The sequence below is a fragment of the Myotis myotis genome, unplaced genomic scaffold (assembly GCF_014108235.1).
Source record: "Myotis myotis isolate mMyoMyo1 unplaced genomic scaffold, mMyoMyo1.p scaffold_m19_p_1, whole genome shotgun sequence".
NCBI classification, from domain to species: Eukaryota; Metazoa; Chordata; class Mammalia; order Chiroptera; family Vespertilionidae; genus Myotis; species Myotis myotis.
Window position 1 is genome coordinate 84,375,251 of NW_023416313.1, and position 134,703 is coordinate 84,509,953.

The window sequence follows — 134,703 nt, forward strand, 5'->3', positions numbered from 1 at the left end:
ACTATAGATGTGGTAATCTTGGGCTTAGTTCCAGTGCAACCTCATGATTGAAAGGCACTTTTTCCACATGGCGGGGCCAATCGAACCCAGAGAATTACATCATGTTTTTATGAGTCTTAGTCCTGGGATAGAAGACAGGGTTATTATCAGAGATGGTATCAAAAAGTATTGAGAACTGGAGGCAGAGGTCTGGTAGTCTCAGTAGCAATAGTTGAGAGAGGCAGACTGAGAAAAAGAAAAGGAAAGCAGCAGTTCTCTTCTCTCCCCCATCCCACTTGCAGCCAGGGAAATATCTACAGAGCATCAACTTGCCCCACTCCCACCCCACTCCATTCCATCTCACAGACCATGGAATCAGATGTCCCTAAGAACTCATGAGTCTCCTCCAGGTTCCCACGGCTGCTACACAATAAACTGGCTGGCATCATTTCTCTCCCTGATCTGTTGGGGGACTTCCGGAACCTGGCCCTGCCCGTATCCCCATGTATCTATACAAACTGCCTACAGAAGTTTCAGAGGAGAAAGACATTTACATAAGCACAATAAAGTCCCTCTAACTCAAGGAAGTTGTCTTGCAAAAGTGTGCCCTTGATTATATAAAATATATTCATCAGGACTCTCACAAATGACAGAAACCAAATTTAAACTGCCTTAGGCAAAAAAAAAAAAAAAAAAAAAAGGGTATTGTGTTAGTCCACTACTACTGGGAAGGTCAGATCAATACAGCTGGAGCCAATTGCTCTAATGATGTCAATAATCTCTCTATCTCTCCCTCTTTCCCTCCTCCCTGCCTCCCTCCCTCCCTCCCTACTTCCCTCCCCTTCTTGCTCACCCCCTCCAGTTCTCCTCATCCCTCCTCTCTCTCCTCCCCCCCCCCCTCACTCTCACTCTCCCTCTCCCTCTCAGTATTTAGTTCTGCATTTCTTTCTGTGGGATTCAGTCTCAAGCAGGCTCCCCAGGGAGTGGCAAATGACTCCCAGCAGCACCATTATTATGTCTTATCACTTTACCAACTCTGACAGAGAAAGGGAGTTACTCTTTTGCAATAGCACTAGCAGAAATCTCATAAAGGACTATTATTATTCTGATTGCGATCAAGTGTACGTACATCTCTGGACCAATTAATGCAAATCCAGGGATGAGACATGCACATTGGCCAGGCCTGAGTCACATGGCCAAGAATGGGGTCAGCCTCACCCACACTGAGAATTGGGAATGCCTGTTGCCCCAAGGAAGAGCAAGAGCAGGTTGCTGTACCAGAGAAGAGAAACCGAGTGCCAGGCTGACAACCAGATCTGCCATCCCAGGAGGCACAGGTCCTTCTGCGCTGCTGGTATTTATCCCTCTGCCACATCCCTCAGGTGAGCATGGTGGCCCATGGAGTCTTTCCCTCAATGGGCCAGCTGGCTCTCCTACAATAACAATGGTAGCTCACCCCTTCTGTGGTCCTCACTACGTGCTCGTCACATGTTTGTGCTCGCATGTTCCTCACACCTGCATATGAAGTTGTTCATATCACGATCCACATTTTATAGATGAGAAAACTGACGCACAGGCTCACACAGCTAACAAGTGGTGGAACTGGGGAGTTGGGGGCCAGACCCAGCAGGCTGGCTCTCCTGGGCACTAACATCCGTCTTGCTATTTTGCCTTTGTGATATAGTCTTCTTTTGTTTCTGTTGGATATAATTAGACTGTTGAAAGCATGGTCTCAGAAGTGTCGATAGCCATAACCGGTTTGGCTCAGTGGATAGAGCATCGGCCTGTAGACTGAAGGGTCCCGGGTTCGATTCCGGTCAAGGGCATGTACCTGGGTTGCGGGCACATCCCCAGTAGGAGATGTGCAGGAGGCAGCTGATCGATATTTCTCTCTCATCGATGTTTCTAACTCTATCTCTCTCCTTCCTCTCTGTAAAAAATCAATAAAATATATTAAAAAAAAGAAAAAAGAAGTGTCGATGAAGGAATGTCCAGCCTAAGAAAAAGTCTTAAAAGGGTTTATTTCAGCCCAACTGACAGTTGCTGAGAAGCAGATCTCTATGGACTGAGAAGACACTCTGGAGAATGGCAGTTCTGCAGCTTATTTTATACTTTAGGACCAAAGGAGGGGGTGTAAGGGGGGGCGGGGGTTACATGAAATCCATTGGTGGTAGAATAGGGAGGCGGGAAAAGCAAAGCAAGGAAATCTCTGAGATTAGATGAAAAGTAAAATGGAGAGACACATCTTTTACAGTGGTGGGCATGGGATAGTTAATAATTAACATTTCCAGCACACAGATGGCATGCTGGACAACAAGATAGCAATGGGGGAGAGCAAGAAAACAATGAGGGGTTCTGTAGTCCTGAGCTCTGGTGGGAGATTGTACCCAGAGGGATCTGGAGAGAGGGGATTACTCTGACAGTCCAAAGGTATGTCATCCTAGTGTAGATGCAAAAATAGGCTCAGTTAAGGTAGTGACTGACCTTTGTCAAGGAAGATACTGGCCTAGGACATGACTACCCCCCAGGACCCACTTTCAGTTGGGAAGTTTTAATTTCAGACCATCCTATGTGGCTACTTTTGGTCTCTGAGTGTGTCAGGCCCACCGTGCAGGCCTCCCCTGAGCTTGTCAGGTTTAGTATGTGGCCCCTTTTTCATTCATGAAAGCAGGGTTGATGCCTGAAATTTTTTTCACCCCAGGCTCAGGGAGAATTCTAATCCCAGAGCTCAGTGATTATAGTGGAAAATGGTAATTGGAATTTCATGAAGATTTTTATGTGTTGATTTTTTTGACCTGATTTTAAAAAGTCATGGAAATAGAGAAAGTGTGAAAAATGACCTACTCTATAACAATTTTTCTCAAACTTAACTTGTTCACAAACCCCTTCAAAAAAAAAACACAAAAACACCTGGAAGATCAAATTAAAATTACAATAAAATACCACTCATATTGCCAGAAAGGCAATATTAAAAAGGCTGATTCTATATCAACCAAATCACTCATGTACTATTGGTGAGAATAAGAATAGTACAACCATGCTAGATAAAATTCTCTAAGTTTCTTATAAAACTGAAAAAAAAAACAACTGTCTTATGATGCAACAATCCTACCCAAAAAGAATGAAAATATCTTTATACAAAATGATTTGTGTAAGAATGTTCATAGCAGCTTTATTCATAATGACCAAAAACTGGAAACAGACAAGAGGATGGATAAACTACAATATCCTGTATAATAAAAGCCTAATATGCTAAGTGTCTGACCATTCGTTCGACCATTTGACCAGTCACTCTGATGCACACTGACCACCAGGAGGTAGACACTCAGACCAGTAGCTTAGCTTGCTGCTGATGTCAGGCCGATTGGGACTGGGCAAGACAGGGCAGACACACCCTGGAGCCCACCCATGGTCCCTCCCCAGCCCTGATCGAACACCAGTGGGGTGCCTCAGCCTGGCCTGCAGAGATCAGGCTGAAACCGGCTCTCCAACATCCCCCAAGGGGTCCTGGATTGCAAGAGGGTGCAGGCCAGGCTGAGGGACCCCACTGGTGCACCAGGCCTCTAGTATTCACATAATAGAATATATTCAGTAATATAAAGGAATGAACTATTAATGTGTAGGACAAAAGAGATGAAGAAAATATAGGCTGAGTAAAAGAAGACTTACACAAAAGAGTATATACTATATAATTCCGTTTATTTGAGGTTCTAGAATAGGGAAACATATATGGTAAAAAAAAATCAGGACAATTGTTGTCTGGGGTTAGGGGGTAAGGACAGAGATTTAAAAGGAATAGGCAGCCAGGCTGGTGTGGTTAGTTGTTGAGCATCGACCTGTGAACAGGGAGGTCATGGTTCGAGTCCTGGTCAGGAGCTCCTTGGAGAGCGCGCAGGAGGCAGCAGATCATTGGTTCTCTCTCATCATTGATGTTTCTATCTCTCCCTCCCTCTCCCTTCCTCTCTGAAATCAATAAAAATATATATAAAGGCAGTGACCGTGACAACCGAAACAACCTGTTGACCGAACAGCAAGCTGGATGGGGCGACCAGGCCAGCAGGGGGGGCAGTGAGGGGTGACCAAATGATTGAACAGCAGGCTTCATGGGGCAACTGGGCCAGCGGGAGGGACAATTAGGGGTGACCAGCCTTGTAGGGGGGCAGTTGGGGGTGATCAGGCTGTTGGGGGGGGGCAGTTGGGGGCGACCAGGCCCGGCAGGGGAGCCAGTTAGGGCAGTTAGGGGCAATCAAGCTGGCAGAGGGGGCAGTGAGGGGCAACCAGCCCAGCAGAGGGGGGCTGTTGGGGGTGACCGGGCCAGCAGGGGTGGCAGTAAGGGGCAACCAGGCCAGCGGGGGGGCAGTTAGGGGCAACCAGGCTGGCAGGGGACAGTGAGGGGAGACCGGGCCAGCAGAGGTGGGCTGTTGGGGGTTACCAGGCCAGCAGGGGGGGCAGTAAGAGGCGACCATGCTGGCAGGGGGGAGCAGTTAGGGGTAACCAGGCTGGCAGGCAGAGATGGTTAGGGGCAACCAGGCCAGCAGGGGGGCAGTTAGGGGCAATCAGGCTGGCAGGCAGAGGCACTTAGGGGTGATCAGGCTGGCATGGGGGGCAGTTAGGGGCGATCAGGCAGGTAGGCAGGTGAGTGGTTAGGAGTCAGTGGTCCAGGATTGTGAGAGAGATGTCCTGGATTGGAGAGGGTGCAGGCTGGGCTGAGGGGACCCCCTCCCCCCATACACAAATTTCGTGCACTGGGCCTCTAGTATTTTTTATAAAAAGGAATAGGCAAGAGAGAGCTTTCTGGAATGGTAGTAATGTTTTCTATTTTTCTAGGAGTCTGGATTACACAGGTGTATGTAAGCATTTTGTCAAACTCAGTAAATTTTATTCATTCAGAATAAAAACAATAAACAAATAGTGAACTCTCATTAGTGACCTGCATACTGAAGAGTTTCAGAAGAAAAGTACTTATCTATGTTATAAAAGGCCAGTGGCCCTAACACCGTAATGACCAGTTACCAGGAGGTGCATGGAGCATCTCTCGGACCCTTCCCCCTCCCCCCCCCCCCCCCCCCGCTGGGGGTGCTGGCAGCATCAGCGGAGCATCATGGAGCGCCAGTGTCCCCGGAGCATCACAGGGCATCTGCAGCATCCACCGAGTGTCGCGGGGTGTTGCGAGGTAGCGGACGTGGCCCTGATGGCAAGCTAGGCCTAGGGACCCTACACGTGTAATATGCTAATTAGACCAGATAGCTGAACAACCTTCCAGGTGTCATTCCGGACGTCCTTCCGGACAAAGCCGTGGCGGTGGGGGCCAAGGCAGAGTTGGTTAGGGCCGATCAGGCAAGCAGGCAGGCAAGTAGTTAGGGGTGATCAGGCAGCAGGCAGAGTGGGTAGAGTTGATTAGGGGTGATCAGGCAAGCAAATGAGTGGTTAGGGGCGATCAGGCAGGCAGGTAGAGTGGTTAGGGATGATCAGGCGGGCAGGCAGGCAAGCTGTTAGGGGCAATCAGGCAGGCAGGCAAGTGGTTGGGGTGATCAGGCAGGCAGGCCAGCGGTTAGAAGCCAGCAGTCCTGGATTGCAAGAAGGTGCAGACTGGGATGAGGGATCCCCCCATGCACAAATTTCATGCACTGGGCCTCTAGTTTAAAAATAAAATGCATGAAAGCATTAAAAATAAATGGCCTTGGCCATTTTGGCTCAGTGCATAAAGCATCAGCCTGTAGACTGAAAAGTCCCGGGTTTGAGTCTGCTTAATTCTGGTCAAGGGCACATACCTCAGTTGCAGGCTTGATCCCTGGCCCCAGTTGGGACTCATGCAGGGGGCAGCCAATTGATGTCTCTCTCATATTGATGTTTCACTCTTTGTGTCTCTCCTCCTCCCTTCCATTCTCTCTACAAATCAATAGAAAAAATATTCTTGGGTGAGGATTAAACAAAAAACAAAAACAAATAAATGAATTGATGCTTGGATCAAGGGATGGATAAGTTAGATAAGCGACAAAGCAAATAAGTAAAATGTTAATGGGAGAACCTAAGTGGTAGGTTTATGGGTGTTGGGTGTAGAATTCTTTCCACTTGACTGTATTTTGAAATTTTCCATGGTAAAATGTTGGATGAAAAGTAAACACCTAACCGTTAAAATAAACTGTTGACATAGGTACCACTTGAAAGCACTTCACCGCTCTCCACTCGTGCAGGTTCACAGCCTGCACACAACGCTGTAGCAGAAACTTGCTTTGCTTGCCGTCTCGAGTTGCAAAAGAACATTGTTCATTATTCCAGCTCTGTTTATGCCTATATTTAAAGCTGAGTGAAAAATTTATGGTTTAGGTTCATATCTATCTTTCCACATTGCATGTCAAAAATCACACATTTCCTCCAATTTGTCTCAGTTCCAAACTTTTCTGAAACAAAGGAACAACGGACTAACACTTGTAAAATGAGCCCTATCCTCCTTCAGGAAAGTCATTCTTTAGGAAAAGAGGGGATTGGACTTCAGAAAGTCTTGGTCACTGCACAAATATGTCTCTAATTTAAGGGCATGATGGCAAGAAATTAAATCTGACAATCCTGGAGCTTGGTAAGTTTCCTAAGTGCCACCACGAACTCCGTTGCCTGAGGCACTGCCCAAGTTCAGCAGGAGAGGATCAGATGTACACAGTTATCCAATGTTTGGATCCATGACAACCCACATCAATAGTGATTTGGACTAAAAAATTTTTTCTGACAAATTAATGACAATCATTCGCAAGGCTTAAACAATAGTCCTTAATCAGGAGAAATTGGGAATGCTAGAACAGCAGAGCAAGCAATATAAAACAAATTAGTACAAGAGGTTTGGAGCATAGTCGGAATAAACAAAATGAATTATTTTAGCTATGGCAATTATGATCTTGATCAAGGGGAAAATTTCTAAAGACAAACATTCAGCTGCCTGAAAGAGTTTCAATAGCTATTCGCATGGATTGAGTCCATAGAAGAAAAGAAAAAATGGCACATGGACTTTCTACTTGCTATGGTATCCAAAAATGAAATGCCAATAAAACGCAAAAATCATTCTAATTAGGCAAGCATAATGAATCAGTTTGTTGGAATTGTAATTCAAATTGCAATCATTCATCTTATATACTCTAGCAATAAAATGAATAAATTAATTTGCTGTTAGGGAAAGCACCCACAATGCTGTTTGCTTTTTTTTTTTTTTTTTATTGATTTCAGAGAAGAAGGTAGAGGGAGAGAGAGATAGAAGCATCAATGATGAGAGAGAATCATTGATCGGCTGCCTTCTTCACACCCCACACTGGGGATCGAGCCCGCAACCTGGGCATGTGCCCCGACCGGAATCCAGCCAGGCTGTTGTTTGCTTTATATCTGTGTATATGTGTGTAAGGACACGAATCAAATCTATGCTTTTTTTCTTATATCTACATGAAAGCCAGATTTATTAAGTACATAGATGAGGTCTATTTTTAGAAAGACTACTGATAATAAGTTTATTTAAATTTTAAAAATGATAGTGATGCAGAAAGAAGAATTATGGAGCTAATATGAAGACTAGGAAAATGTCTGTAGACCTTCAAACTGCCCCCTAAGGGAAGAGGCCAAACCTCCGTGGCTATACCAAACGTACACCAAACATAAATTACAGATAGCCAAAAAAAAAAAAAAAAAAAAAGACAAGAGAGGCCCTGCCAAGAAAACCAGAGTGAGGAGACAATGGATTTGGGTAGCATCTGCCATTTGGTGAAAATGGAGCACTTTTGTTGAGACAGTATGGTGAACAGACACACCGTGAACATGGCCAGGATCATGCATAATGCAGTGGTACAGGTGCTAACCAGACTCACACAGGCTACTCCCATTTACTTTTCACGGGGTTTTGAAAATTGATCTCTAAAGTGATCCCAGGTGAATGTCTCCTTGGCCCAACAAATCTCTGAGAGTACTTTGATTTTCTTTGCATCCAAAATGAACCTATCCATTGTGGCTGTGCCTCTTAATTGACAAAATGAAGGAATGGAAAATAAGGGAAGCTTCTGATTAAATTAGTGTGCCAGTTCTCTGAATTATGGAAGACCTCTTGCAAACCCCAAATGGACAATATGATTTCTCTAGGACTCGTTTTTAAAAAGTGAATGAACAGTTGGACCAACTCTGATGATTCAGGGCAGAAATGAATTGCTATGGGATTCCTTCTTAAGCTCCCCATGCTAGAATAATTTCTTTACCCTTCCCAGTACCAAGTCAGAGGACTTTTTCTTCACCTTGTCTCATCCATTCCTGTCATCCTCTCTCCACTGCACACCCCTTCAAATACTTCAATCTCTAGAAATTACCTACAATCTTACAGCTAAAAAAGCACGGGGCCAATTGGAATGGGAAAGCACCATATTATCACTACCAAGGAGTACGCATCTAGATTAAGGAGAAAAAGTAAAATGCTGACCTCACTCCCAGGATCCTTATTTGTACAGTAGTCCCCCTTATCCACAGGGGATACGTTTCAAGGCCCCCAGTGGATGCCTGAAACCTCATATAGAACTGAACCATATATATACTGTATATATACTGTTTTTTTCTATACATACACATCTATAATGAATTTTAGTTAATAAATTAGGTTTAGTGATAGATTAACAGTGATAACTACTAATAAAATTTAAAAAACTATAATAATACCCTATATAATAAAACCCTAATATGCTAACCAACCAAATGGTGGAACAACCGGTCACTAGATGCGCACTGACCGCCAGGGGGCAGATGCTCAACACAGGAACTGTCCTCTGGTGGTCAGTGTGCTCCCACAGTGGAAGCGCCACTCATCCAGAAGCTGGGCTCATGGCTTGCAAGCACAGCAACAGTGACAGGAGCCTCTCCCGCTTCCACAGTAGGACAAAGGATGTCCAACTGATGTCTTAGGCCTAAGCCTCAGTGGGCCTAAGCCGTCAGTCAAACATCCCCTGAGGGCTCCTGGACTGCAAGAGGCACAAGCTGGGCTGAGGGACCCCTCAAGTGCATGAGTTTCATGCACCGGGCCTCTAGTACTGTAATAAAATTATGTGATATGGTCTCTCACTCTCTCTCTCTCAATATATATAATTGTATTGTACTCACCCTTTCACTTAAAGGAAGCACTTTATAGCTTCTCTTTGGCATATCCAAATTGCCAGCATCACTACTCTTGCGCTTTGGGGCCATTATAAGTAAAACAAGGGTTACTTGAACACAAGCCCTGTGATACCAGGTCAGTCAATCTGATAACTGAGATTGCTACTGACTACAGCCTGGAGTGGGGAGAGTCTACAGCCTGGAGGTGCTGGAAAAGGGGTTGATTCATGTCCCACGTGGGACAGAGAGAGACAGTAAAAGGTTTCATTATGCTATTCAGAATGGTGTGTAATTAAAAACCTACAAATTGTTTATTTTTGGAATTTACCATTTAATATTTTCAGGCCATGGTTGACAGTGGGTAACCAAAATCAAGGAAAGGAAATTGTGGATAAGAGGGGCACTACTGTAGAGGGAATTCAGCATCCTGCATGATGGGTGGAGGGTAGGGTGTAGATTTTAGTTCTGAGCTACAATGTTTCCCTCTAGCTTGGGAATCACAGTCACAGACCCCTGGAAGAGCCACATAGGCCCACCTGAAGAAGCTATTGACAAGGGACATTTGAGGACTTTAATTGCAAATTCACACGGAGTGCAGGCCTGGCACAAAGATAAAGGATGCAACATAAGGGCTCCTTCTTTAGGATGGCTGACTGGAAGCAAGTGTTTCCTTTCTTCCAAAATCTCACCGGTACGACAGAAGAATAGAATTTTAAATATGAAAACCTATTTTCAGAGGATAATTCACATTTTTTTCTTTTCTGGAATATTTTAATTTGACAGACATAAGCCTCAGATAAACATCAGAAACAAATTTAACTTAACTGTGTGGATAGGATTTCAAGGAAATGAGAATCATGCCAATTAGGTTGAAAAATGACTGTCTTTCCCATCAGAAAAACTGCACACATGCAAGATACGCAAAACTTGCTTTAGTGAGCCATTCATATAAAAATGATCTGAGGGTTTAGTGGACTCTTGCTGTAGATGTCTTGTAGGGTTTTGAACTAACCAGTCTACCCATGGGTCCTACGGAGAGAGCCAACCAAGGTGGCCACATTCGTATTGCGTCCATCCTTCTCCTGCCAATGGCTAATTGGAGCAGTGTGACCCAGGGTGAGCAAATCAACAAACTGGACCAAGAAAATCAGATTCCTTCTCCTAGGAATTTGGAAACTGGATCCTGATTCATTTGCTACTCAAAGTATGATCTGTGGACCAGCAGCATCCAGGTCAGCTAGGAACTTATTAAAAATGTACACCCTGCACCCTGGGCCTGAACCATTATTTGCATTTTGACAAGGTCTCTTGGTGATTTTGTGGGCATTAAACTTTGTGAGACACTGAGCTAGATGATGGGAAGGGGAGCACTCGAAAGGAAAAGTTGTGTAAAAGTTGGGCTGGGTGGGTTTCGCATCCTTCTGGAGGGCAGGCAAGACAATTGCAAGGACACACAAAGGCTTGACAAGGCCACGTTGTCCGGAACAGAGGGAGAGCCTAGCAGACTTCCAGACAGAGCAAAGACAAGAGCCCGGGGCCAGGAACCGGGGGAGGGATCCCAACTCCTTATGCTCCTACCCAACCCTGGCACCCAGAGAGGCTTCGCTACCTGGGATGGTGCTCCCTGACCTGTGGCAACATTGGCTTGACCGCTTCTTTAGGGCAGGCAGCTCCAGGGGGAGTCTGCTACTGACCCCTGATGGTTTTCATATGAGCTTCCTGGGTGATGCAGTCTCTTTCAAATCTAACACAATTTGGGACGTTTCCTGTAAAAGCTGTCTTGTGAATTTCCAAGCTCCCTGTGACTACAAGTGTGAGGTCCAAAGTGGAAGGCAAAGGACCCTCTTCTGAGACTTGGAAGAGGAAATTCTACCTGGGCATGGAAGTCGATGACCTTTGGGACATGTGTGTCTCTAAGAGCATCCAGTGTAGGGCGTGGATCCCAAAGGCTCTTTCCTCTTCTTTTCTTTTCTTTTTTTAATGTTTTATTTTAATTTAATTAATTAATTTATTTATTGTCTAAAGTTTTACATATGTCTTCTTTTTCCCCAATTGATCCCTCCTCCGCACGCTCCCCCCGCCCCCCCCCCCGCTCCCCCCCGCCCAAGCCATTCCCACCCCTTTCCTCTCTTCTGATCATGAGCACATGGAGTGACTGCTGTGGGGATCTGAGTGGTCACTGAAGTCCAGTTTTTCCATTTGTTATTCTCTGAGAACTCTGCTGAGCTTTAGGACAGCTTAGAATAAGAGGATGGGAACAGTTGTGATGGAACAGTTGTTTGGAGTTTGAGACAAAGTTGAAAGAAGCTATGAATTTAGAGTGAGGAAGGAACAAAGCTGTTCCAAGAGTTCTCACATGGCAGAGAATTAAAACACTGTTAGAGGCAGAGCACCTTGTAGCTTCTGCTTTCTTTCATTTGTGATCTTGATTTCCTCTCTATTGTAATTGCTTAAAACGTTATCCCCATCCATTAGCTCATGATTACAGAAAGAACATACAGTCCCGCTATAATTTCCACTCAGGACAAACAGGCGGCGAGGTATGATCTACCGAATAAATTCCCAAACACAGAAGGTTGCACGAGGAGCTGAACAGAAGCATTAAAATTATTTAGGTTCAGGGGGAAACCTAAACAAGGGGTTGCTAAACGTCAGATTTGTTCATAGAAGAGAAGATTGAAGCAAATCCAGGCCCCGGAATTAGAGTGCCCCTTCTCACCATAATAATGAACATCATTTCTTACCGTCCCCAAACCAAATCATTTCTTATGCGATTCCAAAGGCCAATTTTAAATTTTTCTATATATATTGCCTCCTAGGTCTTGCACAGCCTCTTTTCTTATAACCTTACTTATCTCATCCCTCTTTTTGTCAAAAACACTCAAAGTGTGTAGTAAACAGCATTTTCTGCCTGTCTCCAGACTCTTCCAACTGTGGAGGAAAATTCCCAGCTCAGAAACATGCTAATCCAGCATGCATGCTCTATGACTTCAGGGATCCAGAGTTCAGCAAACCCAGCCCCAGTCAATGCAAGGAATGTAAAAAATTCTGCTTGGGAATCCATGAAGTGCTCAGTAGAATTTGGAAATAATTTCTATTGTGCTCTTTTGGATTTTTTTAAACCATAAAATATACTTTAAAAAAAACTTTTCTGTATGACATGCGCGCAGATCACAGAGAAATAATAATGATAATACCTATGTGTCCACCGCGGATTTAAAGATAGAACATTACCAGGATCTCAGAAGTGCTGGGTAACAATCACCTGAGACAGCCTCTCTCCTACTGTCAAAGACAACTGCCATCCACAACTTTTGTCAACAATTTCCTTTATACTTTTATCACTTAAGTCTGCATCTACAAAGAACATATTGCTCAGTTTTACCTGCTTAAAAACTTTATGTAATGAAGTCATTAGTATGTAAAATTTTCCTTCTTTTCTGTTTTACAGATTAAACCATATTTAACAGTTTTTCAGGTTAATCCTCTCCAGGATTTTAACCCTTCAAATTCTTATTCCCCTGGTAGCAGTTTGATGCCTTTAACTGGATTGTTGTTTTTATTTTATTGTTTTCTAATTAAATTTTAGACTTAGCTTGTCAAGTTGTTTTTTTAATTAAAAAATTAGAATTTTATTGAATCTAAATATATCTTGGAAGAGCTTTGACAACTTTTTAATATTAAGACTTCTTATCCATGAACATGGTGTATCTTCTTTTAGGCCATCTTTCATGTCTTCTAAGTTTTTAACTTTTTCTATAATAGGCCTGGGCCTTGTTAGATTTACTCATGGTTACTTCATATTTATAATACTGTTATAATTGATACATATTTCAACTACATTTTCTAGTTAGTGGTACTGAGATATAATGATTTTGTGTTACTTCTTGTGTAGATTCTTTTGTGTTTTTTATAAACAACTTTATCATCTAGAATAATGAGAGTTTAATTTTCTTGTTTCCAATCTTTACATATTTTTAAAATTTTTATCTTATTGTTTTGGGAGTATTACTGTGCTGTCAGATTACTTTTACAATATCTAGTGCAGTGTTTAATGGAAGTGATGATGGTAGGGTATCCTTGTTTTGATCCTGATCTTAACATTTCACCATTAAATATAATGCTTATTTATAGATTTTTTTGGTAGATTTTCCTTCATCAAGTGAAGGAATTTTCCTTTTCTTCTTATTTTGCTAAGATTCTGTCATGAATAGATGTTGAATTTTATTGAAAACTTTTTCTGCATCTATGGAAATTTTTTTCTCTCTTTCAATTTGTTATTGTGTTGAGTTATAGTTATTGGTTTTAAATACCTTTCCCATCCCCATCTCTGCCCCATGGCTGTAATTAATTAATTTTGCATGTATTATATAATTGCCTCTGATCATCATCTGTTGTTTTTAAAAAATATATTACTGAATTCAATTTGTTCAGACTTTTAGCATAATTGAGTTTGGTCTGTAATCTTTCTTTCTTGCACTATTCTCGTCTACTCTAAAAATAGCAGTTATAATAACCCCATAAAATGAGATAAGAAGTGTTTTCTTAAAAAAAAAAAAAAGACTTCATTTTTAGAGCAATTTTAAATTCACAGCAAAATTGAGAAAAAGGTAGAGAGATTTCTTATATATCTCTTGTCTTCACACATGCATAGCCTCTTTCTTATAGACACTTTTATCCACCAGAGTGCTGTATTTGTTACAATTAGTGAACCTGCATTGACACATCATATTCACCCAAGATCTATAGTTTACCTTAGGATTCACTCTTAGTGTTGCCCGTCTATGAGTTTGACAAATGTATGACACGTACCCATCATTATAGTATCATACAGATTATTTTCAGTCATAAAATTCCTCTGTTCTCCACCTGTTCACTCCTCCACCTTGATCCCTATCAACTACTATTCTTTTTATTGTTTCCATAGTTTTGTCTTTTCTAAAATGTCATATAATTAGAATCATATAGTATGTAGACCTTTCAGATTGGCTCCTTTCACTAGGGAATGTGCGCTTAAGGTTCCTACATGTCTTTTCATGGCTTGATAGTTCATTTCTTTTTAGCTCTAAATAATATTGCATTGTTGATACCACCATTTATTTATTCATTCATCTACTAAAGGACATCTTGTTTGCTTCCAACTGGAAATTATGAATGAAACTTCTATAACTATCTATGTGCCAGTTTTTTTGTGGACATGTTTTCAACTCCTTTGGGTAAATACCAAGGAGTTGATTGCTGGATGATATGATAAAAGTATGTTTAGTCTTGTAAGAAACCACCAAACTCTTCCAAAGTTGTACCATTTTGCATTGCCAACAGCAGTGAATGTGATTTCCTCTTGCTCCACATACTTGCCAGTATTTGGTGTTATCAGTGTTCCAGATTTTGGTCATTTTAATAGGTATGTAGAGATGGGCACCAAGTAAGAGAGAAGAAGAATCTGCAACCTTACAGCAATCACTGTGGGAGAGAGTGAGGGCCTACTGGCACCCGTGCATCTGTGTTTCACTCTATCTAACCACGATGACCAACTGTATCACAAATTCACACAGGGATTAAATTCTGGGGGAAAGTTCCAGTTTACCAAGTTGACACAGCACAAAGCTATCAAACACATCAAGCTTGGTATTTTCCGTGTGGGAAAATTTGTTTAAGTTTTAAATTTTTAAAAATTTCTTTAATGGGTTTAGGACTATTTGAGTTTTTTTTATTTCTTTCTCTGACAGTGTTGGTAAGCTTTTTTTTTTTTTTTTAAGGCAATTGGCCATTATACTTTCAAAAAGTTATTCATACTAATCTCTTATTTTTTTAAATTGCTTTTATATTTATATAAAATAAAGAATTTTTATAATTCTTTATAAAAATAAAGAAATATTTATATAAAATAAAGAATTCTTTAGAGCTAAAAAGAAATATAGTTGTTCATTCTTATTTTCCTAATTAATCTTGTCAAATATTTATTAAACTTTTCAAACAATTAACTTTTGGCTTTTTTAATCTTCATATTTTTTTTCTATTTCATTAATTCTGTTCTTATTTTTATGTTATCTTTGCTTATACTTCCTTTGGTTTCATCTGCTTTTCTTTTTTAACTTCAGTTGAGTGCTTCTTAACTCATTAAGTTTCCATCTTTTTTTCCTTTATAATATAAGGATGTAAAGCTTCAAAATTCCCTTTCAATGCCATTTTAGTTATATGCCATTAGTTGTGACATATAGAATTTTCACAACTGTTCAGTTCTATGTATTTTCTAATTTCTATTAGGACTTCTTCTTTGACCCATTTAGAAGTGTTTTGTAATTTCCAAGAATTCTAATTATTGCTTTATTATTTAACTCTAACTCAATTTCATTATGGTCAGAGAAAATGGCTATTACCACATTAATGTGGTCTTGTGAAGCTTACTGAAGCTACGTGATAGAATAGCACATCAATTTTCATGAATTTCTATGTGTACAATGTATACTTAATTCTAATAATTCCACTTTTAAGTCTTCTATATCCTAATTTTCTGTCTCCTAAGTTTACTAGTTACCAAGAGGAGTATGGTATAATCTCCTGCATTATAGTGTTTTCTTCAATACTTCTTGTAAGTTGTAAATTTTTTGCTTTATCTATTTGGGGCTGGATATTAAGTTTATATAATTTTAGAATTTTAATATATTTCTATCAAAGTGAACATTTTATCATTATGAAGTAATTTTTTATCTCTAGTAATGTATTTTATTATTTATCTTCACTCTCCTTCAGCTTTGGGCATAATCTTTCAGAGTAAGTAAAATGGGAAGAATAGCTACCCCACTCACTTTCATGGTTTGTATGTTAGAATTAATGAGGTCAAATAAGATAACGAATACAAAAATCCTTTATAAACAATAGGGAACAATGCAATGTAAGCTAGCACTCTGGAGAAAAATATTTAAATTCTACAGATACAAAGATTTTTTGAACTCAGTATAAGCTAGCATATATACCCACACCTATAGAACTAAGTAGACTTAAATGAGATTTGGGTATAAAGGTTTAAAAGCTCCAGTGCAGCCCAGTCATTACCATAGTTCTTAGGTGGTTTCCTCACCACTGAGGCAACAGTGGAAATACTATTGAAAGCCGATGATAAAAATTTTGGAAAGCTGCTGTTGACAGAAATCAAGTGGTTCTAGGACTCTAATTATATATTTTCTTACCTATCATTAGAAGCCACTGCCTGTGTCTCTTGTGCTATTGTCTCCAGCTCTAACAAATTAATAAGTATTTAAAATTAATGTCAAAATTCCACAGTGTATCTATTTGGCTTAGCAGCTACCGACAAATGTTATGGAACTATCTCACTAGAATATATAGACAAAGGGGTTATTGTCGTAACTTATGGGATGTTTAATTACTATTTGAATTATGAAAATGAACTGTCATTCTCAGTAGAAGCTTTATAATGGCTTCTCAAGGACCTCTTTGCGTATAATAAGCATCCTGCCTTATTAAAAATAGATAAAAACAAAAAATACTTTTTTTAGTCGCAGGTAGACATGGACAAACTGCACAGTGTTGTGTAATACTAATATAGACATTAATTAATGTTCTCATTAATTTTCATATCCACATGTCCCAAGTAGATGTCTATTATTGTCATTTTAATATAAAAAATCAAATTAAATATTTAATCTTTCTTGATATTTATGCATAGTGTTGTCTTTTAAAATTCTGATCCATGGGTTTGGGGCTCTACTCTTTGCCCATCTTCATGTGCCGCTTGCCTGGATTAGATGCAGTACAAAACACTCATCATAGTGTAAGCGAGCGGTTCTCAACCTGTGGGTCGCAACCCCTTCGGCGCTCAAACGACCCTTTCACAGGGGTCGCCTAAGACCATCCTGCATATCAGATATTTACATTACGATTCATAACAGTAGCAACATGACAGTTATGAAGTAGCAACGAAAAAATTTTATGGTTGGGTCACAACATGAGGAACTGTATTTAAAGGGCCAGAAGATTGAGAACCACTAAGAGCTAATACTAGTAAAACAGTGATCACTAGATGGAGTGAAGTAATAACAATAATACCATTTGATTTTATGAGAAGCATTATGCTAAGTACTCTGTGTGCATCATTTCATTGAAAAATCACAACTATCCTATGACAACATTAGTGTTATTCTACCCATTTTACAGCTGAGGAAACTGACGCTTAGAGAGATTAATTAGTTTGAACAAAGTTACAAAACTAGTAAGTGATGCAATGGGATTCAAATCTAGTTCTGTTGACTTCAAAGACCATCTTCTTATAACCACTACCTTATGCTAGAATCCCTCCAGAATAGAGCTAAGAGCAATGAGGAAAAAATAAAAAATAAAGAGGTTACATGCCAAAAGTTTAAGGCCTAAAACCTATGTAGTTTACTCAGGAAATGTTTTTAAGCTCTCCTTCAATATACATTTACTTTCATTTTACTTACAATGCTAATATGCTTGGTTATCTAAACACTAAGTTTACAAAACAGAAGCAACAAGGAAGGCAAAGACAAACTTCTATGAAAGGTAATTGACAGAGGGATGAGAGCTGACAGTTTGACTGTCCACCAGAAAAGTAATGAAAATAATAGGTTAAAGTGTTCAGATTCAAGGCGTAAGGACTTTTAATATCAACTGAAGGAGTTCTGATCATCACAAAATGATAACATGCTATTATGGTTGATGTGTATTGAAGTTCTTAAGTTATCAAGAAAATATGTAGCCGAAACCGGTTTGGCTCAGTGGATAGAGCGTCGGCCTGCGGACTGAGGGGTCCCAGGTTCTATTCCGGTCAAGGGCATGTACCTGGGTTGCGGGCACATCCCCAGTGGGAGATGTGCAGGAGGCGGCTGATCGATGTTTCTCTCCCATCAATGTTTCTAACTCTCTATTTCTCTCCCTTCCTCTCTGTAAAAAATCAATAAAATATATTTAAAAAAAAAAAAAAAGAAAATATGTAATTACTAGAGGCCTGGTGCACAAAATTCATGCTGGGGGTGGCAGGGGGTGGTCCCTCAGTCTAGCCTGCACCCTCTCCAATCTGAGACCCCTCAGGGGATGTCTGACTGCCTCTTGCAAACCGGGACTGCTGGCTCCTAACCGCTCACCTGCCTGCCTGCCTGCCTGACCACCCCTACCCCCTCTGCCTGCCTGCCTGATCGCCCCTAACCACCTCTTCCTGTCTGGTCATCCCTAACCACCTCTGCCTGCCTGCCTGATCACCCCTAACTGCTCCCCTGCTGGTCTGTTCGCCCCTAACCACCTCTGCCTCGCCCCGCACCCAGGACCTAGGATTCCCTCCCTCTGGCTGGCCACAGGCACCCAGGAACCGGGACAGCTTCACCCGGGCTGGCCACAGCCGCAGGGGACTGTGGGCAGATGGCTTGTCCCTCTGCCAGGCCACAGCCCCAGCCGCTGGCGCCTGAGACCATGGGGAGTGCGGCTTGTCCCTCTCCTGGGTTGCAGGTGCAGGTGCAGCTACTGGCACCCGGGACCGTGGGGCAGGTGGCTTGTCCCTCTCCCAGGCTGCAACCTGGCTGGTCCCCATTCCTCTCTCGCAAGCTCATTTGTGCCTTGCTGGTCCCCACACCTCTCTCCCCAGTGTTGAGTGTCTGAGCCGTTAGGGCATGATGGCGTGAGGTCGTGATTGACCATTTACATATTAGCTTTTTATTATATAGGATGCTCAACATGTTTTATGCAATGGTAGAGAAAGAGGGTGGTCTTAAATTGATAAAATAATATTTGGAATTTAAAGAAGTTGGCCTTGAGTGTCTCATACCTCAGTGGTAGAAATAACACCTTAGTTTTGTATTGGTGCCTGCTTCACACAAAGGATACCTCATTATATATATACTAGAGGCCCTGTGCATGAATTCATGCACCAGTGGGGTTTCTTGGCCTGGCCTGTGGGATCCGGCCGAAATCAGCTCTCCAACATCCCCCGAGGGGTCCTGGATTGTCAGAGGGCTCAGGCCAAGCCAAGGGACCCCACTGGTGCACCATTGGGGCTGGGAGGGACGTGAGAGGTTGGCTAGATGGGAAGGGACTGCAGGAGGACTCCAGGGCATGTCCAGCCCATCTCACTCAGTCCTGATCGGCTGGACCCCATCAGCAAGCTAACCTACCAGTTGGAGAGTCTGACCCCTGATGGTCAGTGCACATCATAGCAAGCAGTTGAGCGGTGTTAGTATATCATTAGCATATTACGCTTTGATTGGCTGAATGGATGACCAGATGACTGGATACTTAGCATATTAGGCTTTTAATATATAAGGTTAATTTTAGAGAGGGAGGAAGAGAAAGAAAAACAGAGAGAGAGAGAGAGAGAGAGAGAGAGAGAGAGAGAGAGAGGCATTGATCAGTTGCCTCCAGTACGTACCCTGACCTAGAATCAAACCACAACCCAGATATGTGCCCTGACCAGGAATCAAACCTGCAAACTTTCTGTGTACAGGGACAATGCTCCAACCAACCAAGCCACAGTGCAACCACTTTAGCTCTGAAATGATGCATCATTTTAGAGCTAAAGAAACCACGATGCAACCACTTGACTCACTGTCCAAAATGATTTCCTAAAGATTTAGAATAATAACAATTTTACTATAGTTCCATTATTTTGGCAGATGAATGATATAAATAAATAAAAAGAATCCAAATAATTTAGGTATTAACCTGGGATTTACAGTTCTTAATTTAGAAAGCTTGCTGAAGGCTTCCTTGTTGAGTGGGACACATCTGAACTTTGCTTCTGGTCTACCAGAGATGAGAATTGGACCACATCAGAAGGGCCAAGTATTTAGTGTGTGTGTGTGGGGGGGGGGGGGGGGGGAGAATGACCACCAACTAGGAAATTTTCCTATTTAGAAATTTCTATGCTTTCTCAAGTCTGTTTCAGACATGTGGTGCATATTCAATCTTATGTTAATCATTATCAGATTTCCCTACTGAGCTGTGTTGTTCCTAGCCTATGACCACTAGCGGCAGAAACCCTTGCCAGCTTCCAAACAGAAAAGTGCTCTGCTTCGTGCGAGCCCGGACCTAAGGAGCACAGGATGAAAACAACGCCAAGAAGCCTTTCTCACCTGAGGATTTCAATAAAGAAGAAAGAAAAAGTAAAACAAAACAAAAATGCAATCTTAACCGTCACACACACTTAAGTTGACCAGATATTTTCCCTTTCTCCCATTTTCTTTGTTTGATTTGGGTTCAGGGTGTTTTTTGAAGAAATTATTTAGTGCTTTTAACATATTTTCAATTATCACACAATAATCCTTTATTCATAGGAAAAGGATATCAGTGGAAATCAAGGCTAATAGGAGGAACTAAAACCATAAGGTATCAACTGAATGAGGTGTACTAAGCCTTCATGAGGTGGTGGAAAGGTGGGCAAAATGCTCATTGTAAGTGTGGTGGGTGACATTTAGTCAAATAGAATCACTATCAGGCATTATGCACCATGAGATTATGAGTGACAGGATCTAAGGCTATTCAGTCTGGAAACAATGCAAATCAAATATCTTAGATGAAAATGTTCTTTCCAAAACTAAATGTTAAAAGGAGGATATTTCTTTAAACACAAGAAGGAAGCTACAATTCCATGGTGATTTGTTGACTAAAGAATAGAAAGCCGTTTGTTTACTCTGATCCGGGATGGAGCTGGGGTTCGAACCTGGTCAAGGATTTGCCAGGATCCCAGTTCATGAAGTATCACATTCATTGAAAAGCTCAAAAGAAACAGGGATTTTCTGGTTCAAATATAACACTATGTTATGAGCGATTGTGGTCATATATCATCTCTTTAGTTATCTTTGAAATCCCAAAAGAATGAGGTGCTAAAATTTTTAAAAAAAGTAATCTAAACCCTTAAAGCTCCAAAAATGCTCATTTTTGAAAGAAAAAATATTCACACTTAGGAATATAATTTTCCCATAACTGGGGAAATTATGACTATTGTTCTTCTGAGGTCAGTTCACTCAGAAATAAGACAGGTTTTCTCATCCAAACTACCAACTAAAGCAAAACTGAATAGAGAAAAATCTAAATTAAGTGGGGAAAGGGTCATACTGAATATGTAGCTAACATAAGTTATCCTCCCACCACCAATCTTTAGCAAAGTTTCTAAGGGCTATCCACTTGAAAAGATGTACATAAATTCATTTTTATGCTGACTTCTTGTACAACCAAAGTCCAAGGAATTGAAGAAAAAAAAAGAAACAAAGAAAGAAACAAAGAAGAACAAAGACTAGTTAATGTAGGAACTAAACAATCCAAAGCCCTGAACAACATCCAGTTCCTGTGTTAGGTTGTGTCAATTGTACTAACGATGCCTGGACTGCAAGAATGGTACTTATTTAGAACACCTTGTGAAAATTTACTTTATAAAGTTAAAGAAATTTTAGTTTTTCTAAAGGAGTAACAATAGCAAGCTTAGCGAATCACTTTGATTCAACTCTAACATGCCCACAGACTGTAACTTATTTAACCAGGTATACAATACAGTGTTTATGTTTTACAGTGATTTTATTTAAATAATTAGAAGAAATCAATTGCTGTTCATAATGAAAATAAATCTGGCAATTTGCTTACAATATCACATTTGAAAATAAGTAAAATTATGTGCAAACACATACAGGGCAAATTTATCATTTTCATTAGAAAAAACTTCTGAGGGGGAGAGGAGAGCAATGCCTAAGAAACACTGAGGTCAGTTGGGTAACATTTTCATTTAAAGATTTTTAGATAGAAAAATAAGTCATCTAATTCTGAGGAAATCAGATTCTAAATGAGTGCATATTTCATTAATTTATCATAATTCGTTCTCAAAATTACCAGCATGGGTAAGTTAAATAGTGATAAATTAAATGCCTGCAATGTATCATAACAGTAATTTTAATATTCTAACCATTTCATGATATTGCGCTAAATGTTCTGTCCAATTACATTATAACTGGCCAAACCTGTGTGATTGCCTGCTTCAACCCCAGATTTCTGCTGGGGCTGCAGGGGAAAAAGAATGTATCTGTATTGATTATTGAAGACCACACAATTTATAAAGCAACACTGTCCCCATTTGGTTTCTAATGAGTTATCTAGTGGTTCTCCCAGTTATTCTGATGTGAAAATCCGGAGCAGGACTACTTGAAGGAAGAAGCAAAAAGACAATTCATATTTGCTTCCAGGATGCAGAGCAGGTGATTAGTTGTAGAGATTGAGGAGTCAGATGTGTATTTTCTTTCCCCCTACTTTTTGAAACAAAGTATTACTGTCCACACATACAGTGTGTTCTTCTTCAACTTCCAGTTTTCACTGAGTCAGCTCCACTTGCTGTGGTGGGTCCGGGGCCCTTTGTTGCCAGGATGGGTTAGCCGACCAGAGAGAATGGGGCTTCTCCACCCCCACAGCCTTGGGCTGTGCCCCAGAGGAGGGGAGAGGAAAGCTACCCTCCATCCTCTGGGGGCCAGAGCCATTATCACTGGGTGGTGGAACGCAGCCGCCGTACCCTGTGCCCACACACATCTGGGGCTCCTTCCTCCACAATATCGGTTGCACTGACCCTATACAATAAAAAAAGAAAGAAATTTTAGAATTCACATCATGCACAATCTCCAGCAAGAGATATCTTAATAGCACTGGCTGGAGAATAGACCTGAAATGTGGCACAAAATGAGCCCATTCCTGAACCATTGAAGACCCAATGCTTTAAAAATGAAAATACTTTTGGTTGGTTGAGATGATTCAAAGGACTATGCTACCCGACATTGCTCTTTCACTTTCCCTGTGTATTTCCTCTCTCCCCGTCTGGACCATAAGTGACTTGAGGCCGGAGCTCAGGCTGTGAATGCACTTGCATTCCTATCCCCTCGCATGGTGCTCTGACCCTCTCGTGGTGCTTCCCGCTGGGCCTGCACCCGCTGATGTTGGCTGAGGTCAATGACTATGGTTCTGTGGGTCCACCACTGGCACAGCCTGTGTTTTTAATAGGTTTTCCAGGAGCAGAGGAGGGATTAGCAAAGACCCAATCTTGATTTATGAGACAGCTGGACATGATATTAGGAGACGGTTGTGTGAGTGGCATGTAGAGAATGACTCAAGCTGTTTGCAATAGAGCAGTGATGTGTGTCAGCATTTTGAAAAACCCTAACTTAACTCTGGTGCCATGTCACATATAGAAATTTTTTGATATTTGCAACCATAGTAAAACAAAGATATATTTTTTTAATTTTAAATTGCTTTTCTTTTTTTTATTGCTTAAAAAAAAGTATTACAAAGGGTAGATTTATATTTTTGATATTTGTTTTATATATTTAAATGCCATTTAACAAAGAAAAATCAACCAAAAAAATGAGTTCGCCTGTCACCTCTGACATGCGTGTCTTAGGTTCGCCATCACTGCAATCGAGTGACCCAAAAGAGAAATATTCTTACCTATTCTTGAGTACTCAGCCGAGTCCTTAGCTCTTTCCTGAATTTAACCATATTATGGTCAAATCGTTGTGCTATTGGTTAACTTATCATAATATATGTGCCTCTAGAGTGGATTACCTTTGTAACAAAGAATTATGTATTTTTAGCTCTTCAAGAAAAAGTAGAATGTAACTCTAAGATATTCCATTACTTTCTAATAATGCTACGAATAACAACAAAATCAAAGCAACTTTTGAAAATGGTGAATGTTTTCATTATCCAGGCAACAACACTGGGAACAGTACATACAGCACGATAATATTTACCATAATTTTAATTGTCAATTCCTAAGTGTACCTTAATATCCAGGGTGTTCCTCTGGATATTATGAAGTAAAGTTCAACTGAATTGGGTTCCATGGCAACATATGTACGAGAGGTAAGTTTAGAGTAAGTTTTAAAAAATAAGAAGCCTATGTTCTCTCTACAAGGAAATCTGAGGAGGAGAGTATGGTAATAAGCATATTTGTGAAGGGCAAATATCAGAAAATGTAAGTGCAGCTGAAACGCTAGCAGAGGAACTGTTTTTGTCGGCTCAAAGTTTCTCTGAACCTTTCTCAAAGCTTATGATACAAAGTATATTCAGCCTTGTTCTCTGAGTTATGAAACAGAACTTTGATATCTGAGACTGAAACCCCAGAAGTTGATCAAAATACAACTCTTGTCAAAGGCATTATGTCAACGCGTATCTAACTCCATTTTTACCTGAAGCGGGTTGAGTTCCAGAGCAGTCTGAGGGCCTGGATTGATTTTGTGGCCCCTCTCCCAGTGGCTTGGATGGACTTCCTAGATGTCCAGGCTTGCAGCTGAAGGCTAGCCCTGATAAGACTTGAATACTCCCCGTTCCCTGGGAGAACCCCGTCATCAACCTAACTGTACAGGAACCTTTCCCACGGAACGCATTTTCTTAGATCCATTGACAATGTCCCTGGAACTATGCCGACAACTACCAATATACACCCAAACCCCAAGAATGACCACAAAACCCAACCTAACTCAAAATGAGTCAACTCATCGTGCGCTCGCCAACGTGACCTAGCAGACTGCTATGTGACCAGGGATTTGAGACCATGTAACCTCACATCTAAGGCAGGAATCCAGTCCAAATATCTTTCTCTGAAGCTCGGGGGCATTCCAATATAGCCAGCGGCTCACATAGCTTATCCAATTTAACTCTTGCTTCTGGGCTTAAATGACACTTTTCACATTCAGAAAAACATTCAGGAGGAAGGTAAAGGTAACCATTCACCAGACTCCAGGGAGGTAAACTGGCCAACATCTGCTGCCTGGCCGTCCTGGGGGGCCACAGGTCGATTCCCATCCCCGAGATTCTGGTGTTCCTTTAGAACCACAAACTGCAGAGAATAAAAGGGAGGGAGAGAGAGAACATCGTTATAATTCATAAATATCTCAGTGTACATGAAATCAGAGGCTACGGCTTCTCATGTTCATACTATGGAAGTTGAAAGCTGAAGGAAAGGTCCTGTCAAATTTATTTCTCTGGCTAATGAATGAGAAGTTTAGTTCAATTTGAAACTTGATGTTACTCTCTATTAAAGCAACCAGGCCCTATCAATATCTTTACTGAACGATCTATCCTAATTCCAGAGTCCCAAGTTTTGGGTCATGCTTTACTTTAATCAACCCAAGAATCCATAAGTGTTCTAAGCATTGCCAATAGGCCAGAAAAAATAATATCTCCTATAAGATGTGCTCCAACTTTTCAAACGTGTGTGTGCATAATAAAATTCATTTAACTATGCTACCAAGTTCTGAGTAATTGGAGTCATGCATGGGTAGTAATAACTAATAGTGCAAATACTATTTGCAGGAATCCACCAAATGCTTTTCCATGGTTGAACAGTGTGGGAACCAGAATTCTAAAAGGCAGGCACAGAGAGTAACATTTCTTTTTGGGCAACAAAATGATTATTTCTGTTATTATTTGTATTATCCACAATTGGTGTGGCACTTGCAATGGGGGCTGATCAGAGATCACTGGCTCACATTCACACCTCAAACATTGAATATTAAAATAGATGAATGATAAAAGGAAAGAAAAGAAATGACTTCAGGCCCCAGAATAAAGGATGCAGTTTGGCAAAGTCCTTCCTTACGGATCAGTGATTCAAAGGAGGGACTGCCCAAGGTTTTGGCTAATCAAGCTCCATTGGTTCAGAAATGAGCCCTACACAAGAAGAAGCCCATAACTCGGAACTACAAGGAGGAAAAGGGAATGGAAAAACCTTGCTCAGGTTTTGAGAAAAGTATAGAAAGGAATGATGAGTGGAGTTGATTCGAGAGAGAAATGTTGATCATGGAAGAGTGTATCCCCTGAACACGTGTTTCTATTCTCTTACTAGAGGCCTGGCTTGCACCCTCTCCAATCTGGGACCCCACTGGGATCAGCCCTAAACCGGCGGTCGGACATCCCTCTCACAATCCAGGACCGCTGGCTCCTAACTGCTCGCCTGCTGGCCTGATCGCCCCCAACTGTCCTCCCCTGCCAGCCTGATCTCGCCCCTAACTTCTTGCTCCCCTGCCAGCCTGATCTCGCCCCTAACTTCTTGCTCCCCTGCCAGCCTGATCTCGCCCCTAACTTCTTGCTCCCCTGCCAGCCTGATCTTGCCCCTAACTTCTTGCTCCCCTGCCAGCCTGATCTCGCCCCTAACTTCTTGCTCCCCTGCCAGCCTGATCTCGCCCCTAACCGCCTCTGCCTCGGCCCCCGCCACCTTGGCTTTTCCGGAAGGAAGTCAGACATCTGGAAGATGTCCGGTCGATCCGGTCTAATAGCATATTACCCTTTTATTAGTATAGATTTCCCACAACACTAATCCCTCTCCTTGTCATGAATGGACTCCCTGAAGCAACATTTTGCAAAATCAATCTGTGACCCATTGTTATGGGGGTATGCCCATTATTTCTAGCTCCAGTCAAAACTCAGCCTTCTGCACTGCAAAATTTCCAACCACATGTCTCTCTGTGAGCAGAACATAGGTCTCTGAATCCTGGGCTGAGACATGGATGGCAGCTGACAGAACCAGATTTGTTTCTGCAGCTGCTCCTCCTCGTTTGTGTGCTCAGCTCTGTCCCGCTCTCACTGACATCTGGTGAGGGCGACTGAGTTTGGGAGCCCCCGTCCCCGACCCCCCACACCCCCGTCCACCAACCAACAAGCTGCTCATGGCAACGGCAAGTGTTTTTGATTTCTTAAAAAGATACACACCGATTGTGTCTCCTTCTCTCCCTGAGTTAAGTCAGGTGAATTAAACTTGCTACTCAACACCTGAACGAAATACCATATAGACTGACAAGCGCAACCTGTGGACTTAGAAGTCACAAGGCCTCGAAGAACTGAGGACATTCTATAGCAAAGTGCACCCAGAATCACACACTTACGGAATTTCTAGAGACAGGAATCTTAGAGCTCATTGAACCCAAACCCCTTGGTGTCTTGAAGAGGAGGCAGGGATATGTGACCTGCTGAAAGTTAGACCTCCATTTGCTGTGAGGGTCAGTCAGGCTAGAACTCACATTTCTAATTGTATTTCTAAACTCCGGTTCAACCACAAAATCAGTATTTTTTATTTGCTAAGCCTGGATGATAGTATAGGCTGGGCAGATGACCACTTAGCGGTGAAAAGCGTAACTGCAGGAAAGCTATCCTCCGGGAATGCACATGAGGTGGAGGCAGGGAAACAGGCAAAGTGATATGGGAAGGGCTCCAAAATGTGCCTTTGCCTCTCATAAGCTCTCCTAATTAACGTTTCCCTGTTTGCCCACAGGTTTCAATCCCCCATGGACCTGCCATATATTCCAGCCTCTTCCACAATCTATCCCACCGATAATACCAACAGCACACAGTGAACCAGTCAAGTCATCTCTGAGGTTTCTGGGAACAAAAATACCAAGTTTCAAACGTTTAGCCTGTCTCAAGGCTGCCCTCTAGTGTTCGAAGATCAATTACTGAAGTGGGTCATCCGGGAAGCATTTTGAACTTGAATCCATAGGGTTCCCAGATAAAAAATAGGACACCTAGTTAAATTTGAATTTAAATTTGAACTTTCAGTATTAGTATGAATGGAACTAGGTGGACCATGTTTTTTATTTGCTAAGCCTGGCAACTATTTTGCTGCTGCAGTTCAGGGTTTTAAAATGTTTGTGAGGAAAGAAATAGGCAGACAATTAGGAGAATACCCTTGGGTTTTTAAGACATCCATCTGAAGAGGATCACCTACAATTGGGGAAGACTTTTCATACACACATCAAAATCCAGGTTATAGGAAAAAACTGCATGATCGAAAGAAAGGTTCCGTAAGTTTCTTGTGCAATTAAAGTATGGCACTACTGTAGCCTGTTGGATTACTTTACTTTAGGGCAGAGTCCCCCCAGCCCAACCAGGACCGCCCCCCCCCCCCCCCCCCCCCCCGCCCAGTTATTGTGGTGTTGGCTATCACATTAACACCCGCTGGAAGCTAGATCAGCTTCCAGTCTCTCTGAACTCAGAAGAATTAGAAAGACTGAGCTGGGATTAGTATAAAGCCAATTTCTTGCTTTATGCACTTTGGTCACGTTACCCAAGGTTGGGGGCCAGAGGACATCCCAGCCTCTCCATCTGCAGGCCTGGCGCTCACATCTCTGTTCGAGTCTTCGTAAGGGTTTTTTGGATTTTTCGATAGCAGCTTCTGAGTCCTGCAATCAAACCAAAATGTGAGACCATCTCAACACAACACAAAATAGTAGCCCACTCAGGGACGGTCAGGGACGACTACGTTTACTACTGCAATTTAGGTACTTAAAATGCATGGGGGAGATGAAACATTAAAAAACTAGAAAGACAACTTGGGGTTTTTAAGCCCTTACTTTCTGCAGAACTTTCCAGATGATGTTTCACTTTTTCCAAGGTGCTGTGAGATGGGGGTGGGGGTGGGGTGTGGGGGGAGGCGTAAAATGGAAATGGGGAGGGAGCCATGAATTTATTGAATACTAAGTACATCCTAGGCACCGTCCTAGGACTGGAGATATAGCAACCCCCCAAAACAACAACAAAACATCTCTACCTTAACGGATCTACACCTTGGTGGGGAGGAGGGCAATCTATGGAAATAGTTTCACAGCAATCGCGTGACACACTATATCAGCTCCATTTCATAAGTGAAGCCAGTGGGGCCGGAAGACAGCGTGACCACCCAAGGCACCCCGCTAACTAGGGCAGCCCAGGGGCTGCTCACAGTCACACGACGACTGGCTCCTTCCACTGGCTCACTGCGGCCTCCTGCTCACAGGCATTACAGGCAAGAACACGGGGAGTGGAGGCCCAAGAGCACATCGTATCATAGTTGCCAAGCCAGGAACTAGACCAGGCCTCCTACCTCCAAATTCAGTTTTATAAATATGTATTTGGCTGAAAAAAATTTAGCGCTGAGTCTATACAGTGCATGGTGTCATGCTCTAGTGCAGTGGTTCTCAACCTTCTGGCCCTTTAAATACAGTTCCTCATGTTGTGACCCAACCATAAAATTGTTTTCGTTGCTACTTCATAACTGTAATGTTGCTGCTGTTATGAATCGTAATGTAAATATCTGATATGCAGGATGGTCTTAGGCGACCCCTGTGAAAGGGTCGTTCGACCGCCAAAGGGGTCACGACCCACAGGTTGAGAACCGCTGCTCTAGGGGGAAAGGGAGTCTGTACAATGCATGGTGTCATGCACTAGGGGGAAAGGAAGTCTCTATAATGCATGGTGCCATGCTCTGGAGGGAGGGGAAGGAAGGGAGATCTAGAACTAAGGTGAGATCCCTGTCCTCAAAGCAGTGCCTCCCAAGGGGGAGAGAGGGGTGTACGATATACGGAGCAGCCATAGAGTGAAGGCGGGGGTGGGGGGTGAGGATGCGGGCGAGGAAATTCAGTGGTGCAGACCACCAGCCAGCCCCGGGAGTCCAAAGCAGCACGCCGTCTTGGGCCTGCCGCAGCCTAATTCCGGGTAGTAGGGCACCCTGTGTCCGATAGGTCTGCCTGGGCGTCTGAGCAAGGGCAGCAGGAAGGTAGGCGCTGCTGTGAAAGCCCCGTCTCAGGAGCTGCGAATTCGCTGTAACCGAGGCTTCCATCCAGGAAAGGGTGTGGGCTTATTATTTTTAATCAAAGGCATTAAGCAAAGGCATGAAGCAAGTGGCTAATGTAATCAATTCCAACGTGACAGAGCTACAGTTTATCACAGAATACTTCCTGTTGTTATAAAGTAATAATCCAATACTTCAGAAATTAGTTAGTTTCACAAACCATCTTTTGAGAGATATACAAGACCAATAGTATCAAACAATCTAGACAAGACAGGCAAGGACTGGTACAAAGTAAGGAATAACTGACTCTTTAAAGAAAGGCACTTAGTGTGTCTATTGTAAAACCTCAAAGTTAGAGCCCTGGCTGGGTAGCTCGGTTGGTTCAGTTAGTTAGAGCATCATCCCAATACACCAAGGTTATGGGTTTGATCCCTGGTCAGGGCACATACAAGAATCAACCGCTGAATGCATAAATAAGTGGAACAACAAATCTCTCTCTCTCTCTCTCTCTCTCTCTCTCTCTCTCTCTCTCAATAAATAAATAAATAACTCAAAGCCAGAGCTGTATTTATTGGCATATTTTAATGACATGGCAATATTTAGACTGGCAGTTCTAATTTGATCTTCTCAGAATCAATACAGCTACTATACAAATGCAGTCAAGAACATAGCTGAAAATTTGTGCTGGGGTAAGCAGTTCCACTGGCCAGAACTGCTCTGTAAGTAACCATATCTTTGTTCAGGAAAAAACTTCACAACTCCGGATGCATTTCAGCAATAAGGAAAGAAAAAAAAAAAGACTTCTGATAAGTTTTCTTTTTGAAGGAGTAGTCCTTATCAGTTTTTTGATTTTAGGTACACAGGGGTCAGAGGCCAAAGACATTCTAAAAGTCTCCAGTCATCTTTCAGCTGAGCTCGTCTTTGAATCCTAAGTAAGAAAAGCCAGCAATCTGCCCCTGGCTTTCAATCCAGAGCTCTGAAGCACATCAGTGGGACATAAAACATATTACTATGCCATAGCGCATAGAATAAGAAAAATTATTTGATAATCACGGCTCACATAACCTTAAGTTTCTTGCTCCCAATTTTGTCTACACTATTATTTGCCAAGCATCTATTTTTCTTCTGGTATTCTGTCCAATGGGACGAAGCACTGCTTATTCAATATTCTTCCCACAGACATCTGGAATCATGTTTGAATACCGGAATACAGTGGTTACTGATGGACCACTGGTTAAAAATTTAAGTCGTGCCTGAGAATCTTGTGTCTTGCAATAGAAAAGGGTTTGGAACATGTGACCCTCTGGGGGAAGATTACAGTTCATGGAAAAATGTAATAATAACAACAGATAGGCCCTAAATGCCAGACCTACACTAAATGCTTTACTTACATTAACTCAATCCCACAGTAACTCTCATGTACTATTCTTGTTCCCATGTATAGCAAAGGAAATTAATGAATATAAAGATTAGATAACATGCCTGGTGTCATGTAAAGATTTTTTGAAATTGATTTTTAGAGAGAGAGTAAAGGAGAGGGAGAGAAAGAGAGACAAACATTGATGTGAGAGTGAAACATCAATTGGCTGCCTCCACAACCCAGGCACATGGCCCAACAAAGAATCGAACTGGCAGCCCTTCGGTGCATGGGACGATGCCCAACCAACGGAGCCACACCGGCTCCCAATGTTAATTAAACATGAACTAGGAATTGAACCCGTGCAGTATGATTCTAGAGCCCATGTCCTTAACCTCTACACTGGGATATAGCAGGATCTCAGACAAGCATCTCTTGAATATGTTGAGTGCTCCATAATACAAGACAGTTGATATCCGAGGGGTTGTAGTACCAGTGAGTGTGGTTGGAGTTTTATTGGCAGATGGTGGTAGGTATTCCATATGTTCCCAGAAACTGGGACCTATTAGTTAAGTGGGTGTTAGGTTTTTGGGCCATAAAATGATGTGATCGAATTCGATGACTCAATAAAGTTCCCTTCAGCCCCAAAGTGTTACAACTCAGTGACCTGGTGCAGCACAAACTATAACAGAACATAAAACGTTTCTCAATGTTGAGGGTCATGGAGGATGACGTCCTACTTTTTAAGAAAATGGAACATCAGCAGTGTGATGCCTACACCTTCATCCCAATGTAGTGTCAATTTTTAAAAATAAAATGTACAAATATTGTTTCACAGTTTTTAACTTGACATGATTGGAAACACAACATCCAAGGACCAACATCTTCCTTCCAACTTGGGGAAGATACTGATTTGCTGGAGCAAAAGTGAGTGCTTTGTAGGACATCAACTTAAGGGAAGACAGGCATGAGAGTACAGCTATGCAGGCGGAGAGGAAAGCAGGTACCAGGGGGAAAAAATAGTGGATACAAAACTGCCTCATTAAACATTAGTAGCAGCCCCATGCACTACCTGGGCGTGTGAACAAGGACTGGAGTGGAGGCAGGAAAAGGGGAACGGCTGCCGTCTCGGAGCTGGGATCCTGCACCCCGTGTCACTGTCCTTCACTGTGACTACCTTTGGAAGTGCAGAGGGGTGCAGACGCCCCTCTCAGGGAGGCAGGTGTTCCCCTGGGAGGGGCTGGGGGGCTGAAAGTGAGGGTGAACAGAAGGCCTCACCTGTAGTAGTGGGCGCCCCACAGCCCCAGCAGCAGCAGCAGGACCAGCACCACCACGCAGACGGCCACCACCGTGATGCTCCGCTGCCGCCCGCGGCCCGCGTGGCGCAGCTCCCACCATTTCAGGTCCCGGTGCTGACAGCGCTCCCCGACGTAGCCCACGACACAGCTGTGACAACACACACACACACACACAGAGCGGTCAGCCGGAGCCCCGGGCAGAAACGCTTCTTCTTCAGGCCCGATATCCAGCTGCCTCTGCATTTCCAGGCTCAGCTTTTCGGACGCACATGGGAAATCCACGGGGGGTCAGCCTCCGCTCCACACGTCCATGCTGCGTGGACTTCCCCTTCGTCCCTTTGCCCTGGGATCGATGGGGGATTTCGCACACGGCCTCTCCCAGGCATCGCAGGGCATTGATTAAAGATCAGTTACTCTTAGGCGGAAATCCTGAGGCGCTGCCTTTAAGACCAACACAAAGCAACTTTGCCCTAAGAGCCAAGCGAGTTTTCGAGCAAATGTTTGGCCAGATCGAAATGCCATCTACATTCGGAGGCGGTGGCATGGGAAAGCAGAGGCCTTCGTTGGAGCCCAGGCCATACAAGAACGTGAGCCAGCAAGCACCGCCCCGTCTGTGGTCTGTGGAGGAAACATTTTCCTTTTCCATCCCCACAGGCCCAGAAGGAGAGCTCTCAGGGGCGTTTGCCTACTGTCTTCAAAGGGGAGAAACTAAATGGAGGGGTTGAATCAAACATTCAACCCTTCCCTGCCAGTTCGCCAGTGAAGCTTACTGGCATTAACCACCGGAGACTGGCTCGCTGAACCTCCGGAGGGAAGTACGTGAAACAATGCTGCCATCTACTGGGATTGAGCTTCCACAAACTGTGCGATCGTGCGAAGAATGGCAGTTCTATTTTTTGTTTTGCTTTGTTTTATTCTTCACGGGGGGCGTAAACTTAAAAAATAAACTTAAAAAATATTTTGTGATGCTCACTTGGTAGGAATGTCCTCCCTTGAGCCTGGGCCCGCTATCTATCTATTCATGCAGCCGCCTTATTCCAAAAGGACTCCACGGAATGAAAACAGAGAGAACTGATACCAGACCCCATGGTAGAAAGGGGCCGCATGGAAGAAACATTAGACAAAGCCCCAGAATATCCTGATGCTGCCCTAGTTCTACCTGGAGTTGGTCACAGGAGCTTTGGTGAGTCACTTTCAGAGATGGGAGGGAAAGGACCTAGCATTTGTTAAGCGCCTTATGTGTTTGACACTGTGCTGGACACTGTTGCTTCTTTTTGATGGCCTGTTCCCATTTTACAGATGAGGAAAGTGAGGCTCAAAATGGGGTTAAGTAATTTGGGCCAGGTCACTCAGCTAGTGAATGGCAGGTTTCATGCAAATGGTGGACTTCAGAGCCTATGTTAATCCTACTATACAAGCCACATGCACCTCTGAAAGCTACTCTAGAACTGGCCAGGCAAGAGACAGCAGGACTATGAAGTGATTCCAGGCTGTCCTGGCATCTGTTTTCGTTCTAGCTATCTTTGGTTATAGACATTAACTATCAAAGCCTAGCACACACTTTTAAACTGTTGGATATTAATGGGCCACACCTCGAGTTCTCTCAGAGATTTTTTAAAAAAATATTTGTATTGATTTTTTACAGAGAGGAAGGGAGAGGGATAGAGAGTTAGAAACATCGATGAGAGAGAGACATCGATCAGCTGCCTCCTGCACACCCCCTACCGGGGATGTGCCCGCAACCAAGGTACATGCCCTTGACCGGAATCGAACCTGGGACCCTTCAGTCCACAGGCCGTCGCTCCATCCACTGAGCCAAACCAGTCAGGGCCTCTCAGAGATTTTAAGGTCTCAAGGAATATACCAAGGATTATACATTTCACCGTATGGAGGCCATGACGGGCTGCAGTATCCGAGCCTCTCTGAGCCTAACAGCACCCAGAGCAGTGAGTCAGAATTTCACAAGTTCACCAGCGTGGGCTGCACATGGCTGGTTCTTTGGGTTATTGAATTCTTCTTTTAAACCAAACAAAAGAGTCCCTGGCCAACTAAGTTTCCATTTCTATGGTCAAATAATTTCAAGAAATTCTAGACTAAGTAAAGGCCAACCAAGCTTTTTCACACGTTGTGTGGGCGGATCTTGGTCTGAAGAAGACCTTCCTGGAAGGGTGTGGGTTGGTTCAAAGCCTAACCAGAATAAGGGAGGACCGTTTCTGAGCTCAGGAAGTTTGGAGTCTTCTGAGGATCTCCAGTCCCGGGATCCTTGGGGGAAGCTCCTGGCATGGAGACTTCAGTCCTCACATCCCTGCACCCTGGGCAGCCAGGGGTCCCTGTCGTCCACGCAAGGAAAGAGCGCCCTTTATAACCCTGCTCGCAGCGTTGGGAGCACTGTGTGGGATGCTGCTCATGAAGTGTATCTAATAAAAGTTGGACTAGAGCCCTAACCGGTTTGGCTCAGTGGATAGAGCATTGGCCTGCGGACTGAGGGTCCCAGGTTCGATTCCGGTCAAGGGCATGTACCTTCGTTGAGAGCACATCCCCGGTAGGGGGTATGCAGGAGGCAGTGCATCGATGTTTCTCTCTCATCGATGTTTCTAACTCTCTATCCCTCTCCCTTCCTCTCTGTAAAAAAAAAAATCAATAAAATATATTTTAAAAAAGTTGGACTAGAGGGCTCCCAAGAGATGTGCTATTATGGAATTTAAAACCTACAAGGTGATGTCACCAGGCAGGAAGAGGGAAGGGTTGAATGTTTGATTAAACCACAGTTTAATTAAATATAGAATTCAAAAACAAAGTTATGATCCAAATTAATGGGAACTCTTGTCATAGTTTCAATATTGATTTTGATGAAAGGCCCTCAAATATGAGTCTGATCTCCAGTTGGTCCTTTTGTAACAGCACATTTTAAAACATTATCATAGGAATGTGATATTTTCATCAAGATTTAATGGTAGGAAGAAAAGCAATGTGTTAGAGTTTATAAGCCATTTAATTAATTGGCACTACCACGTCCAGATGAACATATTAATTGCAATGCCTAACTCTTTCGTACAGTTCGTATTATCATAAAGTCTTTTATAAAAACAAAAAAAAGGACCTAATAAACTAGAACATTTGTTTTCATAATTTCATTATTTGGGATGATAAGAAACCACGAACAAGTAAAACAACTTGATTTTATTGTCAAAATCAAGAATAACTAACACTAGATTTATCTTAGGTTAGAAAATTACAGCATGCAAATATGAATATGTAAACAGATTTTTATTAGAATTGAGTCATTTTTGCTAATATTCATGAGCATTCTTATTATTTTTGTCAGGCTGAAATGACTTATAATGCAAGGCATCCACTTTGTCACAGAATGAATATAACTTAATCCTTCTAATAATTTAGACTATGTTTCTGCTGATTACCACTGATAAATAATAAAAGCCTTGCCTGGCCAGTGTTGCTCAGTGGTTGAGCATTGACCTATGAACCAGGAGGTCATGGTTCAATTCCCAGTCAGGGCACATGCCCGGGGTTTCGGGTTCGATCCCCAGTAGGGGGCGTGCAGGAAGCAGCCTATCAATAATTCTCTCTCATTGATGTTTCTATCTCTCTCTCCCTCTCCCTTCCTCTCTGAAATCAATTAAAAAAATTGTAAATAATAAAAGCCTTTAAACTTATAGCATCTATTCGTGAGAATCAGAATATTTTATCACTCCTTCCTCAGGCACAGAGAAAATTATCAGTGAGTCAAAAGTCTAGCATTAGGAGGCCTACTTATTTTTCAGAATCCATGGATTCCCTCATATTGCCTTCAAAACATGGAAATAACAAAAAGTAAAATTGAGGTGGAACTAGACATTGTGAGTGTCACTTTATGAAAGGCCCCACGGGAAGGTGTTCTGGGTGAGTGGGCAGGAGGGCCGCAGGGTTACAGGGCTGCAGGTGACACTGCCCACTGCGAAACCATCCTGGGGACAGAGAGGCAAGCAGCCATCGTGACTCCATCCAGCAGTTGCCATGAAACAACAGTGCAAACATCAACTATTAGGAAACTAAGTAGAAAAATGCCTATATTTCAGTTTTGAGAATGGAAGGCAAGAAGTCCAGTGTGAATATATACGACACTGTGTAACTTCAAAAACACACCGTGGACGCTCTCCATATATGTGGCCGAAAAGAAATCAACGCTGTAAGCCATTCTCTCACAAACCTAAGCTTTTCAACCAAAACGAGAAGTTTAATTCCCAGACTGTCCCGGTAGTAATATCAAGCTATTTAAGGAAAAGGGACAATCACCCAATTCCTTAAATGTATATTTAGCACAGGCAGCTGTGGGGGTGGACGGGGTGATATGCAGGGAGAATGCAACACACACACACAATGTATAGATGCAGGTTTATGTATGTTTCCCTGAGGAAAACCTAAGTATAGAAAATGCTCCTCACTACAAATGTTGTAAGTCAGCTGGAAGCTATGGGTTGCAGGGGCACCTCTCTGGGCCACCAGAAAGGCGGCTGCACTTACTTGCATGCGTAGCGGTCCACGGCTTCAATGTACATACACATGCCGCCGTGGAGGCAGTACCCGGCGTGGGACGGGGGGCATTCCGAGTAACCATTTCTCACAGAATGGCGCCCATCCTCCTTGAGATGAGAGGGTGGAGTCGAGTCTAGAAGAATCAAAGATTCTACTTTTATTTTCTGAAGCTAGCAGCATCCTTCAGGTACAAGTATCCACTTCCCATTACGAAAGACCTACATCCATCAGTGCCCGCTTTCGCTAACCAACAGAAACCCAAAGAGGATTTTCACTTTGAGGAAGAAAAGACAAAAAGCAAAAATAGCATTCAGTGTTTTGCACGAGCCCTTAGCGAGCCAGAGGCACCCCTGCAGCGAGAGTGGGCACACTCCTTCCCCAGGAACCACACTGAGCACCTCAGCATCAAGCTCCATAGCCTTGAACTGTCTGTGAGCATCAGCGACTCGTCTCCCTTTATTCTGTGCACCTGTTAGCAAGGTGTGTTCTAAGGTATCAGAAAAGCCTACAAGCTCCTGAGGATGTGACTGGATATAATTAAGTGCAGTAGGATGATTTGGTAGGTTGTTGTTGTTACTATTATTTTTTTTTCAAATATATTTTATTGATTTTTTACAGAGAAGAAGGGAGAGGAATAGAGAGTCAGAAACATCGATGAGAGAGAAACATCGATCAGCTGCCTCCTGCACACTCCCCACTGGGGCTGTGCCCGAAACCGAGGTACATGCCCTTGACCAGAATCGAACCTGGGAACCCTCAGTCCGCAGGCCGACGCTCTATCCACTGAATGAAACTGGTTAGGGCTATTATTATTATTATTATTATTATTATTATTATTATTATTGGTCTTGGAATGCTCAAAACGTTTTCTATATAAAATTAATGGTAGCAATTGCTCTTTCACTTTGCTTCACTCTAGCATTTGAATGTCAGGGGAAACCTGGATCAGTGTCAGGAGCTAGTTTCTGTGAACAATTTGTGAAACAGTGCCTTTTAGTGACAGTGGAACTACCAAAGCAACAATAGTTTCACTTTCCTAACAAGACTTTCTGCTGTTCGCCACGAAGAGGCCCATTCTTTCTTTAGGTTCAGTATTTTTTGACATAAAGCATATTGGAGGCAAATAAGAGAATGGTCAATCCTAAGACACCAAATGAATGAAGAGTCACTGATCTCATTATAAAAGCACATCTGTCATCCACAAACACACACATGTGAAATGACGACTAGCTCTAAGAGGGTCTCGCTGAACCACAGTATCTATTTATGGCTTATAAACCACCCACCCATCCATTACCCCTGCTGTCCTGGGAGTCTCAAAAAATTTCTCCCACGCAATGATTTCTTCTAAAAACTATTTCACTTTCGGGGGGAACCTCAGAGACAAGACTAGTCCCGTTGAGAGAAGAGAAATGCTACCACACATAGGAAATGCCAACGTGGTAAAGTCCTTTCCCTGAATGGTTCACTGGTCTTCAAAAGGAAGACATGAGGGTGTGTAGCTGACTCTGTAACTATTAGCAATCTTCCATACCTTTAAGGAGAGCAAACTATTTGAGAAAATAGTTTGTTAGAAAAAACAGACACCCAAGCAAGCCAGGACTTTCCTTTTTAGGATGCATTCTGCTTGCAGCATGGAGCTGGATAAACAGCTGTCGGGGTAACTAGTAAAGGGGACGAGTCTGATCTCGCCTCCCCCCCGACTCCCCCGAGCTCTGAGGCCAGCCCCCTGCTGGCGTGTGATGGTGAGAAGAGGCTGGATTATGGGGAGAGGGTTCAGGAAGCAGGAGTTGACTATTATGAACGTTTTTTTTAAAAAAATGAGAAAAAAGGAGCTGGAATTCTATCAGATCAATAAATACTAACTTTTTAAAGTAAAAATTTAAAATCCTTGAAAGTGACTCAAAATGCGAAAGGTCCAGACATCCTCCACAACCTGCCCAGCCCTGCGGTTCCCCCAGCAGCCCGAGAAACTGACACCACTAACCGGGGCATTCGCTGCAGTTAAAAAGAGCCACCTGTGTTGCCTCCTTCACTGAACTGTGAGTAATGAAGACGGATTTATCCCAGATGCTATCAAAATTAAAAAACAGACCATTGCGCATTCTCAAGCCCAGCGTCAACCTAATCGGGAAAACAAACTGGACAGCCTGGTGGAACCAAATGCTTTCTGGAATCTCAAATGCAAACACACTGGGGTACAGAATTTTCCTAATCGAGCTCCTCCCCTTGGATCTAGATAACCCACCAACCTACCGGGGCAAATCCGCTGGGGTTCAGACAGGCTGCTGGCACACAGGCAGGTGTAGTTTCCCTCTGTGTTTGTACAGGTGGAATTTTCCCCACAGGTGTGCACGCCCAGTTCACACTCGTCAATATCTGCCGGGAAAGGGGGAGTAGGGATAATGGGGTGTGGAGGAGAAAAGCAGGTCAGACAATGAGAAAACCCAACATTCGAGAAAGAGAGTATCTTCGAGTTTGATCGTGCGGCACGATCTCAGAGCTCTGCACGTTGTTAGATCCAAAATATTTCATCATGAACGTTGACGAGAGAGATGAGCAGGGTCGCTGGGCTGCAAGCGGTTCAGGGGAACTTCTACATAAGGCCGGCGTTTTCCTACTGCTTGGAGGGAAAGGGAACTTCCCAACACAGGTAGCTCAGTGGGAAAGCTGCAGATTGGGAAGTGATCCCTAGACAAGCATTTAGAAGGTTAGCTCACACCAAAGAAAACATTGCTGCCTTTTTAACATAAACATAAACTAAATCATCACTTTCTGTGCCAGCTACCCACCTTCTCCTTTCTCGGTTACCACCCTATCACGCAGGTCCCTCCTCTCTATAAGAGCCTGACTACATCCCCTGCATCCTGCCCTCTCTGCTCCACCCCCAAGCACCAGTGCCAGGCTAATCTTCCAGAACCACATCTCCCATCCCTGTACCACGTGATTCCAGTGCTGCCCGTGCCCCTGCTGCCTAGAGCTGCGCTGCCCAATATGGTAGCCATTACTGTAGGGGAGTGCAGGGCACCCGGACCACAGCCAGTCCATGTGCGTGTAAAACACACGCCAGATTCTGAAGATTTAATACCCAAATGAGAAAGAACGTAAAATTACCTTAATAATTTTTGTATTGATTATATATTAAAATGTTAATATAATCGCTTCTCAGCCTTTTGGCTAAGGTCAAGTGTAGTATCTGTTCTTATCAGTTTAAAATGTTAATATTTTGGGTATGTTGGAATAAATAAAATATATTTTAAATTAATCTCACCTGTTTATTTTTACTTTTCCTAATGTGGCTACTAGAAAATTTTAAATTATATATGTGACTGACATTATATTTCTATTGACAGTGCTGGTCTAGAGAAATAAAACCCCAATGACTAACCCTCAGATTCTCATCTTCCACAAATGTAACCCAATGCACCGGTTATCAACTGAATTGTATCCCCCAAAATTCACATATTGAATCCCTAACTCCCATGGTGACTATATTTGGAGAAAGGGCCTAAGGGAAGTAATTAAGGTTAAATGAGGTTGTAAGAATGGGGCCCTGATCCAATAGGATTGGTGTCATTATAAGAGGAAGAGACATCAGCTGTCTCTCTCCCCCCCCCCCTTGCTCCCCCACTCTCTGCATGAGCCACAGAGAAGTGTGTGTGTGTGTGTGTGTGTGTGTGTGTGTGCGCGCGCTGCAAGAAAGCAGCTTCTGTAAGCCAGGGAGAGTCCTCACCAAGAACCGAATGGGCTGGCACCTTGATCTGGGACATCTAGCCTCCAGAACTGTGAGAAAATAAATGTCTTGTTTAGGCCACCCAGTCTGCACAGCAGACAAGGACACTACCTTAACCAGCCTCGATTTCTGCTTTCTTTCACATACAACCTATAGGCAATGCTCAATGAGGCTACTTTCTACCCCTTCACGTTTCTGCCTAGTAAAAATTCATGCCTGAAAAATAATCCTTCCTCTATGAAGTCTTCCCCCAAACCTGCATCAGGTATTTCTCCCAGTTCTGAGCTTCCACTGCAGTTTTCACTTCTCTTATGATGCTTGCCTTTCTTCACCACTCATCACAGCTGTATTTCTCTTAGATCATTCTCCTTGAAAGCAAGGACTGCCTTTATCACCTTGGTATTCCCTCCAGTTCCTAGTGCTGTGCCGCTGTACTAATAGAGGCCCATTAAATATCTGTCCCATAGAATCACGATCCAGAAGGGCTCAAATTGAGCCTTTTTATTTATATATATATATTGTATTGATTTTTTACAGAGAGGAAGGGAGAAGGATAGAGAGTTAAGAAACATCCATGAGAGAGAAACATCAATCAGCTGCCTCCTGCACAGCCTCTACTGGGGATGTGCCCACAACCAAGGTACATGCCCTTGACCAGAACTGAACTTGGGACCCGTCAGTCTGCAGGCCGTTGCTCTATCCACTGAGCCAAACCAGTTAGGGCTCAAATTGAGTCTTTTTAAAAACTGACTTCCTGTTACTATTTCTATGAGTTATCACCCTGAGATTGAAAGAGCTTTTGAAAGAAGCAAAGACAAAGATAGACTTTTGGCCAAGAAGCACAGCTACTCTTTACAATAAGAATAACAACTGTTGAAAAAAACCCAAGATGGTGGCATAGGTAAACATCGGAGTTTGCTGCCTCGAACAACCACTTCAAAAATACAACTAAAAGACAGAACGGACATCATCCAGAACCACACGAAGGCTGGCTGAGTGGAAATTCTACAACTAGAAGGAAAGAGAAAAGCATACCGAGACTCAGAGGAGGCGCAGTGCGGAAGTAAAATACTAAGGTACAGAGGCACACACGGAGCGGACTGGCGGCTGAGGGCGCGGTTGTCGTTTTCAATAGGGAGGGAGTCTCAGGCTCTGAGCTCCAGTTCCGGGTGAGTCTCTGGGGACCCAGACTCATACGGGAGAAGCGGAACTGTCTAGCATCGGTCGGAACTCAAGGGCAGCTTTCTGTCGGAGGGGCTTGCAGCGATTGCAGAGACACTGAGAAGCTGGGCCTCTGAGAGCAGCCATAACTGCTCGCTCCGCCCTGTTTATCCCGTGGGACCTGCCCCGCCCAAGCCCTGCAGGGAGGCTTTTGCTGGATAGCCTAAGGCAGAGGCTAGATTAGCACTTCCCTAGAGATCCAGGAGCCAGTGTACCCAGAGGTCAGAGTGGAACCATCCAGTTTGAAGCTCCATGGAACCATAAAGGACACACTCAGGGGGCAGACTCAGTGAGCACCAAAGCCCCATTGAAGCAAGTCTTGCCCGGGAGGGGTGTCTCCAGCACAAAGTTCTCCCACTGCAGACACAGCTGATTCTCACAGCCAATTGGCCTGGAGGTCAATTCCTCCCAGTGATACCTACAACAATCGAGCCTTAACTACAACAAGACTGTGCACAAAGCCTACAAGGGGGTGCACCAAGAGTATCCTCCTCAGGTAATTGGGGAGGCTGAACCACTGGGCCCTAGAGGACACTTAGCACAGAAAACCACTTTATCAACACAGGGAAGCATAAAAAATGCAGAGACAAAGAAAAAGGACACAAATGACAGAAATGGAGGAAAGCAAACTACTGGATATAGAGTTCAAAACCACACTTTTAGGTTTTTCAAGAATTTTCTAGAAACTGCCGATTAACTTAATGAGACCTACAAGAAATCTAATGAGACCCTCGAGGTTGTGATAAAGGACCAACTAGAAATTAAGCATACACTGACTGAAATAAAGAATATTATAGACTCCCAACAGCAGACCAGAGGATCGCAAGAATAAAGTCAACGATTTGAAATACAGAGAAGCAAAAAACACCCAACCGGAAAAGCAAAATGAAAAAGTAATCTAAAAATACGAAGATAGTGTAAGGAGCCTCTGGGACAGCTTCAAGCATACCAACATCAGAATTATAGGGGTGCCAGAAGAAGAGAGAGAGCAAGATATTGAAAACCTCTTTGAAGAAATAATGACAGAAAACTTCCCCTACCTGGTGAAAGAAATAGACTTACAAGTCCAGGAAGTGCAGAGAACCCCAAACAAAAGGAATCCAAAGGGGACCACACCAAGACACATCATAATTAAAATGCCAAGAGCAGAAGACAAAGAGAGAATCTTAAAAGCAGCAAGAGAAAGAAAGTCAGTTACCTACAAGGGAGTACCCATACACCTGTCAGCTGACTTCTCAACAGAAACTTTGCAGGCCAGAAGGGAGTGGCACGAAATATTCAAAGTGATGAATGCCAAGAACCTACAACCAAGATTACTTTATCCAGCAAAGCTATCATTCAGAATTGAAGGTCAGATAAAGAGCTTCAAGATAAGAAAAAGCTAAAGGAGGTCATCACCACCAAACCAGTATTATATGAAATGCTGAAAGGTATCCTTTAAGAAGAGGAAGAAGAAGAAAAAGGTAAAGATACAAATTATGAACAACAAATACACATCTATCAACAAGTGAATCTGAAAATCAAGTGAATAAATAATCTGATGAACAGAATGAACTGTGATTATAATAGAATCAGGGGCATAGAAAGGGAGTGGACTGACTATTCTTGTGGGGGGGGAAGGGGTGAGGGGGATGCGGGAAGAGACTGGACAAAAATCGTGCACCTATGGATGAGGACAGTGGGTGGGGAGTGAGGGAGGAGGGTGGGGTGGGAACTGGGTGGAGGGGAGTTATGGGGGGAAAAAAGAGGAACAAATGTAATAATCTTAACAATAAAGATTTAATAAAAAAAAGTAACAACTCTTTTATATAGCACTGTATCTCTATCTCTATCTCTATCTCTATCTCTATCTCTATCTCTATCTATATCTATATCTATATCTACATATCTCTATATCTATAGAGGAAGGGAAGGAGGAGATGGAAGATGAGAGGGAGAGGGAAAGGGTAGGAGCCAGCTCACTGCTTCTATGGGGCAGGCTGGGCCCTTCCTTTCTCTTCAAAGTAAATTAAATATACAGCCTGCTTGTCTAAATTATCTATGAGCCAGCTTAATTAGAGCAGTGACATTTTCCTGACTGACAGCCAAATATGTGCTCAAAATAGCACTTACAGATGTCTGTGAACTCCACAAAACTAATCTGCTAAAGGCCTGATTGAAATCAGCCAGATCCTGGAAGCTGAATGATATTTCATCTTTAATCTCAACATATAGGAGAAAGCAGGACTATTTTAGTTTCTTACCAGGGTATCTGCCCCTCGCTGTAAAAAGATTTTTATGTTTTCAGCAGGAAAATAAAACACTCAGAGACATTTTGAAGCCCTATACAACCTTAGACACCCACTTCACTGGGTTCGAGGGCTGCAGGCAGGCCTTCACTTGCACGGTGATGCTTCGCTTCTGACACTTGGCATGGGACAGGGCAGCCACTGTGGAACTCCCCTCCAACAAGCCACACCCAGACGTTGGCAGAGGATGGTGGTTATGAAAGAGGTTTAATCGTTCATTATTTGTGTCTAAATGCCAGTGGCCTGAGTCTTTCATCTATTATCAAGAGCCACCGAAGAGCCCTTTTCACAGAACCACACCTCTTTTCCTACACACACACACACACACACACACACTAAAACCTATATCTGCAGTTCACAGCTGTTCCATTGCCAAATTTGGTGACAAAGAAAATGTTCAATTCCACCCAGGATGGCTCAAGGAATAGAGTATTATTATTTTTTATAATATTTTGATTGCTTTTTTTTTTCTTTAGAGAGAGAGAGGAAGGGAGAGGGAGAGAGAAAGAGAAACATTGATGTGAGAATAGAACATCAATCATCTGCCTCCTGCATGCCCCATACTGAGACTGAACCCACAATGTGAGCACATGCACCCCCTACCAGAATTGAACCAGCAACCCCTCAGGGCACTGGATGACACCGAACCAAGCCACACTGGCCGGGGATCAAGGTATGCAGTATTGAAGAGGCCCTGGCGTCACTCGAAACCAGACAAAAGAACTAGAAAGGCAGAGGGGTGAATGCCTCTGCTGGGTGCTGTCGCTGACTAGTGCAAGAACAGTACACGGGCACAGGCTTGACTATGCACCAAGAACTGAAAGATGTCCGTTTGAACAGGCCACACAACTCCTTTTAGTCTTAACATGTACATCACCCAGTTATATCCTGCCTTTTCTTGGTCCACCACACCCAGAGCATTCCATGATTCTCCAAGCCTGCCTCCGCCCACCCACCTGAGCACACAAACTCTTACCAAGACAGTGAGTCCCATTTCCTCGGTAGCCTTCTGAGCACGTGCAAACATAGCTGCCTTCTGTATTGATGCACTTGGAGGAGGGGTGCGGGCAAACTGTGATACCCATCTCACATTCATCCATATCTGTGGGCAAATGATGAACTAATGAAACAAATAGGCCTTTCTAGGTTAAATGAGGATACGAGGAAAGAATAAGTATAATCTTAAATATGATCATTCAGTTGTTTACAGAGACTGCAAATGCAATGCAAACCCAGAAAGCTCATGTCTCAGTCGATTTTTACAGATCCCTCACATGTCTGATTAGCTACATATGTGTAAGTAAGTCACTTTGTGCCAGAGTTTCAGGCCATAAGGACTGAAACTTTTTACAGTAATCGCTAACTTAATAATTTTGAGGCAATCAATGTAAAATAGAAGCCGATTCATCACAGTCTATTTATTAAATTAAAACATATGACCTAAGCTTTTGGAGGAAAAAAGGCTGTGTTTTTATTGCAATTGTTGGTTTTATAAATTTGACTTGAACTCAAATTCATACTTCTGAACTAATTATAAATTCTTCTCCTTAATGTCAACTCCATATATAATGTAATTTTAACATAAACTCAATGTAATGTAACAACATACTATGTTTCATAATACTATACATGCCACCCATTATCCTTTTTGTTGTTGTTGTTAGCTAAACTATTACATATGTCTCCTCCCCCCCACCACCACCACTCCCACCCCCGAGGGCAAGCCCATTATCTTTTTAGCTAATACCAAATAATTTATTCAATCCTGCTGATTACATAAGTCCTTCAGGAGATTTTTGAACCCATTTGATCTGAAAGAATGTTTCTGGTTCACTATTTTCCGCAGGTACGTACATTGACCTTCACTCTTACCAGAACATACTTTTCCATCTCCAGCAAATCCTCTCAAACACTGGCACGTGGCAACCTCTTCCTCTGAGACGCACCGAGAGTGTGGGCCACATCCCACGGGACTACAGTCATCTTCATCTGAAAAGAGCGAGAATCCCATCAGATTATTTCCATACCTCAGAGGTGACAATGGGCTTTCATGTTCTGGGTTCTACTGAACACTCCAGTGTGCCCTTTTCCAAGTTCTGGAACAGGTTATTCTCCAAATAGAAACACTGCTGACCTGGAAGTTATATCCATCTTAAAGGGCTCACACGCCATATGTTCTCATTTACATGCTCTCAACAAATCTTTAGTCCTAAAGAACTGTTTGGTGTTCAAACAGCCCTGCATGAACTTATTTACAATTTTTAAAAGCATTTAAAATTTGAATTATAACATTTCTAGGAGTAAATGGACTCAAGTTTCAGAAGGTTTATAGCTTATTTGAGAATTCCCAACCATAATGACATACAAAAGAGGTCAATGTGTTCTTATCCCTCAAAGACACACAGTGTAATATATAGCAAGTATCTCTGTGTACTAACATGGCAAAGAGATTCAATCATAAAGATTTAGTGTTGATTTACTAAAATTACATTTCATATATAATAGAATATGTATGTTTATTATCAAGATTTATGCAGAGACTTGCAAACCTCAAGGCACTTTTACAAAGTCATGAACCATATAAACTAAATGCTGTAAATGGATCATTTCATTTCATACTCCATTAAATGCAAATGCCCCAGGGGACAGAGTTGCATGCTGAGCCATAAACATGAGCAAGACTCCCCTACCCCCCTGCCCTTTAACTACTATATAATCACTCTCCAAATGCCTCCTCCCTTTTGGAGTTGGGGGGATCTGACATCCCACAGTAGGATATAAACTGTCATCTGTCTATTCACTAGTAAGTTTGCTCATCTGAATATAGAAGAGGTCAAACGTGCCCATAAATTTAAAGAAAGTTAAATGATCAAAGTAGGATTTGATGCCATGTGAACGCAGACTTGGGTAATTGTGTTTGATTTGCTTAGCTATTTCAGTAAGATTTCTCTTGTGGGAAAACATACCTTTCAGGCTTGCCTGGTAATGTGTCACTTCTGACTCTTAAAGATGGATAACTTCAGACTAAATCAATTACCTATTTGATTCGGCATTTACCTGGAGGACTAGCTTCCAAATCACAAGGCTGTTCAGAGTGTGTGGTGGACAGTATTCAATTACTCAAGACATTTTAAATCACTTGCACAATTATCTTAAATTAGAATCTGATTCAGGATTTATTTCGTAACTTGCAAACCCTACGGTTGCTTTGCACAATAAAAAGCAATGGATGTGCAATTGTGGGAGGGATGGGCTACCGCCAAAGTTCTTTCTACCATAAACTAGATCTGGAAAGAAGGAATGCCTGGGCTTTGCAATCCCCTTCTCTAAAATACAAGTGACAATTTCTGTCCAGTCTACTTTACATGATTGTTGAATGTCCTTGGAGAAAAAGTGATCTTTAAAACTCCTTTGAAAATTATAAAATATTATGCATATCTAAATAAGGATGATAAGGAAGAAGCATGCTGTGACAACCTGAATCACAATTTGCCTTATCACACTAGAGAAGATTCTGGGGCCTGTTGGTAAAATTAATAATTTCATTCAAAAGTACCTAATGCATACCGGATCCTAATGAGAGCCAAAAATACAGTGGTGGGGAATATAGACAAGGACTCTGCTTTCTTATATAATTAACTAGAGGCCCAGTGCACAAAATCGCAATCCAGAACCACTGGCTCCTAACCACGCACCTGCCTGCCTGCCTGAGGCCCCTAACTGCTCCCCTGCCAGCCTGATCCCCCTAACTGCTCTCCCCTCTGGCCTATTCTCCCTAGCTGCCTAACTGCTCTCCCTTGTCAACTTGATTCCCCTAACTGCTCTCCCCTGCTGCCCTGATTACCCTAACTGCCTATCTTCTCTCCTAGCCTGATCCCCCTAACTGCCTATCTGCACTCCCTTCCTCTCCACGCCCTGCGGACCCCAGCGCAGGTGTGCGAAGAGGTCTCCACCGCAGCCCTGCCCCTGCCCTGATTGGTCATTATGTGATGGCATCCCAACCAATTTGCATATTCCTCTATTATTAGTATAGATTATTTAAGTACAGGTATGGTAAGCACTCTTCATAAAATAATCCCTAATTCTAAGAGAACTGAAGTGGCTCACCTGGATCAGGAGACTAGGAAAGACTTTCTGAGCAAGGGCATATAAAGCTGAGGTCTGGCCGGGCCAGCATGACTCAGTGGTTGAGCCAAGAGGTCCCAGTTCAACTCCCAGTTAGGGCACATGCCTGGGTTGCAGGCTTGATTACCAGTGTGGGGCATGCAGGAGGCAGCCAATCAATGATTCTCTCTCATCATTGATGTTTCTATCTCTCTCTCCCTCTCCTTTCCTCTCTGAAAACAATAAAAAAATTAAAAATAAATACATTTTTTTAAAAAGCTGAGGTCTGAAGGATTTGCAGGACTTGGAAGGATTAGAAAGAGCACCGTGGGCCAAGAACACAGCACCTGCATGCTACCAGTAAGACCAGGGTAACTGAAGCAGGTCACAGAAAGCCGAGGACAGAAGGGCACACATCTTGGTTGGTGAAGCATGTAAGGATTAGTTTATCTAAGGGCCCAATAGGCCACATTATGAATTTTAAACTTTATTCATGAACTAGAATCATTCATAATTTTAGTAGATTTGACAATGAAATTTTTATGATTGAGTTTCTTTGTCATATTATACACAGATCAACTGGCTACAAATCAATGCGTGTCTTTGGGGAATAAAAATATATTGACCTAAAATCCAACATAGAGTTTTCAAGCTCTTTTTAGTATAGACACTTTTACAAAATGAAATCTCACTCATAAATAAGACCCCGTAGCCTAACACAGGTAGAACTACAATTTTATAAGCAAAGACAAAATAGAACACAATCCAAGTATGAAAAGATTAGGTCATTTTAACCAAGACAATCAATTCCATCTATTCTACACAAGGCACAGTATGTCTCCAGATGAGAGCCAAACACAGCCTATGATATATACATTCCAAATATTTGGCCATTTCATCACTCTTCCATTTCAACCCATGTGCCTAAATTACTGTCATTTATCTTGATCTTTAAGTCCCCCAATCATTAGTCTTTCAAAATATACTCTATGAACCTCTAGGGATCCCAAGTGACTTTGAAAGTTTCTCTATACTGTTCATATTTATATTGTTTTATTCCATCACATTGTTTGTCTCCACATCAGACCATATCTTGGAGACTGGGGCTATATTTATCTCATCATGGCAACCAGCACTTAGCATGATGTGTGACAAATAAATAGTTATTAAATGAATAATATTCCTAATACGACAATGTTTTCCAGTTCTCACTTTCTTGACATGAATTAATTATTTGGTCATAATTTTTTAAAATCTTTGGTCAAGTCACTAACTTCATATTTCTTAGTCTCAGTTTTTATATCTGTAAGATGATGTGCTGTGGTAAGTATCAAATTGGAGGATAAAGTGCCTGGTAAACTCTAAAGCTCCTTATAAATTATCATTGCTAAAAATATCCGCCTCTTTGTATTCTATTAAAAAATCACACTGATAAGTTCTTATGAGGAGGGATAAGACTTATACATTAACAAATTAGTCTGTAGATCATAAAAGTTGGACGAGCACTTTGTTAAGTGTAATGTCCTACTGTGGAGTTTCCAAACATATTTTAAGTCACAGACACTGTTAAAATCTTACTCAGCTGCACTGATTGAAGGGCAGAGACCTAGACTGAGAAGGTGTGGGGTTTGCAGAAGACCTAGGGCTGAGCTAAATCCAATTTGAAAACCACCGGTCTCATGAATGAATACAGAATATAAAAGAATTATGTTCCCTAAAGTTGTTAAATACTGAACAAATAACTTAGCAATTTGGTGATAAATGTGCCATATAGAAGGAAAATTCTAACAGTTGCTATTTGTGGACTTCCTGGAGCAGCTGAAGCAAATGGCCTATATTTTCTTATCAATTACTATCTACTTTCACACGAATGGAAGTACAGCTAGATAGGCCAAATATCAAAAATACAAGGTGTGGGGGATACACTCAAATCTGTTCTGTCTTATTTTTCACCCTTGTTTCCAAGTTAGATTTCTTCCAAGAAGGTTCAGTGCAGAGTCTCAATGAATAAAGTTCATGTCCAGTCTAATACGGGGCCATCTTCCTCCAGCACATGGTTCAGAAGAGAAGTTCCAAAGTTGGAGTCCAAAGTTGGGCTTCACTAATTTTGTGTAGATGTAGCCAACATTAAGTTAGAGGATAATTCAGAATTTTAATTGGTAGGATGGAAATTGTTGGGACCAAAGCTGTACTGGAGGATTTATTATTCATACCTGACACCATGATTTCAGCCACCAGCATATGCTGAGTTTCTGTATTGTTATCTTCAAATCCTCGACTGCTGGATAAGATGCCTGATGGCATTACTTGATTACTTAGATCTGCGTTGCTACCTATTGAAAGTCAACAGATACAATTAATTTATCTTTTATGATTCAAAAAATGTTGTATTTAATTTATTTTTATGGCTCTTTTTTGGGTGTGAATTCAGATTCATTCTTACAGTAAGAGCATTCAAGGAAACTATCAGGGTCTTGGTGATTTAGAAAACCTCACCTGCTATACCACACCATCCCAGCTTTACTCCATGCAACTGATGGTTGAGGAAAGGGAGGCAGTGGGGGTGAAAGACAGGACATTTTTAGGTATTGGCAAAAAAACAATAAGAGTGAAATACTACAATCCTTATAAATATACTCAGCCCATAATCATAGACTGTCATTACAAGGGAAAATTAGAGGTCTGATCTCCCCAACCTGACTTCCATATGCACTCCTCCTTTAGACTGTTTCAAGACTTATTTTTGCCTGATTTTTTATTTAAAAATGTGGAGGAGCATAAATAAGCCATAATTTAATATAGGCATAGGACCTATACAACCTCTAAGACATGGAAAAATTGGATTCCCTAAAACATCAAATACTCTCTCTAAGTATGGTGCATGGATCCCTGAGGTTCCATTGCATGGAGTCTACAAGGTCAAGCTATTTTTATAAAAGGCAAATAACATTGATGTTTTTTGTCTTTTTTCACTGTATCTACATTGATACTGATGGGCAAAAGTAATGATGGGTGGAATTCAGTGCCTTAGCATGAATCAAGGCCATGGCATCAAACTCTACTAGTGCTCATGTTCTTCACTGCCACATACACTCACACACACACTCACACACACACACACACACACACACACGCATACATTTCACTTTCACTTAAGAAGATCCATGATAAAGAGTAAGAATGATTAATTTTTAAACATCTCGACCATGGAACATTTGGCTCTTTGATATTCTGTATAATAAAATGGAAAGTACACATAAAACACTCTGTTATCTGTGAAAATACTGAATTATGATGGTTGTCTGAAGGAAAATCACTTGTATGTTCTTTGAGTTACAAGTTGAAACTAGCCTCTTTTTTCACTGAGCATAACTTTCACTCAAAAGAATGACTGATAAACTATGTTATTAACACTTAAAGGTTTGGCAAGCGTTTTTTGAGAAATGAGTGAAGTGAGCCTGCCACTTCAAGGGAAACAACTCACAGTACTTGTTGCCAATAATAAAATTTGAGCTTTCAAGTGAAAAGTAGAATTATAGAAAATGTTTTCATCTACCATGAGCTTGACAAAAATCTCGATACTCAAAGACTTTTCTGATGAGTTCGAAGATAATAATAAATTAATGTGATTTCTGTATATTAATGTGACAATTGGAAGACCTGCATAACTCAACCATATTTTCAAATGACCAAAACATGATGCTAATAAACCATGCAAGGTAAAATAGAGCCACTCAAAGCACAAAATAGACCCCTGGATTTTAATGTGTCAGAAGGCAAAAAAGTTCATTGATATGGTTTCAGATTCCACATTGCAACTAAACTCTAAGAAACTACCAACTGTATAGTTCCAACATAGTATCAAATAAAAAATACAAAAAAGGGCATCTGAGAAAGCTAAGTATTCCCCCTTTTCTAACTCTATGTCTCTGTAAGACCAAATTTTCTTCATGTGCTTTAACCAAAACAACACAGTAGCAAATTTAACCTATAAGCAGATATGAGAATCCAGCTGCCCTCCACTAAATCAGATATTAAAGATATAAAGGAAAACCAATGCCATTCTTCTTACTGCATATTTTTGTTTGGAAAAATATAATTATTTCAGCTCAGCTGGTGTGGATCAGTGGTTGAGTGCTGACTTATGAACCAGGAAGTCACAGTTTGATTCCCGATCAGGGCACATGCCTGGATTACAGGCTCAATCTCCAGTTGGGGGCATGCAGGAGGTAGCCAATCAATGATTCTCTCTCATCATTGATATCTCTATCTCTCTCTCCCTCTCCCTTCCTCTATATATTAATTTTATATAATTATAAAAAGTATATAATTATTTCATTTATTTCCTTAAATTATGTTATGTTCATATATAATGGAGTATTAGTATAATTTTAATATAAATATTTTTAGAATATTTTAGTTTTAATTTCTAATATAAATATGGATAGATATAACTTACATAAACAAAAACTCTTTGCAGTTCTCAGTTATTTTTAAGAATGTAAAGGACACTTGAAACTAAAAATATTGAGAACTGTTGTCCTAAGACAACAATGAATAGAAAGTTCTGAAAATCCAAAATATCTAATTCTAGTTCATGGATAGATTGATCCATTTATTTGCTGTCAATCTGTCATCTACCTTACACCATGCCTATTAGATGAATACAAAAATTTTTTAAAAAATATTTTAAATAAAAGGTAAATTCTCTTTGGTACAAAGATATCAAGAGATATATCCAAATATACCAAAATTGCTTAGATGTACAGTCAAGAAAAGGAAGTCAGAACTACTGACACATCACACTGGACCCACTCTTCCTCTTCCTCAAAGTCATAGTTAGTTTTTAAAACTGTGATCACAGCTTTCTCAGGTTGGATTCCTCATACTTGCTTGAGGAAATATTATCCATTAGAAAAGACTTTGACTTCTATCTTAACACCAATCACATGGCAGGGGGGTTGTATATGACCACCTCCAACAGTGAGGCCATAAAACTTCTAAACAAAATATCTCTGAACATTAATTGAGGTGGTAAAATACTGACATTTATTTCTAAACTTGGGCTACTCCACCATAAAGAGGGGGTTGGAGGATTGGGCTTTGAATATTTTCTTTTGTTCACTAAGTTTACAACAAAAGGAGAACAATTCAATTTAGTCTTTAATAAGAAGCCCAGACTCATCAGAGGAAGAAAAACAAAAAACAAAAAAACACTTGGCCTCCCTGAAAGCAGAGGGGCTTTTAATTATACAAAATATTAAAACTCAGCAAAAGCATAGGGTTTTCTTCATGTGCTGTATGAAGAAACTGTATAGAACTGTATCCCTGAGCCAAGGTAGGATGATTTAGCACATAATTTATTACATTACCTGCCGGTATCTGATGAACATTTACAGCCAGACACTTCTTCCCACCTGGGGCTTTCACAAAACCTTCACGACATGAACACCGAGCAATTCCAAACTTCTCTTTGCAAATATGTTCACAGCCTCCATTTTGGAATAAGCAGGGATCCGCTCCTAGCAGGGGAAAGAGCTGCATTCACAGATGGGCTTGGAGATCAAAAGGGCACATTGATACAAATCACAGTGTACAGTTCAGCGGGAGAGAAACTCGGTGTCTCTAAATGGAGCCTGTAGCAAGGGCTATTTCAGAGGCACTCCTATAAGGAGCTCAGTTTAGCTCAAAATGTTATTACCTTATGAGTTAATTTATTGAGGATAACCAGTACTGTTGTCTGAGAAGCTCTTTAGAAAGATGATATTCCTATTTCCTACCCCATGATCTAGTCAGACGGACACAGGGCAACTCAGAAAGAAGAGTTGCTGTAGGACACTAGGTGCCTTTTCTACCTGCTCACTCCCTGGCACGCTCAGGGTGTGGAGAAAGGCCCCAATGCAGACAGAAGCTTCCCCTGCAGGTGGCTGAACTGTCCCTCTCCCACCCTCATCCTCAGTGCCTTTAACCCAAGAATCTTTTAAAAAGACGAGATAGATAAAAGCTGTCTAGTTGGCGGGGGAGGGGGGGGGGATAGGATTGAAAGAATAAAGCCCAAATTCACTACCAGGCTGTCTTAGTTTAAACAAAATCCAAATCTTGGGAAATCTTAACCTCAACCTGGATTAGTGAGAATTGCAACATCCCCCCTCCTCCCCTGCCATCGAACAATTAAAATAGTTGCAGATTCCAGCCAAAGAAAGACTGTGTAACATGTCCAGTGTACCTGGTTTTGCCAATGGATGAACTACAACCAGTGATGAGGGCTTCAGCATGCTGCCTCGGAGACGTACCCTGTTTTTGCCAGTCCTCTTGTGCACCCTTATTACCGATGGCATGGTCCAGTCGGAGAGCCACACGTGATCCTCAAACACAGCCACAGCAAACGGGTGACCTGGAAGCAGTCCCAGTGCATTACATACGTCTTGTCTTTGCCATGAATATTTTTAAAAGAATAAGGCTTGAAACACACACACGATTCCTACACTTATCCCTACCTCATCTTTGAATGGGAACCTGGTGGTATGAAGTCCTAGCAAAGCCCATGGTCACCCAGCATTTGGAGAACTGGAGAATAAGGGCTCATTGGCATACAGGATGGCGCAAATGTAGGTTTACAGTTATGAGTATGCAAAACACAGAGTTTATTCTTGTATTATTATTTACTAACTAGAGGCCCGATGCACAAAATTCGTGCAAGGGGCTCGTCCTCACAGCCCCTGCTGCTTCGGTACACAATGCATCGTGCTGAGGATGTTTTGTTGAGTTGTACACCTGAAATCTGTATGGTTTTGTGAATCAATGTCACCCCAATAAATTCAATTAAAGAAAAAAAATCCTGAACTGACAGTTGAGAAGCCACCACTTACATACCTGTAGATGGCACTGTAGTGATGGGAACAGTTATTTAGACATTTAATGTCCAGTTATTTAATAATGGCCTTTAATAGGAAGTGGCATTAGTCACAGATTAGAGTAAAAATACAAATTATTTTTTAAATTTCTGCTATGATTTTTGGTTTAGAACCTTGATTCTTTATGGTCTGGTGAGAAATTTTCAAATCCCTTAATACCCTCATATATCAAAGCTAAAATTTCACATTTATTTGGGAGATGCATTTTTAAAATAAGTCTTCACCTCTAGACCCATGACTTCACAGGAACAATGTTTGTTTAAATCTCCACTGTATATCTGCTTCAATAAATATCTGTTAAGTGCATGGATGAATAAAGTCTATAATTGTGCACAAGCTTATCATTTATGTGAAGCATCTCTAATTTTTAAAGAAACATAGAAGGATGTAACATTTACAGTTTTATTTATCTTGATCTATGTAACATATAATACTAATCTAGAAATTAATGACCTCTAAAACTAAAGAGAATGGGCAAAATAAATAACTTATACAGATTATTAGTTTGTTAGCTTATTCCTTAAAAAAGAAACCATGTGTTTTCATCTTCCAACCAACCATTTGGTAAACCTCTGAAGCATCTTTAACATCCCTCTGACCCTCATTTCTATATCCAATCTGTTAGTAAATCTCAATTTTTTTCTTTACAGTGATTTTTCAATGGTCCTCCATTTTCCTGTTATTATGGAAATATTCTAGCTCAGGCCTTCATTAGCTGTTTTTTGGACAACTTTTGTAGTCTCCTGACTGATTTCCTTCTTTCCAAACTTCCAACTCTTATTCTGTTACTTAAGTGGTTATCCTGAAATACCAATCTCATATTCAAATACCAATGCTCCAGAACATGCAATGGCTCCCTAGTACATTCAGAATTAAGTTCATCAACATATCTTGGCAATACTGACATACAAAAAACAATTTCTGCAGCTTTATTTCAAATGATCAAGTTTTATCATCATCTATTTCCCACATGGCCTGCTTCAAATGCTGTCTCCCTGAGTCTACTAGTAAATGAATCTCTCTAGGAAACTCATAGCCATTTGTACTTCTCCTTTAACAGTTATCATAACTACAGTGTTTTAAGGATGTTTAAGAAAATACATGACAACCCATGTAAGGTCTGAAACTATAATAAGGGGCAAAGCCTTTGCACAGGTTATCAATAGATATTCATTAATCTCTGAAGAGGATATTATCTCGGTGCTGAAAAGACATTTTCTAAAACAAAAGAAATGATAACAGCTGAATCAAGTTCTTATTCTTTAAAAAGTTTTAAATTTTTTAAAGTTTTCCTTCTGATTTTTGGAAATCTTGGCAAAGAGAAATGACTGCACATCACTTTTTATTCAATATTCCAATGTTCAGGTAATCCCCAGAGAAGTCTGTCAGCCTGTCTCTATTTCTTTCTCATCAGATGGTTTAAAATGTGGTGTATGCACATGCATGTGTGTATAAACACATTTTGTATTTAACACTCATCAGTTCTCAGTCAAGATGAAGAAATCACCCATCCCAAAGCCTCACCTACATCGTTCTGGGCAAGTCTTCGGCGGTTTGAACCATCCAGATTGGCCATTTCAATCACAGACTGCTTGGCATCGCACCAATACAACGTGTCAGTTAAGAAATCAATCGTTATTCCACTGGGCCAGACCAGCTCAGAGCTAGCAATAACCAGCCGGCCATTGCCTTGAAGGGAAGAACTCTCAATTCGTGGATTAATCCCCATATCCGTCCAGAATAATCTCCTTTAATCAAGAAAGCATACAATAAATAAAATTTGCACAAAAAATTCTCCTATTCTTTCACCATTGGGAACATCAAGTAAATTACTTTAGAATAAACTAAGGACTATAGAAGAAGCAAGTATAGCACTATGTTGGATGAATCATTTTTTCAAAAGCAAAAACTTATCTTTTCTATGTAGAGCATCTTGGACAGGAAATGTTGAATTAAGGCTCAGGTCATTAGATAAAAAAGGAATTATTAATTTTAAACAATTGCAGAATATTAGTAATTGAAAGTGTGCTCAAGTGCATATTTTTAAATTAGCATTTCATGCTACAAGTGGCACTGAAATCTTGCTAGCTTGTCCTTCTGCTATGCAGATATAAACTCGCTGTACATGTAAAATTACAGCATGAAGAGAAGAGCATATTTATCTACTATCTAGTTTTATACAATGTACTCAGTTAACCTTGTTAATTTAAGTTCTGTATATCACAGTCTATAACTGCTGAGGGACATTTTTTGAGGTCCATATCTTTTCTCTGGCCTGTTTAGAGATGGATATATTGTCACTCTTTTATTCATGTGGCTGGCTCCAAATCAATGATCAATTAGTACCATTATTATCTTTCCCATAGACCATCATAAATAAAAGAGCTGTTTTTTATCCTTGTTTTTAAAAATCTAGGGAGGAATTGGTGATTCTCCTTACTTATCTGAACCGAAACCAATATTTGTCACTAATTCATAATTAACAACATAGAATCTTCTAATCTTTCATGATTTCTATTTCCTTTTGTCTAAATCTAGGAATGGCCCATCATTTGAACTCATCTTATGATTTTTCTAAATAGAATTAATAAGTCATACAATCTAAGTATCACCCTCTGTTCAAGAAAACAATAATGTAACCTTTTAAAGAAAGCAGTTTAATGGGCTTATCTCTGATTGATTACTAAATTACAGCCCATTTCTTTTAAAAAGAAATTGAATTTGATTAAAATGAAAGGATATCTAGAGAATAAAATATTTATATAAAAATAGAAAATGAAAAGACTTAAAAATGAGGTTATCACAGTAGCCACATCATATCTGAAGATGTGGCCAAATCTAGTGGATTTTCTTGGTTTTCAATTCCCCTGACCCACTGAGGTTTGAAGACAGATTTTGGACCTTAGCATTTCATTTCAAACATGACCTCTCAGAAAGGCACCCGAATTTCACAAGGACCTACTTGGCCATGGGATGAACAGCGATTCCTCGAGGCTGAGACACGTCCTCCTTAATGAGTATTTCACGATGTTTTCCACTTAAATCACTGCCTTCAATGACAGATTTCCTAAAATACATGTCACATTAAGGGGCTGTTACATTACCTTTACTTTTTCAACAAAAATACTCCTTTTCACTGTTGCTTACTAAATGCAAAGACCGACATTCTAAGCTACTCCCACTGAGCATGTGCACACACACACACACACACACACACACACACACACACACATCAGGACCAAATGCCCACAAATTCTATTTTTGTAGTCTTTTCATTAGCATGCCAATATTTATCCCAGGCAGTTAAATTGCACAGTGAAAGGATAAGGTAAGAGGAAATCGTGTCAGTGGCCTGGCAGAGACACAGCCTGTAGTGCAAATCCCACCATCCCTTTCTCTTCACAGCCTCCCCTCACCCCAGGAACCAATGGAAGCCAGTAGAAGGGGTAGCCTCGTGGTCACAGGTCCCGGGAAGGAGGAGAGGAAAGCTCTGAGGGCCCCGAGACAGCCGCACAAGGACAGCAAGGGAGATTTATGTTGACTTTTATTTTCTTCCACATGATATTTAGACAAATGAGAGCATTAAACGACTATTATTTGCTAAACTTTATGCTTAATAAATAGCTCTCTGGAATCTGGCAGAGAAGAAATTGTTTGTTTCCTAGTGTTTCCATCTATTTGTCAAACAAACCTTGGTTATCAAACAGACAGTTACTGAGCAAGCACCTACTGTACACGTCAGGAATTGGCCTAAACACTGGAGACACAACAGCCTGTCTCTGTCCTTACAGAGCGTAGAGTTCAGCAGGAGAGCCAGGGCTGGGAGGGAGAGAGGAGGGGAGTGGACAGGCAAACAACACCCTGCCCTGGCAGGCGTGGCTCAGTGGTTGAGCCATGACCTATGGAGCCAGGAGGTCATGGTTCAATTCCTGGTCAGGGCATCCTGGGTTCTGGGCTCCATCCCGGTAGTGGGGGTGTAGGAGGCAGCCGATCAGTGGTTCTCTCTCATCACTGATGTTTCTAACTCTCTCTCCCTCTCCCTTCCTCTCTGAAATCAATAAAAAAAATTTTTTTTGAAAAAAGAACACCCTAAGCAGAAGCGAGTGCCAAGTCTGGGAGGCCTGAGGAGTAGGAAACAGTCCTCATGCTGTGGCTTTAGTATGGAGAGGACAAGCTGGACAGGAGAGAATGGTGACGGAGCTGGGGCAGTGGCAGCAGGATGGAGAAAGGGGGATGGAATCAAATGCTAAAACCTACTCTGTAAAGCCCCCACCTGTCACCGGCCGGGGGGTAACCTGGGCTTCTGAGCAGCTTCTGGAGCTGACAGACCACAGGCAGAGGGGGGAAGAGGAGCACCCCTTTCCCACCAGGGGCACCTGTCCTGTTTCCCTACCAAAACCGAGGAGTATATCTTCTTTTTTTTAATTGATTTTTTACAGAGAGGAAGAGAGAGGGCTAGAGAGTTAGAAACATCGGAGAGAGAAACATCAATCAGGTGCCTCCTGCACACTCCCCACTGGGTATGTGCCTGCAACCAAGGTACATGCCCTTGACCGGAATCGAACCTGGGACCCTTGAGTCCACAAGGTGATGCTGTATCCATTGAGCCAAACCAGTCAGGGCAGTATAACTATCTTTTAACACACTCAACAAACATCTGTAAGGACCTACCACCTTGTTCAGGTGTGCTGCCTGCCGGCCCTGTTTCCCTACTGCAAATCAGAAAGTATGTTTGATAATATATAGCTGTTGCCGGGGATCGAGCCCACATGTGCTGGTTGTGGGCTCGATCCCCAGTGTAGGGTGTGCAGGAGGTGGCTGATCAATGATTCTCTCTCATCGTTGATGTTTCTCTCTCTCTCTTCCTCCCCCTTCCTCTCTGAAATCAGTTTTTTAAGAGATAATTTTATTCCCAGATGAAGGGGACTGCAGGGTGGCAGGTATTTTCTAACTCCATGTGTCCAAGTCACTCAGCCACATTGTCCCTGTGCTGTCCCCTGGCCGGGAAGGAAGGAATTCTAAAGATGCTGTGACTGTCAGTTCTGCTCTCATTGTTGCATCACCTCTAGATTCTGACTGTTTTGAGCAGGAGTGAGGGGATGAGAATCGAGACCATCAGAAACCCTGACTCCGGAGCTATCTCAGGCAGGAGAGCTGGAATTTCTCTCAAAGCTTCCTGAGGGGTGAACTCAATAATACACGACTACTTGATTAGGCCAGAAAGCAAATCCCCAACTCCAGTGTGGGCAACGAGAAAGCTGAACGAGCATGGACACTGGGCTCACCTGAGCTCAGGCATAACCCTGACTCTAGTGGAACATCTTTCCCTTTGTATCCTCTACCAAACCAGTCCCATTGTCACTGGGGTCCCCTAAGATCCACACTCCTTCCACGGCAAGAGTTGTTCATCTAGAACTGTGATGGCGAACCTTCTGAGCTCGGCGTGTCAGCATTTTGAAAAACCCTAACTTAACTCTGGTGCCGTGTCACATATAGAAATGTTTTGATATTTGCAACCATAGTAAAACAAAGACTTATATTTTTGATATTTACTTTATATATTTAAATACCATTTAACAAAGAAAAATCAACCAAAAAAATGAGTTCGCGTGTCACCTCTGACACGCGTGTCATAGGTTCGCCATCACTGATCTAGAACCTTAGAAGAGTGATTTTTTTTTTTTGCCTCATGGTAGTTTTGATCTCAAAAGGATGAGCAAAAGATGTATATTTTCACCCTCTTGATTCTTCTTTACTGGGCGATTGACTTTAGGACGCAGGATTCCTTAGTACCAAATAACAGCACTGCCAGTGAAATTATCAATTAGCTTCCTTCCTACTGTTAGATGTTCATCTGAACCTGTCTTTTCGTAAGCCAACGTAAACCAGAGGCACCCACCCTGGTTCTTTTATTGGTTCAGAGTTACCATATAATCTAATATCACAAGCGTGGAATCTCAGCTATTTAAATCCAATTTCTAGCTAATATCAAGGTTTTCAAACGATAAACCTTTCATTTCCAGACAAATTAAAGGTTTTCTTTTAGCAGCTGCCTTTAGAGGAAAGAGGGCTTAAGAAGGGCTTGTTATTACCGAAGCCAGCGAACTAGGGAATCTGAGGCCTGCGTCTCAGGCTACGGTGCCTGTCTGTGTCTGAAGGCATCGCTTCCGCCGTGGGTCTCCTGCTGCTATTAATCAAACACGGTTCAAATTAGAGGGGCCGGGCAAAGGCGGGAAAGATGAGGAGACCTGGCAGCCTCGCAGGGGTCGACAGCGCTGACATCTGCTGTCCTGATCAACGTTTACTCTTCTGAGAAGAGCCGTGTACAAGCTCTGTCATTAGGCACAGCTGACATTTTAAATATCCTTTTAAGTAGGTTCACCACAGAGGAGGCCGTTATGATGATTTTTATCATGATGACAACTGAAGTTGATTTCCATGTGTTCTGTGACTCTGGCTTGAGCACATTTTAATCAGCGCTGATAGGGGGAGGCAGTACATATCTGTGATCATTAAAAGCATACACTTCGGGAGTCGCTGTCCTTGAGTTCAAATTCCAGCTCCGCTACTCGCGGGCTGTTTGACTTTGGTAAAGTTATTTTACCTCGTTGATTCTCACTTTTCTCCTCTTTAAGTTGGGGATCAGAAAACCGATCTTTGGGGGATTCGATGGTATCATGGATATGAAGTTCTTAGTGCAGTATCTGGAACCTTTCAGTTAATAAATACCCCAAAGAATAAAAGAATGAAGGTCTGGTTAAATGCGTGAATGAATGAATGAAAATATACCCACTCTGGATATAGATGTGCTGCATCACATCAGCATCTGCCTCGTTTTGAAAAATGCCTTTGTCTCCCATGGGCTATCGAGACCAAAGAGCTGCTCTGGGGCATAGAAAGCCTCCCCCAAGCATACAAACCTGTTCCTTGGGACTTCACCCGGTATGCCAGGACTGCTGATTTCATAGATGGGAAACCCTAATTAATTCTCCTCTCTTTTAATGTAATACGATGCATAGGTACCAGGTGTTCAGGTTGGCCACCATTTCACTCTATGGCTTTAAGTGGCTCTGGGAAAGCATCATTCTAGCTCAGAGCATCTCTGACACCATCCTGTGAGGTGCTTCCTCCTCTCCCAAGCAGGGAAGTGGGCTCTCCCAGCACGCATGGGGGATGCAGGCACTTCCTCACCCTCCTCCCACCCCCACCATTCCTGGGGCTCACACAGGCCACACACGCGCGTGCACGCGCGCGCGCGCACACACACACACACACACACGCACACACACACACACACGCACACACACACACACGCACACACACACACAGCAGTCCTTTCTGTAGCCCCAAGAGCAGTCTGCTAGAAACACCACAGCTTCTCTCTGGCTCTGTTGCTTTCCACCAAAGGGAAAGCAGGCCATTTCTCTGATCTCACGAGGACTTTCCTCACAGCTCCTCTCCCTCCTTGACGTCACTTAGAGGCCAGCATGTGGATTCTAGTCCAAGAGTTGTCACTTGTGTGCTGTGTAACCCTGAATAAATCACTTAGCCTTTCTGAGCCTTAGTGTCCCATCTGTAAAATGAGGGGTTGGGCCAGTTGGTCCCTGAAGCCCCTCCCGGCACTCCCTCTGGGAGTGTACACCCCTCACTTGGCAATTGTTTATGCACGGCCTTAGGACATTTCCTGGGCTGAAATGTATGCCAAGCATTTGTATTGGTTTTCCCTGTGTGCATGGGCCTTACCTCCTGGCTAAACTGTGACCTGACTGAAAAGATGAAGCACTCCTCATGCTCCTTTGTATCTCCCGTGTGGCGTGGGAGAGCGCCCCATCGACAGCAGATGCTCAAGGAATGCGTGTTGACTATATTCACACAGGTTTTGCTTTTCTAGCCTGAAGTGCAAAAACACATGCTACTTTCTTTGCCCTCAAAATGCTCCTACAGGTACAGAGCCAATCTTGATGAAAAGAGGAACATTTGCCTGGGGGGGGGGGGGGGGATAAGGGTGGAGGGAATATGGACAGCATTGAGGACATCTTTTCCAATCCCATCCGTATTTTCCCATGTTCAAAGTGGAGGATGAAGCCAGCTATCCTACCTACCCCATGACTCCTACCTCACATGGCTAAAAGGGAACATACCCTCTGTCTGTCCAATAGAGTTTACGGTTAATCCAGTCTATAGCAAGACCTTCGGGAGCATCTATTGCTTCCTCGATGAGCCTTTCTCGCTGGGAACCATCCATATTGGCTCTCTCTATCCACTTCAGGACTGTATGGGCAAAGTATACCTACAAAAGAGAACATGAACAATTTTTATTCGTTTTAAAAAATAAATGTGGAATATATACAAATGGGCTGAGTATCATACACTGGAATTGTTGAGAGCTTATCTTTGGCCATAGACACACCTGCAACTGAACTTCAACCGAGCTGTTTCCCAGGTGCTTGTAAACTTCAGCAAGTTAGTCAATGTCACAGTCTGTCTCATTGGTAAAATGGGGATTATAAGAGCAAGTACATTAGTTTTATATATAAAACTCTTTAGCCCTGCACCTGGCACATAGTTCATATTATAACTGGTAATTTATTCATCTTTGATCATTGGTCAATAACAAACTGTACTTGAACCCTAGGCTTCTACAGACTGAAAGGGAGCAACAATTTTCAGTTTAATGGGGACTGCACACTGGGCTGTGTCTTCTGCACGGTCCACAGCCCTCCACTGACTGCAGGCCGGGAGGCGCAGGTTGCTCCCAGTTTTGCCACTTGTTTGTTTGATAACCTTGGCCAAGTCACTGAACCTCAGTTTTCTCAACTGTAAAAATGAGGAAGTTACACTAAATATTTGCTAAAGTTTTTTTCATCTCTTACCTTATATAATTGCATTTTAATTGTCCAACAGACCATACCTTGCAGGTACAAAGTTCTTTTTCAATCTAGTACGTACTCTGTCAAGTAGGTACAAGTAGTTCATGAGAATGTGAAAAACTGGGATGGGTCAGCTTACAATTTAATGATAGCACTTGTGGGATTTTAACTTGAGTACACACATAGACATAAATCTATAATCAATAGTGAGAGTATTCAAAAACTGGTAATTCATTAGGTTATCATCTTTCCAGATATCATAGGTTACCATTTTTCTAGATCTGCGGTTCTCAACCTGTGGGTCGCGAACAATGAAAATACATCCTGCATATCAGATAATTACATTATGATACATAACAGTAGCAAAATTGCAGTTATGAAGTAGCAACAAAAATAACTTTATGGTTGGGGGTCACCACAACTGTATTAAAGGGTTGAGGCATTAGGAAGGTTGAGAACCACTGTCCTAGATAAGATAGAAAAGGTTCTATCCCATAATACAAAATGGGTACTTCTCATATTCCAAAACACTCTCCTAGAATTGCTTCTCAAATTCAAATTGACACACAAACCCCCTGGGTATCTTGTTTAAATGCAAACTGTGATTCGGTGGTCACAGGTGGAGCCCAAGAATGTGCAGGTCTAACAAATGCAAGGTGATGTCAGTTCTGATGGTTCAAATACCACCATTTGAGAAGCAAGAAAATGAGGACATTGACCAGAAAAATAAGAGAGCCACATAACAAAATTCATCTAGTCTCATTCATCTAGTTGTAAAACAATACTATCTGTGCAGAAAAAAAAGACTAGTGTGGTAATAAATGAATCTTGAATTGATTTTTTCTATTAATTTTTTTCTGTTAATATAACTCTTCCATGGAGTCATATAGGTTCAGCTCATGGAAAAGAAAGAACTGTTTGCTAGTCTTTAATTACTAAACTTTTACTTGCAAAAGTAGTTATATTTGGCCATCAATCCATACCAATTAAACATGGAATTAATTTGCTTCTTTCTCTCTCTCTCTTTTTTTTTTGTGGCCATTTACCAGATTGCTTCAAATCAGGAAAAAATAAAAGCACAAAGTTTAAAATTCTATAAATTAACCTAATAATAACTAAATAATTATGGAGGGAGAGTAATAACTATATAAACTAAATATGGGTGATAATCCCCAAAGACACTGTAACATATTTCAAGCACATTCTAACTTAGCACAAAGACAACTAACAAAGATCAAATGATCAAATGATTAGATTGGTAACACAGAAATTCTAAGTTATATACTAAAACTGCATGTAAAAATTTATTATTATGTAAGTCATTTCATGAGTTAGACTGCCATTCCCACATGAACCATAAACTTCCATTTCCTGATTTCCATGGTTGATAGGTCATTAAATTCCCTCTCTCAATGACATACATTAAGTGCAAATTACTAACCCACCCCTCCTAAGTACAACCCCAATCTCTCACTTCTCCCACTACCAGCAAATGATCACAAACCTACTTACGGGTTTTTCCTATGTGTATGGCACTGGGGTAGGCTCCAGAAACAAAACTAAACTTAAGATCTTGCTGAATCATCTCTAATAAAATAGCTGAATCACATCAAGAACCAGGGTTCTGATAATAGAAAATCCTTAACATTTCTCAAATGATGCTTCAATGTATATATTTACATTTTTCTGTGCCTAATGATTCTGAACTTGAAAGAAGATTGTCAAGTAGCCCAGGTCATCTATTAGGATTAAATTCTCTACTCTGTCCTTAAAGCACAGCCACACCTGTTCAAGTGACAAAACATTACCTTATTTTCCACAGGGTCATGATCTAGAGCGAAAACCGCTCCCATCTGCTGGCTGAGTAGGGTTCCATAATCAGTTCCATCAAAATGTATGTGTCGAATATCTTGAGAATTGGCAAACAGCAAAAACGGTTGTGGTCCTGATAACCAAATTCAAATATGGCTCCATTTAAAATACGCCTTGAAAGCCAAGAGGCACTTCTGACTCTTCCCTTTCCTTCGCCCTCTTCCTTAACTTCTGCAGTACTTGTTTTCTTAACTTCCCACCAGTGTGTGTAGGTTAAGACAGGCAAGAAGAGTTCCTTTTCCATGAGGTGACATATTGCCAGAATTTCATCACTGGATTCGTCCCTGTCTAGGGGCCTGCTTTTAAAATGCAAATTACTTAGAGAAAGAGCCAGCATTAAATAACCAACACCATAACTAAATGGTACAAGTGTTAGTGCTGTAATCTCCCTGACTCACGCATACTGAAACATATTAAAATTAGCATATTGTATTAATTCAGATCTGAATAAATACCCTCCTCTGACCTGAGCACTTCTAGAACGGAAGCATGATTATCTGAGTTAATAACAAGACCCTTGTTAATTTTCAGAGCTCAGGTTGTGCTAGATTAACAAAGACCCTGGGAAGTTAAGAGTATTGGGCTAAGGCAATCCCAGATTGCAAGCATGATGAATCTCAGGAGAGATTAAATCAATTTAGTATAAATCTAGGATTTCCAAGGCTGTTGAAGGACACAAGAGGTGTAACATTAGCAGATAAAATAATAGTCAAAGCATACAACTTCATATTGAATTTTGACATTAAAAAACCTGAATTTGTCAAAGTATTATTATTACATTCATTGGAGAGTTAAAAATCAAATCAATCGACAAATATTTATTCAATTCTTTTTAACTATAACGTGTTTAAATCTATTCTGGTCATGACTTTCACATATACTGGAATACCACGCTTGATGTTATAGCAAATCTTTGCTGAATACTAATTAACTCCTAAATATTCCTCAAAAACATTATTATTTATATGATTATTACTTACATTACTTACATTTATAATAATTTGTTTTCCATCTCCAAAAATAAAAAATTCAGACCTTTAATGCTCTGTCTTTATAAATGAAATGGGTTTTTTTGCACATACTTTTGCAGAGACACACTTTCAAACACCCACAGCACTAACCTGAAGCTACACAGCTTTTTTTGTCCAGTTGAAGGTCATACCCAGGAAGGCAGCCACATTCCCAGGACACTGGGCTGAGAGCGAGGCAGAGTTGGCTACATCCACCATTATCAGGTGATGAGCAGCCTACAAAAGACAATTGCTTGGTAATGATGCTGTCATTCAAAAATATAACAATTTTTTATCAAAATATTGAGTTGGGCCAGGTATATATAGATTTTTTAAACCATTTCCACAATCATTTATGCTGCTGCAATCAAGTTTATTTTGCAGAGATTAGAAGCAAAATGTCACCATACTTGACTTCCTGTAACCTAACATCTTGAGTGTTTACCCTTCACATCTCAATGGCCCTTGTCCTGGTGTTCTATTACTGAGTTCAAGACCATGTGCATTGGCAGTTGGTGGAATGCAAAATACATTTTTTAAAAATATGTTTTTATTGATTTCAGAGAGAGGAAGGGGGGAGGGAAAGAGTGATAGAAACATCGATGAGAGAGAAACATCGATCGGCTGCCTCCCACGCAGCCCCCACTGGGGATCAAGCCTGGGCATGTGCCCTGACTAGAAATCAAACCTGTGACTTTCTGGTGCATGGACGATGCCCAGCCAACTGAACCACACTGGCCAGGGCCGAAATACATTTTGATGAGTTTGGCAACTGGTCTAACTCTTCCTAGTGATAAATATATTTTTTTCTCTCTCACATTTTTGGCCTCTTGACTGCTTTTGTTTTCTTTATTTTTAAAAAAAAAAGCCACACATAAGTCTTCTGCTAATTTTGAGTTTCATCCATCCCTCTATATGCTTAGGTCTATGAAATAAACATAGAGGGGTATTTATAGGTGCAAGGAACAGGCTAACTACTTTGCATCCATCATCTGCTTAATCCTGGCTACAAATCCAGAAGGGAGGTATTGTTAACCTCTACAGATGACGAAACTGAGACCAAGAGAGAGCAAGTAACAGTCCAAAATAACACTGCTAGTAACTGGGAATGCTAACTCAGGGCTATCTAATTTCAAACCCCTTCATAATCACTACACTCTGCTATCTAAAAACCAAAACCAAAAACCAAAAATATCATTTAAATCTACACTAAGCCATGGTATAAATGTCTTTCAGTGCGTAATGTTGGAAAAATCTATTCTTCTTTGCCAATAAGATGCAAATTATATATATATATATATATATATATATATATATATATATATATAGTCTTTCTTCCTTTTGGTGCAGGACTCCCACCAACCAAACACACCTTGTTTGTTTCAAACAAACAAAAAGTTAATAAACTTACCACTACACGTTTTTCCATCTGACTCAAGCACTGAGCCTTCAGGACAGAAACATATGGGACCATCCGAAGTCAGAACACAGTCATGGCTGCATTCAGATGCATTGCTTGGACAGGAAATTAATTCTAATTAATGAAGAATAAGGTCAATATTAGTGTTAAATCACATTTGTGGAAATTCAGTAAAATTGCTTGCTAATAAAAAATGCTATCCTGAAAAGAGTAAGTTAAATAGAAATCAAACATTTATTAATTACTGTGGTAATGAAGGAACAAAAAGAAAAGAAAAATTTCAAATCCAAAGAATATATAAAGAAAAATATCTGATTTTGGAAAATGACTCCAGTTTTCTCTAACTTTCTTTTATGTCAAATGATATTTTTAAAGTTATTGGTCGTCAAAATTCAAAAATATTTAAAATGGAACGTGGGCGAATGATTCTCAAGTTCATCTGGGAAACAAATTTGTGTGAAGGGAAAACTAAGAACGTTGTATGACTGTGGTTAGGTGTAGGGACAGAATGAGAGGCTCTTAACAAATATCAAAATGTACCATGAAGGAACAATAATTAAGACAGTGGGCAATGAGTATGGGAAAAGATGGAAAGAATAGTAGAACCAGATAGAAAGCTTGTTTTATAAAAGACTCAAGTACACATGAAGGTATTTTTTAAGATAAAGGTATTTTAAATCATTGAGCATGTGAAAGATGTTCCAATCAATATTTATCCTGTCTTAACTGTACAAATTGTATCTTTTTTTTTTTTTTTTTTTTTTCTTAAAGGGTGGAGATCAGTTTGACACTTTGGGTAGCATAAAGATAACATTGGGACCAAGTTGGTTTATTTCAGTGATGGCGAACCTATGACACGTGTGTCAGAGGCGACATGTAAACTCATTTTTTTTTGGTTGATTTTTCTTTGTTAAATGGCATTTAGATATATAAAATGAATATAAAAAATATAAATCTTTGTTTTACTATGGTTGCAAATATCAAAAAATTTTTATATGTGACACGGCACCAAAGTTAAGTTATGGTTTTTCTTTTTTTTTTCTTTTTTTTTTTTATTTATTTTTTTAATTAAATCTTTATTGTTCAGATTATTACATTTGTTCCTCTTTTTTTTCCCCCCATAACTCCCCTCCTCCCAGTTCCCGCCCCACCCTCCGCCCTCACTCCCCACCCACTGTCCTCATCCATAGGTGCACGATTTTTGTCCAGTCTCTTCCCGCATCTCCCACACCCCTTTCCCCCCCAGGAATAGTCAGTCCATTCCCTTTCTATGTCCCTGATTCTATTATAATCAACAGTTCATTCTGTTCATCAGATTATTTATTCACTTGATTCTTAGATTCACTTGTTGATAGATGCATATTTGTTGTTCATAATTTGTATCTTTACCTTTTTCTTCCTCTTCCTCTTCTTAAAGGATACCTTTCAGCATTTCATATAATCCTGGTTTGGTGGTGATGAACTCCTTTAGCTTTTCCTTATCTGTGAAGCTCTTTATCTGACCTTCAATTCTGAATGATAGCTTTGCTGGATAAAGTAATCTTGGTTGTAGGTTCTTGGTATTCATCACTTTGAATATTTCTTGCCACTCCCTTCTGGCCTGCAAAGTTTCTGTTGAGAAATCAGCTGACAGTCGTATGGGTATTCCCTTGTAGGTAACTGAGTTTCTTTCTCTTGCTGTTTTTAAGATTCTCTCTTTATCTTTTGCTCTTGGCATTTTAATTATGATGTGCCTTGGTGTGGTCCTCTTTGGATTCCTTTTGTTTGGGGTTCTCCGCGCTTCTTGGACCTGTAAGTCCATTTCTTTCACCAGGTGGGGGAAGTTTTCTGTCATTATTTCTTCAAATAGGTTTTCAATATCTTGCTCTCTCTCATCTTCTGGCACCCCTATAATTCTGATGTTGGTACGCTTGAAGCTGTCCCAGAGGCTCCTTACACTATGCTCGCATTTTTGGATTCTTTTTTCCTTTTGCTTTTCCGGTTGGGTGTTTTTTGCTTCCTCGCATTTCAAATCATTGACTTGATTCTTGCGCTCCTCTGGTCTGCTGTCGGGAGTCTGTATAATATTCGTTATTTCAGTCCGTGTATGCTTAATTTCTAGTTGGTTCCCCAATATAAGATCGAGGGTCTTATTAGTTTTCTTGTAGATCTCATTAAGTTTATCGGCGGCTTCCAAACAGTTCTTGAGAGACCTTAAAAGTGTGGTTCTGAACTCTATATCTTCCATTGACAATTTTGTCCTGTTTCTTTGTCTCCGCATTTTGTTATGCTTCCTTGGTGCACCCCCTAGTGGTCTTTGTTCGCAGTCTTATAGTTAAATCTTGATTGTTGTAGCTAATTCCAGGGAGGGTTTGACCTCCAGGCCAAGTGGCTATCTGTACAAATTGTATCTTAAAGGAACCAAATAGTTAATGAAAGTTTTCTTCATACAGATATTCCAATTAATAATTAAAAGTAACTACTAGAACTAGATATCGCCATTTGAAACCCTTGGTGCAATAATGAATCTAGGAAGTGACTGGCAATGGCTGCTACAATCCTCTCCCGAAAGACCATTGGCCCTTTTCTAGTCCCTCAGCTGCCTTGGCCACTTCCAGGTGTGTTTGGTTGGTGGGGGTCCTGCACCAAAGGAAGAAGGACGGTGGCTGAAAAGAAGACAAAATGTCCTTGGAGTCACCTCTAGGCTCCAGCTCATCATAAACAGTGAAAAGTAAGTTCTGTGGGTACAAGCCGCTCTGAGTTATCAGACGGGGCAAGAGGGAACTGGCCATCCTCATCAACAGCGGCCCAGTGCTGTGGGGATCTGAGACAGAGTACTGCGCCGTGTTGGCCAAAACCCGGGTCCATCACGGCAGTGCCAATAATATCGAACTGGAGAATTGTACACCGGAATCCTATATACTTTTATTAACCAATATCACTCTAATAAGTTTAATTTTTTAAAAAGAGAAATGCTACTAATAATATTGAATTGGGAACGGCATGTGAAAAATACCTCAGAACATACACACTGGCTACCGTTGACCCAGGTGACTCTCTATCATTAGAAGCATGCCAGACAGACTAGTGAACAGTGCATCATGCAAAATTGTTCTTTAGTAAAACAGGCCAGAGCTTGTTTCTAAAAAAGAATGAAAGAAAGACAAAGAGAAAGAAAGACTATAGGGGACATTTATAATGTGTCTCCTGATGGAAATATAACCACACCTATGAAGTATTCTTGCCAAAAATGTCAAGCCGAGTCTGATCAAGCCTTTACATCTATCTATAAGTTTGTAGAAGAAAAGGGACATCACAGAAGTGCCATCAGTAAAATCCAAAATGTGAGAGACTCTGAAGGGGAAAAAATGGCTCTTTAATAAATATTTGCAAGGGGAAAAAAGAGTAAAGAGAATCTGTAGGGTAAAATAGAGTTGTATCAACCTAACACAACAGTATTACTACCCTTGTCTGGATACTTCTTCAAACCAAACAACTGTGTAAAAATTTTTTTAAGATAATTTGAAAACTGACTAGATATTTGATATTATTATGGAATTATTAATTTTTAGGTGTAGTAATGATGTTGTGGTTATACCTGAAAACTGACTGAATATTAGATGATATTAGCAATTTACAGCGAGTTTTTTAGATATAATAATATATCATGATTTTATATGCTTGTCTTTTAGTAATATACATATAATGAATATCATAAAATATGGATAAATTTGGAATATATATATGTACATACATATGTATGTATGTATATATATATATATATTCCACAAGTCTGGAATAGAGTCCAGTCATTTATGTTTTAAAACAAAATAAAATAAAACTCCAAGGTAATTCTGAAGCTTACAGCTGATCTAGGACCATCAACCCAGACCATAGCCACCTCCCAAACATCAGTGAATATGAAGGAAATAGCAAAGTAAGTACTTGTTGTGACTTACGGTGACACCGTTTCCCATCAGGAAGCAGAACAAATCCTACAGGGCATGTGCAATAGTAGGATCCAGGGGTGTTTTCACACCCAAGAGTACAGCCATGATTCCAAAAGGCACATTCATTGACATCTACACAATGACAACAACAAAACATAGATGGTTATTTTTGAAAATAAATTGTAGTATCCCTCACAAGTCAGCCCAAAATAGAGTATCTCACACTTGTATCTGCTGTTCCTGACCGTGGAAAGACTGCTTTTGCTACTGTAGTAAAGGGTGAAAGAAGTCAGTTCAATTATCATGAAAGTCCTTGTTATTCTGTCAGAGTTTGTACTTTCAAATACAGATGTTCATAGAATTACCCTGGGGGGGAAATCATACTATTTTCTCTGAAAAGATACAGCAACTTAAAGCCACTTAAGGCGGGACTGTTGAAAGTTCTTGACAAGGACAGGACATGCCTGCTCTGCTCTGCAGCCTCTCAAAGCTGACAGGAGCCCTCCCCTGAGGGTGGGCCCACTCTCAGAGACGCCCAGCCTCCAGGTCCCCGTTCTATGAGATGCCTCCCTCTGACTAGCCCCAGGTAAGCAGGGCCGTATCCTTAACGAGTGGGTCTCACGTTTACCTAATGTCTCACCCCAGCTACCTCCACTGCGTATGCGCTGCAGCCCTTGGAGTGTTTTCAGCAGCAGCTCCCTGGAGCGCCCGGTATTCCTCCTGGCTCCGCTAACCTTGGCCTGGAGTCTCATCCAGGAGGAGCCCTAGCTGACCAGCGAGCTACACAGTTCCTCCAGATTCCCTTTCCCACTAGACCTTCAGGGGAGGAGATGTGGGGTGGCACACCCTCTGAGCGTCTTATGATAGCTATGGAACTACTTCCCTAAAATATTTGAAAATAGAGATATTTTGCACACAGCCAAACCCACGGGGTTCCATGGAGTCCACTCAGAGAACGCCTGCCTACGGTCAACCCCTGCGGAGCCTCTGAAAGCATTCGATCTAGGGACACAAGCTATAAAGAAGACCTGGAAGTATTACGAAGGCTTTAAAAACAGGGGAAAATAAAATTGTTTCTCTGGGGAAGGGAGGGGGGAGTAAAACTGATTTCACATCGAGGCTCTGCATGGCCCACTGAAGAGCAGGTGCCTGCCAGAGCTGCCGACAGCCGCCGCGCATTACCTTCACAGCGCTTCCCGTCCTGGCTTAAGGCGTAGCCCTCCGCACACGTGCACAGATAGGACTTCGGGGCTTGCCCGCACACGCTGCCTCTGCAGTTACCTTTCCTCAGCTTGCAGAGTTTCTGATCTAAAAGAGAAGATGGTTTATTTGACATAGGGGTGTGTTTTGACAGGGGGCAATGTCTGATTCCTTGATGGTTCTTAAATCTAATCTCCCTGTGGCATCAGGGGGGGTGGAGGGGGTGGGGGGGTTGTCTTCCAAGATGGTGGCACCGCTCTAGGGTGGGACGGCTTTGGCAGGATTCCGCAGCTTGCCCAAGCCCATTCAGTTTCCTAATGGTATCCCTCCTGCAAAAGCTCTCAAGATAGGGCGTTCGAATTAGCTGGGGATGTCATTCCTGGGGTGACTAACACTAAACACAACTTGGCTTTTTTCATCCTGATTTACCTTTGTAAAAAAAAAATAATTAAATACATAAACAAAAATTCTGTAAATGAAATATCTCTTACAGAACAGCTGTTCTTAAGTGTAATATTTATCTGTCAGATCTATATAATTAATTACTTTTAGGATCACTGTTTCAAGAACATTTTTCAGATTTAATAAATACCCATGTAGTATGTCTAGCCCCAATTTTCTGAGTTTGTTACATTCCATGTTTTACAAAATAACCCAGTGTAAATAGTAAAATCTGCTCAGTGAGGTAGATGCTTGGGTTGAATTAGCCAAATATAATGAACAATAAATGGCCAGCGTGGTACCTTTAATTATCAGAGCCCGGGTCAAGGGCCAAACTAGTCACATGTACATCTCTGCTCCAGTTGTGTTCCCTCTTATTCTTTGCCATTTTTTTACAATGACAACACCTTTGCAAAATGCTCTAGAAAATACTGAGATAAGCTGAGTGTGAAGGCCGACCCCAGGATGCAGTTAGATAAGAGGCCAGAGCTCTGCTAGGAGGTGACCTCAAGGGGAGAAAATGGGGGTCATGGACCCTGAGTCATGACATGGCTGAGGTCAACGAGACCCTGTGAATCATGGGGAGAGCCAAAGACCTAAGGGCAGGACTGCTGGAAACAGCCTGAGCATTAGCAGTGCAAGGGGCTGCGACCATGCTCCATGTGGCTCTCTGTTTATCTACTTATAAATGTTTCTTCTCTCTGACTCTACCTGTTTCCTTCTGTTTTAAATTATGAAACACTTTTCTTGACCAACACCAGCATGACACAGTAGAGACACAGTCTTGCCCCTTGAAAATGTCCCTAGCGTGCATTGTCCCACCTGAAGAGCATGTCGCACTTGGGAGATTCTGATTTGCTAAATCAAGGAAATGGCTCAGGAATCTGCATTTTTCACAGGATCAGGGTGATTCTGAAGCCAGCGGGAGTCTTCACGCCACACTCTGAGGAACAGCAGCCTAATGATGTTCTAATGAAACATCTCTCCTTCATCTCAGTTGCAAATACCTCCTTTTACCTTGTCTGTGTTATTTCCTTACTTATTTTAAACTCGTTTACTTGAATCTCTGTACAGAATTAAATGCACAATCAATTTTGTCAATTATTCAATACTGCTGCAATAAGACCTACTAAGTCAGTTAAGATTACACTGAATATTTTTATATTCATTCCAAAATTTTTATTTTGTTCATTTTTGTGCCAATTATGAATGTATAGTTACATTGTTTTTCATGTTCCTACATGTTTCACATATCAAAATTTTAACTAAGCAAACTTAAAAATAATATGACCCAAAAATGTAAAGTTAAATGACTAAAATTATACTAGTAAACTTGTAAATTTGTTGGAGACAAAATACACCCACTGCCAATTTATTTAAGGAAAAAAAGGCATGTAATTGCCCTAGCCAGTGTTGCTCACTGGTTAGAGTGTCCGCCTGCGCATCAAAGGGTCTCAGGTTCAGCTCCTACCTGGGTTGCAGGTTCAATCCCCGCCCCAGGGGTGAGTATGGGAGGCAACCAGTTGGTGTGGCTTTCTCACATTGATGTGGCTTTCTCACATTGATGTCTCTCCTCTCTCTCTCTCTCTCTCTCTCTCTCTCTCTCTCTCTCTCTTTCTCTCTCTCTCTTCCTTTCTCTCCCCTCACCCCCCTCTCTCACTCTCTCAGAAAAAGCAATGGAAAAGTATCCTCAGGTGAGGACTAACAACAACAAATAGCATGTTATTTTTTTTACTTTAATTTTTATAAAGTTTTCAAGTGAACAACAAAAATCCAGAAAGGTCTGATTTGGCCTTCTAATGGCACCAAAGTGCTATGCTTTCTTGAGGTAACAAAAAAAAATTGAACAATTAAGATTCCTATAAATATTCCTTATAAAAATCTTTCCAAACCCCATATGATAGATGACCACTGGATTAAGAATTAGGAAGACAGAGTTCTATCTTGGTTCTGCCTTTTACATTGAATCACTTTTTTGTTGCTGTTTACCTCAGTTTCCTAAGCCATGAAATTAAAGTGTTGAGATAGATATTCTCTGAGATCTCGCACTTAAAAAAATATTTTTATGAATCTATACAGAATCAGACGTTTGTGGTACATTCCTCTAAATTTATACCTCTAAAGATTCTCAAACCTTGATTACTGCTGAAAATATGTTAATGGAGATTCAAATTGACTAATAAAAATAATTAGTGTCTAGGGTAAAGGAAATGCTCTTTCCTTCATCTAGATTTTTATTGTTGTTGCTAATTTTCTACCACCTCTCACCTGTTCTTATCACCATCATCACCATCGTCATATATATATATATATATATATATATATATATATATTCCATTCACATTTATAGTCCCACTTCGCATAGTATCTTTTACAACATAGATGTACTACAGACCCTAAAACACAAGCACAAAAACCTGTGATTGTATCGTCTGCAACTTAATTCCTTCACATGTGATTTCTCCTTCAACTTCCAGTCAGCCTTAGAGTGTGAACTCAAAACAGATGGTCAGGCTCTGCTAGCCCAGTCCCCTTTCCACAAGACCATGCCCTGATGGTCTTTAATAATCTTACTAATAATATACATTACTCTTCAAAGATGAGCATAGGCAAAAAAGCAATCATTATTTTCCTCTGAATGTGCTGATGGTATAACCTGAATTCAGACACTAAACACCTTAAAAGGTCATTTTAAGAAGTAGCAAAACATAGAGGATTGAGGGCTATATTTTCGTTTAATCACCTTAATCTTCTGCTGTTCTTTAGCTTCAAATTAGGCCAAAGCTAGCACTCAGAATGCTGCTGATGACCTCAGATAATACCCCTTCCCAGGGCCCAGCACTGAGGCTTAATTACCTTTGAGATCGCATTAAAGTTCCTAATCATGGAGTTTAATGTCCACCACCAACTGTTCCTCCAGCATCTACCTGGCTAACACACAGGCTCTCAGAAGCTTTGCTACAGCCAAGTAAATCTGCAGATTTTACTCTGGCCCTGTTCTGAATAAGGGACATGGGATTCCTTATCTTGCTTTTTTCCCACTGTCACACCTTTTTTCTACCTCAGGTTCATCATAATATATTTTTATTGATTTCAGAGAGGAGTGGAGAGGGAGAGAGAGATAGAAACATCAATGATGAAAGAGAATCATTGATTGGCTGCCTCCTGCGTGTCCCCCCACTCAGCCAGAATTCATCTACTTGGTATCTTTCATCATCTAAACTCCTCTAAACATCAGAAAGTAAACAAATCAACAGACTCCAAGCAGTTAAAAATACATGTTTTTTAGTCTTAGAAGAGCCCCTCAGGCTCACTCAGTCATTTATATTTTAGACCCATTTCTGACAAGTTTGGCCAGCCCATAGCATGGAAATAAAAGTACAAGGTGTGCGCCCTTCACTCCCATTGTTACAACCCCAACAATCACTACATTCCCTGGCAGCAGAAGTGGCTACATGATTCCAGCGGTCTTTCTCGCTGAGCCCAGACATAGCCTCAGCCCAGCTTTCAGACCTCCCGGGGCAGTTACTGGGAGAGAGCAGGTTCGAGATGAACCTATTGGTCATCTCGCCCATGAAGATTAGAAGCCTCAAATCAGGGCTCCTCCTAAAGAAAGATGGCACAGTTTGAGTGCCCGAATGATAATAACTGCAATAAATAAAAACACGTCAAATATTTTTTAAATCCATGAGTTTATAAAGATGCTTTTAGATCACTTTTGGAGGCTAGCCTACTAGCCCTTATTCTGAAAACAGATACATTTAGGGAAATAATCAAGCATTTAATTTTCCTTTCCTATAAAAGATCCTCCTCAGAGAAATCATACTGCTGATGTGAATAAACGCATCAACGATGATAGACTTGAATGCCCTCACTTTGAACCACCAACCAAAAAATGGCTCTAGGCAATGATAAACAATAGCTTCTGAAGCCTGATTGCTCAAAAGGCTGATGGGAAACTTGATAATGGATGGACCAGGTTGGCAACACCAGAACTGCTGATGAATCTTAAACATCACAAAAGAATAAGAACCAGCCACTGCATGCCCGCTGCGTGGTCGGTAGGAGGCATACAGCACTGCCTGCAGCACCACCTATTAGGTATTCTTGCAAGAAACCTGAATCTGAACAAGCTTCTAAGCCTGAACTATCTGTTCAAAGAAATACACCATAGGCGTACAATCTGCAAAATCCAGAATGTGAACAATTCTGCAAAAACAAATGGCCTGGTTTCCTCAATAAACAAATGGTAAGAAAAAGCCCCGGATTAGAAGATAAAGTGAGGTCACAGCCAGGCATGTGAGGACCTGCAAGCAGTGAGAGCCGACAGCGAGAAAGAAGACAGGAAAATGATAAAGAGCCATTCCGACCACTGTGTTGCAAGTGGCAGCCATTTGGTGTCAGGGCAAACCTGCATTAAAAAACCCAGCTTGGCCCTGGCTGGTTTGGTTCAGTGGATAGAGCGTCAGCCTGCGGACTGAAGAGTCCCAGGTTCGATTCCTGTCAGGGGCACATGCCCGGGTTGTGGGCTTGATCCCCAGTAAGGAGCGTGCAGGAGGCAGCCAATCAATGAGTCTCTCTCATCATTGATGTTTCTATCTATCTCTTCCTCTCCCTTCCTCTCTGAAATCAATAAAGATATATTTTAAAAAAAAACACCCAGCTTTACCTCAAACCAGTCCTCTGCTTGCCCCAGTGGCATCTCTTAGTAAACATTGAAGACAATGTCAATCACTACCTATAACTATGTTGGAAGGATATGGCAATTCATATTTTGCTAAGATTTCTATGAAAAATAAAAGAGTTTTGGATGTTTGGAGTGATCATTTAGAATTAACAGAAGAAACTGGAATCCTGTGCACTGCTGGTGGGGATGTAAAATGGCACAACCACTGTGGGAAACAGCATAGAAATTTATTTTAAAATTAAAAACAGAATTGTCATCTGATCCAAAAATTCACTGGATCAAAAGAATTAAAAGCAGGGTCTTACATGGATGGACCAGGCTGGCAACACCTGAACTGCGGATGAATCTGGATCATCACCAACAGAACAAGAACCAGCCGCTGCATGCCCGTGTTCACAGGAACATTATTCACAATAGCTAAACATGGAAACAACCCGTGTTCATCAGCAGATACATGAATGAGCGAACTGTGGAACATGCTCAAAATGGGATATCATTCAGCCTTGAAGTGGAAGAAACTTCTGACATAGGCTATAACATAGTTGAACCTTGAGGACGTTAGGCTAAACAAATAAGCCAGTTACAAAAGATAAATACTGCATAATTCCACTAGATGAGGCAGTTAGAGTAGTCAACATCATAGAGACAGCCAGTAGAACAGTGGTTGCCAGGAGCTGGGAGATGTTACAGTTTCATGGATATAGAGTTTCAGTTTTACAAGATGAAAAGTTATGGGGATGGGTGGTAGTGATGGTTGTATAACAATGTGAGTGTACTTGATGCCACTGAACTGTACACTTAAAATAGCTAAGATGGTAAATTTTATGTTATATGTATTTTACCAAAATAAAATTATTTAAAAAATATGTGGAAAAAATACTTATCTAGGATGATTCTTTTCTAAAGGTTTCCAAATAACCCAGGGTTTACAGTAGACACTCCAGCAATAACATAACCAAGATGAATCAGCGTCTCACCGGGGCAGTTTTAGCTACACTAATCTCTTCCCTAAGCAGGTACTCTTCCAGGTGGAGGAAATTCTCCTTCATGAACTCTCAGAATTAAGGAAATTCAGCGATATTTTGTGCATGAAATGAATGTGAAGTAATTTGCACTCTGTTGATGATAGATACCCTTCATTTTCCAAAGGATTTGTTTTTGAAACTCTCTCAAGGACTTAAAACTGGAATCTACATTTAAAGGAATACAGGAGAAAGCAAAAGTATTAGCACCTTTAAAAAAAATTATGTCTGTGAGCAGTAAAACTAGCTACAACATCCCCAGAAGTTCAGTTTAAAATAATGTACTGTATTCAGATTGTATACAAAAAAGTTTTCACACTGTCTATGAGATTCATACACCAACTAGTATGGGTGTTGGTCGAGGCAGCCAGGAGAGCACTGTTGCCTAATTAATTTAATCCTGACAACAAAAGTGTGGTTCAATTCTGTGTCTGTTTTCCAACAACCAGGGGAGAAGTGTGTGTGTGTGTGTGTGTGTGTGTGTGTGTGTGGTGTGTGTGTAAGAGAGAGATAGAGTTAGAGTCAGAGATTTTTCTGAGTTCCTGAAATGGGAAAAAAAAATTTTTTAGAAAGAAATGAGATTTGGTCCTGCCTTCCATGCAAACTGAAACATTTAACCACAAAAAAGACCATTGACAATATGTCAAATTACAAGCTTTCCCAAAATAAATAAGGCAAAATCTATAAAATGGTAGATAATATCAGAGGGAGTTGGGGAGGCGTCACTCCACATGGGTTCAAATCCCAACCCCACCAGAGCGTGACCTTGAACAAGCTATAGTAACGTCACGGAACCTCAGTTTTTAATCTATAAAATGATACTAATAATCACACCTAATTCATAAAGTTTTCGTGAAGATTAGATGAGATAATATAGGGAAAGCCCAGAGTGGATAATTCTGTGTATACTCAATAATTATGGCTATTTCTATTATCTAAGGGTGATAGAACCTGGGGTGCTTTTCTGTTTCATTTTCTATGCATCATGTGACTCCCATTACCTACCACTTCTAGTCCAGATCTCTTTCTTGAGATCTAGACCAGTGATGGTGAACCTATGACACGCGTGTCAGAGGTGACACACAAACTCATTTTTTTGGTTGATTTTTCTTTGTTAAATGGCATTTAAATATATGAAATAAATACCAAATATATAAGTCTTTGTTTTACTATGGTTGCAAATATCAAAAAATTTCTATATGTGACACGGCACCCGAGTTAAGTTAGGGTTTTTCAAAATGCTGACCCGCCGAGCTCAAAAGGTTCGCCATCACTGATCTAGACCAATTTTTAAAAAAAAACGAAGAAGAAGAAAGAAAAAGACTCTGAGACATAATGAGAATGAAGCTGCAAAGATCTGCTACAGAGTGAAGCTGCTGCAGAGAAAACCGATGAAAACATTGGGGATTTATTTTGAATGTACCAAAGGGAGCAGCCCCAGGGAGCACTGTCTGACCAAGGCAGAGGCGGAGCTTACAGCATGAAGGAAGGCAACACGTGCTTAGATAGTAAATATCTTTAGAACTTCTTCCTTTTGATATTTTTTAGGGGCGAGAGCCAAATGGTATTTTTACATTTATTTTTATTCTAACTATTATTAAATGTTCTCCGGGGACTGGGAGTACCTGGGGCATTGTAGTCCCTGTCCTCATAGGACTGAAGGGGTTTAGGAAGGGAGACAGTATGGCAAAGCATGATCGAATGCCATGTGCCGGAAAAGGTGTTCTCTGAGAGCATTCCTGAGCCGGCACGAAGGCTGGGAGGACAGAGCAGGCCTGCTCGTGGGAGGACATGAAATCTGGGAGAACGGTGCAGGCCTGCCCGTGGGAGGACATGAAATCTGGGAGGACAGAGCAGGCCTGCTCGTGGGAGGACATGAAATCTGGGAGGACAGAGCAGGCCTGCTCGTGGGAGGACATGAAATCTGGGAGGACAGAGCAGGCCTGCCCATGGGAGGACATGAAATCTGGGAGGACAGAGCAGGCCTGCCCGTGGGAGGACATGAAATCTGGGAGGACAGAGCAGGCCTGCCCGTGGGAGGACATGAAATCTGGGAGGACAGAGCAGGCCTGCCCGTGGGAGGACATGAAATCTGGGAGGACAGAGCAGGCCTGCCCGTGGGAGGACATGAAATCTGGGAGGACAGAGCAGGCCTGCCCATGGGAGGACATGAAATCTGGGAGAACGGTGCAGGCCTGCCCATGGGAGGACATGAAATCTGGGAGGACGGAGCGGGCCTGCCCGTGGGAGGACATGAAATCTGGGAAGACGGAGCAGGCCTGCCCGTGGGAGGACATGAAATCTGGGAGGACAGAGCAGGCCTGCCCGTGGGAGGACATGAAATCTGGGAGGACAGAGCAGGCCTGCCCGTGGGAGGACATGAAATCTGGGAGGACGGAGCAGGCCTGCCCATGGGAGGACATGAAATCTGGGAGGACGGTGCAGCGCAGAGCAGGGCAGACAATGTGAGAGGGGAAGCTGAGAAACGAGCAGAGGACCCTGTGAGCAAGCCAAATAGAGACTGGACTTTCACTGTTGGCATTTGAGGGTTGTCAACTGGTTTCAATCAAGGGATGACATAACTGGGTTCTCTTTCTTAAAGGGTTACGCTCCCTGCAGGATAGAAAAGGGAGGCGGGGTACAAGTTTAGGGGACACTGAGATGGCTGCCCAGAGAGGACCAGCGCTTGGGTTGTAAATGGTAGAATTCTTAGATTGATTTCATGGGTGGGAGTGGAAAGAGGGAGGAAAGGGAGCTCCTACATGTCTGCCTTGGGAGAAGGAGGTGAGATGGCCCTCACTGAGTCTGGGCACTGGACGGAGAGGAGCTGGGGAGAAGGGACGGGAGAGCCAGTAGGTCAGTTATTTCCTTTGCACCTGAAGCACTTGCAAGAAATTCAAGTAGAAATGCTCAGAAGGCAGCCAGACATCTGGGCCTCAATGTTCGCTGAGCCTGAATGTGTACAAACGACATGTCCACTGCAGGACCTGAGCTCGGAGGGGACAGTGGGCCAGCAGGCAAGGCCCCGAGGAGGGACCTGAAAGACCACGCTCAGGAAACTGGTCAGAATCCTTAGAAAACCAGCCTGACAGTGAAACTGTGGCTGGACCATGGAGGCTTGGCTCAGCAGTCGGCTACATGGAGCTTTTTGCTAACAAGCCAATACACATCCACAAGCCCAGGCCTTGTTTAAACTCACAAATGAGGCTTCCTTGAGACACCCGTGACTTTGGCTTTGGGAGCCGCACCCTTGTCCGAGTCAGACAACAGTCCTCACCGGGCTGCTCTCTTTTGTATATTCTGAATAAATCCCCGATGTTTTTCATCACGTTTCTCTACAGCTTAGCTCTGCTGTAGACCTTTGCAGCTGGACTTTCACCATGCCTCGGTCTTTTAAAAAATAAAAAGGTTTAGATCTTAAGAAAGAGGTCTGAGCTAGGAATATGGTAGTCAAGTGCTGCTGCACAGGAAATAAAGTAGGAAAATGACAGTATGTATCACCCTTAGAGATTAACAATGCGCCTAACCATGTGAGTGGCTCTGAGAAACCACTTGAGAAAATACCAACCCGTTTAACTTTCTTTAACCCAGTCTGTCTAAATTATTTGACCCTGAAATGTTTTCTCCCCAAATACCTTCATTAAATCCCATAGAGCTAGTGTTTTGTAGAAGGTTTTGATAAGTGGTAGTTTAGGCATTTTGCATGAAATTTATTGATATTCTGATGTGTATACTATAAATACTTACATTTTATAACAAAAATAATATCAACCAGGGTACATGATTTTTATCAGTTACCTCCTTGTTGAAGTAGCCTCACTACAAAGTGCCTTGCAACCCAAGTACTACCACGGCCCCCTCGGCAGAGGAGCTGCAGTTGTAAGACTGTTATCGAGGAGGAACTAGCCATCCTCTAGGGCAGTGTTTGTAAACGTGAAGGATATCGGGCGCTTTGAGAATCTGATGAAAGTTATCTACCATATCCCTAGGGGACAATTGCATATTTCATCTAACACATACAATCAAGAGATTCAGAGACTCTAAATCCCAGGTGAAGCATTCCCGCTCTACAAGACACAAGAACAATTAGTGAGCCTATTTCGTCATGGCCAGCGTCACAGTGCTCTTGAAATCAAAAGTCCTCAGCACTTGGAGCACATGTGGTTACATCCTTTGGTCAGTGACTGGAGCCAGTTTCGCCGCTGCCCATTGCCTTCTAGATTCCAGGTTTGCCTGTAACTCTGCAGCTGACAGTGGCCTCCCAATCAAATTCTATTATTTGCCACATTAAAGCCATTGTGTAATGAATCATTATAGATTTTCTTTTTAAATTCATGCTTTCAATTATCCTATTTAAACTCCTTATCAAAGAAGCTGCGTAATCGTGAAGAACTCTGAAGGGCTCAAGTGTTCGTTGATGGGAGAAAAAACACTAACCTCACAGACTGATCACATTTCACTGAAGAGAATTCTAGGCAGAGAGAAGATTGACTGCAAATTGTAAAGGCATGAGGGAGCCGGGCATTCTGAGAAACTGGAAAGACCTGTGTTGGATCCCAGCCAGGGGAGGAGGAAAGACGGTGCTAGATCAGGGTGGTCAAACAGTGACAGGCCTGTTAAATCGTTACATTTCAATCTAAATGGAAAGGGAAGCTTCTGAAGGATTTTAAGCAAATGGATCATATGAACTATTTAAAGACAAGAGAGAAAAATAGAAAGATTAGCTGAGTGGCTACGACTGTGGGCCAGAAGTGCTGATTGTCTGGACCATGACGATGGCAGTGGAGGAGAGAAGGGGTGGGAAGGTCTTGGAGGTAGATGGGAAATTGGGGGTGAAGCAGTGGGAGAAGTCAAGGATAAACCCTTAGTGTCTGGATAGGGAGTAACTAAGTACCAGCCCTTGTTGAAGATCAGAGATGACTCACCAGACATCCCAGCATCAGGCTCTGCCTTGGGCTGTACAAGTGGGTGTACTACTTTAATTCCACCAGGTGGTGCAAGTGATGAGTTGAGGTTAATCCTAACCATATCCCTCCCAGTGTGTTTGTTGGCTATCCAAATCGTCTTCTTTCTCCATGTTGAATAGAAGATACGGTCTCCAAAAAGGGACATTGCAAACAAATTGTGCCTAAAACACAACAGAAAAAACATTTGTTCTTGGTCTTATTAAAGTTTCACTTCATTTCAATTTATTGTCTGAATCTTAATCACCTACCTTTTTGATTATTTTTTTTTTTTAGATTTAGAAACAGGTATTGAGCTTAAAATTTTATATATGTAGTCATACTCTGAATTAATGGGGTATAATTTCTAGCTCCAGATTCACTGTCTCATTCTTTTGCAAATCAGCACGGAAGCGTGATGGATAGAAAATAGGGAAGAAAATAGGAACAGGGTAGGATTGGACTTCTGGTTTTGTCCATTTCACACATGATTCATTTCTGCCTCTTTCCAAAAGCTGGGAAGTCAGTTACTGGCAAGATAACAAATCAAACGGGTATAACTTTATAACTGCATGCCATAAAAATTCCAAAAAGAATAACTGTAACCAACATGTGAAAACTTATTATGTGCCAAATACTCTGTTATTTATTTTTATTTCTTTACTTAACTTTCACAATATCCCCAAGAAATAAGTACTATTATTATCCCCATATGAAAGGAGACTGAGGGTGAGAGAAGTCACATACCTGCCCAGAGTGACTTGTCTAATAAATGGTAAATCTGAAACTTGAATTCAAGACTCCAAAATCTGTGCTAACCTACCATAGTATCGGCTTAACTGGCAAAAGTAAAATTAATATCACACAAATTTCAAATGGCAATTGTTCCATTTCACACCAGAAGCAAAACTTACTGTGCAAGATGTTTGCTGAAATGGACAGAACCTCCATCATAATCACAGGAACAAACGCGAGAATTGCTCCCTTCTCTGTTGTACTGAATCCAAAAGAGCCGTTTATCAAGCACATCCAGTGACATAGCTGTTATTTTCTCTGACGTCTCGAACAGAATCTTCACTCCCACACCTTTGAGATCTGCTCTGTGAAGGCTGCCGGCCACCTCTGAAGACCAAAATACAAACCTGGGGGCGAACACATGAATTAGACACATAACTGAATGTAAGGCCAACTCTCTCAGTGTGTGCACGGTCCTCAGGTGTCTGCACAGGACAAACTTGACTATTTTGAATGAAAATTTAATTCAACAGCAGTCCTTGAACTTCCCGTGGGATTTTAGCTGGAGGAGATTTATGCTTCTACATCAGGAAGCCATGTTCGTCCGGAGTGCTGTTTGTAGAGGGAGTCGCTGTGGTTCAAATCCAGCAAGCGGCTTATTGGAAAGGGTGATTCTGTATCACAAAAGGGGGCCATAGTTCCAATGAGAAGGTCCCTTTGAGTCCAAAGGCTGTGATTCTATGAATTTTCACCAGACTTGAAATATATCTCAGTGTCTGAAAAACAGCAGAATTTACCTTTCTATTGGATCGATGGCTACGTTTGCAGGATATTTTAAGGTGCTTAAGAGAACACGGGGGTTGTTTCCTTTCATATCTGTGACTGTAATGATTCCTTCCTGTTGATTTGACCAAATAAGTTCTTCCTTTATCCAATTTATTGCCATTCCTGAGACATTTTTCTCTATAGTGCATACTCTCTGTAAAAATCAAATTTCAAAATTGTTATGAATAATCCTCCATTCTCAACAAAATTGGTTTTATTTTACGTAGAAGAGCCTGTTCTTTTGAGTACTTGTCATTTTTGTGCATTCCCACATTACTTTAATGATGAAGTCATCACAGCTACACTGCCGTTGTTTTGATGCAGCAATTAACCCACCATCCGCATACTTCTGGACATAGTTTCTATAACTGCAGTAACAGTGGAATTTCGATGCTACCTTAAGGACAGTTTACGCGATTCCACTTGCTAATAGAATTTTCCAGATTCTCACTTGAATTCAAGTCCAAGCTTTACCAAACTCTGGCAGGATTCCCTTGGAATCTGTGCACAGAGCTCTAAAATAAAGGAATTTCTCATTAGGGCCCCACTTTTCATCTGGCTCCTCCTCCTCCATCAGGCCCCTCCCTTTCTGCAATCCCCAGTGCCCTTGCCCTCTGACCCCATGAACTAAAGAGCAAGGCTTCTCTTCTTGTCTCCTGGGTAGCATTCTCTGCTCTGTCATTTAAAAAACAGCCCAACAAAAAAAATCTCTATTATCTCCTCATTCCAGCGTGCGGGGGGGGGGGGGGGGGGGAGGGTAAACTGGTCTTCTTGGGGGGTAGAGGGTGGGAGGTGGAAGGTTGCAGATTTCCATGGTGTAAATATCCCCACCATTGCTGATTTCCAGCTACTGACCTGACCTCACTGATCACATGTGGGCAAGGATCTAACATTCTCATGAGCCTGTCCTATTCCTATATCTCAAACAGAGTAATTTGGTCCAACCATTGAACCAATTGCTAATAGATTAATATATAGCTCATCCAGGTAAATTGTTTACATTTTAACAGATGTCCTTTATAAACAATGTTTTAACCCAAAGGAGGGAATATAATAGTGGATTTTAGGCATCAAAGCCAATTCGTTCCTAATGACTTGACAAAAATTCACAACTGTTTAACTTCTTTCCTATTCTGTGACAGGAAATTCTCCAGATTCTTAGATTTAAGATTTTGAAACAATTCTACAGATGGCTGGAGAATGAGTAGCCATCCTTGTTAAAAGTGAGATTAGCAAGCATTAAAGATGTGATAAAACAGATTAGCAACTAATTGAAGCTTTTAAGAATAATTGGAGAGAGAAGGTTTGGTTTAAAAAAAAAACACACACACAAAACAGTGGGCACTTTGTGCTGGGAATAAATGCTTAAGGTTTCTCTAGTCACGCGCTCTCTGTAATCTATCTCCCAGGAAGAGAGAGGACATTCCTCCTGGGACTCATGTAAGGGTTCTACCAGTTAAAAGGAAAGATTAAAGATCTTTAGTGAGTACTTGAAGCAAAATACTTTATATCTATCTGCTTTATTTTTTTCAGCGTGCAAACACCTTGAGAATTAAAAAAAAAAAAAAGTTTTTCTTCCTAGATATCAGGTGCCAAAACCCTCAACAAAGATTTTAGACAATGAAACAGGGTTTCTCAACCTCAACATGATCGATGTTTGGGGCTGGATAGTTCTTGGTCGTGGAGACTGTCCTGTATGTTGTAGGATGTTTAGCAGCATCCCTGGCCTCTGCCCACTAGATGCCAGTAGCACATCCTCCCCCCTCCCCAATCCAGTTGTGACACCAGAAATGTTTCCAGACATTGGCAAATATCCCCTGAGGGGCAAAATTGTCCCCAGTTGAGAACCATGGGAGTAAAAAATAGTCATGTAAATAATATGTTTTAACCATAAGATGGTGTTCTGACTTAATAAACTGACATATTTTCAAAATTACATTGGCATCCTTGCTTTCTACTTTGGGGAGCTTCTGAATTTCATGGGCTTGTTCAATAACATGCCACAGATGCATAGTAAATAAATACCTACAAATGTCAGGCACACACATGAACTGTAATGTGAATTTCATTATCTATATGTTACCAATTAACTGTATCATGTTTGCCAGCCTATACAAAAGCCCCTCGGTACCTTAGGAATTGGTACTTTACCTCTTGCCTTGTCCCATTCAGAAAAACTCTTTGCAAAAGTTGTCTTTCTGGATCTAGCCAATAGATTCTTTCTTTATTGTAATGAAAGTCCATGATCACTGATACACCAGCATCTGTCACCAATTTCTCATGATTGGTTCCTTCCAGGTCAATCCTAAAGATGCTATTTCCATGAGAGAAAATTAAGAAGGGTGCAGGACCTGAGTGAGAAGAAAGAAACCAAACTGTGTATTTTCAGTAATATTTTATTGATGTAGACAAAATACTTCCCCATGAACTAACACAAGTGTTATTAATTTTTTAATCCAGGTTCTATATTTTAAATAAGAATATATAAAGTAATATATATATATATATATATATATATATATAGAGAGAGAGAGAGAGAGAGAGAGAGAGAGAGATTCACAATTAATTTTGCAAGTTATCTTCTCCACAAATTGATTCTAAATAATAAACATTGCCAAATTATGAAAAAAATAACTATTTGAAGAGAAAAGCACTTTCTTCTCTTATATATAAAATGACATTTTATGTTAAAAAAGAAACAACCTACTGTTTTGCCTCTGCTGGGCAAAAGGTCTATATGAATGTAAATTTTAATTCTATAACTTGGAAATAGTATTATAGATATTATCATTTTCTAAATGCCCCCCACCCCAGTCTTACATGTGAACAGAGCTTCAGGGTAATGACATGGAAGAAGGTGGTGAAAACTAGAGGTGTTAAGTGGAAGCAGGAAAAAACTGAAATGCTGTCCTGTGAAAGCGCTAGCATATTTGTTTCTGTTGGCGTCGCCACATAAAACCCAGGATGCTCAGTTAAATTTGAATTGCATATGCACTAAAGTATTTAGTGGGACATACACTAAATACTTATTTACTATTTACCTGGAACTCAAATTTAACTGGGTGTTCTATGTTTTTATTTGCTAAATCTGGGTGGTGCACCTCACTGGATCTCTTGATCCCTGCAGGGCCTTGCACCTTCCCTAATCCTATACCCGGGGCCCTGTAATATTTCAGGTGATGGCCACCTACCCACTCTGACTCCCAAGTACGTAACACCTGCTTGAGAACCTGAAACCTCTCTTTGGAAAACTCAGCCTAAATTACTGTCTGACTCCAAGGAAAGCTTGCCTTTGATGGTCAAGATGCTGCCGGGGGACCATTTCCTCCCCTGCAGCCAGGTCAGTCTCATGGATCTCTTCCGTCTGAGGGTAGGGAGGCTCCTGCCACTCTAGGCCTTTAGGTAACTATGCAACCACTGGGATGAGTGGAGATTGGAGACGATGCTAACATATTCTTGCTTCCCTGCTGGGCTTACTCCATTCTGTTTTCACATTAGACTGTAATACAGGCACATGACACGATGTATGTACTTCTTGTTCCAAAGATTAAACAAGATGATGAATTAATGACATTTTACTCAGAAAACATTAATTCTGCTTTAGTGGATATGTCAGACTAGAGACACAAGAAGAAGGAAGAAGTGTAAGATCATTAGAGTTTGAAATAGTGCTGGCAAAGTGTCTAAGAGAATTAGCTCAAATCACTCTTCCTGTATCTTTTCCACAACACAAGCCTCTCCACACAGATACGTAGGGGAGCCCAGGCATCATGGCCACTCCAGCTGTAGAATCAAAGAAATCATAGAAGAAATGCAAAGGGCATTGGATCGAGAGCCAGCAGGCCTGGTTTCCAGTCCTGGCTCCCTCAGCTTCTCTGGACATCTCACAGGAGCTCACCGCCTGTATCAGAGAGTTATTGGGGGAAAGAAGTAACATTAGATGTGGAAATATTTCATTAATTGTGGAGCACTACACAAGTGTGATTCATCAATGCTTATTCCCACGGTTCAGCTTTGAACCTGTGGACTAGAATGTTGGCATAGCTCATCTCTCCTATGGCGATGCGTCATGGAGAAAGGAAGACAACAGGAAAAGGCACGCTAAACCAAGAGCTCATTTGTGGGCCGTAGACTGCTGTGGAGTCCTCTCTTTGAAATGTGCATCATGTATTCTCTATAAACTAAATAAATGTCCCCAATGTGTTAATTTCCTAATACACTGTTACACTGATGAGATCAAGAAAACATTTTATTCATTTAAAAGTATAACTGAATGGGAGACTTCCAGGTTAAAAATAAAAGAGAAAGGAAAGATACTCAAAACATTTTAGTAAGAACTTGGCATAATGCTTTCTTTGAACATAATAGGCACTTAGATTTTTTAATTAATTAATTAATAAATATGTGTGTTTTATTAATTTGTCTGGGCTTTTACCACAGATACTAATGGATTTATCAAATTCATAAAAGCACAATCTAGCCTATGATAGTTATGTTACTAGCAGCAATAATAATAACAACAGGCTTTCACCTCCTGATCTCATTTATCTTTAATAAAACACCATGAGCTAGACAGACAAGATTTGACTGCCAATAATCAAAAGAGAAAAGAGAAATCTGAAGAATACTTAGATCCATAAGGCACAAACCACACCATTAACATCAGTAAGGTTTCAAAAAACAAAGAATATTTATAAAATACTAAGTATGAATTGACAAATTTTACCCTCAGATTTTTCCTATTCACTGTGAATTATGGCATCCAGGCTGTATCAGTCTCTCAGAACTGGAAGATCCTAGTTATTACCTAATCTAGTGTTTCCCCAAACCATTTCTTTAGAAGAGTCCCACAGGGTACTCTGTGTGTGTGTATGTGTGTGTGTGTGTGGTGTGTGTGTGTGTGTGTGTGTGTGTGTGTGTGGTGTGTGTGTGTATGTGTGTGTGTGTGTGTGGTGTGTGTGTGTGTATGTGTGTGTGTGGTGTGTGTGTGTGTGGTGTGTGGTGTGTGTGGGGGGGTGTGGGGTGTGTATGTGTGTGTGTGTGTGTGGTGTGTGTGTGGTGTGTGTGTGTGGTGTGTGTATGTGTGTGTGGTGTGTGTGTGGTGTGTGTGTGTATGTGTGTGTGGTGTGTGTGATGTGTGTGTGTGTGTGGTGTGTGTGTGTGGTGTGTGTGTGTGGTGTGTGTGTGTGTGTGTGTGGTGTGTGTGTGTGTGGTGTATGTGTGTGTGTGTGTGTCTTTTGAAGATCCCCTTCCCTTGAGTCTAGTTCAGTGGGGCTGGGCTGAGGGCTAAGAATCTATTTTGTGAGTAGACACTCCAGGTGATTCTTACATCTTGGTGAATTTGGAAATCATCGATCTAGTTCAGATGAGGAAATTTAATGTTTCCCCAAATCCCACTGCTAGTTGGTGGAGCTGGAATTAGGACCCAGATACCACCGTCCCAATCCAGTACTCTTGCCTGCCTTGGCCTGGGTTGTCCTACGTCAAGACGTTACAATCTTCATTCTATGTATGTAACTGATTCTAATTCCACTTCCCTCAAAACACCGTTCATTTTCCCTACACTGTCAACATCATTTTTTATGTAAACCAGAGCCTGGGCTGAGTATTTGTCGACATGAAATGTATTGTGATCTAAAAGAAAATGAAAGACAGGAATTAGGCTGGTGAAATAGTCATTATTCTCTACCACCGCTGGAAACGATAAGTAAGTCGTGTTTCTTCAAGCCTGTCAAAGACTATCATGTGGTACGTATGGGGATTTGAATGTCTGCAGGGCGTGCATGTTTGAACAGCTAAACTTTCGCATGTCAAAACCTACTGCATTTATTTTGGGTGCAGTTCGGCAAGAGGAAAGTGTGTAAGAAATCAAACACCATTTCTAAGGAATACAACCCCCAAGACAGCAAATAGGTCACAGGCAACCCAGGGGAACTTCTGACTTCTCCACCGGGGATTGGGAGGGGATCTCCAGGAATGACAAAGGAGCCCAGGATGTTTGGAGCATAGTGAGGAGTTTCATTAGTGACTCCAGGAACCCGGGCTTTCGTGGCTTAGAGGTCAGTTACACAAAAGCAGGCTGCGATCGAAGTGGTGGCGGACACAGGCTAGTTCACAACAGGCCCTTCATCTCTCTGGGTCTAGGGGAGTGGCCTCACACAGGTCAGTGAGCAAAGAAATGGACTGCCTTCTGCAGGCCTTGGGGCAAAGGCTCCTCAGACCTAGTTAACACGTTAATGACGCTGGCACCCAGATGAACAAGAAATCCTAGTCCTCTCTCAGGCCAGCACTGCCAGCTGCCCTCACCAGCACGGGTTCCTGCTCTGAATTTGGAGACAGACTGAAGGCTCATGGGACAAAGATGGTGCAAAGAGAGCTCTGGACCTTCAGGAGTCAATGACCCCATGGAGGGAAAAACAAATAGATCTAAATGGATGGGCCTGATGGAAAAAAGCCAGATGCTTCCTCATGCTGTCCCTCCAAGGCCCTGAGGGAGTCAGGAATTACTACCTCCCAAGGGGCTGACCTGAATGGTGTCTTGGGTTTTATGAAGTACAGACAGTTTTAGTTCACTCTAAAAGACCATCCCCATTTCTTCTTTCAATTGTGATATTTAAAAGGGCGCACATTTACTTCTTGAGCAACCATTCCTTTCTTCTCAGCTTATTCACTAGTGTCACAATCACAGCAGGCGAGACAGAAGCCAGGTGACTCAGGAATAGTACATTCAGACGGGGAGCCAGGAAATGTAAGTTTAAATCTTACTGCTGGAAGGCAAGCTCTGGAGCTCAATTTTGCTTCCTGAAAATTGTGAATGAGGATTGCCACCCTAGTCCCTGTGTGGTAGAAATGTGCCATTCAAGCAGAAATAGCCCTTACCTGCCCCTCATTATCAACTGCATTCTCACCATCCAGCCTAAGAAGAGGCCTGCCCCCAGGTCCTCGGGACAGTACCTGAGACGAGCAGGTTCTGCACAATTGTGTTTTTCAACAGGGCTTCTCAGAGGCTTTAAGTGCTCTTACACGTTTTGATTCTCCAAGAAGGTAGGTGGTGAACAGGACCAGAAGAATAATAGCCAACATCTGTGTGTTATCTCTGGGGTCACACATTGAAAGCATTATTTCATTTCATTGGGTAACACTGTAGGCGATAGGGGCCCTCCGCATCTTCATTTTACAGGAGAAGAAACTGAAGTTTAGAGCAGTTAATGTCACAGTCTCATGGCCAATAAATAACAGATTGGGGGTGTGAAGTCCTGTCTTTCTGATCACAGATTCTAACCTTTAAACACCTCGCTGCTTTTCACACACTGAATTCATCTGGAATTCTTACTGTTCCGCGTCTTGTTCAATTGTATCAAGGAACTCACTTCAGGAAACACTATTCTAGGGATATTCACCCTAAGGCCAATCCTCTGCACCCATGTTTTAAGAACGGATTAGAAAGTGGGCCTCTCTAAATGGATTCCTATCATTATATCACCTAGACCAGTGGTCGGCAAACTGCGGCTAGGCAAACCTCGGCTCGCCGACCACGGACCTAGACCATTTCATATCTAAGTCCATGATATATTGCATCCCAAATAAAATGTATTACATGCATCTCTTGACTCATGGCCCCTTTCTCTATCTTCAAAGCCAGCAGCTTATCATCTTCAAATCTCTCTCTGCTTCCCTCACCTTCTTCCTTCTTTGATCTTATTGCCTCCCTCTTACTACTGTAGGGACATTTAGGATCCACCTGGATAATCCAGATTAATCATTCCATCTCAGTTCACATTTGGGAAGTCCCTTTTGTCGTGTAAGGCAACATTGATAGGTTCCAGGAACATAGACTTAAACATATTTGGGGGCCATATCCAACCTCCAACAGTTAATAATGCTCAGCATCTTCCCATAGACTCATTCACCACCCTTATATCCTCTTTGGTGGATTATGCATTAAAATCCTTCCCCACTTTTAACTAGGTTATTCATTTTCTGGTTGTTGCATTTGAAAGGATTTAAAAAATATATATTTTGGATACAATTCCTTTGTTAGATATGCCATTTGCAAATGTTTTCTTCCGACATGCAGTACAGCACGGCTTTTTATCCTCTCAACATTGCCTTTGGCAGAGCAAAAGTTTTCATTTTGATGAGGTACAATTTATCAATTTTTCTGTATATCATATTTTTGGTGTCATTCCTACGAACTCTTTCCTTAACTCTAGGACACAAATATTTCTTTTGTGTTTTCTTCTAAAAGTTTTACATTTTCACATATTCGATTTAGATCTATGACCCATTTTGAGTTCGTCTTTGTATAAGGTGTGCAGTTTAAGTTGAGGTTCATTATTTTACTCATGGATGTCTAATTGATTCAATATCATTTATTGAAAAGACTATCCTTTCTTCATTAAATTGCTTTTGCACCTTCATCAAAGATCAAATGACCATATTTGTATAAGTTCATTTCTGGACATTTTAGTCCATTCCATTAATTTATGTATCTATCTCTTAGCTAATACCACAGTTCAGTAGAACTTTTTATTTTTTATTTATTTATTTTTTAAATATATTTTATTGATTTTTTACAGAGAGGAAGGGAGAGAGATAGAAAGTCAGAAACATCGATGAGAGAGAAACATCGATCAGCTGCCTCCTGCACATCTCCCACTGGGGATGTGCCCACAACCCAGGTACATGCCCTTGACCGGAATCGAACCTGGGACCTTTCAGTCCACAGGCTGACGCTCTATCCACTGAGCCAAACCGGTTTCGGCGAACTTTTTAAAATAACTCATAATAATGCAGTTTTGCAGAACAGTCAGCCATGTTTTAAGGTACCTGTGCTATAGATCATTTTTCATCTTCAGTAAACATGTTTAAATATTCCTCTCCTTGTCGGTATAAATTATGCTCAATTTTATGTAAAGAGTATTGCCACTAGACTAAAGTACGTTTGCCAACCTTAAAATATTAGAAAAGTTTTTCCAGATCACACACACACACACACACACACACACACACACACACACACATGGCAAGACTCAGAAATCTGTCTTCTGAGTTTGGCCATTATATTTTCTACTCTCTGCTGGGTGTCTCCAGCTGGACATGTCCCATAACCCCAAAAGTTCCTCTGCATGTCAAAAATTGAGATTATGCACTACCTTCAGATTAGTTTCCATTTATTGAAAAGATTGAAGTTGACATAGGAACTTAAAAATTTGGTTGAAAGTTCCATATGTTTTGATATTTAGTCATTGATGGATGTCATAGACAAAAAAAAAAAAAGATATTTCACAATTGTATCTGCATCAAATGAAAGAAATGCTTCACTGGCTGTATGTACAAAAATCACAGAATATAATTTTTAATTACACCCATCAATTATTCACAAATTTTGTTGGATTAAACTAGCAAATTTCCTTCTTCCTAAATTTTAATCAGTAAATGCAAATCAACCAGTGTTGTATGTATATTTTTAAATAGATTAAAGGGGACAAAAATTCTTTACTTGGAAGTTTTTTAAAAATGGTTTGGAAAATTTTGCTGACAGACACGAGAGTTTTTAATAGGTGACATGTTGACTTTGTTCAACAACCTAATCTCCTAACAATGGACACTTTTCCAACATCTGTTTTCCAACTGTTCTCTTCACACACAAATCTTACAATCAGCAGCCACTTTCTCACCCGTTAGAATGTCACCTTTAAGTTGGAGAAAGTTCCATTGCTCTAGTTATTTTTCGAATTGCATACTAATGACACCCATTTGTTATCACAGAAAAGGTCCAAACACTTGAAACACTTCTTTTTTAAGAAGGAAACTTTGTGACATTTGATTCAAGATACTCTGTGGGAAGCATGTAGGACAAATATTTTCATGGCTATTCCCCATCCAATATAAAGTATTATAAAGAATCAAATCTATTCTTGTTTTTATAGAAGTAATGACATCAATACATCCCATTGCACTTGGTGCACCCCCAGTTTCAACTTGTTTCCTACACTGCCTCCCTGCAAGACTCTGAGAACTGCAGCCCAGGGCCCATTGGGAACTCATCTGTTGATGTGTCAGTAAATGCAGTGGCTCCACCACCACTGGCACTGTTTTTGCTTCATAATACATATGTTAATATGTAAAGAAGTCAGTGATCACAGAGAAAATTTCCTCTCTTATGCGTTTGTTTGTTTGGCTAATGAACATTATCACAGGCAAATACAAGAGTGGCTAAGATCACAGGCACTGGACACAGAATACCATGTTGACTCTTTACTGACGTTACTACTTATTAGCTGATGACTGGGGGGGGTTCAGAGCGAGTCACCCCAAGACGGGTCTCCGTGGTGTGCACATTATGTCTGAGCTAAAGGCAACTAAAACCCTGCAGCTCAGGTGAAACTGCTTCTTCTTAACTTTCTAAAAGAATTTGAATCCGGGGCCTTGCCCATAGTAAGAGACGATCATAAATAACTTTTTTGACCCCTCTGTATGGCAGGGCAAACTACTAATTCCTGAACGTCTGCTCAACTTATCATCTTGCAATTACCCTCTGAGCCCAGGGTGACTTACCTCATCCCTAGCTCAGAACGTCATACATATCTCATTTTAACCTTCTCTCTCCAAACCTCTCATGTGCACGGGGTTCCTGTGCAAGGACAATTACATTTTATTTTCTCCTGTAAATCTATCTCACATCAAGTTGGTTATAAACCAGCCAAAGGAACCAGAGGAGGGAAAGGGTTTTTTCCCTTTCCCTACAGACCCTCACCTCATACTTAACTCTCTGTGCATCAGTTTCTTCATCTTTAAAATGGAGATGATGTAGTACTAACCTCGTAGGATTGTTATGTAGATTAAATAAATCAATTTATGTCAAGTGCTTAGAATTTTCCCTCACATATAGTGAGCTCTCATTAATGTTAATGATTAGTTTCTAGAAAATACCATAAACTGAGATATATTAGAAACACCTTTACTTTCACTCACCTATGTAATTCTTCTAATACTTATTTCTTCAAAATGTTAGTAATGCTTTCTGTGACATTTTCAATAGTATTTGCTAACAAAAGAACACATTTTAATCTACTGCCATATGGTTTTCCATATATTCTCTTAGTTATGCTTTACCCCAGCAGGAAGCATGAGGAACACATATTTTGCCAATAGTATAAGGCTTTTCCATTTTTGCTTCAGAAACCTAAAGAGAGCCTTCTAACTTTTTATCATAGTAAACATAGTCTTAAATGTCTTAATTTTGAACACAACTGTAAAAATCATAAAAGTTGTTTTCACATTCTAGATACTTATTTTTAAACAACTTATTTGTCCTAATGGCTTTAATTAGCACTAGAGGCCTGATGCATGAAATTCATGCAAGAGTAGGCCTTCCTTTCCCCAGCTGCCAGCACCAGCTTCCCTCTGGCACCTGGGAACCGGGCTTCCCTTGCCGGGAGCCGGTCCATCCTTGCTGCTTGCTGTTTCAAGGGACCTGGCATATATGGCATACTGTTCTTAATATGTTTGCTCACCTTCTTGGCACTATGTGTTTTAACCAAGGACACCTCTCTGAAAAAGGTTGTTTCCCCAGGTAGGGATTTTCCCCTGAAGTTAGGGAGGGAATAAAACCCCTTAACTAAGTGCCAGGCGGGTAATTAATCACTTTAACTACGAACAATCATGCTTAAGCTACATAATCTTTACTCCCTGGAATGGAGATAAGAAATGCCCTAACCTTTGGAATAGAGATTGATAGGATTGAATCAACTGGTATAAATACAGATGTAACAAGACAACAAGAGACAGAACTTAGAAGACAGAACCTAGACACAGAACCTACACAGAACCTAGAGACAGAACCTGGCTATAGAACCTGGATAGAACATGGCAAGAGAACCTGACTAGAACCTGGTGACCGAACCTGGCTGGAGAACCTGGACAGAACCTAGCGAGGGAACATGGCTACAGAACCTGGCTGGAGAACCTGGAGAACCTGGCTGGAGAACCTAGCAAGAGAACATGGACACAGAACCTGGCTGGAGATCCTAACCAGAACTTCGCTGGAGATCCTGCCCAGAAATTGGCTAGAGATCCTGGCTAGGCTGCTCATCAACTGAACGCTGTCTCCATGTCATTCCTTCTTCGCTGACTCCGTCTACACCTTTGGGGACCCCTGGACCTGCTGGGGTTGCACCCCAGCATTCCCTCACAGCCCCAGCTTCATCCGGAAGGTCATCTGGAAGGATGTCCAGAAGGACATCCAGTCTAATTAGCATATTATGCTTTTATTATAATAGATTAACTAACATATAAGGCAAATTTTACACTTGTTGTGAGGTTCATTATTACTACTAATAAACATAAGTGCATTTTTAAGGCTGTCTTCTTAATTTCTGCTATTTATTTATTTATTTGTTTAACTCTAAAGAGTTGGAATTGTTTTGTTTTTAAATCTTTTTTGTTGAAAGTATACATATGTCTCCTTATGAGATTGACATTGTTTTTACCTCCTATGCAGGGTCAGTGCCTTCCATTCCTCATTAGTCTCTTGGGCTTGCATTACAGTATTAGCTGCAATCTTTGGTGCCTTTGCAAGAAGGCTTTTAAGCCACATTTTGGGTTTTGTAAGAGTTAGTTTTGATAAATCCAACTAGCACGGTTCATAAGTCAGCAGGTAAACTGCAGCACACCCCACACCTGGGCCTCTGGGCTGGGAACCTGCCTGTCCCCTCAGGATACCATGGGCATCTGGGTCAGTAATGTCACCACTGCAAGCCCAAACACATAACTGATGTTGAATAAAACTTGTTTAATTTATTTGAATTAATTTATCGGTATAATTTGTAGAAAAGAAAGTCTCAGTCCTTCTTACAAGGTCCTTTCAACATAAGGAACTCGATATAGTAAGAGACTTTTCCAATGTAACATCATTAATACTTTTCGGTAGAAAGGACTAATCATTACATTGGTGGGCTCTCCACATTCAGTCGTGGGAGGTGGCATGTGTGCGTCCAGGGTCCCGAGTTCTAGGCCCCATAGGATCCTGATGACTTATTTCTTCTCCCTGGATCTCAGCCTGTCCTCTGTGGCATGAGGCAGTGGGTTAGATGACCTTGAAAGTCCTTTCAATCTAACACTTACCAGTTCAATTCCTATCCTGCCTGACTTACAGAATTCAATAGTTTCCTGGTTTGCAGCATTTTGTAAAGAAGCCCAGGCTTATGGTAAATTCGTAAGTAGATGTTATTTACCCTAACTCCCATTGTCTGTGAAATGTTTCCTTCTCTCTGCTTTTCTAAACTTCAAATACCAAATCAATAGGGTCAATATGCGCTCGGCTACAGGAAATAAAACAATAATGTAAAACAAACAACCCCCTCCACATGACACTAAAAGCTCGGCTCTTTGAAGGAAGTCTAAAAAATTAATAATTTGTTAAATCTGTAAAAAAATTTAGAGGTTCAAAATTTTATCTGAGTCTCCTTTATAACTAACACAATCATCTCCTCCTTTTACTAACTTTACAATAATGTTGATCAAATTGAAAGGCTAAACAAATAAATATTTGCCTATAAATGCCAGATTCTGAGTGTTCCTAGACAAATAGACAGAAAAATTAAGAATTGTTGGAGTCTAGATGTATTCTGAATCCAAATCCATTGTTCTCATTAATCCCACCCTGACCAGTGCTGAATTCTGGGCCCCAGCTGTATATATAGCTATATAAATATCAAGAAAAACCACTTCCCAAAATTTTCTTGAAATGTTGAGAGCAAATGTGACAAATAGTAAAAATAATTACTTAGAAAAAATAATTAAGTGAAGCTGTCATGCCATAGTTTATCATCAAGGATAATAAGTCACAGAGAACACCCTGAGTAAGATGATTGTTAACACTGGACTGATTCCAAGAAACCCACCTTAGTTTCTCTAAGCATCACTGAAAATTTGAAAAATAAGCTTAGAAAAATTACACAAAGCAAAGGTGTCAGTAACGTCTCAGCTTATGGAATTTGGTAGAGAGTAACAGCTCATATGTACCGGGAACTCACTATGTCAGGTACGATTCTAAGCCCTTTATATGAATTAATTTATGTAGTCTTCATAACATTCCTCTGAGGCAAGTACTAGCAGCTCATATCAGCTATCGAATTGGACCTTATTAATTTAAAAAGCTGAGGCCTAGCACAACCTGCTGGGCATAGTGCATCGGCTAAGGGTGAGAGAACTCTTTCATTTAAAGTTAAGGTGACAAGTAAATGTGACACTAGAACCACTTACCCAAAACGGCTCCACTTTTTCCCATGACAAGATCAATCAACTTATGTCAAGCGCAAACCACTATTTATTCTGTTTAAAATTTACCCTTTGTTTCCAAAATGGCAAACTTATCCTTTGCTTCAAAAATGACATTTCATCCTGATGGAAATAATAGAACCTGGTCATTGCATATGCATCAACACAGCTTATGTTAAAGGGGGACCTCCATTCACAGTGTGCTTCGGTGTAGCTTTTTGTTCCAGAAGATAATACAGGGGTTGGCAAAAGTAGGTTTACAGTTGTGAGTACGCAAAACATAGTTTATTCTTGTTTTATTATTTATTTAATAAACATTATATTATTTATTATTATTATTATTATTAACTTACTTTTGCCCACCCCTGTATATCAATATTGAAAGATAGTCACCTATCATTCTCTCTTGGACATTGTTGGGTGCACTTTAAATGGACTGAGATTCTAGATGGAAAATTTTTGTCATATACCTTTTCCCCCTCTTACATGTAACCTTTACCATGATTCATTAGACTACTCAAGAAATATAAAAGTTTCAGTCAATTTTTAAGATCTATTTTCAAACCTAAGCTTTTTCACCCACTTGGGGTTTTTAAAATTCTCAACAATGTTGCTTGAATCTAAAAGTTATACATCTCCACCTGCTGGGTAAATTAACGTCAGTGACAGTAGCCTTCGCAATTTCCCTGCACAACAAGAGAGTGTAAATTCTCTTGTATTGAAAATTCTACAATAAGCAGGATACTTGTATGCTTCAGAGGGAGGCAGAAGGTCCCTGGCAGCTCCTGTTTCTGGGCCTGTTTTTAAGTCTCATAAGGGAAGGACCCAAAATTCACAGGATTGGTGTCAGCAGCCATATATTATGACAGTGTTAAGTTTGATTGATCTTCCATCTTTGAACTGTTGGAGCCTATGAAAGAAGAAAGATCCTCTTCAAGCTTTAGAAATGTTAACCACAATAGTGTTGAAGTGAATGAAATAAAACACTATTGCTCCACTGATGCACCATGTGCTGAAGAACAAGGCAGCTGCCATGATGTTATTAGAACTGTCTGTATCTTAGCAACCATCTACCCACAAAAAGAACCACCTCAGGATGAAATCCACATACTACACACAAAGCTGGTCTGCAGCACCATGACAGGCTGATCTGAATGGAAGAAGAAGGTAGGCCTTTCAGAGAAAAGGCCTTTTCTCTCCTGCCACTGACAGGGGGCTTTGCAAATAAATCAGTGCATTCCATGAATCACTGTCACAGAAGTCTGCTGGTTCTCAAATGCCTTCACACGCACACAATTGCAGTGCACAAGTAACCGAGAGCCACTTGGAAAACCTGGACACTGAGAGACATTAGTAAGGTTGGCTAAGTTTGGGAGATTCAGAAAATCAAGGTCATAAGTGAAAACAGACACACACACCAATTCAAGCTCCAGGCTCAGAAAGAAGGTCAAGAGGTGATGACAGCAGAAGAGTCTGCCGTGGATTTGGCTACAATGACTGAAGTTTCTATACATTAACTAGCTTCTAGCATCAAAGGCAAGCTTTGAACGATGATGTGAAGAAAAAAAAACCTACTAAAGAAAACCATTTACATGCATTATCCCAAAATTACTTTCAAAGGTTAGAAACATTGGCCATCATCTATCTAAATAAAAGCCCAAGCGAATGTCACAACAGAAACAACTGAACGGACGACTGAACAGGCTGCGTGGGGCTACCAGGCCACCAGGGAGGTTATTGCGGGATGACCAAATGACTGAGCAGTGGGCTGCATGGGGCAACCAGGCTGGCGGGCGGGGGGGGGGGGGGGGGGGGTAATAAGAAGTGACCAAATGACTGAAAAGCAGGCTGCATGGGACGACCAGGCCGGCAGGGGGGACAGTTGGAGGTGACCAGGCTGGCTTGGGGGGGCAGTTAGGGGCAATCAGGCAGGCAGGCAGGTGAGCAGTTAGGAGCCAGTGGTCCTGGATTGTGAGGGGAATGTCTGACTGCCGGTTTAGGCCCGATCCTAAGGGGTCCTGATTGGAGAGGGTGCAGGCTGGGCTGAGGGGACCCCCTGTGCACGAATTTCGTGCACTGGGCCTCTAGTATATAATAAAGAGCTAATATGCTAATTAGACCGGATGGCAGAATGACCTTCTGGAACAACTAGTGGATGGGGGGTAGAACCTTGAGGCAGCTGGGGCTGCTGCGAGGGCCAAGCCCCTTGCATGAATTTCATGCATCGGGCCTCTAGTATAAAATAAAATAGAAATGTCTTTTCAGCTATAGTGTAAAGGTCCCTTCTATTTAATGAATGTTTTTCTTTTTCTACAATTGACAAAAACATTACTACACAACTCAGAAATCAGTCATTATCTTGTTGTGGTCCCCAGCAAATCCAACAGTTGGGGATGGGACTGGAATGGTCATATGCAAAGCCATTATTTATTAACATTATTGTCGCACTTCTGACTTGTGTCCACAAGGTCAAGGAAAGCCACCCCCAACCATGAAATTCCTTCCTAGCCTGAGTGTTAATATATAATCTCTACAAGATAAACTGTATTCTTGGTTCACCTAATGTCCAGGTAATACTTCCTTCATGAGTAGAATTATCATTCTGGATAAAAGTACACCTGAAGTCAAGAAAGATAATGGGGACGATTTCATTCCAATGGCCAAGGCTTTTTTTTGTTATTTTTTTATTGTTTCTGGTTCCTTCTTAAAGTTAATTCTAACATTCGGAAATATAACATATAATAAAAATCACATTTTGTTCCCTAGCTCTAGGATTTCTCAAATTCAGAGTAATAACAAAGACTAAACTCAACATTAAGCTGCTTCATAGAATTTGAGAATTTCTTTTTTTTTTTCTTTTTAAATATGTTATTGATTTTTTACAGAGAGGAAGGGAGAGGGATAGAAAGTTAGAAACATCAATCAGCTGCCTCCTGCATACCCCCTACTGTGGATGTGCCCGCAACCAAGGTATATGCCTTTGACCAGAATTGAACTTGGGACCCTTCAGTCCGCAGGCCAATGCTTTATCCACTGAGCCAAACTGGTTAGGGCTAAGAATTTCTTGAAAAATATTTAGAAATTCCTTGAAAGAAAGTGCATTCTTTAAAACTGACCTGGACATTCTGAAAAAAACTCTCCAATGCAGTAGTTCCCAGCTGTTGAGGTTATTTACTGAGTCTCTAATTTTTTTGCTCATAACAAGTTTTCAAAAACTACCTCATTAAAATAATTGCTGAAATATCTTAGATCAGGCAACTTACACATATTGGAAAGTTACTAGTTTCTTCTCCTAGCTTTCTCCACTATAATCAAAGTGATAAAAAGTTAAGAATGTTGAACAGATTGTAGAAGGCTTATTTTCTAGGTAAAAAATTTTAATTACCTTTTGTCTGAAGGTTAATGTTGGATTTTTTTAATTATCTGGATTAAAAGACAACATATAAATCAATCTAAATCAGCGGTTCTCAACCTGTGGGTCAAGACGCCTTTGGGGTCGAACGACCATTTCACAGGCGTCACGTAGGACCATCGGAAAACACATATATAATTACATGTATTGTTTTTGTGATTAATCACTATGCTTTAATTATGTTCAATTTGTAACAATGAAAATACATCCTGCATATCTGATATTTACATTATGATTCATAACAGTAGCAAAATTACAGTTATGAAGTAGCAACGAAAATAATTTTATGGTTGGGGGTCACCACAACATGAAGAACTATATTAAAGGGTCATGGCACTAGGAAGGTTGAGAACCACTGATCTAAATAAAGTAGTACAATGAACTCTATAAGTTAATAACAAAAAATAAGAGAGGAGATATGGTAAGTGATTCAGAGTCCAAACTATTAATACTCCTAATAGTTGGCCACTGACTGGGGCACATTCTGCTTCCCTCATCCTCGCCCATTGGTGCCTCTCATCTGACCTCTGGCCACCCCACTGTGAGACCACCATGCTTCAGTCCCTCCTACCTACCACTCATTGTACCATTTTACCTGAAACATGGGACTAGCCTCCTCACTTTCCTCAGCACAAGTAAATCAACCTCTAACTTTCAATAAGACCCTCATTAAGGAATGGGTATAATAGGAATACCTTACAGTAACTGGCCAACACCAAAAGTACAACGGCCTATTTTGATATCAGTGTCCTGCCTCACTTCTGACTTGTGTTTATGAGGCCAAAGAAAGCCACTCCCCAACCATGGAATTCCTTCCTAGCCTGAGCACACAGGAAAAGTCTCCTCTCCAGGTAGTATTCCCACCACCTGGAACCTGCCTTCCAAAAGGTTCGCTTCTGTCTCAAAATTAACATCCCCCCATTATGGAGAGAGAAAAGAAAAAATGGGTTTAAAACCTGTGGCCAGAATTTTCCTTTTGAGAAACTGCTGTTTTGCTTATTAAAACACTTCAGTATGCTACTTAGTAATATCTTAGTTTTTTGTTTGTTTGTTCGTTTTTAATTTTTAAAAAGGAGGCCTAAGATCTTATCAGGAAAACAGAATTGGAGGAGGAGGAGGAGAAAAGCTAAAATGTTCTGTGTGGGAATGCAGGCCATCTGAAACAGACCAAGGGGCCCAAGAAAGAGGGCTGGGCGTGGGCCAGCCTCGCCGAGGCCAGCCAACATGGCAGGGGCTGGCACCCAAGAGAGAGATGGCTGGTAAGTTTTCCCACAAAGAACAATCACTTAACTTTTAAGAACAAGAATGGAAAATAGTTTTAGCTGTTTGATGTGCTGGATCAGGATGTGGCTAGGACCCACCCCCTCCCAAACTTCCAGTTAAAGTCTGTCCGCTCACAGTCATAGCACCAGGTCTTTCGAGAAGTAAAACAGGGTGGCGTCGGGCGTGAGGTTATGAGGTGTGGGAAAGGGACAGCCCGTGAGAGAGGTGAGCACAGTGATCAATAATTCAGCGGAAGGGCCAGCAGGAACACAAGAGCCTTCCTTCCCTTCCACATCACCACTCCCACTGTCTTAGGAGAGACACGCTGCGTTTCCCCAGAACACGGGGTGAAGGCACAGACTAGCTTTTATTTTAAAATCCTAAGATACAGACACTCCAGCAGGCCATGGAGTTTTGGAATTTCTGACACTCCAGCCTATCTTTAGGCGTGGCCTCTCAGTGCATTTTTATGCCTTCCATTATCCACCCTGAGAAAAGTCATTTTTATTTCTTCCATTATACACTCTGAGAGAAGTCATTCTATAAAGAACTCCCCTTTACTTGAAAAAAGAAAAAAAAAGTAAACCTTTGCTTATCTCTTCATGCCTAAGTGAAGGGAGCTAAGGGCTAAGAAAGATGAAGCATGTATTCCATCATTTTATTACTTCTCTACAACCGTCTCATCCAAGTAGGATGTGTACCGCTTACAGACTGGAAGAAGGTCACTATTGTTTGGAAAGACAATATTAGAAATATGTGTAGTATAATGTTCATAGTAGTAGTATACATATGACACGTAACTAACTGATAAACACACAAATTGAGAGCATATGCCCACACTTTAATTTTTTTTACAGATGGAATAGAGTGTGGAGACTACTGATGTCAAAAAACAGAAAACATTCAGACTAAACAAGAAATTATTTCAAAAGGATTTTCATGCAGGCAATTTGTAAACCAAATGACTAGTTCATTTACTTTTGATGGGAAACAATCATTTGCTCTCCCCTGAACACAGAGAATTCTCACCTTCCGACTACCAAATTGAATGTTATATATTTGAACAACTCCCAACTAGCCCCAAAATATAAATCCATTTAAAGACTTATTTTATCGTTCCTTTAAATGCCAGCAGCTTTAAAAAATCTTAAAGAAATTGGTTCCAGGCCTGGCCGGCGTGGCTCAGTGGTTGAGCATCGACCTCTGAACCAAGAGGTCAAGGTTTGATTCCTGGTCAGGGCACATGCCTGGGTTGTGGGCTCCATCTCCAGTGTGGGGCATGCAGGAGGCAGCCTATCAATAATTCTCTCTCATCATTGATGTTTCTATTTCTCTCTTTCTCTCCCTTTCTCTTTGAAATCAATAAAAATATAAGGAAAAATATATATGAAATTTAAATTATCACTTTTGAGTTCCTTGTTTTTGTTGTTGTCAAATAAAATTGTTACTGATAGGAAATCTAACAAGCATATTTAATTTTCAGCCAGTGAATTTTTTATCAGGTGGTGTCACAGAAAGAAACACTGGAGCTGCAGTACCACAAGGGCACTTGCTCAAAGCAGTTTGATATGTTTTTGTATTTTTAATAAATGTTACTTCTAGCTACAAAAGTAAAAGCTATGAATGTTGAAATTACCTTGACTATAATTTTTCATGTAAAACCATCTCAGATTTTTCAATGTGATGCTTTCCAGGGGTAAAAAAAATTCAATTATTATAGAAGAAACAGAGCCACATTTAGAAAATACTGGTACAGTTACCACCGATAAAAATAATTTTAACAATGATAAAAATACCAATAGGAGCTAAGACTTACTGAGTGCCTATTACATACCAGGCTCTGTTTTATGCCCCCTACATGTATTAACTTAGTGGCTCAAACCCAGGCTGCCCATCATGCCCATTAGAATCACCAAGGGAGAGTTTCAGAGAAAAGGATGCCTGAATTCCACCCCAAAAGAGACTCTGACCCAGATGGACTGGACAGTAACCTGGATATTGGTGACTCTAATGTGTGGCCAACATCAAAAGCAAATACACTAACACAATCCCGACAACAATCCTAGGAGAAGGGGGTAATTATCTTCATTTTGCAGTGAGGAAAATGAGACACCTGGTTCGCAAGCAGCAAAACTGGGATTTGAACCCAGGTCTGACTCCAAAATTTAAGCTCTTTACCACTAAACTCTATTATCCCTCAAAGACCATAAACCACTGGGTACTTTGGGGACAGTTTCATTTCCGTGCTGTGCATAAAAGGTCATTTCTAGAATTTCTTTGCAGTTAGATTAAAAAGAAAAACAATAAACTTTTGCATAACTCTGGCTGAAAAAACAAAGATCCTGATCATGAAATTATTCGGGTTTGCACATGACTGGGAAGCGGACCAAGCCTTAGCCAGTGCTGAAATCAGTGATTTCACTGTTTACTGCTAAAAGGGATCTCCCAGTGGGCTGAGTGCCCCAGATCCCTCCTGCAGCCAGCCCTCTGAGGCTCGTTCGTACTTCTTCTTCACCTTTATTTTATACTTCTTCTTCACCCTTTATTTTACCAGGAAAGTTCATTCAATAATGCAGGTACAGACAGCAAACAGGAACAGTTCCTTTTTTCAACGGATATTTCTCCTAGAGGGCAAATAAGCTTGAAAGTTCAGAAGCCGCTTGCTTGCCAGCAGTTTTCTTTATTGCTATCCTTACCTACTGTTGCTCAAATAGAAGCTAACAGAATACTCGGTCAATTAAAAAAAAAAAGAGGAGCGGGGGAGGGGAGGAATGAAAAGTATCCAATTCAGTGTTATCACTTGGTTTATGTGGCTAGCAGTCACATGAGTGACAGTCTTGCCTAAAGTTACCTGAATCTTGTCAAACCACAAAGCATTCTTTCTGCTGGGTCAGGCTGGCCAGGGGTGGTCTGTCTGAATGCCAAGGACAAGAAATAAGGCAAGTAGAATTCGGGGCGGGGGGAGGGAGAGGAGGGAGATGATGGCACGATATCTATTTAGAAAGGAGAAACACTAGCCTCTGAAATGCAGGGGACACAGAGTGTGATCCAGGCAGTTATCAGCTAACATGAGACATGGAGTGTAAAGTAGGGGGTTTAAACCAGTGACATGAGGGATCAAGGGAGCAAAGAGGCAGAGTCGCATAATGGCGTCCACACCATGTGAGGTCCGTGCCACGTCCCTGCACTGCCCACACGAGGCATCTCAGGGCGTGATCTGATCAAAGAGACTTCGCCAAGACAGGGAGCCAAGAGGACATTTATTGAGCACCGCCTGCTGGCCTCTGTGTTAGGTGTGTTTCATGTGGTATCTCATGTGATCCGCACAACGATCCTGAAAAGGGGTGGGATATTTCCTGCAATATTCCAATATAACTCAAGTATTAACTAGGTGGCATGGATTTGAAATGAGGTGTATTTGCTTCTAAAACCTGTGTTCCCTCCACCCCGACACAGTCCCTTGAACTCCTTGCCTCTGTCCTTGTCTTCAAGTTGATTTGGTGCATCCAGACCCGAGAGGGCACTTCTGAGCCACTGTCAGGGGTGGTGAGGAGCACAAGTTCACTTGCTAGCTGGAATCGGTGGCTCCCTGAGACTCTACAGCTATGTGTAAAAGTTCATTTCTGTGGGATTCCCCCCCCCCCCCAGTTCTGCTTCTTGACCGGCTCCCACCATCTCCCCACATGCCCCATGCAAATGGCAGTACCTTATTCTGGTCATTTGCCAACTACTCTGGGGACAATTCACCCACCCCAGGGAGGCTCCAGTTTTTTCAGTACAACTGTGTCCAAAAGCTTTCACTTCTGCCTCCAACAACCGAGCAACACGCTTGTGAGGTCATTTTTGTCTTAAGACACCCCCCCTTTTGTTGTTATTCTCTGGGACTCTGTGATCAGCAGGTCAAGGAAAGACTCCTCATTCCTTCAGCAAGACTTGACTGAATACATAACATGAAAGCAGAAATGTTCTGGGTGCTGGAGTCACAAAGATTGTGAGAATTTCTTCCTTCCTTCCAACACCCTAAGGGTCTGCTCCCCTGTTACAATGAGTGTGGCCTGGAGTCAGTCCTGCGGGCCAGAGCAAGAGCACCTGATCTCCTGGTAACTTCCTTCATGAGGCAGCCAGGGCGGGAGCCCCGCCAGCGGCAGCACTGGCTCCGTCCGCACTGTGCTCTCAATTCCCACTGCTCCGTGCTGTCTCCCAGAGACCTCGCTCCTGCAATCTGTACTATGTTTTCCTCAGTTTATCTCTTTTTGAGAGCCAGATCCCTTCTCTAAAGGGCAAAATGACAAGAAAGGAACGTCAGGGTAGTTCATGTTCTATAATGGATGGAAGTAGCTGCCTTGTTTGAACAGCAGGTTGGAGACCCAACCAAGAGCAAAATAAAATGGAGAGAGAGAGAGAGAGAGAGAGAGAGAGAGAGAGAGAGAGAGAGAGAGGTTTTTTTTCAGGCAATGTCCTTAAGCAGGATTGCTATTTTGCATTCAGTAAAACCCCACTTCTCTTAGATTAAAAACCCATTTATTATGGGAGGGGTATGCGGCATATTGTCATTTCTTAGCAGTTCACAGAGTTACAAAGCACCTGTTACTAAAAACCTGGAGCCGGTCAGATTCAGAAACGGAAGGAGTGGGGAGGGAGGGGAGGGGGGAGGTGTAAGGTGAAACTTAGCTTGGCTTTCATAATAGAACCACGTTTGTTCCCAATCCTCATCCATTTTTTTCCACTGGATTTTAAGCAACTTCTGAGTTCATACACAAAGTTATTAGAGAATTTCTTATGCCTTAGAGTCAATTTCAAAAAAGTGCTGTCTTTTCCCCCAGTTTCCAATAAAAAGCTGATCAACTCAGCGTTTAGTTATTCCTCGTGTCAGAATAAAGACGTGAAATGTTCAGCTAGTTTACAATGACACACATGGAAGAACAGTTTGAGAACCAGGAGTTTGTACAGCCGGTAGCAGATTAGCTCTAACAGCCAGTAAGAGACTATGCAAGCGTTAAAAAACAAAAATTAAGCGAATGTACACACGCAAAGACAAATCAGAAAAAAAAAAAAAAAAGCCCCACTTTACAAGACGAAATGAATAGGTAGCTGAGGGCAGTTCCCAGGAAGAAGCGAATCCCTTTCAGTGGAATTACTTACCCGCACACGTGGAGTTCCCATTGCCCGAGGGGGAGCCTTCAGGACAGTTCCAGGGAGGGAGTGCTGGGAGACTAAAAACTACCGGCAACAGAGTGACAAGGACGAGCAGCATGGTCTTCATGGGCTTGAACTGTCAATAGAGACTAACTTGACTTTGGCTGAGCATAGCGAGGCAGGTACGTCTGCCCCAGGAGTGCTCACCCGCTGGCCGGCAGCCCCGGGGCATCTTCTCCCGGGCTCTTTTGCTGTCGCCCTTCACCTCCTTCTGCTTCAACTCAAGACAGTGCCCAAAAGCAGCCTGAAAGGGGCACCCCGGGAAAGACTTCTTTATCTCCGTTTTTGGGAAGCCAGCAAGAAATACCTGACACCCTTCTGACACATTTCACAATGTCCCAGCCACACGGTGGAGGCCTGCAGCTGACTTGACTGTGACAGGCAGAGAGAGCAACGGGCAAGGGCTACAGAGAGAGAGAGAGAGAAAAAAAAGAAAAAGAAAAGACTTGATGGAAGGTTCCAACCACGACCCTTGATGAAGCTGAAAGAAGAAATATGGAGATCGGATTCCTCCCCAAGTACAGTTTCTCTTGTTGAGAAGTAGAATGACTCCTCTTTACTTTTTAAAGCCCTTTTGGCTCCACCTCCTCTTCCTTTAGTGACACTTGAGTGAGCCTCTGTTTGCAAATGCGAATGCAGGCAATTCCACAGGACAGGAAAGCAGGGCCGGCTGCCAAAGAAGAGATAACTGGCTACTCACCATAAATATTCTGGGCAGAAGCAGGGAGAGCAATTAGGGAGCGGTGGGGCTGCTGCTGGGTCTCGGAGGTACCTGCTGACTCTTAGCTGTGTTTTACTATCTTGAAGGATGAAGACAAAGCTAAGCCACGCCGTATAAATCAGCAGTGAGCAACACCGCTGATAATTCAGTCTCACAGCAATCGATCATTCACTCGGGCACCACGAACGAAAAGTGACCTTCAGCTCATTCTTTGAACAAAATGTCAACACCGGTGCTCTTTCCTGGAGCCTCATCTTTTTTTTCTCTCTCTCCCGTATATTTTATAGCGGAATTTGAAAGATCATTCTTTCCAAATCAAAGGGAAATCCCGGGAGCCAAATGAAGAGAGACAGTGTGCACAGGCACCTCTCCTTTCAGCAGGAGCATAACAAATAGCGCGCGGGGCCAGGAGTGCAGGGAAAGGAGTGGGCTGTTATTACAGAGCCGCGTTGGAAAAAAATGAGCGAACTGTGCAAAAGCTGGGAAGCAGAGCTGACTGCTGTTCCTTCCGAAACAGCGGGGCTACCTTTTCACACAGTGATAGAGGGTAAGAGCTCGAAGTCTCCACGCACTCCCTCCTTGACCACTTTCTACTTGGAGCGGCAGCACTTCTTTCTTCCTTTTTAAAATACTTTTATTGATTTCAGGGAGGCAGAGAGAGAGAGAGAGAAACGTCAATGATGAGACAGAATCATTGATCGGCTGCCTCCTGCACGTCTGATATTGAGGATCGAGCCCACAACCCAGGCATGTGCCCTGGTGGGGAATTGAACCGTGACCCCCTGGTTCATAAGTCAATGCTCAACCACTGAGCTACTGTAGGGAGCGGCTATAGGGTTAAGCCTGGTACTGACCTGTTGGCAAAGCCACAAACAAGTTCCAGCGTAGAGGGCACAGCCCTCTTAGCATAATTAGACTTGACCTTATGACTCTGCCTAGATCCTATCTGGGTAGCTAATGGACTGCGGGAGGTGCAGCAAGTGCTGCCAAAATAAGTGAAACTCACAAGAACATTGTAACTATGGTGACCACTACCTTGTTTACCTCTGGCTATAAAATAAAGGCTCAGCTTTCCATCTGGATCTCTCTCTATGGCCTCAGCCAGGCTCAGGAGACCCACCTAGACCCAGCATATTCTCTTTGTCTATCTTTTCTTTAATCCTTCGCTGCCCCCCCTCAGGCTCACCAAACCCTTGGCCGTGCTGGCCCGGCACAAGCCACAACAGCAGGGCAACAGCATGTATTTCAAAAGCACACCCAAACATCTAGCTCAGGCAAACCATTTGCACCCGATTTGATGAGCAATGGAAACTTCTGCCAGTTTACTTCATCCTGGAAAACAATCTTTCATTTAAGTTGCCCAGAGTTAGTGTTCCAAAAGCTGGCCAGAGTGTAGATAAAGCGATAGTCACAAAAATAACAGTCACACCAGTGGACACCCGCTATGGAGGAAAACGGGAACCACTCCAAGCCTTTTACTCATGTTTAATTCCGTCCTCATCATTCCTCAAACACTGGGGTCACTTTACTGAAACAGCTAAAGGCAGGATTCCTCCCATCTCAGCCGGCCTCTGCCAGGCAGCTCCCGAGCCCTAACAGGAGAAACAGACCCCGGGGGCAGCAGAAGTCATGTGGGGGGGGGACACATGGAATATTCCACTGCTTCCTGGACTCAGGCTCAAGACTCAGAATGGGTGTCCTACAAATAACCTGCACTAAGTTACTGACCTTTTAGCACAATGCATTGCCAGTGTCACAGGCGACAGCAACAGATGTGGCTTAGAGGGCAACCAAGCATCAAGCTTTTTCGTGGAGACAAAAGAGGAGAAGGTCAGGAACACAGATATGAAATAATCCACAACTATATTCTATTTGGATCTGGAATGTCTCCTATTACTTTGGGTTGTAAAAAGACACGCTTTCCTAATTACATGTCACCTGGGCCAATGGCATCACACATGCCCCTTAAAGGCGTGATGGACTCAACATGGCTGTGGTAGAAGCTGAGACTGGTGACTGAGATGAAGATCAATCCCAACTAACACACAGACAATTCAGGATTGCCCACCCAGCAAATCACAGGACACAGCCACACTTAGAAAGGACTTCCAGAGATATCTACTAAGTCCATATATATATACTCTTACTTCCAGGTAAAGCTGAACCTGTCCTGGGCAAACTAGCATCCTTCTTATTTTAAGGTTGCTCAGAAATCTATTAAAGCTTTATGAGTTTCGCCCAGCCAGTGTTGCTCAGTGTTTGAGCATCAACCTATGAGCCAGGAGGTCACAGTTCGATTCCTGGTCAGGGCACATGCCTGGGGTGTGGGCTTGATCCCCAGTGTGGGACATGCAGGGGGCAGCCGAACAATGATTCTCTCTCATCATTGATGTTTCTATTTTGCTCTCCCTCTCTGAAATCAATAAAAAAAAATTATTTTTTTTTTTTAAAAAAAAGCTTTACTGGTTTGAGCTGCCAAATAGCTTTTAGTTTCTGGGATTGAATCAAATTAACTAACTGATCCATTAAACAGCTCTATGTGATAGGACACTGTATGGAGTACAAGAAATAGAAGTCATAGTCCCCTAAGTTCAAGAGCTTGAAAAACGAACTAACAACAACAGCAAAGAGTTTATGAGTATCAGCTAATGAATGGCCAGGCACTAAGTATCCTGGGGTTGTCAGGAAAGAAGGGGGGATTGCGACAAACTCCGCCAACTGGAGCATGCAGTTAGAGCTTCATGTAGTAACTAGTTGCCTGGTGCATGTAATTTGTGCACCAAGGGGGGGGGGGTGTCCCTCAGCCCAGCCTGCACCTGCTCAAATCTGGGACCCCTCGGGGGATGGGATCGGGCCTAAACCAGCAATCGGACATCCCTCTAGCATTCCAGGACTGCTGGCTCCTAAACACTCGCCCCTAACTGCCCCCCCTGCCGACCTTCTCACCCCCAACTGCCCCCCTCCTCGCCGGCCTGATCGCTTCCAACTGTCCCCTCACCGGCCTGCTTGCCCCCAACTGCCCCCCTGCTGGCCTTCTTGCCCCCAGCTGCCCCTCCCTGCCTGATCACTCCCAACTACCCCCCCGCCAACCTGCTCACCCTCAACTGCCCCTCCTGCCAGCCTGGTCACCCCCTGCTGGCCTGATCACCCCCAACTGCCTTCCCCTCCTGGCCTGATCGCCCCTAACCACCTCTGCCTTGGCCCTGCCACCATGCCTTTGTCTGGAAAGACTTCCGGAAGGTCTCTCAGTCTAATTAGCATTTTACCCTTTTATTAGTATAGATAGAGGCCTGGTGCACAGGTGTGGGCTGACTGGCTGGTCTGCTTTGAAGGGGGTCCGGGATCAGGGCAGGGCTGGCCTAGGCAAGGGGCCTGGGGTGGTTTGCAGGCTTGCCACGCCCCCATCGGGTGAGGGTCCCTGCTGGGGGGTGTGGCCGGCCTGGACGAGGGGCTGAGGGTTGTTTGGGGGCAGTTTGTCCAGAAGGATGTCCGGAAGGTCTCCAGAAGGTCTCCTGGTCTAATTAGCATATTACTCTTTTATTAATATAAATTAGGACACCGCACATCGGCATGGAGAAGCAGGAAGGCCATGCTGACAATAGGATGTGGAACAGGAATGGACAAAGAAATTAGATGCTTATTTATTAGATCCTTCGATCCTGAGGGGCACAGCTGGGTGGGGGGAAATCCTTCTGGCAGGTCAGGAAGAGAGTTAGGCAGCTCTGGATGCTCTTAAGTGTGAGTGGACATCAATAGAAAGGAAGCTATTGGAAGGCCTCCTGATCATCGTTCTTACTATTCAGGTAAAATTTCCCTATTGAAACACAAAGCACCCTATTCTCCTAGGTTATATGCTTGCTGTACAAACATCACGACCACCACACCATTCACAGATTGCCCCCAATGTGCCAGGCTTTATTCACGTTACTTCCAATCCTCAGCACCACTGTGAAAGGTGGATATTATTGCTTATTTCACAGGCCACTGAAGATCAGGAAGGCTAAGAAAAGTTCCCAATATCAAACATATTTATGGAGAATATGGAATTTGAAGTCGTTATTCTTTCATTGTTAGACCGTGTTTTTGTTCAAAATAAATAGACTTTTTTTTTAAAGCAGAACTTATACTATGCATGTGGCTATGACTACAGAAACCAGAAGTGACAAGACAGTACATTTTGGTAGAAATAACTATTAGCATTAACATCCACTGGCAGAAACAGTACACATGTGTCTATGAATATCAAGTGTGCCAGGACAGCCCCTATAAGATTTTAAAACATTTTTTTGTTTTCTAGAGATAAAGTTGTTGACATGTGTCCGGCATTTCTGTGATTCACATGTGGCAGAAACTGCAATGATGCTAAGGGAAAGAAATTGGGAGGGCATAGGAATCAGCTACAGAGGGGAAATTGTAATTGATCAAGATAGGAATACCAAAAAAAAAAGAAAGAAAGAAAAAGAAAAAGATAGGAATGCCAGATGTAAAAGTTTTACTGAAAAAGAAGGACTGTTTTTCCCCCTTGGTATTTGCTCAAATGAGTTGAAAACTTATGTCCACAGAAAACCTGCACACGAATATTTATAGCAGCTTTATCCTTAATTGCAAAAACTGGATGCAGCCAAGATGTCCTTCAACAGGTGAAAGGGGAAGCAAATCTTGGTACATTTATACAATGGCATATCATTCAGGAATGAAATTAAATGAACCAGCAAGACACTAAAGACATGAAAGAGTCATAAATGCATATTACCAAGTGAAAAACAGCCAATTTGAAAGGCTACTTACTGTATGATGACAACCATTGACATTCTACAAAAGACAAAACTATGGACACAGTGGAAAGATCCGTGGTTGCCAGGGGTTGAGGTGGAAGAGATGAACAGGCAGAGCACAGAGGAGGTTTAGGGCAGTGAAATTATCCTGTGTGACACATACAAGTGGACATGTGCCATGTTAAGTTTATCAAACCCACAGAATGTGCAACTAGTGAATCCTAATGTAAGTATGGACTTGAAAATAGAAATGCATTAATATTGGCTTATCAGTTGTAACAAATACACTACACTAAAGCAAGGTGTTGATACCAGGGCACGTTGAGGGGAGGAGGACAGAAGCAATGTTTGAGGACAACATTTGTCAAGTACAATGTTTGTACTTTTTGCAAAATTTTTCTGTAAACCTAAAACTGCTTTTACAAAAAAATAGTCTATTACTTTTTTTTAAAGGAAGTCGTTATCCAATTAAGTAATGCACAGATTAAGTGATGCCAAGCTTCTACCAAATGAAACAAGATGTTTAAAAGCACTTGGTAAACAAGACATAAAAGAAGAATCTCCCGTGCTCCATTTTTCAGCTCAGCCCACTCCAGGACCCAGAAAATTTTCTCTGACCAAGAGGAAGAAACAAGCCTTCAGAAACTGGATATATAAAAAGGAGACATAATTTATAACGTAATTTATATTTCTTTAAAGCATCAACTGAATCTAAAAATTTTTTAAAAGGCTCATTTTAGACTACATTGCATTTATCTTCATAATCTCAGCACTCCTGTTGGTTTGCAATCTTGGGAGTTCCCAGCAGCTGACATCTGAAACTGCCCCATACTTTGTCCAAAGAGACCAAAGAAAGAGGCAGACCAGATTGGTAGGTGGCTGTTTGATTCTTATGTGTTTTTTTTACTTTTTACTCAAGAAATATGGAATTTTCTTTAGTAACTGTTTAAAGTAGAAAAAAAAAACCTGTCAAGAAAGACCAGGTAAAAAAGGGGTTCCCAATAAAATGAAATTTTAGGGCAACAGAAGTCTAAAGACCACAAGAGAGAAAAAGCCATAATCTTATTCAAACAATGGCTAGTAGCTTGCATTTTTTTGACCAGTGTTAATCACTGAATATGGGTGTCCTCTTAATTCCACACAAAGCACGCACTACACAACAATTTTATCATAGAATACCTGGTTTCTAGACACATTTTAGGACAAGCTGGGTAGGTGGCAGGCTAAATAATCAAAGCACCTTATATAGGAGGGTTGGGCATTGAAAGAAGAGTTGATCTTTGCACCCACCCACTAGAATCTTAAAGGTTTATAGCCTTGGCCGGTGTTGCTCAGTGGATACAGCATTGGCCCATGCACAGAAGGGTTGCAGGTTCGATTTCTGGTCAAGGGTGCATACCTGGGTTCCAGTTCCCATCCCCGGCCACATTCGGGGCTCCTGCAGGAGGCAACCAATCCATGTGTCTCTCTCACATTGATGTTTCTCTCTCTCCCTTCCTTCCACTCTGTAAAAATCAATGGAAAAAAATATCCTCTGCTGAGAATTAACAAAAGTTTATATAGAGGTGTTAACGGGGTTCAGTCGCTTTTACTGTCCAGATGGTCTCAACAACACATTACTTTCTCAAGGCTGTGTCCTTGCAACAGCTTTTAGTGTGGAAATGGTGGGTGGAATGTACATTTTAAGGACAGAGGAAGGGGGTGAAGGGCCTCAGATTGCAGGGGTCTAGATCACAGGTCAATGGGTAGTTCTCCAAAAATGCCTCATTCATCGTTCACCCAGGTATTGTAACTTCTAAAATTGTCAAAGTTTAGGGGAAGAACTCTTGCTTTTCTGTCATCTGCAATCCGACCTTCCCCCTGACCTTCGATTCTGCTGAGTCTATAAGAAATATAATTCCATAGGTATAGAGCATTTGAGGGCGTGACACGAGTACTAGAGGTGCTATAAACTTCACATAATTAAAACTACTTTCTGGAAATTAGTGAAAACACAAACCATAGTTTGCTGCTCTTCCTTTGCTCTTATTATGTTTATAGAACTGTGAAATAGTATCATTTTCCCCTTTTTTACATTTCAAGGACTGAAATTATTTGAGTAAAAATAATCCTGGTCTACCACTTGAAACTGCAAAGATGTATAAACAGATGGTGGAGAGAAAATATTTGAGTCAATAATATATTTTTTGAATTTCAAATACTAGAGAAATAAAGTAAATGAAGCTGCTTTTATTTAGTTTTCCCAGCTTGACTTCAAACTCAGATGCATTCATTTATGCTTATTAAAGTAAAATTTATATAAAGGGACCAGATATGAAGTGTAAAATCTGATGAGTTTTGGTAAATGCATATACACATTAAACCAATACCTCAACCAAGACATAAAATGTTTCCATTACCACTGAAATTTCCCTTGTGCTTTCTCCCCCAGTCAATCCCATCCATGTCCATGGGCAACCATTGTTTTGATTTCTATCATCATAGGTTAGTTTTGTTTCTTCTTGAACTTTATATAAATGCAATTATACAATAGGTTCACTTTTGTATCTGACTTTTTTTCTTTTTTAAAAAAATATATTTTCGTTGATTTCAGAGAGGAAGGGAGAGGGAGAGATAGAAACATCATTGATGAGAGAGAATCATTGATTGGCTGCCTCCTGCATGCCCCGCACTGGGGATGGAGCCCGCAACCCAGGCATGTGCCCTTGACTGGAATCGAACCTGGGACCCTTCAGTCTGCAGGCTGATGCTCTATCCACTGAGCCAAACCAGCTATGGCTTGTATCTGACTTTTGTTCAACATAATGTTTTTGATAGTCATCTATATTGTTGTCTGTATCATTACCTCATTCTTACTTATTGTTGAGAAGTATTCTTTTTTCTGATTATATCACAATTTGTTTATCCCTTCTGTTGATGGACATTTGTATTGCTTCCAGGTTTGGTTCAATGAATGTTTTCATTTCTCTTCGGTTAATGCCTACTTGCTGGCTCATTGTGTGGGTATAAGTTTAACTTCATAAAAAGCTCAAAACATTTTCCCAAGTGTCTGCTCCATTTTATACTCACCAGCAATGCATGCGAGTTCCAATTGTTCCACATCCTCATCCACATTTGGTATTGTCAGCCTTTTTTAAATTTGTATTTTATTACTTATTCTTAGAGAGAGAGAGAAAGGGAGAGGGAAGGAGGGAGAGAGAGAGAAACATCAATGTGAGAGCACAACATCTATTGGCTGCCTCCTGCACAACCCCCACTGGGGATCCAGCCGAAACCCCGGGCATGTGCCATGACAGGGAATCCAACCCGCAACCCCCAGGTGAATCAGAAAACGCCCAACCCAACTGAGCCACATCAGCTAGGACCGGTATTGTCAGTATCTTTAATTTTAAACATTTTAGTAGTTGTGTCTTAATACCACATTGCAATTTTAATTTGCCTTTCCCTGATGAATAATGGTATTTGACCAACTTTTCGTGTGTTAACTGGTCATTCACTTATCTTCTTTTATGAGATGTCAATTCAAATCTTTTGCCCATTTATTTATTGGGTTTCATATTTTTTATTGATTTGTAGAAGTTTTTATGTATGTTCTAGATATAAATCCAGATTGGTGTATTAAAAATATATAAATATGTATGTCAGATCTATGTATTAAAAATGTTTTCTCCCAATCCTTGGCTTGTCTATTCATTTTCTTAAGAGAGTCTTTTGATGAGCAGATTATAATTTTGATGAAATCCAACTTATCAATTTTTTTCTTTATGGTTACATTTTGTGTAATCTAATAAATTGTTGCCTACTCTAATCTCTCAATATCTTTCTCCATTTTTAAGGTAATTTTAGAGTTTTAGCTTTTATGTGATTCATCTTTATTAATGTTTGTATATTATGTGAGATTGGAGTTGCAGTTTATTTTTCTTCACATATATATTCACTAAACATATAGTTCAATTTGGGAAGAACTGACATCTTAACAATAACAAGTCTCCCAATCTATAAACATAAAATATATTTCCATATTTACAGGTCTTCTTTAATTTATCTCATCAACGTTTTTAACTTTTCAGTGTACAGATCTACACATCTTTTGTTACATTTATTTGTATTTTGTTTTTAAATGCTCTTATAAATAAATAGTTCTTCAATTTTATTTTCTAGTTGTTTGTTGCTCTTTTGTAGAAATAAAATCAAGTTTTACCTTTGGACTTTGTATTCTACAAACTTGCTAAGCATTTCATGATATAAGGATTTTTTTTTTTTTCATTTAGTCCATAATGCCAGAGGTAAAATGGCAAGATAATACAAAGTCATGTTATCAGTCAGGAGCCACAATACGGAGGAAGGTGGAAAGAAAAGCTTTCTCTAGTTCCTATAAAAAGTAGGCATAAGCTCCATTTTATGGAAAGTAAACCTAAGGTTAGAGACGTTAATGATCTTGCCCAGAGTCTCAGAGCTGTTAAGTGATGGAGATGGTCACACACTCCACATCTTTCGGACTCTAGAGCGCATGCCTGAACCACTGCTCTCTGGAGCTCCTTTTATTTCACTAAGAATGCCAAGGGGAGCACCCATTCCCACCCGCTGGCCCTGGAGACCAGGGCACCAACAGGAAAATATGGGTTATCACTTCCTTCCTCCTGTTCTCTTTTGCCAACTTCTTTGATATCTCCCAACATGTAAAATTCCACCTGGTCAGGTCTCTCTGGCTGCTGGTGAATGCTATAATTTATGTCATTTGAGAAGTGAAGTAGTCTTTTCAATGATCTATAAAGCTGTGCCTGGAGATGATAAGAAGAGGCAGCCATTACTTTAGAAAAATAGGTGTCCTGATCATCAAGGAAGCTTAAGTCAGTACTCAAAACAGGGAAGTTAAGTACATGAAAACAACCCCCAAATGAATGCAGGTGAGTGTTCTGTTTGTGGAATAACTAATAAATGGTGTTATTCCAAATTCTACACAAAGACTTTAAAGAGAGAAAGAAGAGAGGAAGGGATTTAGTCACTTTTGCTGAGACTAAGACATCCTGGAACAATTTTTAGAACACTGACTCTCAGATCCTGTGATATCTCAGCTGAACTAAATCTATGTCATGGACAGTTTCCCTGGGTACATTCATGTATTCACTTTAGTCCTTTCATGAAGTGTAACTGCTAAACCAAGAATAACAAAATTACGCAACTCTGACATTTTTCAGAAGAAACCTTGTGTGTGCAATATTTTAAAACTGTACATCAGAATCTGACTGCCTTATTTATCCAAAGGAAAACTACATTGTTTCCAGGGAGTTTGGAAACCAGCTGTAATCTTCATTTTTAATCCCCTCAAACAAAGGAGATTATAAAATCAAATCAAACTCACCATGTGTGTATATATATTATGTTACCTTACATTATAACTAGAGGCCCAGTGCATGAAATTCGTGCATGGGGGGCAGGATCCCTCAGTCCAGCCTGTGCCCTCTCGCAGTCCAGGAGCCCCCAGGGGATGCCCATGGGGAGCAGGCCTAAGCCATCAGTCGGACATCCTTAGCGCTGCTGCAGAGGCGGGAGAGGTGCCCGCCACTGCCACTGCGCTCACCACCTGTGAATCCAGCTTCTGGTTGGGCCTAAACCAGCTCTCTGATATCCCCTGAGGGGTCCTGGATTGCGAGAGGGCACAGGCCAGGCCAAGGGACCCCACCGCTACACTATTTGGGCCAGGGAGGGATGTGGAGGTTAGCCAGCTGGGGAGGGACTGCGGGAGGGCTCCAGGGTATGTCCAGCCCATCTCACTCAGTCCCAATCGGCTGGACCCCAGCAGTAAGCTAACCTACCGATCAGAGCATCTGCCCCCTGGTGGTCAGTGCATGTCATTAGCATATTAGGGTGGACTTAGCATATCATTAGCATATTATGCTTTGATTGGTTGAATGGCCAACCGGACGACCCGACACTTAGCATATTAGCATATATCTCTATATATTAAAGCCTAAGTGACCCGACAACCGGCCATGACACACTGACCACCAGGGGGCAGACACTCAACGCAGGAGCTGCCCCCTGGTGGTCAGTGTGCTCCCACAGTGGGAGCACAGCTCAGTTGACAGACGGGTGCCAGAATCGGGCTGACGGCTGGCGAGTGCAGCTGCCACAGTGTGAGCATCTCCTAGGGACGCTCCCACTGTGCACCCAAGTGGTGGTGGTGGTGGTGGTGGTGGCAGGTGCAGGGGGCTGGGTGAGCGGGAGTGGCATGGTGCCCAACCAGAGCTCAGGCTCCTCCCAGGTTGCCTACTGCTTTGCACTACTTTATGCTTTGCAGGATCCACTAGGACAGCGGGCTGGAGCCCAACAAGCTGACGGGTAAGGCCAGGCTGCAGCGGCGCAGAGTCCACTGATCCCCACAGGCCAGGCCGAGGGACCCCACTGGTGCACAAATATATATATACATTATGGCCTCAATCCTTCCATGTGGACTGGGACAAAAAGGAGAATTGAAATTTTCATATCTGTGTCTTAGACCATAACTTGTCCAAAATGTAGCTTCCAGAAGAAGGAATCTACTTTGCAATTATAACCAAAATGAACAGAAGTGAGATTTGTGATTGCCTGGCCCATTCACAGTATGACAGACTAAGGCACTATTCCTGGATTATATTCTTATTTTATATGTTAAAAAGTAATAGGTTTTATTTCTCACCAGTTAATAACTGGTTAGTTTAATGTAACACATATGTTGATCTTGTATCAAAATAAATCTGACCTTTAATTAAGAGCCAACTTGTATTTGATACAACCCTTTTAGCAAGCAATTTGGCAACACATTTCAGAGGCATAAAAATATTCATAGGCGTTGACCATGTAATCTCACTCCTGGCACTTTCTCCCTAAAGGAATAATCTCTCCACTAAAAAAAGAAGTTATAATCATACAAATAGGTATTGTGATGTTATTCCTGGTAGCAAAAATTAAAAACAGTTTTTATATCCAGCGACAGAAAGTTAAGAAATTATGAGAATATAATATAATCATTAAAAAGGACGTGTTTATCACAATATTAATAGGAAAATACAAACTCTTATCTATCCTGTAGTTATATTTATTATTTTAAGTGTAAAGGATAAACCCAGAACACTGAAAATAGTTTATTTTAACAGACAGTGAGATTATGGGTTTTACTTCCTTGTTAATTTAATATTTTATTGTTTAAAGTTGTAATTTTATAGAAAACTTAGTAAGATATCCACCAGCCTTCTGAGGAAGAGCATGATGTTCGGTTCTCTTATAACCTGAAACCCCTGCCCTCTGGTCTGTGCCTCTGATCCCACTCACCTCATTCATTAAAGGAAAATTACTTCCAGAATGTAATTCCTTTAGAATGTTTGCCTGCCTGCTGCAGAGCCACACATACACGACTCAGAATTCCACTTGAAATTCAAGACCTCATAGATAAGGGCTCTATATCCTAGTCCAGTAGTTTATATCAAGAACACTGGGGAGTCCAAAATATACACTCTGTTTAAAAGTTGAGACAAGCCCTGGCTGATGTTGCTCAGTGGTTGCAGCATTTGCCCATACACCAAAGGGTTATGAGTTTGATTACCGGACAAGGGTATGCACGTAGGTTGCAGGTTCGGTTCCATCCCCAGCCCAGGTTGATGTTTCTCTCTCTCTCTCTCTCTCTCTCTCTCTCTCCCCCCCCCCCTTTCCTCCCTCCCATTCTCTTTAAAAATCAATGGAAAAAAAATCCTCTGGTGAGGATTAACAATAAATGAATGAATGAATGAATAAATAAATAAATAAATAGAGACAAAATGATTCTCCAAAGGCTACTGGTTTAGAATTTCAAATCTCTATCTTACCCACTGTTAGCAAATAAATTTTCATCCAACATATCAAATAAGTGTTAAAGTAATAATGTAATGTGATTATGACTTTTTAAAACAAATTTCCCTGTGAAATGTTCATGCGTAGCAAGTATTAGATATATAATAATCTTGATTCACATCTGAGTCTTCATGGTCTCATGATTCACCATTCGCTGAGGAAAAAGTAAGAACCTAGAGTAGCCGAAACCGGTTTGGCTTGGTGGATGGAGCGTCGGCCTATGGACCGAGGGGTCCCAGATTCGATTCCGATCAAGGGCATGTACCTGGGTTTCGGGCACATTCCCAGTGAGAGATGTGCAGGAGGCAGCCGATCGATGTTTCTCTCTCATCGATGTTTCTAACTCTCTATCTCTCTCCCTTCCTCTCTGTAAAAATCAATAAAATAAAATAAAATAAAATAAAATAAAATAAAATAAAATAAATAAAATAAAATAAATAAAAAAAGAACCTAGAGTAGAAAACATAGCCCCCGGAGGGTAATCAAATCTGGAGTATATTGACCTAGGGATTAAAAGACAAAGGCAGGGTTTGGGGCTGCAAATTGAATATTTTTGCATCTATGGGGAGAAACATACATTTGTTTTTCTCTCCTACATTTACTGAGAGAAGTACCAGAAGTATAGAATCAAATTATTGTTAATCTATCAATGGTCATTCATGTATAAAAGTTATAGGGTCTTCTGGATTTGAAAAATATTCATAACAGGTTGCATTTATCTGAAGGGGTTGGTGCAGTTGGAGTGTTCTTGCAGCACTAAGAAATCAGGTTCTTCTTCGTAAGCCAAAGAATTCCTCTCCTCCAAAGAAAAATCAGCTACGTTAATTAACTCGTGATCACATAACTAAGAAAGCTTGTGCTGGGAATAGTATCTGGATGTTATAAATTTCTCATTTCCTTTCATGAGACTCTAAAATTATGACTGCTTGATTACTGGCTTATTTTTATTTAAAGTTAATTATCTCAGAGGGAGCTACTCCAAAGTGCTGCTACCAGATTCCTACGTCACGTGACCAACCTCACATCTTGTCAATATAGAGATAGTGCCTGGCACAGAGCAGGCACTTAGTATCTTTGTTGAGTGAAGAAATGAATGACTAGCAGGCTACAAGTAAAAAGAAGCAGAGGAAAACATCTTGCAGTGTGTGTGTGTGTGTGTGTGTGTGTGAGAGAGAGAGAGAGAGAGAGAGAGAGAGAGAGAGAGAGAGAGAGAGAGAGAGAGAGAGAGAGAGAGAGAGAGTGTGTGTGTGTTTAGACATACACAAATATAGAGACTCAAAAATCTACCCACAGGCAAATAGTTTCCAAACAATCAATATCAGAAAAATCTTCCATGAAGCTGATGGTGGACTTTGCCCCACAGAAGTCATCCCCAAAATGCAGTATCAGTCCAAGGGAAAACTCCACCTGCTCACTTGGAAAATTCTAAGACATCCCCAGGGGGAAGGGAGACGCAGCATGTCTACCCTAAAGGAAATGAGACCCCTGGGAAGGAGAAGCCAGGCACCCAGCCGAGAAGCCCTGTGACCCCAGACAACCTCCCAGCTGCCCAGGAGCAAAGCCAGCGTGTGAATCTCAGCCTCAAATGCCACGATGAGAGAGAAAATCTAGTGCGTGGCATCTGAGCCCCGTAGCCAGAGTCACACCCTGTTTACTACCACAGCTGTCCATGCTGTTCTTGGATGGGGACGAGGAGGAGGCCAACCAAGAACAAAGTCGGAGGGGACACGAATGAATTTGGTGCCTGGACTCGCTTAATATTAGAACAGGTTGTTCTTGGCTAGAATTAATCCATTTTAAACTAGAATTCCATTTGATGGCTCTGCTGCTATTTTTTTTCCAGCATGCCACACAGCTTGGAGCAATTCACACTCACTAACCCTGGGCTTAGCTTTCACCTGCAAGTTACTGATAAAATCGAGAAACAAGTCAAGAGTTAGAGAACACCAAGCTCAAATAATATCAATAGCATGCTATTTGTTCTGAAATAAATAAAGGAAAATGTTCAGCCCCTAGCCGTCTATTTCACATCATTTTTAATGTTTCTGAACACCTGGTTAATTGCATTCCTGAGAAAGGTGACATTTCTGGGGCACAGAAAGAATGGTATTCACAGCTATTTCCCCAATCACATTTCCGACTTGGTGCCAAGAATGTCCAGTTGATTGCCCAAGGGAATGAATCTCACCTGAGATCCCCTTGGACTGCCTGCATTTGGTTTATGCTGATTATGTTGTGTCAAATCCTATTGGGCATTTAATCCAGCAACTCTTAGCCAAAATCTATCGTCCTGGTCCCAACACCTGGCTTCAAGCAATTCACCTGCATAAAAGCGTGGAAACTTGGGTACCAATAATGGCCCTGACCTTGGGTAAGACATTTGTCCTTCTGGGTGCTGGGTTCCTTCTCTGTAAATTAAAAGGGTTGTACAAGTGACTTCTAAGGTGTCTTTTGGTTCAAAGATAGTATGTGCTGTGACTGGTAACACAAGGGACCGCCAGTTACAGTTCACTGACCATCTACTGGAGGGAAGAAATCACAGCCTTTCATGTGCAACCACGGAGAGCTGATTCCAACGCCCTCTGTTACCAAAAAAAAAGGGGGTGGGGGGAAAGAGTCCCATAGAAAAAATGGTGTCCCAGCTAGTTAGTGGCAGAACAGGCTGAGACCCAAATGTCTTGACGTGTTGTCAGGTACTTCAACAACAAGCCCTGAGCGCAGTTGTCAGATCCCCTACTGAACGGGGCCCTCTGACACCAGCCAAGGAGCGGAGAGGTCCAGTGCTCCTCTCTGCTCTCCTTGCTCTTTGCTAAGATCCCTTCTAGCACTTAACGCACGGCATTGTAATTAGTTGGGTGCAGACTTAAACAACACACATGCACAGACACGCACACACGCTCACCCCCACAGGCACTTATACCCACTTTAGACAGTGAACTCTTTGAGCACTTCATCCACTCCAAAGTGTTTTACACACAGTAGACACCCCATAAAGGTTTGCCGGATGCCACCGCATGCAGTGCTTCTATTGTAGGAGGTGGGGGTCAACCAGCAAGGGACCCCTCCTCTGCTCCATGTTCTATTGCCCTTCCAGATTCTGCTCCAACGGCCCATAAGCACAAACCACGGATAACCTACACGGATATCACAGGGACAGCCCACTGCTGGAGGTGCAGTGAATCTCCGCACAAAGGAAGCCCTGTGAAGGTGGATTAGCAAATATGGTTTGAAATGAGGCCTAAATGAAGCCTAAGCCTTCGAAGCCACTGAGACAAAAATGGGTCAACAAAGAGACTAAGCATAGGAAGGACCAGGCGCTGCCTCAGCGGCCTCCCAGGCACCCACAGAGCAGACAAGTGGCCTGTCCCCCACCCCAGCTTACTTGTGCAGCACACAGGACAGGACACCACCGCAGACATCTCGTCCCAATCTATCCAGGAGGCAGCAGTGGGCGGTGGGGGTGGTAGGGGGACACTTCAGGTTTGTGAGGCCGCTGCCTGAGACCAGGATCCACTTAATGCCTGGCTTTCACCAATCACTAAGCAGCTCCTCTTCCTTAGAAGAAGGGGAGAGGGGAAAAAAAATAGAAAGAAAAAAACAAACAAACAAGAGAGCTCATCATAAGATTTCCTTGCAAGAAAATATCAAGATTAAAAAAAAACAACAACGCACATTATGCTCCCCCTTGAGAATGAAACAATTATTTCAATTGTGATAAATTTAAATCAAATAAAACTGATACACATGGTCCCCTTCTTCTGAGTTCGGCCTCTAAAACATGACCACAGCCAATAAACTTGTAGCCATACATCAAGAACGCTATTGGAATTCCAAGAGAGTAAGAGAGGGCCAGTTTTTCAAGGAGCAGACTGCTGTGCGTGCCCATAAATACACACGCACAGATGCACATGCATATTTGAAGAAGCCAAGAAGCTAGGACGCAGCCCCTAAGTAATGTCAGTGCTTTGAAAATTAAAACCCTAGGTGTCCAATTTTATAAATGTGCAAATTGCTGAAGTGACATAAGATTCTGCTCAGGGTAAAAGCATATCAGGATCAGCAGGAGTGTGTGGGGAGGCTGCAGGGGTGAGGTGGGGTGGGGAGGTGGGGAAGGAGGCCTAAGGAAAGAGAATGTACTGAATGTTGAGTTTGTAAGTATTTCCCTGGGCTAAGGAAACTACTCCATTTGTCCAGAAGAGAATCAGCTGCTGTGTTTGGGCATTGGCTATATATATATATGGTGTGTTTGAACATAAGGGATAGATCATGTTTAAACAAATACCAAAAATGCCTGCCTAAATTAGCAGGCATATTCTAATAGTATATATGCACCACTGAATTTTATCTAAAGATACACCTTAATTATATTAATATCAATTTTCAACTTTTTAATTGTCACTACTTCCCAATTTTTTAATTTTCACAATCTGATCTCATCACTTATGTTCAACCGGTGTCCTGTCCACTGCATGTTGAACATATGAAAAATAATCATAATCATAAGCTCTGCCAACATGAACAAAAACAGTTGCATTACAGATTTCTAGCTATAATTCAGAGATGGGGCTTTTGCAGGGTTTCCATTTCGTGCCTTCATTCTAATTTTTTATCTACTAACCTGTATTTATATTACTTGGAAACAAAATCAAACCCACAAAAAATGTGGCCAGTGAACTCCAAAATAACCTTTATCCAGATTGCCAGTTGTTAACATTTTGCCACACTTGCATTATCAGTTTCTTGCTCTCTCCAAATATATATTGAAGTATACTTTGAATACATCATATATATCACATCCCTTCACTCCTCAGTATTACATGTGCAACTCCTAAGAAGACAATTGTTGAATTTCTCTTTTTTTAAATATATTTTTATTGGTTTCAGAGAGAAAGAGAGAGGGAGAGAGAGACAGAAACGTCAATAATGAGATTCACTGATGGGATGCCTCGTGCGTGCCCCGCACTGGGGATCGAGCCTGCAAGCCGGGCATGTGTCCTGACCAGGAATCGAATCTACCTCCTGGTTCATAGGTGGATGCTCAACCACTGAGCCACACCAGCTGGGCTGAATTTATCTTCTTACATAAACTTAGTACAGTTATTAAATTCAAGAAATTAAACAGTGATATACTTATCCCAATTTTGTCAATTCTCTCAATAATGTCTTTTATACTTTTTCTTTCTTCAGTCTCCAAGATCTAGTTAAGAATAGCATCGCATTTAACCATCATTTAGTTTTTAGTCTTCTTTAATCTGTAGTAATTTTCCAACCTTTCTTTATCTTTAATGACATACTTATATTTTAAAATTTTTTGTTGAATTTGTTGGAATGCATTGGTTAATAAAATTATACAGGTTTCAGGTATACAGTTCTATAATACATCATCTGTATACTGTATTGTTCACCACCCAAAGTCGACTCTCCTTTCCTCATCCTTTATTACCCGTTTACCCTCTTCCACCTCCCCTCTTTCCACACTGGTCTGTGTCTGAGGGTGTTTTTCTTAATCCCTTCACCTTTTTCAGCCAGGTCCCCAGCCCCGCTTCCCTATTACAGCCGTCAGTCTGTTCTCTATATTTATGAGTCTGTTTCTATTTTGTTTATTTTGTACATTATATTCCACATATAAGGGGAAATCATATGGTATTTGTCTTTCTCTGATTGGATCATTTCACCTAAATAATAATACTCTCCAGGTCCATCATGTAGTCACAAATGGTTTCTCTTTTTTAGGGCTGAATAGTATTCCATTGTATGAAAGTGCCACAGCTTTTTTATCCACTCATCTACTGATGGGCACTCGGGCTGTTTTCAAATATTTGGGTTTTTTTCAGATATATTCCCAGAAGTGGAATTGCTGGGTCATAAAGCAGTTCTAGTTTTCATTTTTTGAGGAAACTCTATATGTTTTTCCACAGTGGCTGCACCAGACTGCATTTCCACCAACAGTGCATGAGGGTTCCCTTTTCTCCACACCCTTGCCAACACTTGTTGCTTGTTGATTTATTGATAATATCCATTCAGATAGGTGTGAGGTGATATCACAATGTGGTTTTAATTTGCATTTATCTGATGATTAGCAATATTGATCATCTTTTCATATGTCTATTGGCCATCTGTATGTCTTCTTTGGAGAAGTGTCTATTCAGGCTCTTTGCCCATTTTTTAAATTGGATTGCTTGCATGTTTTTAGCAGTGAGTTTTCTAAGTTCTTTATAAATTTTGGATACTAACTCCTTATCAGATGTATCATTGGCAAATATGTTTTGCCATCCAGTGGGTTGTCCTTTCATTTTGTCTAATGTAGTCCCATTTGTTTGCTTTTTCTTTTGTTTCCCTTGCCAGAGAATATCTATAATAATAAAAACAGAACATGCTAATTAGACCAGACAGCCAATGATCTTCTGGACGTCATTCTGGACTTCCTTCCCAGCAAAGCCACAGTGGCGGGGGCCAAGGCAGAGGCGGTTAGGGGCAATCAGGCAGGCAGTCAAGAAGTTAGGGGTGATCAGGCAGACAGGCAGAGTGGTTAGGGGTGATCAAGCAGGCAGGCAAGTGGTAAGAAATGATCATTGTGTAATTAATTATATTAATTAATTACAGGCAGGCAGGCCAGCAGTGAGGAGCCAGTGGTCCTGGATTATGAGAGGGTGCAGGCCAGGCTGATGGACCCCCCCCCCACCACCACCACCACCACCAGGCCTCTACTATACAATAAAATACAACTCAGCCATAATAAAAAAGAATGAAATCTTGCAATCTGCAACAACATGCATGGACCTAGAAGGTATTGCGTTGAGTGAAATGGGTTGGACAGAGAAAGACAAATGCCATATGATTTCACGTATATGTGGAATCTGAAAAACAAAATAAACAAACAAACAAAAACAGAAACAAATTCATAGGTACAGAGAACATTTTGATAGTTGCCAGATGGGAGAGGCATTAGCAGTATGGGTTAAAAGGGGAAAGGGATTAATATGTGTAAATTTTATAGTCAATAATCCTATCTAATAAAAGAGAAACATGGTAATTAGCATACGACCGCTACCCTTCCCATTGGCTAATCAGGGCGATATGCAAATTAACTGCCAGCCAAGATGGCGGCCGGCAGCCAGGCAGCTGGAAGCAAACATGAGGCTTGCTTGCTTCAGTGACGGAGGACTCCAACATTCCCCGCCTGCCGCTGCCGGCCTCTGAGCTGCAACTCTAAGCAACTATGTTACAAATATAGAAGTTAAACAAAACCCCAGAAACCTGCTTTAGTCGCAGGGCTTCAGCCAGCAGGATCACAACATTGTTTCAAATACAGAAGGTAAACAAAGGCCAGAAACCTGCTTTCAGCAGCAGAGACCTAAGAGCTGGAGCCTCAGAGCTAAAGCCGGCCCAGAATTAAAAAAAAGAAAGAAAAAAAGGAGCAGTTGGGAGCTTCAGTCACCCACCAGCCTGAAAACAGCCCTCAGCCCCTCAGCCCCTCACCCAGGCACCCCAGTGGGGACCCCCACCCTGAAGGGTGTGTGACCAGCTGCAAACAGCCATCATCCCCTCACCCAGGCACCCCAGTGGGGACCCCCACCCTGATCCAGGACACCCTTCAGGGCAAACCAGCCAGCCCCCACCTGTGCACCAGGCCTCTATCCTATATAGTAAAAGGGTAATATGCTTCCCAGCACCGTGATCAGCGGAGCCGCGAGGCCTCCCGGCACCAGAATCAGCATGCCAGGGGGCAGCGCCCAAACCCCCTGATCGCCCTGGAGCTCTGTGTGTGACAGGGGGCGGGACCACAACCTCCCTATCCGCCCTGCTCTGTTCGTGACAGGGGAAGGCGCCCCAACCCCCTGATCAGCCCTGCTCTGTGCCTGATAGGGGGGAGCACCCCAACCCCCTGATCGCCCTGCGGCTCAGTGTGTGACAGGCTGCGGTGCCCCAACCCCGATTGTCCCTGCCCTGAGTGTGACAGTGGCGGCGCCCCAACCCCCTGATCGGCCTTGCTCTGTGGGTGATAGAGGGCAACGCCCCAACTGCCCCCCACAGGCCCTGCTCTGTGTGTGACGGGGTAGAGCCATAACCTCCCCATCAGCCCTGCCTGAGTGTGACAGGGTACGGAGCCCCAACCCCCCTGATGGGCCCTGCTCTGTGACAGGGGGCAGCGTCCCAACCCCCTGATTGGCCCTGCTCTGTGCGTGACAGGGGGTGGTGCCACAACCTCCCCATTGACCCTGCCTTGAGTGTGACAGGGGGCGGTGCCCCAACCCCCTATCAGCCCTACCCTGAGCGTGACTGAGGGTGGCATCGCAACCTCCCAATCCGCCCTGCTCTGTGCATGACAGGGGGCGGCGCCCCAACTCCCCAATCGGCCCTGCTCTGAGCCCAACCAGGGGTTACACCTAGGGATTGGGCCTACCCTCTGCCACCCGGGAGCAGGCCTAAGCCAGCAGGGAGTTATCTCCCGAGGGGTCCCAGACTGCGAGAGGGCACAGGCCGTGCTGAGGGACCCCCCTCCCCCTGAGTGCACAAATTTTTGTGCACCGGGCCTCTAGCATTGTTATAACTATGTATAGTGTCAGATGTTTAGATTTATCGGGTGATGCCTTCTTAAGTTATACATATATGCCTAATCCCTATGTTGTACACCTGAAACTAATATAATATTATATGTCAAATTTAATTTAAAAATAATTTCTTTAAATTAAGGAATACCATAAATATATTTATTGGGAGTATAGCCTAATTTTTTGGCTGTTTAAACAAATCAAGAGTTAAATGTTTGTATATAAAATCAATTTTATTCTAAATAAAAAGGAGGCTATTTATCAATACAAATATTTGTATCCTCTTTCCACTAAAACCAATGAATATACTTTTATTAATTTTTCCTTCTTTCTGCTATAATCCAATGGTTGACCAGAGGACTTTTAGTCTATCATGTCCTGAGTAATATCATTACAATATGGCTTGCTGCACTATTTTCTACCTCTGGTTGCTACCCCCCAAAATTGTTAATTTTTTAAAAGGTGGATCCATTCTGCTTCTTTTAAATCCAACATTGCCTTTACGTACATTGCACAGAACAGTATTTCTCAAAGTCTTTGCATTACCTGCATCATTCCCCCAGGTTCAGTGTCAAAATGCAGTTTCAAAGGCCCCAGGCTGCTGCATCTGCATTTCTACCTGTGGAACCCAGAAGTCTCCATTTTAATAACCCAGGCAGATGCTCCTAAGCACAGTGTTAGAGGGCAGTAGTCAGTGTCATGCACTGCACAAAGCTAGTCTGGTCTCCCTTAGTCTGTGCTCCAGATTCTTAACCTTTCTTGAATGATCAAGTTTCTAGATGCTAGCTGATCTTAGTTGCTTCCTATGGATACTCCGTAGTTTATCAGGGTCCCTATTTAAATTTGGCATCCAAAATTACACCTGCCCTTATGGAAATTGTTTGTTAATACAGAGGATAGAGGGACTCATATCTTTATCTAACTATTACTTATGTTAAAATAACATAATGCTAACATTTTTAGCAATTACCTAACTCTGTTAGTTCATAAAGTGACTATAACCAACTAAAGTCACAGATTTTTTTCACTTGAACACCCATATTTGAGCTAATGCAAACACAAAATTTATAGTTACTAATATCTCTCTTAGATTTAATTCTGTTAATATGCTATCTCATTAAGATAATTTTCAAAATTTGGTTTCTTCACCTATCATATAAATGTGTCTATTGTTAGCTTTCTATAGCATGAAATAGTCTCTGATAGAGAGTCACAGGTCTCTGTCCTTTATTCCATTTGAGATTTTTTTAATTTAAATTCTTTATTGTTTAAAGTATTACATGTCCATTTGAGATTTTTATAATTGACTAGAGGCCCAGTGCACAAAATTTGTGCAAGGGTAGGGTCCCTAGGCCTGGCCAGTGATCAGACTGATCAGATTCCCTGCCTCCCTGCCTCCCTGCCTTCCTGCCTCCTCCTTTCCTCTCTCCCTTAGCGCCCCACTGCCGCCGCTGGTCGCCTGCCACGTTCCACACTGCCCCTTGGTGTTCAGCGCACGTCATAAGGTGGGATCGGACTCCCGGTCTCCTGGTCAAACTCCTGAGGGGACCCTTTGCATATTAGTCTTTTGTATATATAGATTTGGGTGAATATAGGCAGAACACCTCTGGGGGAACATTTGACAAGATAGTCATAGGTACAGAAATGCCAATTTTACCTAAATAAATGAGATTGATTAGAGAGAGGTTTATTTTCTATTTTTTAAAATTATGGCATAATATGAAATGCACATGGTTTTTAATTAAGAGAAAATAATACAGACAAATGTCTCTCTTCTGGCAGCCACTTAGGACACTTGCCCTGGCTTCTCCAGATGCACATTCCCTTTCCCCTTCCATTAGGAATCGTTCAGGGGAGAGCGAGCGTGAGAAGCACTGATATAAAGATACCATTTTTATGTCATCCACGGAGTTGGAAAGTACATGTTCACCCAGTCATTTATGAAAATGCTAAATAGAATAGGGTAAAGACATCCTACTAGACACTTTCTCATGTTATTTAAAGCCATTACAAGGCATTATTAAGAGGAGGCAGCCCATATTACTCCATCAAGTCAGGACAAATAACAATTCCTAGCTACCGTTTGTTTTTCAAGCAGTGCTTTAATCTATCTTCCTAGTAACCTCATAAAAAATAAACCATATTAGTTTATCAAAGTTTCTCCTCAGTTGTCATTTGTTGGCTGCTAATGACCATCACATTCATTTCTGCATGCTCAAAAACCAGCCTTTTAACAATCGGCTGTCCAACCTGCAAACCTCAATCAAGTTCTCTATAATTTCTGGAATCCATACTATTACCTTCTTCAAAAATAAGATAAATGTTACCCATCTCTGGTCTTGTGGTATCTCTCCTATTTGCCATGATTTTTCAAAGACGACTAAAGAGTAGCTCTGAGATTATGGATGAAAATTCTGTTACCACCCTGGTACCTAATTCATCTGGCCTCATTTTAAACATCTTGGTGTTAGTTTACTAATCTCTCATCTATTTTGGGCTTAAAATTACCACTTTTCATAGTTTTTTTCTATATTCAGTTTAAAAACATATCTAGAAAAGAGAAGGAAAAAAAATAGGAGTTGAATGATTCTGCTACTTCTCTAATAT

At 41.7% G+C, this 134,703-nt stretch overlaps 1 protein-coding gene and 1 pseudogene across 1 annotated transcript; one reads left to right on the plus strand and one right to left on the minus strand.

Annotated features, from left to right (window-relative positions):
* Nucleotides 1-21,605: 21,605 nt before the first annotated feature.
* Nucleotides 21,606-110,725, minus strand: EGF (epidermal growth factor). Its single transcript, XM_036343242.1, has 24 exons — nucleotides 110,129-110,725; nucleotides 88,180-88,379; nucleotides 86,001-86,182; nucleotides 85,383-85,610; nucleotides 84,451-84,653; nucleotides 73,358-73,483; nucleotides 72,185-72,307; nucleotides 68,238-68,360; nucleotides 66,938-67,063; nucleotides 65,753-65,889; nucleotides 63,216-63,364; nucleotides 58,037-58,141; nucleotides 56,599-56,822; nucleotides 54,387-54,554; nucleotides 53,533-53,682; nucleotides 50,374-50,493; nucleotides 45,929-46,045; nucleotides 45,033-45,158; nucleotides 39,071-39,193; nucleotides 36,803-36,947; nucleotides 32,262-32,429; nucleotides 28,145-28,259; nucleotides 24,817-24,922; nucleotides 21,606-22,658 (listed from the first exon to the last, which is right to left on the minus strand). Exons 1-24 carry the CDS (start codon nucleotides 110,247-110,249, stop codon nucleotides 22,408-22,410), a joined length of 3,636 nt encoding a protein of 1,211 aa, XP_036199135.1. The 5' UTR covers nucleotides 110,250-110,725; the 3' UTR covers nucleotides 21,606-22,407.
* LOC118660891 lies at nucleotides 39,972-40,090 on the plus strand (annotated as a pseudogene).
* Nucleotides 110,726-134,703: the final 23,978 nt, after the last annotated feature.

Coding starts and splice junctions, on each gene's coding strand:
- EGF (XM_036343242.1), bottom strand. CDS start 110,249: ATGAAGACCATGCTGCTCGTCCTTGTCACTCTGTTGCCGGTAGTTTTT. Junction 73,484..84,450: donor GCCTGATGCTGGGATGTCTG/GTGAGTCATCTC, acceptor CTTCTCTTTTAG/ATCAGAAACTCTGCAAGCTG. Junction 67,064..68,237: donor AGATGGAAAAACGTGTAGTG/GTAAGTTTATTA, acceptor TGTCTTTTGTAG/GCTGCTCATCACCTGATAAT.